Below are 144,179 nucleotides of genomic sequence, written 5' to 3' on the forward strand. Positions count from 1 at the left end.
TGATTGACATTCTTGGTCTGGATGTAAGGAATGAAACGAAGCAATGCCTCGGGTTTGCACTCATTGGTGGCCTACAGCTCTGAACTACAACTGGATTCTCAGCTTCACAGCTTCTTTGACATGTTTACTGTGTACCTGCGTCAATGTATGTTTGTGTTGAAGATCGCATGCTGATGTGCTCATTGAACTGTGGAGCTGCAGAGCTGCGCAAGTCAGTTTGTGAGCAACATTGCTTTAGTCTGTGAAAATAATTCAAAATCGAGCATTCAATCAAACCATTGTAAAATAAAATAGTGATGTAATCATCAGTTATCAATTTTAGGTTGCTACATCTGTACACAAGGATTATGTTAACGTTCTTTCAAGATTTCCCTTTTTGATTTATCTGGAATTTCAACGGCAAGAATGTCCCACAGAAGAATGAACGTTTCTTTCCTTACTGAAAATTAATTTTAGCAAAATCTAATTAGGAGTGTAGAGAAATCGTTGAAGTGGTAGCTATGTTACCAAATGCTTATCTTAACTCACAATACAAGCGCATTTTTGTGTTATTTCTGTCTGATTTCCGCAACCTGATTTATCTACTGAACTCACAGGTGGTTGTTTCACTAGAATTAGTGTTTAACTTGAACTGGAAATTATCGCAAAAGGACATTACGAAATTGTGATAATATATCGCCAGCGATATAATTGTTCTGCAAGCTGACGTATATGAACTAGAGCAGATTATTGATTCTCATTAAACAGATGTCGCTGTACTTCTTTTATAATTGAAAATATGTTTATTGATAGGGTCGGAAAGAAATTTCGCCCGTATGTCACAACGTCCACTTTTTACATTCTTAACCTTCAGTATTATTTCAGCCGTCGCTCTTTAGTCTCCCTGCAGAAGATAAGGAGAAACAATCCGTTGGGATGCATTCGTTCACAGACCACAGAACCGGAACTTATTTCGATTTTCAGATTCTTGCTTCTTGTAAAAACTTTCCATCTGCCGACACTGAATCCTTGTTGCCGCGCTTAAATGCCGATACTTTATTGTTGCAGCTGCAGAGCGGCATATGTCAACTTCTCATCTCTGCCACATCGAGTCTGTGGAAGTAATTCAATATCGAGTCTTTGTCAATTGTCCAGCAAAAAAGCGAAGCGATAGAATTTAAGGTACAAACGTAATGTATTTACTGATTTTCATTTTCAAATTACAGCCATTTGAAACAGTTTGTACTGAAAGAGACAAAAGAGAAACTGCTGTTTCTTTGGTCTTCACTGAAATTTCGTTGTCATGTTTTACATTATTGTGTAAGGTATCATTTTACACGGAAACTGAACTGCTTTCGGACTCGGGCTGCTTACGGAGGATGGGGAGGAGGTCTCGCCCCTGCACATGTAGCATGCAGGCCCACCAGCATGTGGACACGTCCTGGTGCTCGTGAACCAGATCCCCAGCCATGGGTAAATACCTCCACTGCCTTAGGGGCAGCCTTGGGAGAATGGAAAGCTGCGGTAGGAAACCCGGACAGCAAATCCGGACTGGAACCCCGAAGGTGGCCGGAAGTTATTGGACATCATTCCGGTAGCTTCTGCAGCCAAGCTGTTGCCAAACGTATTGCTTCATAAGCTTTCCTATGGAGTACAGTGGCGAGGCCGAGAGGCGGATTTTGACGAATGGAAATCTTAGGATCTCCACACCTTCCGTCCCGCCTTGTGATGATAATCATCATCAGCCATTGTCTTCCGAGACAAAAAGATGACCACCACCAACCACCATAATGTCAAAATTAGACCAATGCGTTTTTATAGTTTAAGACTTTTTATTTCAAAAAACAATGCTTATTTTGTATCTCTTCCACCCCAATCCCTTGGTTTTACCTTTGCACAGACAACATGATCGTCCTGGCGTCTGACCTGGTGAAATCTTTTGTTTTCTCTCACGTTTCGTGTAGCATAGGCAAGGTTATGTTCAACTGGCTCTCGTCCAGCCTGTTACGCAAAGGGTAGTTAACACTGTTAGTGGCGAGTCTAATGCAGTTCCAATTCAATAAAGAGAAAATGAGTTTGAAAACGTAAGTGTAAGTGAGTTAAATGCGGCATAATAACATTCTAACATCAGTAAATGATATTGCGATGTATGTTGTTTCAGAAACGGTACGAAATGTGTTTTCCCTTGTGCTGAAAGTCTCCATGATCGTTTAAGATTGAAATTGCTTTTCAAGCACCATTTAAAAGCTATTCTACGAGTAGAGTGAGTTTCTCATCTCTCGTCATCTTTTTCCTTCCGCAGTTTTTTCCTTTTTCCTCCATTTCCCAACAGTTTCCGCAGGGACAACTGTCCGCTTTGTACTCCTCGGGCACTACGGACCATTGAAGCAGCGTTGTGCGGGTCAGTGGTTGTCATGGGTTCTCATACAGTCACAGACATATCTATTCTGAGGCTGTAATTGATCATAATATTCCTCTATCAATATACCCCTCTAAGAAGCAAAAAGAAAAATTGTCTCACCTACCGGTTCTCCGCTCTGACTTGCTTCCTCAGAGGTTCTTTGAATACCTAATGGATTAAAAAAAATGCAACACATTAAATAATAGCAGTAATGTTATAAAAGTTGAAATTGCGCATTGGATTGCAATCAAATTTCTTGCCGAAAGGTTCCACTCCTGACAGATATTCAAAATAGTGTGGCGCACATTGTGGCCATGAAATGTGTTGCGCATGACCTTTCATGAATGTGGTGCATCTAGATTTTGATTGAAAGAGTAGAGTGGCGGTACTTGCGTAAAATCGCCACAGGAAGTCACAGCCTGAAAACCACAGGTGTCTGAAAAACAGGTACAAGGAATGATTGGATAACTTGAATGGGAATGTAAAATGATTGTGTTATTTATAATTAATAATGTCGATTGTGAATCGGATAATGCCTCAGAAATCTTGATTCTCTCATTATCATTTGTCTTTTCAATCTGCTGAGATAATACATGGAAATGCTTGTCAAATCATTCATGTTCTTACCACGTTTTGCCTTAACTCCGGTTATTAACAAAATTATAATCAGAATTATAAATGCCAGTCCGCCCAATGCACCTCCGAGAATCAGGGGCTTATTGCTGTTTTCTGGATCTGGGAATAAAAGAAGAAACTGTGAAACATAGATAAATATATAGATACCGTGAGACAAGAAAGTAGAACATTTTAATGGGTAATTCAGGCCTGAATAACTAAAGTTTGCAAGAGACGCAATATGACACGAGTCTTAAGCTGATGATAGGACTTATGGAGTGAACAGATCATCTTAAATAGTCGTCCTTTCCAGGGCAACACACAAAAATGTTACAGGAACTCAACAGGCCAGGCAGCATCCGTGAAGAAAAGTAGTCGACGTTTCTGGCGAGACCCTTCGGCAGGACTGGTGCTGCCTGGCCTGTTGAGTTCCTCCGGCATTTTGTGTGTGTTGCTTGGAGTTCCAGCAGCTACACATATTCTCTTGTTTGTATTTTGGTTCTTGACAGTGAGTATTTTTCATTTAAAATCAGAGATTTTTTCTCTTTTAACGATGCTTTTGCAGATAGTTTGATCCAAGATTTGAAATGACATCGTTTCTATTTCTGGACTGTCACTCGAAAACTCCCTCAGCAGATTCCATCGGATCACAAGTGAAAATGACTTTTTACTTTCATAAACATCACAAGATGCATTGATAGAATATTAAAAAGCACAATCCGAACGATATATAAGGAGAAGTGACTAGGTATTTGGTGAAAACCGGAGAGAAAACGAGTAGGTTTAGATTAAGTAATGAAACAAAGACACTTGCAGACAGAATTCCAGCTTTAAGTGCAGAGGTAGCCAAAGCAGTAGAACTGCGCAAATAGTTAAAAAAGAACAGTATATGGAACAATGGATGTATTTAAATATCATTATGAATACGAAACATAAAATATGATTTGACTTTTTACAAACGTGACCAACTTCCAAAATTGTGCTTGATCCTCTCTCACTTTCCTGTACGGTTCAGATGGTTCCATTCTCAACTGGTATGAAATATAACAATATCAGTTTCGGATGTTTCCAATGAATACACATGCACCATATTAGGAGGTAGAAATTACAAAGATTTACCAACCTCTCAGCGAAGAAACCTCTCAGTACCGACTCTTACACGATAAGGAATCTATCTCTGGCTGAAGGAAATTGCCACTTAATATTGTCAGCCGGATAGTTAGATCGTACTCTCAACTCACAGGGCCTTTTGAACAACTTTCCATAAAAGCGGTTTTTTTTTTTGGTCACGCTGTTATTACCGTACAGAAGGTAATGTCCACATCATTCCTGATCTTCTGATTACATATTCTATTTCTCGCTTGAGATTTTGGTTGCTGCAAACATACTGTATGTCCTTTACACACAATTTACCAAAGTAAAAAACATTTTTCAAATCCTTTAACCCAATGTTATTAAATGCGCATTATTTCACGATCTTCTGTTTGTAAATCATGATTTTTATCTAACAAATGCTTGAAGACTAACGGCAAAGTGAACGAAGGAAAATGATTGACTTTCCACAAACGTATGCAATGGTCATTTAGATGGAGAGAGTAATAGAAATGAACTGCATTAGATCTAATATCACATTCATGCCATTTGCTTTCTGTTGCACAAATATAACGTAGAATTAAAAGTGATGGCCATTATAAAGAGATCTTTTGAGCTCACCAATTATTGGTGAAATTTCAGGCAGAAAATCAAATTCTCAATCTGCAGGAAAATAGAGCTGGGTCCTCACCTCCCCAACCCCACCCCTACCCACCACCCATTTCATCCATATCACATCTCTTCGGCAAGTTAGATGTATCCTCCACTGTGAACTCCGACACAAAATAGTCAATCAAAGACTCGACTATTCCGTCATTACAAAATATCAATTCTCCTTCTCGTCCTCCAAGAGACCTACTTTCACCTTCAACAACGCTTTACATAATTATAAAAACTTTTACTATCCGTTTTAATATTTTAAACTAGTTTATTTTCATAATCTATCTTTCCCTTTCTTTATTGCTCACTTAGTGGTTCTTTGTTGTTTGTTAACGTTTTCCCAATCTTCCAGTTTCCCACTACTTGCAGTGACTTAGTACGCATGAGCTTTAAGTTTGATGCCTTCTCTTATTTCCTTAGTTATCCAAGGCTGGCTCTCACCACCCTTACTCTCCTTGTTTTTAACTGGAATATCCGGTTTTTGAGCATCATAAAAAAATCTCTTTGAAAGTATCGCATTGTTCTACAAACGTCCCACTATATAGCCTGTGTTCCCAGTCTACCCTATCCAGCTCTTCCCCCATCATTTTGTAGTCTCCTTTGATTAGGCATAATACACTGCTTTTAGATCGAAATATCGCACCTTCCATTTGTAGAAGATAATCAGTCATGATGCGATCACTCTTTCCAAGAGGATCCCTCACTACAAGATTGGTAATTTTACATTTCTCATTCTGCATGGCCATATCCAAGATAGCATGCATCTTTGTAGGTTCAGTAGCAAGCTGTTGAAGAAAGCTATCACGTATGGATTCTATGAAGTGCTCCTCAAGACCATCTTGAGTCACCTAATCTATGTGCAAGTTAAAGTCCGCGATGCCTGCTATTCCATACTTACCCGCCTCAGTTATTTCTCGACTTATTGCCTGTGCCACTGTAATGTCATTATTCGGTGGCATATAGACAACTCACACCGGTGATTTTTCCCCTTTACTGTTTCTAATCTCCACTCAGATGGATTCAACATTCAGATCCCCAGATCTTATATCGTCTATCACTATCTTCCTGATCTCATCCTTATTTAAGAGCACTTCCCCACCTCCCTCACCTTCTGGCCTATCCTACGGTATTACCTGTTTTTTTCTGTAAATTTTGCTTTTTCTTTATCTTTATCCACACTTTTCTCTTTTACTTTATCAATACTTCTAAAATCTGCTGAACTAACCCCCATCTACTTAGTTTAAAAGTCCTATCCACAACTCTAGTTATGGAATTCGCCAAGATACACGTCCCATCACGGTTCAGGTGAGCTCGTCCCAATGGAACAGCTCACTCGTTCCCCAATATCAGTGCCAATTTCCCATGAATTCAACCCCAGGTCTCCCACACCATTTGTTGAGCTATGCATTTAACTCTCTGATCTTTTTAACCCTGTGGCAATTTGCACATGAGCCAGGTAGTAATCCAGAGATTAACACTTTTTTGGTTCTGCATTTTAAGTTAGTCCCTAGCTGCTCAGATTCCCTCAGTAGGACCTCTTTCCTCTTTCTGCCTTTATCGTTGACACCCACCTTTCCTTGCAGGTGTAAGGCTGTAAATAATGTAAAAACAGTACACACTTTAACCTTTCCCCGTTGAAAAAATAAATTGATTTCACAATTTATTTCTCGTGTTTGTACAGCTTTCCAGGCATATTCTCATTCGGGTTGGAGCTTGCTTTAAATGTTTCCTGTCTTACCTTGTTCAATAATATAGCTGAAAATGGCAGGACGTTTGAGCGTTTCGTGATTTACCAGACACGTGTAAACCACGTTGTCCTGAACAGGCTGCGCATCTTCCAAAGTACTGCAAGCCTCAAAAGATCCTTCCCAAGTCTCCCTTATTGCCGTTTCTGCGGATAGAATTTCCTTATTATTTCTTCGCCAAAAGATGTCTAATTTCTTCGGATAAAATGGTGCAGTTTTACAAATGAGTTTCCGGGATGTCGGTGAAGTTTCTTCAACACGGATGATTTTCAGCGGAGTTGGGGGAGCTACAACAGAATAAAACGCGACGTAGAATGTTTAGCTATTATTTGATCACATGCATTCTCCTTCTCACGCTGCCACACTCAACTGTTATCTTTGCGGTCGTTTGAAATCCCCTGAATTTACCAGTTATTAATTGTTTCAGGGGGCAAGTGAACATGACAAAACAGATGTGTTGGTGACGGATGGGGAACGCACGCCTGTTTAGAATGAACGTAGCAGACTTAGCGCGTGCTAGGAGTGACTTTATTGCTTCTTCCAAAAGGCCATTTTTGTCCCTACCTCTGCCCTTGAAGGTCAATTCTGTATTAACGCAAAATGAGCCAGTAAATCTGCATATCTATGCTCGTTTCAATGGGATCGGCATTGTGGAGCAGCACACGGATCAAGCTGTGTTTCTCTCTGTGGATGTTTTACGCATACGTCCCATAATTGACATTAATGTAGTGGCTTTGTTTGCCTTTGCCGATGTTTATTAATTACTTATAAATATTTGTAGCTATGCGCTTCAGCAACTGTAGGATCGAAATCGGCGAAAAACGTCGAGATGTGGTAGTATAAAAGCAGGCTGAAGAACTGGCTGATATCATTTAACTCGACAATGCTTCGCTTTAAATTAGATGGCTTGTGATTTGCCCTTCAACTGAATTTGCCGACAACTCCCTATCTCTCATTATCTAACCCGAATCAAATTCTTCGTCTAAAAATGAGGTGGTTCCGTTCATTCGCTGTATAAAGCTTTTGATAGTTTCAAGTTGCTGGACAGCAAATGTCACGCCGCTTTTTTAAAAAAAAGTATTAGGCAAAAGACGGGCAACTATAGGAGAGTTAGCTCAACATCTGCAGTCGGGAAAATGCTTGAAGTTGTCACTAAGGAAGAAATAGCGAAACATTTAAAAAGGAATGGTTCCATTAGACAAACGCAGCAGGAATTCAGAAAGGGCAGGAACTGTTTGACAAGCAAACTGGAGTTCTTTGAGGACATAATGAGTGCAGTGGATGGAGGGGAACAGATGGATGCCGTATGCTTGGATTTCCAGAAGGCGTTCGATAAGGTGCCGCACAGGAGACTTATAAATTAGATATGGATGCATGAAGTCAGAAGTGTATTGGCATGGATAGTGGAATGGTTATCCAATAAAGGGCAGAGTGTTGGTATAAATGGGCGTTTCTCCGGTTGGCAGTCAGTGGTGAGTGGGGTACCCCAGTGGTCGGTGCTGGGCCCACAGCTGTTTACCATTTGCTCTGATGATTTGGAAGAGGGGACTGAGTGTAGCGTAGCAAAATTTGCTGATGACACTAAACTGAATGGACAGTCTGCAGAGGGATATAGATAGATTACGTGAGTGGGCCAAGGACTGGCAGATGGAATATAATGTTGGTAAATGCCAGATCATCCACTTTGGAAGGAATAATAGAAGAGAAGATTATTATTTAAATGGTGAAAGATTGCAGCAGGCTGATTGTGCAGAGGGACTTGGGAGTGCTTGTGCGTGTATCGCAAAAATTTGGCTTGCAGGTCCAACAGGCTATTAAGAGGCAAATGAAATGGTTGCCTTCATTGCTAGAGGGATTAAATTCAAGAGCTGGGAGGTCATTAAGCAACCGTGCAGGGTTCTGGTGACTTCACCTGGAGTACTGTGTGCAGTTCTGGTCACCATACTTGAGGAAGGATACATTGGTTTTGGATGCAGTGCAGAGGAGGTTCACCAGGTTGATTCCAGAGATGAAGAGGAGAGATTGAGTCGCCTGGGACTATACACTCCGGAATTCAGAAAAATGAGAGGGGATCTTATAGAAACATACAAAATTTTGAAAGGGATTGGTAAGATAGAAGTAGGAAAGTTGTTTCCATTGGTAGGTGAGACTAGAACTAGGGGGAATTGCCTCAAGATTCAGGGGAGAAGATTTAGGACGGAGATGAGGAGAAACTCGCTTTCACAGAGAGTTGTGAATCTGTGGGATGCTCTGCCCAGGGAAGCAGTTGAGGCTTCTTCACTAAATATATTTAAGATACAATTGGATAGATTTTTACATAGTAGGGAAATTAACGGTAATGGGGAATAGGCAAGCAGATGGAGCTGAGTTTATGGACAGATCAACCATGATGTTATTGAATGGCGGGTCAGCTCGATGGGCCGGATGGCTTACTCCTGCTCATATTTCTTATGTTCTTATTTTCTTATGGGCTGGCTGAGGAATAGGTCAAGGTGGGGAGAGGGTGAGGTGTTGTGTAGGAATATATGCAGAACAAATATATGGCTGGAAATATCAACGGACCAAATAATAAGTGGAGCAAAAGTCAATCTGCAGAATCACATTGAAATAATAAACACAGTAGTCTGAAAAAATCCGAAATGATATATTCCTGTTTTAAAAAAGCTGGGAGGCAAATTAATGGCACAAATTTTCAACCAGCAATAAAATTTCACAACATTTCTGCAATCTTGGCTTTTCTTCAAATGCAAAGAAATGACATTTTTCCACTTACAGGAATAAAGACACTTACTGAACACTTTAATCTGAGAGCCACTTCCATTTCCCAATATTTGTTGTTGACTTTTCACTTGACAGTAATACCAGCCGACGTCTGTGTATCTCACATTCAGGAGGGTAAATGTGCCGCTGCTTTTCTTTACACTGAACTGATTTCTGCTGTCTGGTTCTATAAATGCCTTCTGACCCTCCTTCCACCACGAAACTTCAGCAGTATCTGGTAGTATTGGAAATTTGCAGAACATGGATTCATTTCCACCGATTGAGGCATTTAAGGTTGAAGGGAATTGTTCCACTTTGGCAGAAGTTCCTTTTGAGGCTGACAAAGCTTAAGTGAAAATGAAGAAAACAGTTGCATTCACTGGAAAACGAATCAACAGACAAAATAGGCAAAATAGGCGAATTGGATGTTTACTATGGCTAAACTTGCTGCGGGTAAATGATGTATAATATTGTAAAATGCCTGTTTCATAGATTGGGCGCAAAAATTTAAGCATACCTGGCAAAAACGCGGCGAGCAGAGCCACGAACCAAACTGTTGCATTCACCGACATTGCAAATGAGAGTGGTCAGTCTGAAAGTTAGAAATTCATAGGATGTAATAATCAAATGCACACTCTATATGAAGTCACATGGTCAAGGCTATGTCGATCCCTTGGGTAGAAGAAATGCTGAAGATATAGGAAATCCCGTGGAATACTCACAACGTGAGAGCGGAGCTCAGCATCAATGATGAAAAACTAACAGTCGATGTTTCGGGGTAAGATACTTCTTCAGGACTGGAAAGGAAGGGGGAGGAAGTCACAATAAGGAGATAGGGGAGGGAAAGGCGCATAAGCTGGGAGGTGATAAGTGCGAGTAGGGGACTTAAAGAGATGGCACTTGATAGGTGGATTTATATTCCATCCAGATAGCCTCCAACCTGCTGATATGAACATAGAATTCTCTGACTTCCAGTAATTTCTCCCGTACGCCTTTCATCGTTTTCCATTTCCCATTCTGGGTCCCATTTTTTCCCTTCTCTTCTCCTCACCTCGCTTACCTGCTGCTCCTCGTTCACTTTCTCCAATGGTCCAATGTCCTCTCCAATCAGATTCCTTCTCATTCAGTCCTTCACCACTCATCGGGGTGATTGATAAGTTCATGGTCTAAGGTAGAAGGAGATGAGTTATTAACTTCAAATTTCTGACTGATCACTCAAAAAGTTGACCTGCAAGTGCATGTAACGATAGCTGTAGAATTCATCTCCTTCTACCTTAGGCCACGAACTTATTAATCACCCCTCGTACAGCACAGGAAAATATCTTTGACCAATGATGTCTGCATCGACCATAATGCAAATTGAATTCTATCTGATCGGACATGGTCTACATCGCTCTTTTTTGCCTGTTCCTGGGAATGTTTGAATGTCTTATAACCGTTGTGATCAAATCAACACTCTCTTGTAGCACTGGCAAGTTGCTTGCTACTCTCTGCGTAATGTACCTGCTTTGCAACCTCATTTAAATTTTCCTCTTATTTCCAGGCGATGCCCTCTGTTAACTGTGGCTAAAATGCACGAGTGGTATCGGTAAAGAGAATGGCAAGGCCAACAGGATTAGAGAATCCCGGTTCACGAGAACATTGAGACATTGTTTTGGAGAGAGAAGACCTGCATCATCTGTGGGGATCGGGTTCAAGCTACTCCCGACAGAAATATAAGATGTACTGCAGTAGACCTGACGGGAATCACGAGAGCACAAAGGTAGCACGATACAACTTCTGAATAGAAAGCAAAAGGAAATGAGAAAATAGCGACCGAGAGATCGCGATGAGCGAGCTATAAATTATTATTTCCCATCACTGTGGAGAAAATCATGGAAACTAAGGGATTAAAGGGAATTAACATTATTTTTTAACCGATCCACATGATAAAAATGGAGGCGTCGGGGAAACGGGCTGTTCACGGTGTAAGAACTCTGCCCGTTTGATGAACTTACGGCACCTGATCAAATGTATGTTTTAACATTGTGAAAAGCTAGAGGAAAACTGTAAGGTCCATTGCAATGATATCAGCATCGTCTTTAACGGGGATTGTGTTACCGTAGCATTGGAGAGTGGCAAATGCGCACTTCTTTAAGGAGATCTGCAAGGACAAGTGGAGAGCTGAAGGTGGCGAGCCCAGTATTGGTGCGTGGAAACATACTGGAGTGGATCGGAGGGAGAGAATCTATCACAATTTGAAAAGGGAAAGGTTGAAAAAGTGACGGTCAGCATAGATTTTTCATTTGGAATCTCATCTCACAAATTTGATTGAGTTGCTTTGATGAAAGGATGAAGAAAATTGAGGAGTGCAGCAATTGGACTATAACATCATTAACTTTTGCAAGGTCCCGTATTGCAGGCTTGCACAGAAAACTCGATGACATGGGAGCCAATGTGAGCCAGTCACCTGAGCATAAGGATAAAAGAATTGGTTTAGTAGAGGGAGTAAAACGGTGATAGTGGAAATTTGATATCAAGAATGACCGCCTGCAACTAGTGGTGTCCTGAACAGGTAGGCTCCATTTCCAGTATTTTTGTCATCTCCGAAATATTCAGATGATTTTTTTTAACTTCGTTAATATTTTTCGGAATGCAATGAAATTGGTGGTATATTAGACAGTGAAAGTTATCTGCGACGATAAACTGCGAAAGCAGGACAAACAATTGCAGATAGAATATTAGTCGGACATTTGCAAAGTGTTGTATTTTGGTTAGTTAAACCAGGGCAGGAATTGCACAGTAGATTGCCCAGGGCATTGGCATAAAACAAAGGGACTGAGGGTACATGCAGATTGATCTTTGAACGTGACAATAGAGGTGGGCAGACTGGTGAAGAAGGTGGGTGATTGTCACATTTATTCACAGTTGTAGCAATGAGTACAGCATCTGCGCCGTCATGTTCAACTGTACAGGTCGTTGGTGAAGCATACTCAGAGTATTATGTGTATTTCTGATCAGCCGTCTATAGAAAAGGCCCGACGAAGCTTGACATAGTCCAGAAAAGATTCACAAATACATTTGCAGGACAGCATGTTTTTAGCTGTAGGAACAGTCTGGGGTTCCGCTTCCCTAGAGCACAGGAGGTTGAGTGGTGACCTTATATATTTAGGGGCGTAAGCAGGGGTATGTTTACCCTCTATTACCCAGAATAGCTGAATTTAAAATGAGAATGCGTCGATTCAAGATGAGTGAGAAAACATTTAAATGGATCTAGGGGAAGTTTTCCAAAGCAGTGGGCTTGGTAACTGGAATAGAGTGCGGGATGAATCTGTAGACGTGGGTACGATTGCAATGTGTTAGGAACCCTTGGATGGGTAAACAGGTAGAAAAGTTTTACTGTGGTGAGTTACAAAAGCAAGAAACTGGGTCTAGCTGGGATAGGTTTCTCGGTCCACGTGGGCGAAATGGGCCGAAGTCCCAGTGCAGTGCCGTATGGAGCCATGGATCAATTTAGATGGCGGTGGGGTGTGTTTCTTGGGATGCCGCGGATAGTAGGGTGTTGTGAGAATGCTATAAGATTATTGTGTGATTTATGTAATTAGTGCTTGATAGTAGGCATGGACGTAGTCGCGCGAATGTATAACTTATTCCCGTAAGCCAGCAAAGTATTCTCCAATTGTGGTCGCATAATACAGTAAACTGAAGAAACAAGGACGGGAACTAACTGTCCCACTCATATGAAATTATTTTGTGTGAAATAATATCCACCTGACTTTTGGTGCTGAGAGCAATAATCACCCCCAGGTTAATAGAAGGGAATGATGATAATCACAGTCTTGGGTAAAACAAAGTACAGATGTCTTAAGAGCTTAAAATGCTCCTTACAAATATTAGCCAGATTGTATGTAAATCGTCATATGCCTGTTAACTGAATTTTATTCATGGCTAAAGCGGTGTTTAATTTGTTTGAAAGTACTCATAATTAAGATAAACATTTCTTTAGAGTTTTAAGGTTTTTAAATTTTTAACTTTTGTTTTCGTTTTGGAAGATTTGAGAAGTTTTGAAATTTACCAAAAAAAAGTCAGAAAAGTAAAACGTTTTCGATTTGACAGTCCCAGTTAACTCGAAGGCTATTGGATTAATTTTCTCAGGAGATGTGTTGGACTATTCGGGAAACCCCATGAATTGTGCAATATCTGCCTATTTCCTTGTGCATGACTTTATCACATAAAATGTTTCCCCAGCCATCAGGAGAGTTCTCATAGTTAAAAAGTACTTACTGGCATCTTGCAAGGATTGCAAATTCCACTGTTCTTATACTCATACCTTAACGTGAAAGGTGCTTGGTAGAGTAAGGAGAATCAAAGCGTGGGAAACAAAATCACTCCCTTAATTTGCAACCATTCATCGGGTGATCGATCAGAAAACTTAGATCTGTTTTGCTCTCCAATGACGCTCTGTGAGCAGTCATTAATCTCCATGTTTCCTCTACTTTTGGGGGCATCGGGTTTTTTTTCGAATATTTTGCTGCTGTTGTCCAGAAATTACTGTGCTATCTAACCTGATATTCATCCCCATGGTCTTGTGTTACTTCATTCATGTCTTTGAAAACATAGTGAGAAGAATTGGTCCAAGACCAAAGAGACTTCAGCTTCCGTCCCTTCTCTCAGCGGCAGCTATCGAATCAATTCTCCGTCAGACACAGCACGTTACCTTTAGCTCCCACTATTGACATTTTCCGATAACGTCGAATATTTTCTCAAAGGACTGAAAAAAGAGCATTCATATCAATAACACAAGAATTCTGCAGATACTGGAATCTAGAGCAACACACACAAAATGAACTCAGCAGACCAGGCAGCATCTATGGAAATGAATGAACAGTCAACGTTTCGTTCCGAGTCCCTTCATTAGGACTGGAAAGGAGGGAGGAATATGCCAGAATAAAAAGCCGGTGAGATGGAGGACAAATTAGAAGGTGATAGGTGAAGCCAGGTTGAGGGGGCTTTGGGGGAGGGGGGAAGAGGAGCGTGTGCGGTTGGGCGGTTGGATGATGTAAGAAGCTGGGAGGTAAGAGGTTGAAAATGCAAAGAGCTGGGGAATAAGGAATCTAATAGGAGAGGAAAGTAGACTATGGTAGAAAGGGAAGGAACTGGGACAGAAGAGGTTATAGGCAGCAGAGCAGAGAAGATAAGAGGACAGAGGTGGGAACAGAAAGGACACGTGGGAGGGAAAAATACTTGAAGGAGAAGTCGATGTTCATGTCGTCTGTTTGGAGGCTACTTAGACTGAATCCGAGGAGTTGCTCGCCCACCCTGAGAGTAGCCTCATGAAGGCTTAAGGAGAGAACATGAATCGAAATGTCGGAACGTGAATGGATAGGAATAAAAATAATTGGCCACTAGCAAATTCCGCATTTTGGGATGGACTGGAGGTGCTTGAAAATTGGTCCCACAGTTTAAGTCGAGACTCACCAGTGTAGAGGAAGCCGCATCGGTAGCTCTGGCTACAGTAGACGACGCTAACCGATTTGCAGGTGGAGTGTTGACTCACATTTCTTGGTTCTGAATGGAGGTGATGAAGTTATAATTTTCAGGTTGTCTTCGCCTGTCAGGTAATTTTTCCTTCCATTTCGATTTTCATTTTTGATTCGAAAACAAGCTGATGTCTTCACCCATCGTGCTACAAGTTTGACAACACCTCAAAGTCATTTACATAGCTATGTCAGTCTAGAATCTAGCTCGGTTGTGAAATAAATTACACAAATAATATCCTTTTATTCATAGAACGGCCACTTATTTGTTTCAGTGCGAGATCTGATGTCGATATGCGACCACATTTCATTATTTTCTGCCTTAAGTGAAAATAAAAAGCAATCATTCTCCGAATAGTCGCTCATGATGTAAATGTTCACGCTTGGAAGGCTGTCAGCAATCGATACGGTTAAAGATTAAGACTGAAAACTCTGTTTTATTTAACATTGTGATAAAGCTTCTCATTATTCTCTTTCCAGAACGCACACGCCGTAGAATCGAAACCCGGATATCGCAGAAAAATATTAGAAACACTCAGTTGCGAAGAAGAGACTTTGAAGTCACTTTACATTTTAAATAAAATCTATTGTCTGTAACCTAAACGTCGAGCTTTAAACATAAAGCCAACAGTACGCAAATCGATTTTTGAGACACGTAAATTTTAACCACAAAGACTTTCCGTGATATCATCAGCGGGTTCGTTAGTGCGTTTCTATTCTCTGCTATTTCTAGTTTCCTGTTAACCTTCACCAGGAGTTTGTTGTAGATCTTTAGCTGAAAGAAAACATTGAATCCTGGAGTGCATCACGAAGAGGGCTTTTCCACCCGTTTCATCCATTCAGAACGAAATATTTACGTAGCCGTCCTTACACCTGCCTGCAGCACGGTACCACTTCCTCTAACAACTTGTTCTATATACCTACCGCCCTCTGTCTGAAAACCATGCTGTGCCCAGCTCCCCTTTAAATATTTTCTCTCTCAGTTCACAGTTGTGTCTTCTAAATTTGGATCCCCTGCATTGAGAATTGGGCTATGAGCTCCTTGCATATTAATGTCCGTAACAATTGGTTTTATTTTCAAATTCATAAGGTGATCCTTCAGTCACCTGTACTCCAGAGTAAACAATCCATGTCTATCCAATCTCTCCGTGCCACTAAAACATTCCATCCCAGGCAATGTCCCAGATAATCTCTTTTGCTATCGTTCTAACTCTACTACGTGCTATGTGTGGACAGAAGAGCACACGACACTCCAAGACCGGCCTTGCCATTGTCTACTGGTACAACATGGTGTTCCAGCTCTCGTCAAAATACTGCCAAGAGGGCAAGTAGGCTAAACGCCTTCTTATCTGGATCCTGATGTGTTAAGTGCACACTAAAATCCCTTTGTGCATCAACGCTTCTAAGGTCCCTCCAGTATATCCTGTCACTATTCACGGCAGAGAAAATCATAAGCACGGGAGATTCTAAAATCCAAAGTAGCAAACACAAAATGCTGGAGGAACTCAGCATAGAAAACATAGAAACATAGAAAATAGGTGCAGGAGTAGGCCATTCGGCCCTTCAAGCCTGCACCGCCATTCAGTATGATCATGGCTGATCATCCAACTCAGAACCCTGTACCTGCTTTCCCTGCATACCCCCTGATCCCTTTAGCTACAAGAGCCATATCTAACTTCCTCTTAAATATAGCCAATGAACAAGCCTCAACTGTTTCCTGTGGCAGAAAATTCCAGATTCACCACTCTCTGTGTGAAGAAGTTTTTCCTCATCTCGGTCCTAAAAGGCTTCCCCTTTATCTTTAAACTGTGACCCCTCGTTCTGGACTTCCCCAACATCGGAAACAATCTTCCTGCATTTAGCCTGTCCAATCCCTTTAGAATTTTATACAGGTCAAGCGCCATCTCTGACAGGGGCTCCCAACCTCGGTTAATGGTGGGGTCTATGGCATGAAAAGGTTGGATACCCCTGATATATGGATAGGTATAAACAATCAACGTTTCGGTTCGAGACCCTTCTTCAGTCTTTGAAGAGGATATGCCCTTGATTAGCCTGGTTTCTTAGGGGGAGGGAAGCAACGTTCCCTCCACTTAATTTTTAACAGCACACGGACCAACAGCTGCTCCAAGAAGGAAATGTTGCCATGGCTTGTAAAAGGATTATGTACGGACTGGCGGTTTATTAACAATGATCTACCGACTTCCATTCTGAGCTTATTGTTAGAATTTCCAACAGCGTTGAAACTTTAAACACTGACAATGTAAATATGTCGAAACTCTAAAATGTTACGCAGTAATAGTTGGGGTGCGGTTGATATTTTAAAGAACATACGGATTATATACACCAACACAATTAATTACAGGGTATTTTATAATTATATTCACATAGATTTCAAAATTATATCAGCAACAAATGCGACCTGTGCGGAAGTGCTTCACCTACCACGTGGGGGAGCACCCGCGCAGATGACAGAGAACAGTGATGCCAAGTGTATACAGACTACATAGATGGGGGGCTGGTTTCCTGATGAACTGAGCTGTGTCCATAACCTTCTGCATTTTTGCTGTGTTAGACCACCTCCCACCGTCAACATTTCGGTATTACCATTGATTTGAGACTTATGTATAACTTTGAATCATGGTAAAGTTGAATCTTGCTGTACAAAAGCTTCATATGTGTTCATTACAGGCGAGGATTATACCTCTCTGGAGAAATCCTCTTCGTTTTGAATCGTCGACATAGATTCGTCGAAAGACTGATGTAATACTTTGGTTATGAAAGAAAAATGATGCCTCTTATCGTCATGCAGAAAGGGTTCTCTGTGAATAAACAATGTTATTTCAATCCGACGTCTGTATGATCCATCTACAAAGTGCAAAGTACAAAGATGGCCACTGGGGACTCACTGCCCTCCCACCGGTATTCAGATTTGTAAATATAGTACGGTCCCTGTATCCCCTGTATCTACGTTGAGTTACCACGCCGGAGGTCCCTACCCTACAAGACAATCAAATGCTACCTTCGCAGTCCAGCAGGTTGGAAGAGTTAAAACTTGCCTTACGAGGTAGCAACTTTATTCGCTGTTATTATATTTAAGTTACACACTGCGCTGCACTTTAACAAGTGAATTCAATACCCGAATATACCTGTTTCCACGTGGGTGGGACCACAATTCAGTGAATGCTTACGAGATGCTAACATCACTTATTAGTTGTTTCCTTCTTATGTTGCCAGCGGGACTCAGCTATTTGGCCGCACAAATATAATATTTATTTCACATCATTCTGTGACATGAACATTTTTCGCCTTCTGAGACTGTTAATTATCACCTAAGACATTGATAAGATCAATCGTGAAAAAATAGTAAGCTAAATTTCAAGATGATATTTATTAAAATGTGCAATATTCATTCGTGAATGCGCGCTCAAACAGGCATACATATTGATGCATACATTTACTGTAGCCGCTGCTTCTGAAATTTGCTTTTACATGGAGCCCATTAAGAAACAATTGCCAGAAGAGGGTTTGATAATGTCGTACACTAACGTGCTTTGCTATAATTTTTTTAGAGAGATCTATTCATTTTGTATACAGGATATTCTACAGTGCTAGCAAATAATGCTACAGGGTTGAAACGACGATGAAATGAGTGACAATGAACACGTTATGAAACGTATTTTAGAAAATATCAACAGCACTTCACATTTGCTTGCTGAATTGGTCCGCTTTTGTGACTTTGCGATTCAAGAAAATGACAATCCGTTGTTTGTTAGTTTTATTCATGGGTAGATGGAAAACGAAAAAGACAGATAGGAATAGAAAGATACTGCCAATTAATAATAAGATATTAGATTTGGAATTTTTATTTGAATGTAGAAGTGAAAGCATTATTTACGAGCGGAAAGGTCGAGGAGATTTGAGATGCAAAGTGACCTGGGTGAACGAAGCCAATGAATGATTCGCGATAGGAAATCTGCCCTAGCCACCCATCATTCAGGCAAATCTTCAAGCAGAAAGCCGGCTGTAGGGGTCACGGGTCGGCGGTAAAACGAGGATGCTGATCAAGCCAATCAGCCATAAGACCATAAGGTATTGGAGGAGATTCTGGCCATTACGCCTAAGGGGTCTTCTCCATTCTTGCTAACACCATAAGATATAGTAGTAGAAGTAGGCCATTCGGCCTATCGAGTCTGCTAGGCCATTCAATCATGGGCTGATCCAATTCTTTAGGTCATGCCCACTCCCCTGCCTTCACCCGATACTCTTTCATGCCCTGCATAATCAAGAAACTATCTATCTCTGCCTTGAATGCATACAATTTATATTGGTCCTATATCTACCCTCGACTGCCTTTAACCCTTTACGTACTTGAAAATAAGCTTTTAGTATCTTCTTTGATATAAGTCGCCAGCTTCCTTTCAGAATTCATCTTTTCCTTCCTAATGACCTTCTGAGCTTCCTTCTGCAAGTTTTTAAGAGCTTCCAAATCCTCTATAGTTCCACTAGCTCTGGCCTCCTTGTATGTCCTATCTATTGCTTTTACTTTGGCTCTGACTTTACTTGTTAGCCACGGTAGTGTACTTATTACCTTTGAAAATATCTTGCTATTTGGAATATATCTATCTTGCACTTCCCTCATTTTTTGCAGATACTCCAGCCATTGCTGCTCTGTTGTCCTTCCTGCAAATGTCCCTATCCAGTCAACTTCAACCAGTTCGCCTCTCATGCTATTGTAATTTCCTTTATTCCACTGAAATACAGACACATTGGATTTTATTTTTCCCTCTGAAATTTCAATGCGAACTCGATCATATTGTGATCACTCTTGCCTAATGGTTCCTTAACGTTCAGCTCTCTTATCCCCTTCGGATCATTTCACAACACCCAATCCAGCACAGCCAATCCCCTAGTGAGGTCGACAACAAGCTGTTCTAAAAAGTCATCCCTTGGACATTCTACAAATTCTCTCTCTTGAGGACCAGTGCTGAGCTGGTTTTCTCAATCCACTTTCATGTTAAATTCCCCAACGATTATCATAACATTGCGTTTCTGACACGCCTTTTCTATCTCTTGCTGTAATTTGTAATCCACATCCTGGCTGCTGTTCAGAGGCCTGTATACAACTGTCATTAGGGTCCTTTTACCTTTCCCATTTCTTAACTCAACCAGTAGAGTTTCTACACCTTCCAATCCTATGTCATCTCTTTCTAATGATTTAATATGATTTTTATACACAGAGCAACACCATCCCCTCTGCCTACTAATCTGTCTTTCGGTTACACTGTATATCCTTGGACGTTAGGCTCCTAATTGCAGCTATCCTTTAGCCGAGTTTCAGACATGCCCTCAACATCATATTTGCCAATCTGTAGCTGAATTTCAAGCTCGTCCATTTTATTCCTTAAGTTGCTTGCATTCAAGTATAACACTTTCAGTCCAGTATTTGTCGCTTTCTGTTTTAACTGCAAGACGCCTCTATTGCCCTGTAACTCATGCCACTGGCTGTTATTAAGCCTCATCTCCTGCTTGTCCTTTGTATAATCTCTGTTGCACGCTATCTTTGATTTATTTCTGTTTCCCATTCCTCAACCCTATCACTCAGGTTTCGATCCCCTGCCAAATGAGTTAAAACCCTCCCTATCAGCTCTATTAAATGTGCCCGCTTGGATATTGGACGCCTTTGAGTTCATATGTAATCCCCCCCCCCTTTTTGTACAGGCCGTTTCTCCCCCAGAAGAGCCCCCAATGATTCAGGAATCTGAAGCCCTGCCGCCTACACCAGTCTGTCCGCCACACATTAATACGCCTGAACATGCTATTTTTGCACTCGCTAGCAAGTGGCACAGACGGCAATCCTGAGATTACTGCCCTGGACGTCCTGCCTTTCAGCTTTCTACCAAACTCCCTGAATTCTCTCTTCACACTCCTACCTTTTCCTACATTTGTCATTCGTACCAATGTGTACCAGGACTTCTGGCTGTTCACCCTCTGCCTTCAGAATACTTTGCACCCAATCTGAGACACCCGGTACCCTGGCACCTGGGAGGCAACACACCATGCAGATACCTCCATCAGGCTGACAGAACCTGCTGTATGTTCCCTTCATTATGGAACCCCCTATAACTACCGCATTCATCATCTTCCTCTTTCCCTTCTGTAACACGGAACGAGGCTCAGTGCTGCAGACCCGAACACCGTTGTCGTTCTCTGTAAAGTCATCTCAACCGCTTCCAAAATGAGATAACAATTACAGAGGCGGATGGCCACGGGGATGCTCTCTACTATCTGAGCTCTGCCCTTCGCTTCCCTGACCGTCACCCACTTATCTTATTCCTGCTGCCTCGGGGTGAATAACTCTATCTATCTCTTGTTCATTCTCCCTAATAAGCCGAAGTTCATCGAGCCACAGTTCCAGATCCCTACCATGTTCTGTCCGGAGCTGCATCTCGGTGTACTTGGCGCGGATGTGGCCATCTGGGAAACTGGAAGATTCCCGGGATTCCCACATCTGACACCAGAGCAAAATACTAACCCTACCAACATGTTCAAAAAATGTAAAGTAATACCTCAAAAATGTAAAGAAAAAGCAAAAACCAAGTCCACCTACCCACTTACCTCGCCTAAAACAGAATGAGCCAAAGCCTTTTGCTCCTACTCGCGCCACTGGCCTACTCCTGACAATCGCCGCTCCGCTGAACCATTCTGTACTTTAGTTCGTCGAGCTCAGTTGCCGCCGCTCATAGGCCCCGCACAATGGACCAACGTCCGCCAAGCTCTCGTTTTAAATAACCGAGATATCAGTACCGTCTTTAAGCAGGATTTTGCTACCGGAGCACTGCAAAGAGTATAATGCGCATTCATTAAAAAAGGCCCGCAAGTACAGGTAGCGAGCCACGTATCAAAGCCGGGAAAAGATACTGAATGAAGGACAGAATCTGTCACAGTTTGGAAAGGCAAAGAGTGTAAAAATGACCGTCACAGCGGATTTCTCATGGAGAATCCTCTCTCACAAATTTGATTCAGTTGTTCTGAAGAGGCTGTGTAGAAAATTGCTAAGGGGAGGGCAGTAGACTACATCTTAATTAAATTTTGCAAGTTCCCGTATGACAGTCTAGTATAGAACGCTGGGTGACTCGGGAGCCAGAGTGAGCCAGCCAAATGAACACAGGAACACAAAATTGGTTTCCTAGGGAATCAGACGGTGATAGTGGAGATTTGATACCAAGAGCAAAGGCTTGCAACTAGTGACCTATTGAACAGGTAGGTCCTGGTTCCAGTATTGTGTGACATCTCTGAAATATTTAGTTAATAGTATTTTAGGTTGTTATAAATTTCAGGATGCAGCGGAATTAGTGACATACCAGACAGTGAAAGTTAACTAAGACGAGGAACTGGGGAAGTGGGCCAAGCAATTGCAGATAGATTTTAACTCGGATATTCGCAAATATGTGTTCGTTGCTTTTTGGTTATTTAAGCTAGGGCAGAACTTGCACAACAGATTTCCGGCGTTGAAGTAGAACACGGTGACTGAGAGGTACAGGCACTTTGATCTGTAGAATTGTCGACAGACGTGGACAGGCTGGTAAAGAACTTGGACCCTCTCCAATTTACCGACAGCAGCAACAGATCAACAGCTCTTCACTCAATCCTTGGACTCTGGACAGTGAAGATGCATACATCTGGATGCTCTTCACTGACTACAGCTCTGTATTCAACACCATCATCCCCTCAAAACTAAACTATACGCTTCATCAGAAAGGAGGAACAGAAGCCTCAGGTCCCACCCTTCCAGGTTTAGGAACAGTTAATTCCCCTCAAACATCAGGCTCTTGAGCCAGAGAGGACAACTTCACTCACTCCAATACTGAACTGATTCCATAACCTAATTCATCTCATCCCTCACCTGCATTCAGGGCTCCAAACAGTCCTTCCAGGCGAGGCAGCACTTCACCTGTGAATCTGCTCAGGTGGTCTATTGTGTCCTGTGCTCCCGATGCAGCCTCCTCTGCATTGGTGAGACCCATTGTAAATTGGAGGGGGGGGGACAGATTCATCGAGCACCTCTGCTCCATCTACTGGAAGTGGAAATTCCCTGTGGCCAAACTTTTTAATTCTCATTCTCGTTCTGACACGTTGTCCATGGCCTCCTCTTGTGCCATGATGGATGGAAGAGCAACACTTTATATCCTGTCTGGGCAGCATCCAACCTGATGGTATGAATATTGGTTTCTCTTTTCAGTAAAAAAAATTCTCTCCTCTCCTCCCTCTATTCCCCACTCTGGCCTCTTACCGCTTCTCACTTATCACCTCCTTCCCTTTCTCCTGTGGTCCACTCTCCTATCCTATCAGATTCCTTTATCTCCAGCCCTTTACCTCCCCTACCCACCTTGTTTCATCTACCACCATCTAGCTAGCCTCCTTCCCCTTTTAATTCTGGTGTCTTCCCTCTTCTTTTCCAGTCCCGAAGAAGGGTCTCAGCTGAACCGTTGACTGTAATTCATTTCCATAGATGTTGCCGACTCTCTCCAGTGAGTTGCTCTGTATTTGTTTACTTGCTTTTTTTTGTATGATTTGTTTTTTTTTTGCATATTCAATGTTTGCCAATCTTAGTTTTATATGGTTTTCCATGGATCCTATTGTGTTTCTTTGTTTTATGGGTGTTTGCAACAAGATTAATCTCAAGGATGTACTATTTATTTTGAACTTTGAAGTATTCCTTTAGGACTGGGTGAATGTTTGATTGACTTTATTCAATTCAATAAAGATAAGCACAAATGAGCAGAAGGCAGAGTTATGGCTCATGGTTAAAGCTGTGAAGGTTGTTAGAAAACGGACATCATAATGACAGTTTGTGGTATTTCATGCTTTTTGTAATGATCATAGCAGACACTAAGTCTATGTCTTTTTTTGGAATGTGAGGTGAAACCAGAGCAGCTGTTGGAAACACACATGGTCACAGGGAGAATGGATAAATTTCTTACAGGGAGTGGTAAATCCTGTTCGGTAATGTAAAGAGCTGCACTAACCACTACACTCTGCACCAAGTACAAGACAAAGGTTCACAGTGAGAAAAACAGAAAGACGGAGAAGAGAGCTGGTAGAGGGGAACTGGTTGTCTCTGGTGTCCAAAAAGAAGCGGAGGGCTTTGATGCTTTCCTGGTGGGGGGTGGAGGTGTATAGGGACTGGACATCCATAGTGAAAACGAGACGACCAGTGCAAGGGGTCTACTGAACTCATATCAGAAGACCTTGACTCAGTTTTATTCCCCTGGTTCAGTTCCTTCCTACCCACATATGTGACACTTCACACGCTCTTTATCTTGTCAATGGAAAAACTGCTTTTTGTAATAAGAAACAGATGAGTACATGGATTAGAAATAACACTAAGGATACAAGGTCTGGTTCCATTCCATTGTTTTTGTGTATTCATTCTGTGGTACAACATGGTCTTTTTGAATTCATCCAAGGTTTGCGATAAAGATTACAGTGTGAATTCAGTACTCACCACTACAAAGAGAAAATCCAACATCAGCTGAATGACTTGGCATTTGCAGAACTGAATGTGAGAAGACAGGAGCTGCTGTGGGCAACTTCTTGTTTCTCCATTGAGTGTCATGTTGGGAATTTCTTTGGTGAAATGTGAAATCAGTTGATTGACAAGAAGATCAATCATTCAAACATTAAGTTTCATAAAACAACAAATCTGACATCATACAGGACAGTAATAATAAACCCGATTCTGACTGCAATACTGTGATTTCTGTATAAGACGTAACTGAAGTTTCAATAGTTTGCTAAGGCATAATTACTGCTTGGAAACCTTTGGTCAATATACTAATTTTACATGTGTTTAATCCTTCATAACTACTTCAAAATGTTTAAAGAATTTTGAGAATTCATTGTAGTTTTCATCCATGAACACAGTTTAACATTTACTTTAGTCATTGCAAAATGATTGATAAGTTAAAGTATAATTTTTACTTCCTAGTTAGTTGCCTGTGAGAATTATTCATCAGTTGCTCTGCCAAATCGTCAGCAGGACTACTGTGAACTTCTCATTTTTCTTACAACATGGATAATGCCCCATGTTTCCCCTTTAACTATTCTTTCTTTAAACGCTGATCAACTCTATCCTAATTCCACCTAGCTGCGGAAATCAATCACTGTACCAAGTACCATATCATTAGGAAACCCGAGTGACTGGGAAAACTCACGCTATCACAGAGACGGTGCAAACTCCATGTAGAGCACTCCTTTCAGCAACTGACGTCAGGGATGAAATCAAATGAAAAAGCAAAATCCCTATCACAGACTCGGTCGTTCCTTGAGAGCAAACTTCTTCCAAGAGCAATAATAGAACACAGAACAGTGCAGCCCATGTTGTGCTGAGCTTTTAAACTACCCTAATATCAATCCAACCCTTCCCTCCCACATAGTTCTCAATTTTCCTTCATCTATGGTCCTATCTAAGAGTCTTTTAAATTTCCCTCCATCATCACATCTAGCAGTGGGTTCCATACACCCACCACTCTCAGTGTAATAATACATCCCCTACCCTCCTCTGACATCTTCCCCTTCCCCATCTCTACTTTCCTCTAAGCACCTTACAATTATGCCTCCTCACATTGTCCATTTTTGCACTGGGAAAAATCTCTGGCCATCCACCGGATCTATGCCTCTATCATCTCTTACACCTCTATTAATTCACCACTCAATACCCTTCTCTCCTAAAGGAAACACTCTAGCTCACTAATCTTTCCTCTTAAAACATGCTGTCTAACCTGGGCAGCATCCTGGTAAATCTCCCCTGCACCCTCCCTAAAGTTTCCACATCCTTCCTATAATCAGGTAGCCAGACTGAACACAATAGTCCGACCAGTGTTTTACAGAACTGCAACATGTGTCACTGCCTGCAACAATCAGGTCATCGCACTGAAAATTCCACTTACACTAGTTACATAGAAGTCTCATTGATGCACTGGGGCAGAGCTGTACATTAATATTAAATTTAGTGGCTCTTCAGTTCATTAGCTATCACTTGAAGCTTCAATAAGCTATGTTGGAACTTCAGGAGTGCTGAATTTAACCTAGTTTCTAACAAGCACTAGAAGAAATTTCTTCACAGAACTGAAACAGCTTTAGATTCAAATGCTGAAATAGTTTGAATATTACTATGAAACTGCTCAACACATGTTGCCATACATGGTTAATTATCAAAGTGATGCAGCAAAAAATCCCAAAGGATCTTATTTGTGGAGGTGTTGCCAACAACACATAAATCATACAAGGCTTAGAGCTTAAATAATGTCTGAATTCAGCCATCTCCACGGGCATTGCATGTGTTGATCACTGTCAATAGAAGGTCAACAGCAATTCTTACTAAAGCAGAAAGATGAGCACAGCAAAAACAACGGCATTATAACCCAACTATTCAACTTTGCAATGATCTTTGGAGACAGCCAGGTCGGGTAGCAAGTGCATCATACAGCGTAAAGTGCACCCGAAATAACACCTATAGTGTTACAGGTTTGAAGTGTAACACATATTTGTAGCACAAGTGTATCTGCACATATTTGTGATGCCAGAATCACAGCTAATGTCTGTTCGATATATGCAGAGTAGACAGATCATGTGTATTATTGACCACACTGCCATATTGGAACTCAATATCCAACTAATATCCTTTTCTCAATCAATCATGTGACAAGTGGGTGAATTGTGCGGAATCTCTTCACTGGAAGCTGCCACCTACTGCAAACACGGTTGCAACCACTAGATGGCGCAAGGACCCTGTTGCTGCAGGATGTACAGGTGACTGCTGACTCAGACCGACACAATTACAAACATAGGGACCATATTGCGAGTGGGTGTCAAGGTAACTGTACACTCGGGCTTCCTTCAGGCTGGATATTCAAAACATTTGCCAGTTCCTTTGACCATTATTATATAACTGGGTCATTGAGGCCTGTTTGCAAAGGAATTTAAATAGATTTCATGCTCTCTTGCCAAAGCAGAGTCAGTACTTGTTGGGAGGATCGCTGACTTCCCACACTGAAGGGTGACTCTAATGATACACAGGTACTCGAGTCACAGACATTTAGTGTACAAGCATACAGTTCAGGGGAAGATCTTTTGTCTGATGTCACCTGCCGCCCTGCTGCAGCAAAACGTTTCACGTCATTTGTCAGTGATAATAGATCTGATTCTGATCTCCCGACACTTCAGTGCAAACTACCACTTGCATTTTGAGAAATCAAACAGTAGATAATAATTGTTATGTGCAGAACACATGGTCTATTACTCTGGAAACGAGCATCTCTGGACTGGTGTAACAGAACTCTGGATTGCTAAAATAACGGTTCCACTATCTGAATGGTTCACAGAAATGTCTGGTCATTTATCCCACTGTAAAAGAGATACCCATCCAAAATTCACTTTTCAGTTCGGCAGCTCTGGCCTGTAGGTTACTTATTCTAAGTCCCAGTCTCCTACCCTCAAACTTTTCTACTAATACCCTTTAATTGTTTTACCAATTAATTTAGTTCTGTTCATACATAGTTTGGCCTCCAACAGTTATTATTTAAGCTGTTATCTGACATCACACATGCATTTCCAGGAGGAGTTTGAGCGCACATCAGAAACCCTGTCTGATTTCTCCTACCTTTCTGCCCCTTTGATCCTACAGAGGCAAATTTCAGAATATCCACCACCACTTAACAGCTCTCAAGTGCAGCACAGATTTCAGCAAGGAAGCCAGATCTCTTCTGATCTGCCCGGCTTAATCTCCTGTGGTATAGCAAGCTAAATCTTCCCTAATTCCTCATCAGGCTAGGCACTATCCATAGTTGTTAAGAGCCATAACTAGATCTCTTCCCATTTTCTTATCGGACAATAATAACAACATAGATCTGGTTTGCCTAATGTTGATCATGAGATCTGGGAAAGATCTAGGAAGCCAGCTTTGATGATATAGTCAAAAGTTTGATTTTCTTTGCTACAATCACAACAGGACCATTTGCAAAAAAACTCCTGTTTTTGCAAAATTGAAATGAAAACAGAGAGCGCTGGAAATACAGAAGGTTAGGCAGCATTATTCTAGGAATGTAGGGGTTAAGCTACCAACTATTGAAAGGACTAGATAGCATGGATGTGGAGCAGATGTTTCCTATGGTTGGGGTATCCAGAGCTAGAGGGCATAGCCTCAAAATTGAAGGGTGACCTTTTAGAACAGGAAGATTTTTTTGAGCCAAAGAGTGGTGAATTTGTGCAATGCTCTGCCACAGAATGTAGTAGAGGCCAAGTCCGTGGACATACTCAGAGCAGGAGTTGATAGATTCCTGATCAGTCAGGGCATTAAGGGATATGGTGAGAGGGCAGGTGTATGGGGTTGAATGGAATTCAGGATCAGCCATGATGGAACGGCGGAGTGGACTCGATGGGCTGGATGGCCTAATTCTGCTCCTGTGTCTTACGGTCTTATCTGTGGAGAAACAGATTCAATGCTTCAGGTACCAAGAAACATTTGAGATCAAGCATTGCTTACATCGTTAGATTTAGATTTTTTTTTAAAAAGATTTAGAGACATAGCACGGTAACAGCCTTTCCAACCGATGAGCCTGCACAGCCCAGTTACACCCATGTGACCAATTAACCTCATAAACTGTATGTCTTTGGAACGTGGGAGGAAACCAGAGGCACTGGAGGAAATCCACACTGTCCTTACATACAGCATCGTGAACTGAACTCGGGTCTGTGGCGATGCAAAACAACACGCTAACCGTTACGCTACCTTGCCGCTCGGTTGTGAAATGAAAACGAGAATGCTCGTAACAGGAAGGAAAACAAGCCACTGTGTATCACAATGGCTTAGTAAGGCTTCTACCGGGATAAATGAGTTACATCCTCTTTGTATGGTTTGTAACAAATTTAGAGCAGTTTATATTTTATTCATGTTGTTGTTCCAGACAGCCCTCCAATAAATTGGACACAAGGCTGGAATTTCTCTCACCATTATTGTTTTGATTTGGTCTGTTAATCCCCACACATTCTCCATCCTACTATGAGACAAGAGTGCTGGGTTTGCAGGAATATAATTAATGCAGCTGAAAACAAATCTTCACTTCCACAATCTATGTTTGCTACCGTTAGGAGACAGTCAGTGGCTGTTGTTTGCAGTGCTCTGATCTCAGCAACGTGGCCTTGTTTAGTTCCACAAGTGGAATCTTGGAGTGCTGGCTGCCTTTCTGTAGAGGTGCACCACCATTTGTGATGGAGCAATACTAATGTCTGCAAACTGAGTTGAGAGGAAAAGGTTTCAGTGTACGGTAAGGAGATGAAGGTGTTAAATTGGTCTTCCAGTGTGGAGGCTTAATAGAAATAACCATAATGATGTGTATACGACATGGCATTTTAGTGATGCAAGTGTTCCGCAGTCATGTTTAAATAAATTTCACAAGAGGTACGTATACTTTAAAACAATTTATTTTAGTATAGAAACAATGTTGTAGTCTTAAAAAAATTAAAATTGTATCTATAATACTTTTGGCACTTAAGAGTTTAACTATTAAATAACATAGAAATAAAATTTCAATAAAACAAGAGCAATGTCACATTGCCATTAAAAGATTGCCAAGGCCACACAAAATAAATGCTGTGGTTTTAGGAAAAGTGTTTAAAAGAAGCTGTTAAATGATGTTTTCTTCCCCTCAGATTGTCACAATGAACAATTTGTTAATGGAGGGTACTTAAAATGTGATGTGATACTTAAAAATCATCACACTGAACCAGTCCCTGAGAAGCAGTTCCATTTAAGAAATGGCCTTAAATGCGGGAAAACTGTTCAATGCTTGGATCCAAGCCTTTCGATTTTTTGCTTCAGTTGGCTGATCTGGTCTTTTGTTGTGGCGCTCTTTAGAAATAGCAGTCTGCAGAGAATCTCCAAAATTTCTCTGTGCTGTGGAAGGTTGTGCTGGTCTGCATGGCCACTGCTGCACTGCCGAGTCTTGTCTGGACCACCGGGATTTCATTCAGACTCTACAGAGTCTGAACGGTACTCAGCCGGAGGTCCTGCAGCGCTCACTGATAAAGCAGACAGATAATCCATCGATGGGAAGGATTGGACAGAGAGCACTGAACTCCGAATCGCAGCAGCGAGAGCTGTGGAATGGAACAAACAAGTGGAATTAAAGATTCAAAGTACGTATAAATAATACAAACTTAAGAATTGTCTGCTTGCAGGCAGCCACACAGCAAGAAACCTGAAAGAACCCAATTTAATAAAAGTAAAGACCAACCACCAAATGTGCAGAGAAAAAAATAACACAAATCATGCAAACAATGGAAGCGAGGAACAACAGCAGCATTCTGAACCAAACCGAGTCCCGAGATCCAAATCTCCAGAGCAGCCCAGATAGGCCCAAAGCCTCAGAGTTCAGCTCATCATATTAGTGGGGCAAATCACCGCAAAGTTCGCAGACACAACTGAGGTACTACAGAAATCTTGCACTAAAGCTGTGCTTGTTCTGATATAGTATATGGCTGAAAAGCTCAAGGATGTCGACATGACAGCTTTAACCTTCAGGATTTGGCATGATTATGCTCAGGCCTGGGGATAATGATGGTCAAGATTGAGTACATGGGTCATATGTTCATGCCTCTGCCCACCTGGGCCCTCCACCCCACCTAATCCCCCATGCCTTATTTCTCAAAAAAGGTCCATGCCTGCAAGATTCCCACTATCTTTCTTCCTTGAAGCTCGTCTCAGATTACTTAAAGGCTCCAAAAGAATCCACAAAGCAGGGTACAAGTGGAGAAGATGCAGGAGATGAGACAACGAGAAAGTAAAACAGATCACAAAACTGAAACATCGGGGTAACCATGAAAAAAATATGTTCCATAAAACAAGAGAAAGATATTAAATAAAACACAAGGTGTCTGGCCCCGATGCTGAACCTGGCAAGATACCGAAAACCTATGTCAGCCAACTGACTGGAGTGTTCAAGGACATCTTCAAACCTCTCATTGCTACAGTCAGCCACAGGGCATTAATCGTACTGGCATCCAGGAAGAGCAGGGTGAGTTGCCTCAATGACTACTGCATGGTAGCACTCACGTCTCCTGTGATGAAGTGCTTTGAAAGATTGGTCATGGCTAGAGATAACTCCCGCCTGCACAAGGAGCTGGACCCACTGCAATTTGCCCACCACCACAACAGATCTACAGCAGATGCAACTGCACTGGCTCACCCACTCGACCTTAGGCCACCTGGACAACAGGAATACCAACAACAGAAAGCCGTCTATCGATTACAGCTCAGTATTCAGCATCATCTCCCTCTCAATACTAATCAACAAACTTCAAAACCTGATCTTCTGCACCTCTCTCAGCAACTGGATTCCTGACTTCCTCATCAGGAAACTACTGTGGTCCTCCCCACAGATCTCCCACCTGGTACTTATCCATGCGAGCGTAATTGCTACAGCTGTCCCTACACTTCCTCTCTTACCACCATTCAGGACCCCAAACAGTCCTTCCAGGTGAGGCAACACTTCACTTGTGAGTCTGCTGGTCATCAATTGCATCCGGTGTTCCTGGTACGGCCTCCTCTACATCGGTGAGACCCGACGCAGATTGGGGGACCACTTCGTCGAGCACCAACGCTCCGTCTGCCACAACAGACAGGATCTCCCGGTTGCCACCCACTTCAAATTTGCTTCACATTCCCATTCGGATATGTCCATACATGGCCTCCTCTACTGCCATGATGACGCCAAACTCAGGTTGGAGGAACAACACCTCATATACCGTCTCCAACCCTTTGGTATGAACATCGAATTCTCCAACTTCCGGTAATTCCCTCCCTCTCCCTTTCCCCATCCCACTTTCACTCTGCCTCCTCTTCCAGCTGCCTATCACCTCTCTCATGATTCTGCCTTCTTCTACTACCCATAGTGCTTTCCCCTTACATTCCTTCTTCACCTCTCCTGCCTATCCCCTACCTGCTTCCCCTACCCCACCCCTTGATCATTCCTCTGATTGGTTTTTCCACCTGGCACCTTCCACCCTCCCCCCAACTTCCTTATAGGGCGCCTGCCCCCTCTTTCTTCAGTCCTGAAAGTCAGTCTCGGCCCGAAACGTTGACTGCTCATTTCAATGGATGCTGCCCGACCTGCTGAGTTCATCCAGCTTATTCATAAGTGGTGCTGAATGGTTGTAAGAACCCCATGCTCAACCCACTGCTCTACTCTCAGCACTCATGACTGTGTGACCAGGCAGAGCTCCAATACCATCCTTAAATTTGCTAATGACACCGCTGTTGTTGGCCGAGTCTCAGATGGCAACAGGGAGGTGTACAAGAGTGAGATGGATCAGCTGATCGAGTGAGTCACAATAACAACTTTGCGCTCAATGTCAGTGAGACCAAGGAAGTGATTGCGGACCTCAGGACAGGGAAAGGGAGAACAAACACCGGTGCTCATCGAGGGACCAGCAGTGGAAAGGGTGAACAGCTTCCAGCACTGTGGTGTCAGTATTGCAGAGGATCTATCCTGGACCCAAAATTAATGAAGAAAGCACACCAGCAATCATGCTTCATTAGGAATTTGAGAAGATTAGGAATGTTACCAAAGACTCTGGCAAATTACTAGTGACAGCATTCTGACTCGTTGCATTACCGTCTGGTGTGGAGGCTCCAATGTACTCAAAGAGGCTGCAGAGGGCTGTTAGACTCAGTCAGCTCCACAGGCACAACTCTGCCCACCATTTCAAACGGTGGGGTCAGCATCCATCACTAATGAGCCTCCTTATCCAGGACATGCACTTTTCTCATTGCTGCCAGCACATTCAACATTTTAGTAACAGCTGCTTCCCCTCCACCATCAAATTTCTGAACGGTCCTCACTATTCCTCTTTTGCACTTTTTATTAGTGTAACTAGTAACAATTTTATGTCTTGCAACTGCACTGCTGCCACAAAAGAATGTGTTTTATGACATACATCAGTGATAACAAACTTCTTTCTGAACATTGACAAATATTACATCATTGAAAAATGACATGCAAAACTGCATTCTGTAGTAATCATTTGCAGACTATTTTACAAACCTGCTTGACTATTTATTAAGTTGTACGACGAAGCCTATTATCTGTCATAATGGAAAAGCACGCAACGTCAGCGATGAGACTGGACCTTAGAAACTGTAAATCAGCACCCAATTCAAGGCTGCCTGCTTTGTTTGTTCATTGATCGGGTAGAAAATGAGTGACTGACTTGCCATCATCCACCTGATGCTATAGTGAAAACCAAATAACCGCAGCCCCGATAGTCACAGATTACACCGCTGACAGCCTTGATGCTGATTGTCTGGTTTTCCCCATCTCACTTTCAGGTTCTGCTATGAAAATTAGTTTGCAGGGCAGGAACTGATTTATCCCAATCAACTCTGCCCTTCACTGGTGAACCTATAATAGTACCATAACAGTACTTTAGAATTTTGTCACTAAACGGGAACAGAAAATGACTGAACTCAGAGCTCTCGTCTGGAGACAGGACAGACTGCAGATGCTGTAATCCAAAGCAAAAGACAAACTGCTGGAGGAACTCAGCAGTTCCAGCAGTAGCAGTGGAAGGAGCACACCTCACAAACTACCTGCCTCATCAGTGGAAAAGTTCATTGGCCACCTCCAAAGCCACAGAAGTGCAGAGGAAGAAACTCATCCTCATAAGGACAATCCTAATTCCATCTGTGAGATCCCTGTCCAATCTCCATTCACTACAGCAGTTCTGCAACACCTTAGTACTGCCGCCTCCTTCCCGTTCAAACTACCTCCCTCACCCTGGCCTGGCACAGCACTCCTCACCTCATATTGAGGATCCTTAATGGATGAGGTGGAAACGTTTAGCCATTTAGCATCTGATCTGGTTAAACTGGATGCAGAATTATTTCACCCTCCGTGTAGCTACTAAAACCTGTCACTACTCCAAAAATCATTCTGCGGTGTAAGGATAACCTCAACTGTTTTCATCCTGTGTAAGTTGTCTTATTATACCCCTCTTAACTATCTCCTTCATCCTCAACTGCAAAAAGAGCTTTTTGACATCTCCCACTCTGAACCTGGTGGTGTGGGAGCCCAGCGCATCTCCCACTCTGAACCTGGTGGTGTGGGAGCTGTTGGGTTTAATTAGTATTTGGGTTTTTAATTAGTATTTGGGTTCAATTAGTATTTGGGTTTAATTTGTGTCGGGGTTAATTCGGGACCACCATTACAGGTCAGGAGTGGCTCACGTAACGCACATCATGTTAGCTGGAATGCAAGGGAGGGGGAGCGAAACTGGGGACCCCGCTACACCGATACTATTTGTCACGCGATACAGTAAACAAAAGAAACTCGTGAGCATCTGGCTATGGGCCAATAGATGGACACGAGTACCTGATATTACCTAATATGTAACGGGGTATTGTGGTGGGGGGAAAAAGGGATATAAATAAGAGCAGATTGTAAGGAGAGGCCAGAAAGCGCGCCTTCTCCAGCGATTCCGTCGATTCGCTGTACCAGTTACGATTCAGCCAATAAAGCCACGTTTTGCTATATTCCGGTGTTGGTTGTCTCTCTTCCTAAAAGAATACAGGGCAGAATTTCAAGCCCAACATTTGGTGACCCCGACGTGGGGAGGGAGAGACAACACAGGCTGGCGGGTCCGACAGCAGACAACTTGCGGCCGCAACCTCGAATAAGGTAAGGAAGTGCCTGTTATATCTAAGACTTCCACTAGATAGTTGAATTACTGAGTTAGATCTTGTCTGCTGACGGAACCTCACCAACCCCAAATTACCTCGAGGAAGTTCATTCCAGGTGCGGAATCGTGACTGGTAAGTACTTATTTTTCTTATCCGTTTTAGCAGGATCCTCCGCCCGTGGAAAAGTCTTCTGAGTGAGGGGAGTTGAGAACCCCGCCGCCCAATAGGGCATAAAAGTCTCAGAAGTGAGGAGGAGAAGGTGTTCCGTGGTACACCTTAGTGCACGGGGATTTTGACTGCGCCTACCTTAGACCGGTTGTTAAGAGGAGAAATCTCCCACGCGAAGGTCAGGTTTTGAAAGGCGACTGTCCCACATTTTGATCCTCTCTGTGCACTGGGGAGCCATGGAACACTTCAACTTTAAGTTACCAAAACTCAGACACCTGCGTGTTGAACAACCTGGTGTCCCGTGGTGGCGACTGAGCCTAAACCACGGCACTAATCTTACATCGCAGCTATTGTTAGATAATGCCATTATGGACCCCAACAATGTACTTAAGGTACTAGACCAGGCACCCCACCAGAAAGACCACCTACTAAGTGAGGTTCGACGCACCCTTGTAGACCCCGTTCACATGGCTAAAATTTTGGATAACCTGGCAGCGAATCCCCAAGCATCTGCCAGAACAGTGATAAAATTAGGTAATCCGCCCCCTGCCTGGGAGGGAATAAAGCAGGCCCCGCCACACAAATGGAAGACGGAGCTCACAATGTGTCTGACCCCAAAGTGGGAGTCGCGGGATTGGCCTGAGAAGGGATCAATGCAATCAAACTTTCCGCGTGGCATTGGACCTTTAACAACCGTGCCCCTATCGGGCACCGCCCATCCGGCAAGTACAACCGCGGAACTGGGGTTTGTGGCAGTCCATCTCACGTATCCCCCTGATTCAGACTTCACCCAAAAGGAGTTCGCGACTGTGGCCCCCGCCACTGTCGCTGCAAATAGACCACGCACTGGAGAGGTGCTCCAGAGCGTCAGGCACTCGATCTCCCATAACAATACAGTAAAGGAAGGTGAAAAGAAATTACACATGTTAGAAAAAAGCCTTCAGGCGTGGAGAGACAAAGGATGGTTCCCAGCCGATGACCAACCATTTCTGATCCTCTCCTTGCTGGCTGAATTTCAACTTCGTGTCCTCAATGATATGGAAAACAGACGAGGGGAGGCAAAACGAAAGTTTTTTGGGAAATCCAAGTCCGTAGCCAAATTAGAGGATGAGGATGTGTATCTCAAGGAATTCCTGTCCCGGTTCCAGGCGCATGCGGACAAACCGCCGGGGAACTCCGTGCTCCCGCGCCCCACACCAAAGGAGTCAGCCACGTGTCCAGACCCCGAGACTGACCCCGCAGACCCAGAGTGGATCATAGACCACCAGCCTCTTTACCCACCATTTCCCTCCGGATGGTCTAACGCCGCTCATGCCCCGCATCACAATATCCCAGTAACGGCCCCTCCACCATATGCAGAGCCCCCCCAGCCACCCAAAGCAGATCTAGCACCATCAGTCCCGTCAGCCCCACAGGAGAATGTCCAAGCTCCTATGATGGAAATAAAAGGTGGTATTATTGACGTAGAGGACCCCATCCGAGAACATATGCTCACCCTGCTGACGCAGCACAGCCAGCAACTAAACGAACTCACTGCCCTGACAGAGGAGGAGGCGAGGGCACACAAAGCCCATGCCGCCCTCCCGAAGGTAAGGGAGGACTGGCCGGACTGGTGCCTGCCCTCCGAACCTCCCCACTCAGAGTCATTCCAGCACGTCGCCCAGGCTGGCCGACATGCCGCCCTCATGATTCTAGGTGACAAGGGAGACCCTGAGCTGAGCCTCAAGGGCCTCCAGAGGAGGACACGGTAGTAGTCACAGGGTATGGACTGCATGCCGCACTGGTAAAAGGCAGCCCGTCCGTAAATCAGACCAACGAACCCGACCCCTCGGAGGATAGGGATAGCATGGACGCGGTTAGCACGCCGGGGGATGGTGTCTCCTGGCCGGGTCTACAGGGCCCCCTACTGGCCACACATGGGGGAGGAGTAAAGTATGTCCCCTGGGCCCGTACTGATCTGGACACGTTAATAAAAAAGCTGCCGCCACTAGCATTTGGTGACCGAGATCCCACAACCAGCCTCAGCCCAGCTGGCCGAGGTCTACGGCCTCCTGCGCGCCTTAGAGCTTAGTGAGGGTTTGCGAGTCAATATTTACACCGACTCTAACTACGCGTGGGGGGCTGTGCATGTAGAGGGAGCAGCTTGGATCCGGCGGGGTTTCAGGACTGCGGCTGGTACCCCGGTGAAGCATGAAGGACCTCTCCGCAGGTTACTAAGGGCAGTCCGCCTACCGACTCAGGTCGCAGTGATAAAGGTGGCAGGCCACAGCTCCTCAAACACCCCCAAGGCTAGAGGTAATGATGCAGCTGACAGGGCGGCGAAAGCCGCAATTCAAATGCCCACCCTGAGGTCAGGGAGGGACACCTCAGACTGTGAACCTCTGGCCCAGCCGGAATCCCGAGGTTTACAGGTCGCTCCGTTGCTCCAAGCGGATGCTCTGCTCCACCTTGCTGAGTTACAGGGGGCAGCATCGGCAGCAGAGCGTCGGGAGTGGATTAACAAGGGAGCTGCTCGACAACACTTCACTGTGGGAGATACGGACCACCATATATGGCGGTCCGAGGGAGGGGAGACAGTAGCACCCAGGGCATTACTACCGTCACTATTTAAGGAGATCCATGGGCCCACCCACATAGGGATAGCCAAGGTAATAAAACTTATAAAGAATCACTGGTGGGCTCCAAAATTGAAGGAGCACATGGAAAATTTGAGAGCTGAATGTAAAATCTGTAAGGAACACAATGCCCGGAGACCACTGCCCCATCCGATGCTCAAATTCCCCAACCCCACGGGACCATGGCAGGAAATTTGTATGGATTTCACGGACATGGGAGCAAGGTTAAGGACCCCCAAGAACCACCGATACCTGTTAGTTATAGTGGACCGATTCTCGAGATGGGTAGAAGCTTTCCCCATAAGGGCGGAGGATGGTGAGACGGTGGTCAACGTCCTTACCCAGGAACTGATTCCCCGATACGGAGTCCCCACTAAAATCTGCACAGACAATGGCACCCACTTTAAAAACGAACACTTGGCCAGAGTAGAGGGCGTTCTAGGGATAACCCATCGGTTCGGCAGTGTCTACCACCCAGAGAGCCAGGGTCTAGTGGAAAGAGCAAATCGAACCATAAAAGACAAAATTGCAAAAGTAATGGCAGGCACCCAGCTCACTTGGGTGGAGGCCCTCCCCCTGGCTCTGATGTCCATGCGGCAAGAAAAGAATGGGGAAACCTTTCTAACACCACACGAGATATTAACGGGGCGCTCCATGCCGGGACCGCACACATCGCCGCGGTGGGAGGAAAACTGGGAGACAATGAATCAGGACATGACCCAATACATGATAGAGTCCTGGGCCAGATGGTGAGGCTCATAGCTAAGCAAGTCAGGAATGCCCACCCTGAGGACGCACCCCCCGAGCTGCCGCTAAAAATAGGAGATGAGGTCTACCTGCGGCAGCCAGGGCGCTCCTCCTGGAGCGAGCAGCGATGGCATGGCCCGTACCCTGTTACAGAAATTTCAAACAATACACTCAAGGTAGGAAGGGAGGGGGACAATAACTGGCACCATTTCTCGCACTGCTCTAGGACAAAGAAAGGAAGACCGATTGATCCCGATTCCGACATAGAGGAGGAGGAAGCCGAGGAAGATGACGCCATGGAAAACCCTGATATGGGTAGGAGTAATGCTCCTAGGTAAGGCGCCGATGGCCGAAGCGGGAAGGGGAGGAGATGCGTGCGGAGCAAATATCATCCTTAATGCGGACCCTCATACAGGTAGGACATTCCAGTTCGACCTGTGCGATGTGATCAACTGTTGGGGCGACAAGAAAGCCTGGACTGGGTATAATGTCTACATGTGTCCATTCACCTTGGGATACCCGAACCCATGGGTAAAGGAGTGTAGCGCATGGATAAATGTATGGTGGTGGACAGGCCCAGACCAGTCCTGGCTGGATAAGAGGCCAAACAATCGAGGGTCCTCCAAACCCTACTATGAGTTTAAGAGGAAGGTGAGCCTTTACAGGGGCTCTGTTTGGGGAAGAAAGCAGGGAGTGAATCCGTTAATCCTGACACTCAAGGAAGAAATACACAACCCTTTTAGTATGAAGGGATGGTCGTCACAGACCTGCTCCACTCGTCGCGGGTCAGAGGTCAGGGAGCATGGGGCGGGGGGCGTGCTCTATCTGATCATAAGGGCGGACGTGACAGGCCGAGACCCATGGGGAATTATCCGGATCAATCTGGGAACCCACACAGACCCAGGATTGGGTCCCACAGCCAGCCCTGTCCTGGTAAAGAGTTCGGACACGAATAAGATAACTCCCCGGGAGTATATTGCAATTGAGACAGGGTACGTGGAAGCAAACGCCTGGGTTGACCGAGTGGTCCAATACACCACCCAGGCAGCGATAGGGGACTGCTGGGTATGTGCTACGGGGAAACCCACACTCCTCATGAGTCCTAGCCCCTTTGAGGAAAAAAGACACTTTCTGTTGCGCCCTCGAACTCATGTCACTAACCAACCCCTCTGCCGGGTGTAAGTCCTGGGAAACCTATTTCCCCATGGCCCCGGCCAATGTGACCCCACCAGCCTTTAGGGTGGACCCGATCAGGAACATCACTTGCGTTACTAACCTGTCCCCGTCGGATCAGCCCTACAGAGTGGGCAACCTACCTGACAGTGCATGTTCTACCCGGATCAGTCTTACTGGCACCGAAAACGCCACCATGCTGACTGTCAGCAGAGCGGACCTCTGGTGGTACTGTGGGAAACGGGTCCTATATAATTGGCTACCTGTAAACTGGGAGGGGACCTGCACCCTGATCACTCTAAATGTACCTCTTTTCATTGCGGCAAAGAATCCAGGGGACTACACCCTCAACCCAATCCCTGATGAAATCGGGAGGTGGTATAGGAACAAGAGGGCGCTCACTGAAAGGGGGGAAAGGAACCCCGATGGGATATGGATCGATGCTATCGGTCAGGCTAGAAACATCCCGGACGAATATAAACTGGCAGACGAGGTAGCTGCAGGCTTTGAGAGCTTTCCACTTTTTTCAGCCATATTCCCAATCACCACCAATAAAAATGTCAACCGGATCAACCTGATCCACTATAACGTGCAGAGGCTGGCTAATCTAACCAGGGACATCGCGGAAGCTGTCCACGAGCAGCTATCACAGACGTCCCTAATGACCCTGCAGAACAGAATTGCCATAGATATGATCTTAGCAGAGAAGGGCGGAGTGTGCGCCCTGTTTGGTGACATGTGCTGTATGACCATAGCAAACAATACAGGCCCGGACGGATCACTAACCAAGGGCTTGACTAAATTGCGATCCCTGGCTAATGAGCTAAAGCAACAATCAGGAGTCAATAACCCAGTGCTGAATTGGTTGAAACGTACGTTTGGGGAATGGGGGGTCCTACTTGGACAGTTGGCACTGGGACTGTCTATTTCAATTGCTATCTTTATCACGTGTGGTTGTTGTTGCATACCCTGCATCAGGACCCTAGTGGTCCGAACTATAGATCGAGCCTTGACTGGAAAGGATGGACCTCCACCGGCGTACCAGGCACCCTTGTTCCCGGTGGAAGGGGCGACCGAGGCCCTCCCGAAAGCGGACGCACTATGGGAGAACACGGACTGGAATGGGCCATACCAAGGAGGAAATTGAGAGTTGTTTTTGAATAAGTTTTCTGAAATGTTGCATGCTACTTGTAAAAATCGCGAATGTTTAGGGAACCCCTACCCATATTTTGTGACCCTAGGTCGGACAAATCAGGATGTGCAAATAGGGAGGACACGCCAAAGAGTGCTGGGGGACACTCACCTCCCTGCCTGATCCCGGCAGCCGCGGAAAAGATTGTAAGGGATGTGGGGATGTGGCCTTTGGGAGGCCAAGGGAGGGAGTGTTGGGTTTAATTAGTATTTGGGTTTTTAATTAGTATTTGGGTTCAATTAGTATTTGGGTTTAATTTGTGTCGGGGTTAATTCGGGACCACCATTACAGGTCAGGAGTGGCTCACGTAACGCACATCATGTTAGCTGGAATGCGAGGGAGGGGGAGCGAAACTGGGGACCCCGCTACACCGATACTATTTGTCACGCGATACAGTAAACAAAAGAAACTCGTGAGCATCTGGCTATGGGCCAATAGATGGACACGAGTACCTGATATTACCTAATATGTAACGGGGTATTGTGGTGGGGGGAAAAAGGGATATAAATAAGAGCAGATTGTAAGGAGAGGCCAGAAAGCGCGCCTTCTCCAGCGATTCCGTCGATTCGCTGTACCAGTTACGATTCAGCCAATAAAGCCACGTTTTGCTATATTCCGGTGTTGGTTGTCTCTCTTCCTAAAAGAATACAGGGCAGAATTTCAAGCCCAACAGAGCCCAGCGCATCTCCCACTCTGAACCTGGTGGTGTGGGAGCCCAGCGCATCTCCCACTCTGAACCTGGTGGTGTGGGACTCCAGCGCATCTCCCACTCTGAACCTGGTGGTGTGGGACCCCAGCGCACCTCCCACTCTGACCCTGGTGGTGTGGGAGCCCAGTGCACCTCCCACTCTGAACCTAGTGGTGTGGGACCCCAGCGCACCTCCCACTGAACCTGGTGGTGTGGGACCAAAGCTCACCTCCCACTCTGAACCTGGTGGTGTGGGAGCCCAGTGCACCTCCCACTCTGACCCTGGTGGTGTGGGACCCCAGTGCACCTCCCACTGAACCTGGTGGTGTGGGAGCCCAGTGCATCTCCCACTCTGAACCTGGTGGTGTGGGAGCCCAGTGCATCTCCCACTCTGACCCTGGTGGTGTGGGACCCCAGTGCACCTCCCACTCTGACCCTGGTGGTGTGGGACCCCAGTGCACCTCCCACTGAACCTGGTGGTGTGGGACCCCAGCGCACCTCCCACTCTGAACCTGGTGGTGTGGGACCCCAGTGCACCTCCCACCCTGACCCTGGTGGTGTGGGAGCCCAGCGCATCTCCCACTCTGAACCTGGTGGTGTGGGACCCCAGAGCACCTCCCACTCTGAACCTGGTGGTGTGGGAGCCCAGCGCATCTCCCACTCTGAACCTGGTGGTGTGGGAGCCCAGCGCATCTCCCACTCTGAACCTGGTGGTGTGGGAGCCCAGCGCACCTCCCACTCTGACCCTGGTGGTGTGGGTCCCCAGCACACCTCCCACTCTGAACCTGGTGGTGTGGGACCCCAGCGCACCTCCCACTCTGAACCTGGTGGTGTGGGACCCCAGCGCACCTCCCACTCTGAACCTGGTGGTGTGGGACCCCAGCGCACCTCCCACTCTGACCTTGGTGGTGTGGGACCCCAGTGCACCTCCCACTCTGAACCTGGGTGGTGTGGGACCCCAGTGCACCTCCCACTCTGACCCTGGTGGTGTGGGTCCCCAGTGCACCTCCCACTCTGACCCTGGTGGTGTGGGACCCCAGCGCAACTCCCACTCTGACCCTGGTGGTATGGGTCCCCAGTGCACCTCCCACTCTGACCTCGGTGGTGTGGGACCCCAGTGCACCTCCCACTCTGAACCTGGGAGGTGTGGGACCCCAGTGCACCTCCCACTCTGAACCTGGTGGTGTGGGAGCTCAGTGCATCTCCCACTCTGAACCTGGTGGTGTGGGACCCCAGTGCACCTCCCACTCTGAACCTGGTGGTGTAGGACCCCAGTGCACCTCCCACTCTGAACCTGGTGGTGTGGGACCGCAGAGCACCTCCTACTCTGAACCTGGTGGTGTGGGAGCCCAGCGCACCTCCCACTCTGAACCTGGTGGTGTGGGACCGCAGAGCACCTCCCACTCTGAACCTGGTGGTGTGGGAGCCCAGCGCACCTCCCACTCTGAACCTGGTGGTGTGGGAGCCCAGCGCACCTCCCACTCTGACCCTGGTGGTGTGGGACCCCAGCGCACCTCCCACTCTGAACCTGGTGGTGTGGGTCCCCAGCACACCTCCCACTCTGAACCTGGTGGTGTGGGACCCCAGCGCACCTCCCACTCTGAACCTGGTGGAGTGGGACCCCAGCGCATCTCCCACTCTGACCCTGGTGGTGTGGGTCCCCAGTGCACCTCCCACTCTGACCTCGGTGGTGTGGGACCCCAGTGCACCTCCCACTCTGAACCTGGGTGGTGTGGGACCCCAGTGCACCTCCCACTCTGAACCTGGTGGTGTGGGAGCTCAGTGCATCTCCCACTCTGAACCTGGTGGTGTGGGACCCCAGTGCACCTCCCACTCTGAACCTGGTGGTGTGGGACCCCAGTGCACCTCCCACTCTGAACCTGGGTGGTGTGGGACCCCAGTGCATCTCCCACTCTGATTTTATTTGCTGTAAACTCATAAATATAGAATCACCCTTCCTGCTTCTAGTGCTGGTCTTTTGTGGATAGTTCTGGTCCCTTAGCTACAATGCTCTTTTATTAAAACATGATACTCATAATTACAAGTCCCTCACTCTTTCTTTGTCGAACACCTCAGCTCCAGTTGCTCTTTCCTTTCCAAACTTTATGAGGATATTTGGGCTTCCTACATCTCTGTCGATCTCACTTAGATCTTGTTATCCACCAAATCAAATTCCCACCTGTGCCACACTATTGCTAAAGTTCTGATCACTACTATCATCCGATTTGATTGAAACAAGGACTTGTGTCCTTCCTTCTCAACTTGTCTGCAACCTTCAATGTTGATTTCACTTTCCTTTTCCTATATCTATTCAGTGTTTTCTGGATGAATGGAATCACATTCACCTGCTCTCACCAGACTGCCATCAGCAGTAGAATTTTGTGCAGCACTTGCATCATTTGCACCGTTACCTCTGGCGATCACATCTCCCCCTTCTCCCTGTATGTGCATCGTCTTGTCAACATTATTTGAAATGACAGCCTCAGCTTTACCGCTTGACAACTTCTCTTGATCCTAAACTTTCTCAAAATTAATAGACTGGCCTTGTGCGTGTCATCAGTAAGATCTCCTGTATTCCCCTCTATTTATGGACATCCCCTCATCCTTGCCAAAGCTCTACCACTCAAACCTCTTTTTTTGTTAACTGGACACTTGATGAAGCACAAAGAATTCCTGGCCTGTCTTTCTTCTTTTCTTCTCCATAAATATAATCATTCAGAATTCTGTTGTCTATATTTTATACATCCTTTACTCTGGCTTCTTGATTTATGGTAAAGCAAAATCTCAATTTCATAAATGTTTGTTTTTCATATTCCTCTAATCACTTCTGTCTTGCAATCTCATGAATAATATACCATATCTGCACTCTTCTAAGTCTAGCCTCTTGAGGATCTCTGTATTCAATTCTCCATGACTAATATCAATGCTTTGAGCTGTCAAAGTTCTCTCTCTCTCCCTCCCTCTCTCGCCCTCCCTCCCTCCCTTCCCCCCTTGGCTTGTTGTAGAATCACAGATCAGTTGCTTCACAGGAGTGTGCCTTTCAGCACACTGCCCACTGTGGGTACCCAAAGAGCAACTCATTTGGTCCCAAACTATCTTCTTTCCCCCGAGCTATGAAAATTATTTTCTCCATTTCCATTTCTCTTATCCCTGACTGTTCCTGCTTCTAGGACTCTTTCAGGCACAGAGTTCCAGATCTGTCTCTCACTGTGTAATAGTGTTTCTCCTTATACCTCTCCTTTACTGTATTTCCCTTTCACTTCAACTATATCTCTGGGTTCCAACCAACCCCTCCAAAAATAAGATCCTTAAGTCATATTTGAGAGAGCTTTTCTTGGTTTTAACCTAAAATTGGTCATAGTCTTGTACAGCTCCATAACATGTCCATCTCGTCATTGTCTTATACAGGTCCATCAAATCTCTAACTGGTCATAGTCTTGTATAGGTCCAACAAATGTCCAACTGGTCATCATCTTGTACAACTCCATCAAATATCCAGTCAATCTTCTTTAGTGTGAGGAAAATGACTCCAGCTTCTCCTATCTCATCTTGAAGCAAAAATCACTCATTCCTGGAAATTTTCCAGTAAATCTTCTTTGCCTTTGAAGGCCTTCGCATAGTCACCAAAACTGGATACTATACTTCAGATGTGATCTTTTGCACAAAGGGGTTATGTTGAATTTTCATGCTGTGATGCCCCTATTTATGAAGGTGTTCTCCCATGTTGATGGAAAGCACTAATGACAGCCCCTTGACTAACGAAGTCACTCTGGTAAATGAGATAGGGTTTTCCAAACAAAAGGAGAATAAGGGTATGGCCTAATGAATCTTGCTGAGTGCCTGGGGAAAAGGAACACGGCTGGTCACTTGACACCACTGAATGGGCTTGCAACCCGTGGACGTAACAAAGGAAGCTGTCGATACAGGCTTCATTTGGCAGCAGGTTAAAAAGACAGCTCTCCCTGAAAGACCACTACTCCCACCACACTAAAAGGAAAACTGGTTCAGCCCTAATGTGGCAGATGGATTACATCGAAGCCCTGCCACAGCAGTAACTATGTAAATACTTGCTCACCATGGCTAACACATATTCGAGTCTGATTAGGACCATACGCTGAAGGGATTGCATTGTTTTGGGGACCCGCAGGATATACAATCGGATACCGGGTCTCATTTTGTAGGACAAGGGTGCTCTGGTTTCCTCCCACAGTCTAAAGAGGTACCAGTTAGCAGGTTAATTGGTCATTGTAAATTGCCCTGTGATTAAGCTGGTGTTAAATCAGTGGGTTGCTAGTTGGTGCGGCTTGCTGAGCCAGAAAGGCCTATTCCGTGCTGTATCTCTAAATAACAAGAGCCTGAAAGACTGGACCACCAGCAACAGTGTATCACATCCTCCATGACGGCCCAAGCATCAGGGCTGATTAAAAGGATGAATCGAAGAAACAAAACTGCCTCTTAAAATCGACCTACACCCTACAGGGGTGGCTGGCTGTACCAACTCAAGGTACAAAGATCACCTACAATTAGAACGATCAGGAATGCCCCAAAACCCCGAGGAGAAAGTGGTCACAATAGAAAAGCTTCCAGCAGCGGGTGGGAGACTATGGCACAGGTACAAGGGAAGGGACTATCTGGAATGTGGGGAGCCAGAGTGATTTCTTATGCCCTGCCCCTTACCTACAATGCATGCAAGTCAATAAAACTACAGTGAAAGAAACTAGTTGAGTAATTCAGCACAAGATGAAAATCAACGTGACTCAAATAGCTGAATATATTTCAGAAGACTGAAATAAAGTGCAGTAAATATGATGCTTTAGCTATCTATTAACTAAAATCAATAGACTTTTACATTAAAAGGTAACACGAGTGAATCTGCAGATGCTGGAAATAAATAAAAACACAAAATGCTGGCAGAACTCAGCAGGCCAGACAGCATCTATGGGAGGAGGTAGTGACGACGTTTTGGGCTGAGACCTCAATCCACTCCTGATGAAGGGTTTTGGGCCGAAACGTCGTCACTACCTCCTCCCATAGATGCTGTCTGGCCTGCTGAGTTCTGCCAGCATTTTGTGTTTTTATGACTTTTACATTAACTTTGTCGCAATATGTTGATACCATTTAAACAAATGTTCTTCTTTTGATAAATAGATTAGTTCATTTCAAATTATGAAAATTTAGAAAATCAGGCTATTAGGACATTATAAAAGTTCACAATCCCTTCAATTTGTTTTAAGTACAAACTTTTTTAAAAACTTTACTTCAGGTAGTAACTATTTAACCCTTACCTGGTGGTAGTTGAGAAGGTCGAAATGGTCTTTTAGTGGTCCTGATTGCAGCCGTGCGTTTAAATCTACGTGCAGACATTTTACGTCTTCGTTTTTCCTTCAACTACAGAAAGATTCATATCAGTTATTCACCGAATGTAAAATACTGCCAGAAGGATATATACGTTTCATTCAGAAACTGACAGAGCTGTTCACATGCAAAGTACTACTTTAATTACGTCCAGTAGACACTTTATTAGATACATCTGTACACCAGCTCGTAAATACAAATATCTAATCAGCCAATCATGTGGTAACAACTCAATGCATAAAAACATGCAGACGTGGTCAAGAGATTCAGTTGTTATTAAGGTCAAACATCAGAATGGGCAAGAAATGTGATTTAAGTGACCTTGACCATGGATTGATTGTTGGTGCCAGATGAGGTGGTTTAGCATCTCTCAGAAACTGCTAATCTCCTGAGATTTCCGCACACAACAGCCCTTAGAATTTACAGAGAACGGTGCAAAACACAATAAGCATACAGTGAGCAGCAGGTCTGCAGGCAAAAACACCTTAATGAGAGAGGTCAGAGGAGAATAGTCAAACTGGTTCAAGCTACAAAAGGGTGATAATCACACCAACGTTCAAGAAGAGAAGGGTGAGCTGCCTCAATGACTATCACCCATTGGCACTCACAATTACTGTGATTAAGTGCTTTGAGAGCTTGGTCATGGCTAGAACCAACTCCTGCCTCAGCAAGGACCTGGATCCAGCACAATTGGCCTATCACCACAATAGGTCTACAGCAGATGCAATTTCCCTGGCTCTTGGTACAATAGAAATACCTAGCTCAGGCTGCTGTCTATTGATTATGGCTCAGCGCTCAATGTTATCGATAGCACGCTCTGTTCTAATGAACAAACTCCAAAACTCGGGCCTCAGTACCTCCCCCTGCAACTTCCTCACCAGGAGACCACAGTCTGTGCAGATCAGAAATAACATCTCCACTCGCTGAAAATCAACAATGGTGTGCTTCAAGGATACGTGCTTACTCTCTCTACACCCACAACTGTGTGTGACTAAGCACAACTCAAATGCCATCTATAAATTTGCTGCAGACACAACTACTGTTGGCAGAATTTCAGATGGTGACGAGGAGGGTGGATGAACGGTGTTGTGACAACAACATTGTACTCAACGTCAGTAAGACCAAGGATTAAATGTGGACTTCAGAAAGGGGAAGTCAGCACAACATAACATCAATCCTCATAGAGTGACCAGTTCCAAGTTCCTGGGTGTCAAGAGCTCTGAGGATCTAACCTGGTCCCAACATATCGATGCAGTTAAAAAGTTATAGGGACAGTCAATATGGATTTGTGCGTGGAAGGTCATATTTGACAAATCTTATTGAATTTTTTGAAGAGGTTACTAGGAAAGTTGACGAGGGTAAAGCAGTGGATGTTGTCTACATGGACTTCAGTAAGGCCTCTGACAAGGTTCCACACGGAAGGTTAGTTAGGAATGTTCAATCGTTAGGTATTAGTATTGAAGAAGTAAAATGGATTCAACAGTGGCTGGATGGGAAATGCCAGATAGTAGTTGTGGATAACTTTGTCAGGTTGGAGGCCAGTGACTAGTGGTGTGCCTCAGGGATCTATACTGGGTCCAGTGTTGTTTGTCATATACATTAATGATCTGGATGATGGGGTGGTAAGTTGCATTAGTAGGTATGCAGATGATACTCTGCTAGGTGGCGTTGTGGATAATGAAGTAGGTTTTCAAAGCTTACAGAGAGATTTAGGCCAGTTAGAAGAGTGCGCTGAAAGATGGCAGATGGAGTTTAATGCTGATAAGTGTGAGGTGCTACATTTTGGTAGGAATAATCAAAATAGGACATACATGGTAAATGGTAGGGTATTGAGGAATGCAGTAGAACAGAGTGATCTAGGAGTAATGGTGCTTAGTTCCCTGAAGGTAGAATCTCATGTGGATAGGGTGATGACGAAAGCTTTTGGTATGCTGGCCTGTATAAATCAGAGCATTGAGTACAGGAGTTGGGATGTAATGTTAAGATTGTACAAGGCATTGGTGAGGCCAAATTTGAAGTATTGTGTACAGTTCTGGTCACCAAATTATAGGAAACATGTCAACAAAATAGAGTACAGAGGAGATTTACTAGAATGTTACCTGAGTTTCAGTACCTAAGTTACAGAGAAAGGTTGAACAAGTTATGTCTTTATTCTTTAAAGCGTAGAAGGTTGAGGGGGGACTTGATAGAGGTATTTAAAATTATGAGGGCGATAGACAGAGTTGACGTGGATAGGCTTTTTCCATTGAGAGTAGGGGAGATTCAAACAAGAGGACATGAGTTGAGAGTTAGGGGGCAAAAGTTTAAGGGTAACACGAGGGGGAACTTCTTTACTCAGAGTGGTAGCTGTGTGGAACGAGCTTCCAGTAGAAGTGGTAGAGGCAGGTTCGATACTGTCATTTAAAAAACAATTGCATAGGTATATGGACAGGAAAGGAATGGAGGGTTATGGGCTGAGGGCAGGTCGGTGGGACTAGGTGACTGTAAGCGTTCGGCACGGACTAGAAGGGCTGAGATGGCCTATTTCCATGCTGCAATTGTTATATGGTTATACGTTAAAGGCGGCAAGACAGCGACTATACTTCATTAGGAGTTTGAAGAGATTTGGTGTGTTAACAAATACACTCAAAAACATCTATAGATGTAACATGATTCTGACAGGCTGCATGACTGTCTGGTACGGGGGGTTCGGGAGTGCTACTGCACAGGACCAAAAGAAGCTGCAGAGGGTTGTAAATTTAGTCAGCTCCATCTTGGGTACTAGCCTACAAAGAAATCAGGACACCTTCAAGGAGCGGTGTTTCAGAAAGGTAACGTCCATTATTAAGGACCTTCAGCAGCCAGGGCATGCCCTTTTCTCACTGTTACCATCGGGTAGGAGGTACAGAAGCCTGAAGGCATACACTCAGCAATTCAGGAACAGCTTCTCCCCTTCTGCTAACCAAGTCCTAAATGGACATTGAACCCGTGAACACTACCTCACTTTTTGTAATATATATGATTTGTTATTGTACAATTTTTAATCTATTCAATATACATATACTGTAATTGATTTATTTATTATTATTTTATTATTTTTTTCTTCTTCTGTATTATGTATTGCATTGAACTGCTGGTAAGTTAACAAATTTCACAACACATGCCAGTGATAATAAACCTGATTCTGATCAATATCTCTGAAGATCTATCCTGAATTCATTAATTATAAATACTTCGAAATGTTCTCTGCATCAGCCTCCTTTACCTGCGAAATCTTCTTTCTTCTGTCTTGATTACAACTAGAAGCAACTGTTGGGAAACTTTCATCCTCTATCATGACAGTGTCCTGGCGATACTCTGATGTTGACCTATGAAACAGATGATAGGATACAAAGTAAAACAAAGTGATGTATAGACAGTCAGTGGTAAGATGCAAGATTTTTCACACTAGTAAAGAGGGAAATGACAGATAAATTTACCTTGTTGTCTGATGGTTATCTATGTAAACATGTAACCTGACACATTCAATCCTGTGTCTGGTCTAACTTTACTGATAAGCATAAATCAGTCAAGCATTCTTTTGCTGCTGACTTTGTTCAATGCTATTAGTATTTCTGAGTCTCGATCTCACAAGCTTTATTATAGAGTCCAACTACTGATGTTAGGCTAACAGGTTGGTGTTTCCGAGTTTTCTCTCTTCCCATCTACAAAAGTCTATCTTGCCATTTCTATCACTTCCCATTTAGGTATCTCACTGTATTGTTCTTCTGATGTACGCAAAATCTCAAGCACTTAGGAAACAGAATAAAATCAGTTCTCCTACACCCTACCATGGTTCCCAGTATATTTTTTATAACTGATTTTGATTGCAGAAAACATCTAACATCTCCAAATTTAAAAAATATCTGCTTCCTGGCCCAGTACCAATATTGATCTAAGGACTATCATGTATACCGAATCAGGCATTCACTATAAACATGTCCTCAGAGTTAAATGTACTTGAATTCCAACAAGCCTATTTAAAAGAATATTTTGTTGTAAAAAATATACACCCAATTTCAATAATACATCTAACTGCAGGGTTATAGTTAGATAATGTGAGCAAATTAAGATGTTGCATGCTGGTATAAATAAATATTGTACATGAAGACTCAACTTGGTGGTATATGTTCGATATGGAGGGGCCACTACACTGGATTGAAAAGAGCTGTCGAATGCTGCAAACCCAGCCAGCTCCATCATGTGGCACTCACCTCCCCAGCATCGAGGACATCTTCAACACGTGATGCCTCAAATAGGAGGCATCCATCATTAAGGATCCCCATCACCCAGGACATACCCTCTTCTCATTGCTATTATCCAGGAGGAGGTACAGGAGCCTAAAGACACACACTCAACATTTCAGGAACAGTTCCCTCTCCTCCGCCATCAAATTAATTTGAATGGATTTGATTTAATGTTGTAAATTAACATAATGCTATCTTATGGACTTACTCTAACACTTCTTTTAAAATGATTATCAATTTAGCTTTGGATGCTGAGACAAGTTAGAACGAGTAATTATTCATTTGTTACTGACCCATCTGTTGAGGTGCTCTCAAAGTGAACGTGAGTATTACCCTTTTGATGAGATGCCGCATTATTAGTATTCTGGAAAACAGAAGGGTTACCATACCATTTGAGCTTCCGTTTAAAAAAAAATACAATCTTCACTATAGACATGCTTCTTTCAAAGTGGCCCAGGTAGAAACACACATTTTTGCCAATCAGCTTTTCATTACTGGTCTCTCGGGATGGAAGCAAAACGTTTCATCAGTACAACCAAAGGTTAATGATTATACAATTAAAGATAAAGATGGCAGAATTTCAGTTTTGTTTAATATTTAATGATAAATATATGCTAGGATTGGTACAAATTTGTTAAGTCATAAACCAAGCCTGCTAAGCTCAAAGCTAAACTTTCAATCGTAAGAAGCTCTGCTGGAAGACGCACATGTGTGGAGGGCTGACATTGGGTGCAACTTGTCCAGATTAAAGAATATTTGCCCTTGAAACTGAATTTTCACCAATATCTAAAGATATTTTCACCATATCTTTAGAAATGGCATAAAGGGGATAAAAGTAATTTGTCCAATTCAAATTGTTATACTGGAACGTAACTGTCAATATTTGAACATTAAATATCAAGTTCAGAACCAATAACTGCTTTATCAATAGCCAAAATCTGAAAATAAAAGTACATCATACAATATCAGCCAATGATAGTGCTTCCTCAGATAGAGAAAATTACTTTTATTCTGTTTAATTTCCTTTGGCCACTTCCTCCAAGAAGCTTATCCAATTTACTTTTAAACTGAGTTACAGATTGTACAAGAGAAACTTTTTATCTTGCCTTTAAATGGTTGATCTCTAATATTAAAACCTTTTATTCTTCAATTCTTAACCATTGATGCTTCTACTTTACTTTCAACTGACGTCTCAAGCAGATGGCCTATTCTACTGTTTTCAAGGAATACAAGTAATGTAAATAGTGAATACAAGAAATTCTGCAGATGCTGGAAATCCAAAGCAACGCACACAAAATGCTGTAGGAACTCAGCAGATCAAGCAGCATCTACAGAAATGAACGAACAGTTGATATTTCGAGCCGAGGCCCTTCTTCAGGACTAGAAAGGAAGCGGGAAGATGCCAGAATGAAAAAGTAGGGAAGGAAAAGGGAAAAGGTCAAGCCAGGTGGAATTCAAGGTCCTGGGTTTGTTGGAACTCAAGTTGGCAGTGGAGTCCGAGGTCCAGTGCTGCCTGGGTTCATTGGAACTGGAGTTGGCAGTGGAGTTTGAGGTTTGATACTGCCTGGGTTCGTTGGAGCTGGAGTTGGCAGTGGTGGAATCTGAAGTCTGGTGCCGCCTGGGTACATTGGAACCGGAGCTGGTGATGGAATCTGAGGTCTAGTGCCACCCAGGTTTGTTGGAGCTGGAGCTGGCAGTGGTGGAGTCTGAGGTCCAGTGCTGCTCAGGGTCATGGAACTGGAGTTGGCAGCGGTGGACTCCGATGTCCAGTGCTGCCTAGGTTTGTTGGAGCTGGAGTTGAGATTTGGCAGTGGTGGACTCCGAGGTCCAGTGCTGTCTAGGTTTGTTGGAGCTGGAGTTGGCAGTGGTGGAATCTGAAGTTTGGTGCTGCCTGGGTACATTGGAACCGGAGCTGGTAGTGGAATCTGAGGTCTAGTGCTGTCTAGGTTTGTTGCAACCTGAGTTGGGAGTGGTGGAGTCTGAGATCTGGTGCCACCTGGGTTTGTTAGAACTGGAGTTGGTGGTGGAGTCTGAGGTCTGGTGCTGCCCGGGTTCTTTGGAGCTGGAGTTGGCGAGGATTGTATCCCCAGAATGGAGGTGTCCAGGGCTGTCGGAACCGGGGTCTGAGTCAGCGGGATCTGCGGTCTGGAGTACGGAGATCTGATCCTTCCTGGAAGTGAGGAAGGCAAAGAACTGGCAGTTGAAGGCATGGATATGGTGGAGGATGAAATGTTGGACAGGTCCATGGTAGGTGAAGGAGAAAGAGGCCTGCAGCTTTGGCAGACACTGAGACAGGACCTGCAGGTACCCCTGCAGAGTGGAGAGGGTTTATGTGACAAATAGACCTGTTTCAGATTTTATCTTTTTGTACAATCACCTTTAAATATGTTTGCCAATCTCATCCCCTTAAAACTGTATCATTTAGGACATACTCTAATATCTTTTCTTAACATGGTCCTTATATGGCCATTAACAAACATATCATCTTCACTTGCACCAATGCTCATATTAAAAAAAGTCTTGGCATTGATACTGTGGGTCACTAATACACATACTAAGCAAATCTAAAAAGCAACAAATTTAGCCGGCTATTTTCCCAAAATCAACTACTACTACTATGTCGACTCAGGCCTAGGGAGGCAGCGTCGGGCAAAATCAACACTCATCTCTTATACAGCAACTTATCAACACCCTTTGAAACCTGATAGAGATACCCTGAAGTAAAAGAGAATTACTCTAATGGTTCCTCAGTCAACATCACTTAAATTTATTATTCAACCACAATCTCAGTGCTGATCTCACCACTGTACAAGAAACTTGCCATGTAAAATCTTTTGAACTCTCCTCCCCCCACCCCTACCATCACCTTAAAGCTATCCCCCTTAGCATTTAACATTTCCACTCTGAAACAAAGACTGTTGAAGGGTCTTGGCCTGAAATGTTGACGGTTTAATTCCTTCTATACCTGCCACCTGACCTACTGAGTTCCTCCAGAACTCTGTGTGTTGTCGTGGTGAACTACATACACCTGTCTGGACACGCCCCCCCCCCCCCCCCCCGCTGACTGCTCCTGTGGCTCCTCCCACTGACCGTGGCTCTTCCCACAGACCCTGGTATAAAGGTGATTGAGGCCTGAGACCTGCCCTCAGTCTCCAGGATGTAGCATGGTGGTCAATTGCTGCTTGTTCTTTCTTCCAGCCGATATCTCGCCTCACGTCTCAGAGAGTTATTGATGGTGCATCAGTTGTTCAGGATTTCTAGCAACTGTAGACCTCCCTTATGCTTCTGACTATCTAAATTATCTATGCTTCACAAATTTACATTGGAAATTGATTTATTATTGCCCCATGTACTAAGATACAATGCAACACTTTTGCATCAGTGCCATACCAACACGTCATTCCATTCAGACCACATACTTCAGTCAGGTCTTCCCTTCAGCCTCTGACAGTACAAATAAAAAAGTCCAAGCTTGTTTATCCTCTCCTTACAGCTGATCTCTTTAATCCAGACAACATCCTGGTGAACTCTTCTGTACCCTGTTCAAAGCCTCTACATCCTTCTTGAAATGAAGCAAGCACAACTGCACACAAATCTCCAAATTGTAGCACACCAGCTGCAAAATGACTTCACCACTTTTACACTGAACACCTCTACTGACAAAGGCAAATATGTCGTGCCTGCTTTATCGCCTTCTTACGATAGGTGCCACTTTCAGGGAGCTATGAACATACTCCAAAATGCCTCTGTAAATCAATGCTGTTAAGAATCCTCCTAAAAACTCTATACCTTCATCTTATGTGCAAACTCCCAAAGTGTAGCACCTCACAGAGGTCCAGCTGAAGGTCCACCCATCATTTCTCTGACAATATTCCTGACTGGTTAAGATCCTGCTGAATCATTTGTCAACCTTCCTCATTGTCCAATACTGGAGCACAGATGTACTCTACATGTTTTCATGTTTCTTAGCATGATGTCTCAATGCTTAGTAGACCTCCACGTTACCACTTTTTACTTTTACTCAAATCTTCCTAGACTATTTATATCCTAAATTCCAGCCCATGTCATTTTATTAGTTAGAATCTATTAACTTCTATTCATTTCTCTACGTACAAAATACTTCCTGTTTCTGCCACTCTCTCAAGATTCACAATCCACTGTCAATATCTTAATCAGCTTAATCTGAGAACATAAAGCAAAGTTTTCTGAACAGGCGCAGGACAGTATCAGAAGTTATAAAATGCACGTATCACATATAGAAAACTGACACCTTGCTACCTGATTAGACTTCCATCGTAAAGCTTCTATGTCATGATCATTTTGTGGTGAAACTTTCGACACTTTCTGTTCACGGCGGAAAAGTATATATTCATAAGTGCTTATTTGTTTCCACACTGTCAGATAAAGAACATATCCAAGTTATGTGACACCTGCAAATTCTACACTGAATCTCTAACAACATCTTGCAAGATGAGTAATAATATTAAATTCATTTTGCATGTTAGTTGTGGGCTTTGTACATAAATGAGAATCAAATTTAGAAGTAAAATTTATTAAGATAACAAACTGAAAAATATATGTAAAATGTTTTAAGAGCTTTTGAGACTTTAGAAAATCAAAATATATTTTTTAATGCTGAACACCATTAGAACCGACTTTTATCATGAAAACATTGAGAAGTTTATTTGATAAATGCTAAAACGTTCATTTTTGCTACTATGCAATATATCAGTGGTTTTGGATGCATGTATCGTTTCTGCAATTAGGTGGAACATTAGCAAGATATTTTCCAGTTATATGCTTATGGATGGAGAATTGGCACACATGCATGTGGTGTATCTTGATAAACAAAAAGGCAATGGTGGGGGATGATAGGTGAAACAAGGGGAGGGAGAGAGTAAATGGGTTGGGGAAGGGTAATGATAGACAAAGAGATCAGAGGTGACAGATGGAAGAGCTAAAGGCAAACGGACTCTGATCGGAGAGGGCAGTGGACTATAGGAGAAAGGACACCAGAGGGAGGTAATGGGCAGGTGAGGAGAAAAGAAGGGGCAACGGGGAGCCAGATTGGGGAATGGAAGAGTGATGGGAAAGCAGGAGAAATTTCCATAGGTTAGAGACATTAATGCCCATGTCATCAGGTTGGATCCAACAACCTTTCTAAGATAAAACTTTTATTTCTATAATTACCACAGCTAGTGCATTCTAGAATTATTCAATTGTCTTCAAGTTATAATCCAAGGCTGTAAATGTAACCCCCTGGGTCGCCTCAGGCTCGCTCAGCTCGTTCTCGTCTAGGGGGAGCAGCCTTTGGCCCCGCCAAACTAGGTAATCAGCTTGTGTGGATGCTGTGTGATGTCCCCACCTCCCCCAAAAACAGACAGTACACCATATGCGATTAAATGAGTACAATATATAAAGGTTACTATAACTAAGTGATTAATAACGATACAGTATATATGAAGAAAAAAAATAAAGAAAAGGCGCCAAACTTATCAAAGTCCAAACCACTTCGTGCACAACCGTTGGAGCTCAATTACTGAAGTCTTCTGGCCACCATTCGATCTCCTCGACTCGCAGCATAGGACCATCCGAAGTGGTCAACCAAGCACATCTAGCTTCATCTCCTCTCCTCGGGGTACCTCCTGGCCTTGGACCCCTGCTTTAGGTCCGTTCCTCGCCCAGTTTACAGCATCGTCTCCTATCTCTCTCAACCCCTCGCGTCGATCTCCCCAAAAGCCCGCCAACAATAGCTTACAGACTCAGAAGAAAGAACAACATTAATCTCAATTGGTTTACAAAGGAATACAATTCTCGTTATCAGTAAATTTTAATCCAAACAAGCTTCCAGCACTCTCTCGCAACAAAGAAGCATTCCTACTTTTAACAAAATAAAGAAGCCATTTTGATTACATACACAGTAACAAAGAAAAAGAAGAAATCCCCTTTACACTCTCCCCCCACCAAATAAAAGTCATGTCCTCATGACTATTAAATAACTCGCCACCTTTCCTGACAACACACCCTAACCCAAGCACAAACAGTGACATCGCCTCCCCACACAGTAAACCTCATGCCCTGTTCCTCAGGCGCTACATAGGCCAACTATCTGGGAGTTCCCTAACCCTTCTGAGACCTCCGTACCCCCTCACCTAAACCCTTCAGGCTCGGACACAACTGGGGATACCTCGGGCACGCTACCAATTCCTCTCTCAACCTCTCACTCATGCCACCCACTGCACACAGCTAACCCTCCCCACTACACATGACTCAGTGGGAGAAGGGCCAAAGGTCTCGTCCTCAATCGAGGGAAAGTCAGCAAAAGGCAGCATGTACCACACATCTAGCACATCATCCATCGAATCTGTATTCGTCCTCATTTCTGCTATCGGTAGCTGCTGTTTGAACTTCTCCAAATGGAAACACGTGGCCTGCACTGCTCCTGCAGTCTCTTCAGCCTCCTGCAATTGAGATATCAGCTTCTTCTCTGGCCCCTGCAAATCTCGCCACAGGCTCAGCAGTTCTGACTCACGCATCCCGGCCATCTCAATCTGGGACACAGTTACTCCAACAGCTTCTTCCACCCGACCTGAAAAGCAGCAGTTCAAGATTGGTCAGCCTCCAGTTCAGTATTCACTGCACTTCTCTCCAGCTTTTTCTTCCTCATGACTTCTTCCAGATCAACTTTTTCCAGTCTCTCCGTCTTCATTTCAAACTTCATTCCGTAGAGACAGTTACTCACTAGCTGCGACCTTCGCCAGCCCTGGCACGTGTCCAGAAAACACTTTAATTCTGTAGTTCTCAGCCGCTCCTGCAACGACCTCACTTCATATTCTCCTGAGGCAAATCCAAATACCAAGAGATCATCCACATACGCCAAAACTCCAAACGCCTCCACATCCCCCATGGTCTTCCACATACCCCGCAGGAAGGTTGCAAGGGCTCCGGATATGCCCTGTGGCATCGTTTTGGACCGGAAGACTCCTAGGGAACTTATAAGTTGAATAGGGAGTTAACATTGGCACGTGGCAAAGGTAATGTCACAGTAGTTATGGGGGATTTCAACATGCAGATGAACTGGGAGAATCAGGTTGGTGCTGGACCACAGGATAGGGAGTTTGTAGAGTGCCTACGGGATGCATTCTTGGAACAGCTTGTACGAGAGCTGACCAGGGACAAGACTATTCTGGATTTAGTGTTATGTAATGAACAGGATTTGATAAGCGATCTTGCAGTAAAGGAGCCATTAGGAGGTAGTGATCATAATATGATAAGTTTTTATCTGCAATTTGAGAAGGATAAGGGCAGCTCGGAGGTGTCAGTGTTGCAATTGAACAGGGGAAACTATGGAGCCATGGGGAAGGAGCTGGCCAAAGTTGACTGGATGGATAGCCTAGGAGAAAAGACAGTGGAACAGCAATGGCAGGTATTCTTGGGAATAATGCACAAGGTGCAAAATCAGTTCATCCCCCAGAGAAGGAAGGAGGGGGGAAAGGGACCACAGTGGTTGACAAAAGAAGTAAGAGATTGCATAGCATTAAAAAAAAGTAAGTATGACAGAGCTAAGGTGAGTGGGAGGACAGATGATTGGGAAGATTTTAAGGAACATCAGAACTTAACTAAAAAGGCAATATGGGGAGAAAAAATGAGGCACGAACGCAAGCTAGCCAGGAATATAAAGGAAGATAGCAAAAGCTTTTTTAGGTATGTGAAGAGAAAGAAGATAGTTAAGAACAATGTTGGGCCCTTGAAGAATGAATTGGGTGAAATTGTTATGGGAAACAGAGAAATGGCATAAGAATTTAATGAGTACTTTAGATCTGTTTTCACTAAGGAAGACACAAGCAATCTCCCAGATGTATGGATGGGCCAAGAACATAGGGTAACAGAGGAAATGAAACAGATTGACATTAGGAAGAAAATGGTGATGAGTAGACTGATGGGACTGAAGGCTGACAAATCCCCAGGTCCAGATGGTCTGCATCCTAGGGTACTAAAGGAGGTGACCCTGGAAATTGCGGGTGCATTGGTAATCATTTTCCAATGTTCCTTAGATTCAGGATCAGTTCCTGAGAATTGGAGAATGGCTAATGTTTTCCCACTTTTTAAGAAAGGAGGGAGGGAGAAAACAGAGAACTATCGACCTGTCAGCCTGACATCGGAGGTGGGGAAGATGCTAGAGTCCATTACTAAGGATGAAACAGTGGCATATCTAGATAGCAGTGATAGGATTGGGCCGAGCCAGCATGGATTTACCAAGGGTAAATCATGCTTGACTAATCTGCTGGAGTTTTTCGAGGATGTAACCAGGAAGTTCGATGGGGTAGATCCAGTGGATGTAGTGTACCTCGATTTTCAGAAGGCATTTGATAAGGTCCCACATAGGAGATCGGTGGGTAAAATCAAAGCTCAGGGCATCGGGGGGAAGACATTAACATGGATAGAAAACTGGTTGGCAAATAGAAAGCAAAGGGTAGCGGTGAATGGGTGTTTCTCGGAATGGCAGGTAGTGACTAGTGGGGTGCCACAGGGCTCGGTATTGGGACCACAGCTGTTTGCAACTTACGTCAACGATGTAGATGAAGGTATTGAGAATAACATCAGCAAATTTGCTGATGATACTAAGCTGGGTGTCAGTGCGACATGTGATGAGGATGTTAGGAGAATTCAGGGTGACTTGGATAGGCTGGGTGAGTAGGCATATACTTGGCAGATGACGTTTAATGTGAATAAGTGTGAGGTTATCCACTTTGGGAGTAAGAACAGGAAGGCAGATTATTATCTGAACAGTGTAGAGTTAGGTAAGGGAGAAATACAAAGAGATCTAAGAGACTTGTTCATCAGTCACTGATGCAAGTGCAGCAGGCAGTGAAGAAGGCTAATAGAATGTTGGCCTTTATTACAATGGGAATTGAGTACAAGAGCAAGGAAATCCTCTTGCATTTGTACAGAGCCCTGATGAGACCACACCTGGAGTACTTTGTACAGTTTTGGTCTCCAGGGTTAAGGAAGGACATCCTGGCTGTAGAGGAAGTGCAGCGTAGATTCACGAGGTTAATTCCTGGGATGTCTGGACTGTCTTACGCAGAGAGGTTAGAGAGTCTGGGCTTCTACATGCTGGAATTAAGGAGATTGAGAGGGGATCTGATTGAAACATATAAGATTATTAAGGGATTGGACAAGATAGAGGCAGGAAATATGTTCCAGATGCTGGGAGAGTCCAGTACCAGAGGGCATGGTTTGAGAATAAGGGGTAGGTCATTTAGGACAGAGTTAAGGAAAAACTTCTTCTCCCAGAGAGTTGTGGGGGTCTGGAATGCACTTCCTCGGAAGGTAGTGGAGGCCAATTCTCTGGATGCTTTCAAGAAGGAGCTAGATAGGTATCTTATGAATAGGGGAATCAAGGGATATGGGGACAAGGCAGGAACCGGGTATTGATAGTAGATGATCAGCCATGATCTCAAAATGGCGGTGCAGGCTCAAAGGGCCGAATGGTCGACTTCTGCACCTATTGTCTTCTCCTTGTCGGCTCCACTCATCGGGATCTGGCAACATCCACTCCTCAGATCCAGCACCTTAAACCACTTCGCACCACTCAGATAGGCCATCGCCTCTTCGGCCCTCAGGGCCATATTCTGGTCACTGACCGTGCACCTCTTCAGCGCAATATAATCCACACACACGCTACCTACATCTTCCACGGCTTCAGGGGCCAGTCGCCGCAACCTCTCTCTCACCGAGGTGTCTTCAGCGGTCAACTCCCCTCCCTCGTGGTATTTCGCAGCGTCCACTAAGAGGGTCTCACCCTCAGATACTTTCCCCAGGCCGTACCACCACCGGCTCTTGTTTGAATTCGGTACTGGCCCAATGTTGCTACACACATCCGCACAAGCAGCTCGAAACTCTGGGTGCATCGACAATGCCTCCAAACAGCTCTCATCCGCCTCCTCCGGGCAGGCCCCCAAGAGCACCAGCAGGATACTGGTTCTCTCCAGAACCGAAACGCTGCCCGTCTCAACGGTGTCCGGACACATCAGCATTAATGATTCATGAACCTCAGCCCCCTCTACATTTACCTCTAAGAACTCCATTTTCACTGACCAACAACTGTCGTCTGGATAATCACCGGCACTGGTACCCCAAATCTCCAGTGCCCTCAATGTCGTCAAGGGTAAATGCTTCCAATAACGGTTATAAAACAAACTGTACAGCAACTTAACCGGCGCCCCGGTGCCGAGGATGGCTTTAACTTGACTTCCATCCATCCGTAACAACACCTGTGCGTGTGGTCCCTCTAAGCCTTCAGGAATAGGGTCTGTTCCTTTCGGGAGTTCTTTGGTACATTGCTGGGAATGTGCTCCCCCAGAGACCCCAAGCCGTTCCCCCACTGGGTCTCCTCCATGTACCCTGACACCTCTCGGATCAACTGAACAACTGAGGGAAGAGGTGATACCCTTGACAGATCCTCTTGGCACCGCAAGCAATTTATCAGCCCCCCTAGCCAAAAGGGATACCCTAAAAACTTTCCACCAACCTCCTGCCACGGATATGATAAGCCCCCCCAGCTGCGGCATTTGACTTCCAGTCGAGCCACACGCATTTTCCCACACTTTCACATAACTGACAGCTGTCACCCCGAGGTAATTGTACCCGACAGTTCTAACAACGCCACCAGTCCGCCTACTCAAACTTCCAACCAATCCCTGTCGCTTTCCCTCAGCCAAGCACTGCCACTCACCCAACAACTGAGAGGTCCGCTCCGCCCACGCCCCTTTGGGGCTGGACATTACAAAGAAAAAGAAGAAATCCCCTTTACAATGGTACAAAGAATATATGCTTTTCCATATCCATCACATCATTCTCCCTAACTTCTGCCCTCTTCAACATGATCCGAGCACTAGGCACATCTTTACCTCTCCCAACTCTCCATTTTCTACAGGGATCTCTCTCTACATGATTCCCTGGGGCACTTACTACTCCCCACTCATCTTCTTCCTGGCACTTATGCCTGCAAGCATGACCAGTTCTACACTTGCCCCTACCTCCTCCTTCACCTCCATTTAGAGTCCCAAACATTCCTTCCAAGTGAGGCGACGTTTCACCTGCAAATCTGTCAGGGTCATCTACTGTATCTGGTGCTCCTGGTGACGCCTCCTCTACATTGGTGAGAGTCAATGTAGACTGAGTGGCCACTCGATGAGCACTTTCACTCCATCTGCCACAAAAAGATGGGATTTCCCGTGGGAACACATTTCAATTTGACTTCCCATTCCCATTCCGACATAACAGACCATGGCCTCACATACTGTCCTGAGGCCACTCTCAGACTGGAGAAGCAACAACTCATATTCCTTCTGGGTAGCCTCACCAGATGGCTATGGAGGCCAGGTCGATGGACATATTTAAAGTGTAGTTTGATGGTTCTCGATTAGTCGGAGCATCAAAGGTTATGGGGAGAAAGCAGGAAAATTGGGTTGAGATGGAAAATAAATCAGTGATGATACTCATTAGCTGAATGGCCTAATTCTGCTTCTCTGTCTTATTGTCTTCAATTACTATATTTTGATTTCTATGACACATCAATTTCTTTATTTGAAAAAAATTCAATCTCAGAATGTCCACTTTGCTAATAATGAACTGGCTTTGTAATCTGAATACAACCAAGAGCTACGGAACTATGAAACATAAATGATCTGAAGGTCAATTGAATGTGTATGAGAACAGCAAAGGCCATTTCTATTTACCTTCATTTCTATATTCTTTGAATCTGTTCCAAGATTTGAACCTGTCCTGTCAGAATCAGGAACGATTAACTGTCTTTGGTCAGGCATCAAACTTCAAGATTAGTTTCGTTTGTTCGTTCACTTATTCTGTGCTGTGTCATATGACCTGTGGCATCATAATCTTTCTATGACCACAATTGTCCTTGGTAGATTTTTTTTTAGACATGCTTTGCCATTGCACCCTTCTGGGCAGTTTCTTTACAAGACAGATGACCCCAACCATTATCAATATTCTTCAGAGGTTGCCTGGTGTCAGCGGTCACATAACCAGGACTTATGATATGCACCAGCTGCTCATATGATCTTCCAGCACCTGCTCCCATGGCTTCATGTCACCCTGATCTTGGAGTGGGGGGGGGGGGGGGGGGTGGAGCTCTAAGCAGGTGCTACACCTTGCCCAAGGATGACCTGCAGACTGAGGCAAGGAGCGCATTACACCTTCTTTGGTAGAGACAATTCTCCACCCTGACATTCATCTAGATTAGTAATCCAGTTAAATATTACATTTATGCTGCCCTCTGGGTGAGATTAACAAAGTACCCATCTTCCTTTCAATTATTTCATGAAAAGAAATGCAAGGTTTGAGGTCTGCAGCCTTGAAGCAGAACAGAAGTGGTAAAACTAAAACTATGGAACAGTACCCTGCTGCTGATAATTACAAGGAACAGTCCAGGAAAACCAACTTTCTATTTAATAAATGGAGTTCTCTATTGGGAAAGTAGGATTAGTCTGCTCGACTGTGGTTAAAACCATATGCTAAGCCTATTTTATCGTCAGTCATATTTTCTATGATCTGTCAAAGTAGATACCTTCCATCGCACAGAACGGATCAAGTTCAACTTTTAAACAATCTTTTCCTTGTAACACAATCTTTAAGACATAATTTAAAGAGGTCTGAATTTCTTTTTTAAAAAAACAGTATACTAGCGGTGAATCTTACTGACATTAAAATGGGAGCAGACATTCTGTACATTACTTACTGATGTAGAAGTGGAAGAACAGAAGTTCGCACAAAACTATCAGTGCAGTCACACTTAGTCCAATAGTCACCACAGCGAGACCAAGAATAGTAGTTGCATTTGTATGAATGGAAAAATATGGCAGAAATACAAGCCAGGTATTTGTATCATTTACAACTGTTGGAATAAAGAGTACAAGTTTAAACTTGATTTAAGTTCCACCAGTTCTTTCCCAGTCTACGTTTTTTTTTAAAAAGGGCTTAAGGTATAATTCTGAAGATTCAGAGCAGCAGAACCTCTATTGATAATCAGACTGCCTGATTCCATAAAACGACTTAAACTTGATAAAAGTCCTTATTGTTTCTTTTGTGAAATGCGCTTGGTGTATAAAATTATCAAACTTAATCTAAAATGCACGTCCTTTTATCCACATTTCTACAAACATAACTAAAGATTTCAAGCTTTTTGAAAGATCAATGACTTTACAATTTTTATAAAGTACATAAAGTGATGAAATAATTCCATCAGAGCAATAAAATTAGTGGGACTTAAAAATGTTCAAAGAAAGTAAATACACTAACATGACATAAGCTTTTTAGTCACTGTGGGGGGTGTACGCTGTATACACCAAAACGCAATAATATTTCTGTCACTGTGGGGAGGGTAGACTGTATACACTAATATGAAATAATATTTCAATTTTCTGTTTAGAGTCAAGGGATTATTAACTATGAAAAATAACAGAGTATAAAAATACTAAAGAATTGATAATGTAGTGTTCTTGCACATAATTGCATGAAAGCCAGAAACTCCTATTGCCTTAGATAATATGGATCTCCAAGACACACTTAAATCAAGATCCAAGTGTATTGATTACCATTAATATTTCAAAACACATTTACACAAAATATTAACATAATTAAGAATTTCAATTCAGGATTTTAAATATTTCTTTACAGTAATTATTCAAATTATCAAGTCATTGGAACTAAGTGTTTAAAAAACCTTGGACTGATACTAATTTTTGAATGTTTAATCCTATGGCAAAGTAGAACTGTTGCATCTAGCAAATACAAGCAAATTGGAGCTTATCAAGAAGAGAGCCTGTTCAGAACCTCATTTATTGTGGGAAAAAGTTGGAAAATTATAAATATGTATTAGAATCGATGATCAAACTGTTTTTTCCCAAATCTGTAGCTGGTGAATACAGGCAAACCTATGTTATTTGGTTGGGACGTGGTGGAGATAGGTTTCTGCTCCTAGAAAACAATCCAGATGTCTATGCTACATAATACAAAGCCACATTATAACCATATAACAATTACAGCACGGAATCAGGCCATCTCGGCCCTTCTAGTCCGTGCCGACGCTTACTCTCACCTAGTCCCACTGGCCCGCACTCAGCCCATAACCCTCCATTCCTTTCCTGTCCATATACCTATCCAATTTTACTTTAAATGACAATACCGAACCTGCCTCTACTACTTCTACTGGAAGCTCATTCCACACAGCTACCACTCTCTGAGTAAAGAAATTCCCCCTCGTGTTACCCTTAAAATTTTGCCCCCTAACTCTCAAGTCATGTCCTCTTGTTTGAATCTCCCCTACTCTCAATGAAAAAAACCTATCCAAGTCAACTCTATCTATCCCCCTCATTATTTTAAATACCTCTATCATGACCCCCCTCAACCTTCTATGCTCCAAAGAATAAAGACCTAACTTCTTCAACCTTTCTCTCTAACTTGGGTGCTGAAGCCCAGGTAACATTCTAGTAAATCTTCTCTGTACTCCCTCTTTTGTTGATATCTTTCCTATAATTCGGTGACCAGAACTGTACACAATACTCCAAATTCGGCCTCACCAATGCCTTGTACAATTTTAACATTACATCCAACTCCTATACTCAATGCTCTGATTTATAAAGGCCAGCATACCAAAAGATTTCTTCACCACCCTATCCACATGGGATTCCACCTTCAGGGAACTATGCACCATTATTCCTAGATCACTCTGTTCTGCTGCATTCTTCAATGCCCTACCATTTACCATGTATGTCCTATTTGGATTATTCCTACCAAAATGTAGCACCTCACACTTATCAGCATTAAACTCCATCAGCCATCGTTCAGCCCACTCTTCTAACTGGCCTAAATCTTTCTGCAAGCTTTGAAAACCTATTTCATTATCCACAACACCACCCACCTTAATATCACCTGCACATACTTATTAATCCAATTTACCACCCCATCATCCTGATCATTAATGTATATGACAAACAACATTGGACCCAATACAGATCCCTCAGGCACACCACTAGTCACCGGCCTCCAACCTGACAAACAGTTATCCACCACTACTCTCTGGCATCTCCCATCTAGCCACTGTTGAATCTATTTTACTACTTCAATATTAATACCTAACGATTGAACCTTCCTAACTAACCTTCCGTGCGGAACCTTGTCAAAGGCCTTACTGAAGTCCATATAGACAACATCCACTGCTTTATCCTCGTCAACTTTCCTCATAACCTCTTCAAAAAATTCAATTTTTGTCAAATTGTCAAACATTTGACAAAATGTCAAACATGACCTTCCACACACAAATCCATGTTGACTATTCCTAATCAGACCCTGTCTATCCAGATAATTATATATACCATCTCTAAGAATACTTTTCATTAATTACCCACCACTGACGTCAAACTGACAGGCCTATTATCTATGCATAAAGGACTGAGAGATGAATATAATTGCTTACATGTTTCCCATCCCCACCATACATGAATTTCTTAACAGCAAGTTCTTAGTCCGCATCGGATTTCAGGGTCACGCTTATGAATTCTGCAAGGGAGAGTCTCCATTACCCAAACCGAACTAACAAGTGGTGCCTATATGAGGCTGGAATGCACTCATTACTTTTGTAAACATAATGGTCTGAATTTAAAGTGGCCAACCACAGAACTCACTGCTCCTCTCCAAGAAATATTTCCATAAGAATCTGAATCAGGTTTAATATCACTGGAGTACATTGCAATACATCATTATACAATTATAATTGACATGAGGTATATATACAGTACTGCGCAAAAAGCTTTGTATTTAGAACTATGTAAATAGGGTGCCTAACACTGTTGAACAGGGCTGTACCTGTCAACATGGAGTGCTGAGCAAACTTGTAAATCCACAGGAGCAAAGGATGCTGGAAATGGTGAGGGGGGAGCACTGCAGGCGGGGTGTGGTACAGGTGGCAGTGCTGGTGTGCTGGGGCAGGGGTGACATGGCTGCAGACATACCCAGCCCTGAGACACCAGGCAAGGTCACTTGATCCCAAACAATTGGTTTTTGATCATTACAGAACATCTCCCTCATGCTTCCTGCTCTCTTCTCTCTCCCGACCCTTTTTCCTAAACATGATACCCCTCTTCCTGTCCCCTTCCCACTCACAGTCCACAGTAGGGACTCACTTCAGAATCAGGTTTATCATCACTTACATATGTCATGAAATTTGTTATTTTTGGGGCAGCAGTGCAGTGCAATATATAAGCTTACTACAGTACAGACACCCCAGCTATACATATGTGCCTAAGACTTTTGCACTGTACTGTAGTAAGTATATCTCTCTGTCTCGCTACCTATATCATTAAATTACGTAAGTAGTGTAAAAAGTGAGGGAGGGTTCTTGGATTCATTGTTCATTCAGAAATATTATAACAAAGGGAAAAAAGCTGAAACATTGAGTATGTATCTTCAGTGTCCTGTACCTCCTTCTTGATGGTAAAAATGAGAAGAGGGCATGTCTTGGGTGATGGCAGTCCTTATGATGGATGCTGCCATCTTGAGGAATTTATAAAGATCCCACAGCATGAACCTCTTTTTGTTTGACATGTACAGGTGACCTTGCATTTGGGTTACAAGCCACTTAGGTTACAGAAATTCACTTACAGATTTCACAAATCAGTATCCAAAAATTGAGATACAGAATAAGTTTTGCTCATACAGAAGTTATATCAGGAAAAAAATAAATGTTTAAAAGAAACAAAAGAATAGTGTCAGTTTTTATTCACACAGAAAGGTGAGGGAATAAGATTTGGTATAATGTCAATTGAATTTAAAATTATTGCCGGGTTCCTCCAGTCAGCTGACACAGGAACACACAGGTCAGAGTGCAGCGCTGCCAAGCTCAGCACCTGCAAAGCATTGTGGGAAGATGCAGTACCATGGCTACCTCATTAAAGTACAGTATTCCCAAAGCCTTTACTGCACTTCCACTAAGTCACAATGTTTGCACCCATTATCCCCCCCCCATCTGCTTCTATTTCTTCCATGATCCCCAATCCTTGAATTTCATCCATTTCCCTCATAGCCCCATTTGCTGAACCCTTTCCTAATCCCTCAGCCTTACGCGCCAGGGAAAATGTGCCTCACAGAGGAACACAGCACCATGAAACACCTCTTGTCATCTTCGCATCCTTGGACTGGAGAGAGTGTGGCAAAGGAGAGACTGGCCTGTGACTGTTAACCCACTCAAAGCAGTGACTCGTGTCCAAATCTTATGGATCGACAGTACAGTGACCAGAAGTCAAACCTGACAATTTGTGTTGTTTCTTCCGCAGTAGTCTTGTCCAACCCCAGAGTCTAATGTTAGCCACAACTAATAAACAATGGCAGTGCGTTATTTTGTCCTCACTGATAAAATGGCTCAATGCAAGAGGAAGTATTGTGTAAGTATACAGCCCCACTTGTAACATGGGATTCAGAGAAACTACAGCACAGTAAAGGCTCTTCAGAGCCAACTACTTAACCACAATCTAACCCTCCCCTCCTTCAATCATCCATGTGCCTTTCTAAATGTTGTTCAAATGCCAGTATTGTACCTGCATCTACCACTACCCCTTGATAGGGAAACTGAAATCATCTCTGGAAAATTAGCTAAAATATGCCAATGGAACTGCAGAGTCTTTATACATGCTCTTGGGCTCCTACCAAAAGGAGGCAAAAACATCAGACATCTCTATTCATAAACATAATTGTGTGAGCACACAAGAAAAAGATTCAAAATAGAAGCGACTCCTGAAAGAATTCTCACATCATTCAAACACAGTCAATTAAAACAGGTAGCAAAATAACTTGCGTTGTACAAAGCATCCGAGACATAACATCACTGAAATTAAAATTTAGCAAATAAACTTACATCCAAATTTTGGGTTGCTTCGAAGCAGTTTTGGATTTAAAAAGAATCCAACAAAGACAAAGCCTGAAATGGTGATAATTATCAGACAACCAAGGACAGCAGAGATAACACAGCTCAGGAAGTACCTACATGAGAAAGCAAATTAAAAACATCAAGTTAATGAATATTAAAGCATGTGCACTGTAAAGACTTCAGTGACCTGAGCTGTTACAATTCTGATTTTCTGCCGTCAAAGCCTATTGAACAGGTGTGGTGCAGAAGGGATGGCTGAGCAATTTTAGCAAAGATTAAATAAACGAGCTTTTTCTTCAACACCTATGAATAAACAGTCAACTGAGTCCTGATGAAGGGTCTCAGCCTAAAACGTTTACTGTTTATTTTTCACCACGATGCTGTCTGACCTGATAAGTTCCTCCAACATTTTGCATGTGTTACACCTTGATGCAACAAATGTTACACCAGCTCTCCATTTACACCAGTTCTGCAGTACTCTCACTTTTTATTCTCCTCATATTCTCACCAACTCCCTGGATTACACCTCTTACCTGCACATTAGGGGAAATTTACAGCAGCTCATTAGCCCACCTTTGGGATTTGGGAGGAAGTGGGATCACCCTCCTTTGCTTTTGGTCATTGGCAAGAATCTACAGTGGTGAGGTCCACCTGACACAATCAGCATGGCAGCCAATCTGATAACCTTCCAGTAGCTGGTTATTGCCTGTGAATATTCTGCTGATCCCTCTGTCACTGTACAGGAGAGCCGCCAGATCATCTGAATACATCACGGCTTGGCTTTGATTGCAGAAACTGCAGAGAGTTGTGTCCACAAGTCAGCACCTCACGGGAATCGGCCTCATCTCTATGAACTGTCTATACTTCTTGCTGCCTCTGTAAAGCAGCCAGCATAATCAAAATCCCCACCCACTCCAGGCATTTTTTCTTCTCCCCTCTCCCACACAGCAGAAGATGCACAGGTCTGAAAGCAACTACAACAGGCTCAACGTGGCTTCTATCCTGCTGTTATAAGACTGCTCCTTTGTAAAATAAAATCAACTCTTGGCTTTGCAATCTTCATTATGATGTTGCACTATACAGCTTATCAGCACTGCACTTTCTCTGTAACCTTTTATTCTTTTTTTTCTCTTTTTCACTCTTTTTATTAACATCAACATGATAAGATTAGTACATCAATAATGGGATTACAAACTTACAAAATTAAAATGAACATAAAAGGATACACAAGCAATAAGTACAATATAGTTAAGTCTTCTCAAATCATGAATGATACAAATGTCACATAAATGAAACAAAAAAAAACTAGGTAAATCATATTGGAAAAAAAAACAGAAAAGAGAAAGAAAAATGAATAAATATTAATACCCTAAGAAAAACTAAACTAACAAACTAACCACTGTTTAAAAAAAGAGGAAAAAAATGGGCTGTTTATAGAATCTATAAAAAAAATTACAAAATCATCAGTGTCCCCAACTCCGATCCTCTCTCTCTCTCTCTATATATATATATATATACCGTAGATTCCGGACTACAAAGCGCACCTGATTAAAAGCCGCTGGCTCTAATTTTAGAAATAAAATCTATTTTATAAATGTACAGGCTGCACCGAATTTCCGGCGGAACGGATTTTCGGCGCACTGGATTTCCGGCGGACCGGATTTTCGGCGCACTGGATTTCCGGCGGACCGGATTTTCGGCCGCTTGTAATATGAGATATTTACACAGAAAGATATTACACGTGTTGGGCTTCAAATTCTGCCCTGTGTTCGTTTTGGAAGAGAGACAACCAACACCGGATTACAGTGCAGCGTGGCTTTATTGCAGAACGCGTTTTGCCTTCCCCTTACATTCTGCTCTTATTTATACTCCTTTTTCCCCCAAACCAAACCCTCGCTACACATATTTGGTAAGGCTAAACTTTGTTATACCTACCGGTATTTGGTAACATCGGACACTTGTGTCCTTATTGGCCCGATACCATTCACACACGAGTTTTACTGTTTTTTTGTTTACTGAATCGCTAGCAGTTTCGGTGCAGCGGAATCCTCAGTTTCGCTCCCTCCCTCCCTTGTACTGCTGTCTAATATCACGTGAGCCATTCCTGACCTGAAGCGGCAGTCCCAAATTAAATCTCCACCGTCTCACCATCGATTCATGTATGCCAAGATTACGCGCAGCAGCTCGATTTCCTTGTTCAACCGCCAGATTGATTGCCTTTAACTTAAAAGCTGCATCATACGCTTTTCTTCGAGTGTTTTCCATGTTGATGAGGGTGAGTACAAATGGCTGATTTACAATAATTTGTGAAGTGCGCTTGATTTATCGTACAATTTCATTGGACCTCTGTGAACTACTCATCAATTTTATTGGTCTACTGTTACGAGGCAAAATGTTTTGGCGGCATGGGAAAAAACCTTATATTAGCCGCACCTTATTATAAGCCGCTATGTTCAATGCTGTTCAAAGCATGGGAAAAAAGTAGCGGCTTCTAATCCGACATCTACGGTATATATAAATCAAAACCAGAAAAACAAATAGGATTGGAACAGGGTCAAATTACATCATGTGAAAATATGAAATAAATGGCCTCCAAATCTTTTCAAATTTAATAGAAGGGTCATATACGACACTTTTAATTTTCTCCAAATTTAGACATAACATAGTTTGAGAAAACCAATGAAATACGGTAGGGGGATTAATTTCTTTCCAATTCAACAAAATAGATCTTCTAGCCATTAATGTAAGAAATGCAATCATCCGACAAGCAGAAGAAGATAAATGGATTGACTCCATCATTGGTAAACCAAAGATTGCAGTAATAGGATGAGGTTGTAATTCAATGTTCAATACTGTGGAAATAATATCAAAAATGTCTTTCCAATATTTTTTCAGAAGTGGACATGACCAAAACATATGAGTTAAAGAAACTATCTCAGAATGACATCTGTCACATATACGATTTATATGGGAATAAAAATGAGCAAATTTATCCTTGGACATATGAGCCCTGTGCACAACTTTAAACTGTATCAATGAATGTTTAGCACATACAGAGGATAAATTAACTAATTGAAGAATTTTATCCCAGTTCTCAATAGGGATAGTAAAGTTAAGTTCTCTTTCCCAATCATTTTTAATCTTATAAAAGGCCTCTGAATGTATTTTCATAATTATATTGTAAACATTTGATATTACACCTTTCTGAAAAAGATTTAGTTCTAACAATTTCTCCAAAATACCCAAAGAATCAAGATTTGGAAAGGTAAGAAATACAGTGTTTAAGAAATTTCTAATCCGTAAATATCGAAAAAAATGAGACCTGGGCAAATTTTATTTAATAGATAATAGTTCAAAAGCCATAAAACAATTATCCAAAAATAAATCAGAAAATTGTAGTCTTCCTTTAGTCTTCCAAGCTGAATAAGCTTAGTCCATAATATAAGGGTGAAAAAAGAAATTGGATACAATAGGAATAGTTCAAACAAATTGATTCAACCCAAAAAATTTCCAAAATTGAAACCATATACGTAAAGTGTGTTTGACTATCAGATTGTCAATTCGTTTATGCAATTTAGAAAAAGCAAAGGGAAGAGAAGTCCCTAAAATAGAACCCAATGAGAATCCTTGTACAGATTTAGTTTCCAGATTTACCCAATGAGGGCTAGGAGATAAATCCCAATCCCTTAACCAACATTTCAAATATCGAATATTAATTGCCCAATAATAAAATCTAAAATTAGGCAATGCCAATCCACCTTCCTTTCTTGCCTTCTGTAAATATCTTTTACCTAATCTGGGATTTTTGTTCTGCCATATATATGAAGAAATTTTTGAATCAACATTGTCAAAAAAGGATTTCGGAATAAAAATTGGTACCACTTGAAATATATATAAGAACTTGGGTAAAATAATCATCTTAATAGCATTAATCCGACCTATCAGAGATAAAGACAATGGTGACCATTTAGTGAACAAACATTTAATCTGATCAATTAAGGGTAAAAAATTAACCTTGAATAACTCCTTGTGATTTTTTGTAATTTTAATCCCTAAGTATATAAAAAAGTCATTAACTAATTTAAAAGGTAAATTTCCATAAATTGGAACCTGTCTATTTAAGGAGAACAATTCACTCTTATTAAGATTCAATTTATACCTGGAAAAATTACTAAACTGAGCCAACAATGATATAACTGAAGGAATGGATTTCTCAGGATCAGAAATATATAATAACAAGTCATCTGCGTACAATGATAACTTATGTATATCCATCCCGCGAGTGATGCCAAAAATGTTAGGTGATTCTCTAATAGCAATTGCCAAAGGTTCTAAAGCAATATCAAATAATAATGGACTAAGAGGACAGCCTTGCCTGGTACCCCGAAATAAACGAAAAAAGGGAGATCTTTGATTGTTAGTAAAAACCGAGGCTACTGGAGCATGATATATCAATTTAATCAAGGATATAAATGTCGGACTAAAATTAAACTTCTCAAGCACAGTAAATAAATATGGCCATTCAACTCTATCAAATGCTTTCTCTGCAGCGAATGAAATGACACATTCTGAGGTGCTGCTTGAAGGAGTATAAACAATATTCAATAATCTCCTAATATTGAAAAAAGAATAGCGATCTTTAATGAAAGCAGTTTGATCCTCCGAGATAATTTGAGGTAATACCTTCTCCAGCCTGGTCACCAGTAACTTGGAAAAGATCTTGGAATCTACATTCAATAAGGATATTGGTCTATAGGATGCACAGTCAGTAGGGTCTTTATCTTTTTTCAATATTAAAGAAATGGAAGCTCTATTTAATGATTGTGGCAATTTACCGAGTCTAATTGCTTCTTCAAAAACCTTGCATAATCAAGGAGAAAGAGTAGAGGAAAAACACTTCAAAAATTCCACTGTATACCCATATGGACCTGGTGCTTTCCCAGAATTCCTGGAGGAAATAACACCTTTAATTTCTGCATCTGTAATAGGAGTTTCTAATATTAAAAGTTCTTATGATAATTTTGGAAAATTCAATTTCCCAAGAAAATCATGTATGGTATTATGATCATGAGGAAATTCAGAATGATACAGGGAGGTATAAAAATCTTGAAAAAATTTGTTTATCTCATCATGGTTAACTGTCAGTTCACCATTCTGTTGACGAATCTTAATAATTTGACGTTTAACCAAAGCATTTTTCAATTGGCTAGCTAACAGTTTACCCGATTTATCACTATGTATATAAAAATCAGTTATGGTTTTCATTAACTGATTTTCAATTGAAGATGTAAGTAATAAACTGTGTTCCAGTTGAAGCTCAACCCTTTGTTTGTAAAGCTCCTTACTGGGAGCAATCGAATATTTCTTGTCAATTTCTTTAATCTTATCAACCAATAAAAGAGTTTCCTTCTTAATACGCTTTCTCAAACCAACAGAATAGGAGATAATCTGTCCACGTATATATGCTTTAAAAGTGTCCCAAAGTATTCCGCAGGAAATTTCATCCGTGGAATTAGTTGAAAAGAAGAAATCAATCTGTTCCTTCATAAATTTAATGAAATCCGGATCTTACAGTAAGGTAGAATCAAATCGCCATTGCTTAGTACTAGAAGCAGTATCCATTAATTTAATAGGAAGTTTCATTGGAGCATGATCAGAGATGGCTATAATGTCATAATCACAACCAGTTACAGATGGAATAAAATGAGAGTCAATGAAAAAATAGTCAATTCTCGAGAATGATAAACATGTGAGAAAAATGAAAACTCTTTGTCCTTAGGATGCAGAAATCTCCAAACATCGAAAATTCCATTATCAGTCAAAAAAGAATTGATGTAAGTGGCTGACTTATTTGGTAAAGTCTGAATGGATATAGATCTATCCAGCAAAGGATTTAAACAGCAGCTGAAGTCACCACCCATTATTAACATATATTCATTTAGATTAGGTACAGAAGTAAATAAAGACTTAAAGAAATCAGGATAATCCACATTTGGAGCATAAACATTAACCATAGCACCCTTCTTATTAAAAAGTAACCCAGTAATTAACAAAAATCTACCACTCGGATCCGAAATAATATCCTGTAGAACAAAAGTTATAGAGGAGTCAATAAAAATTGAAACGCCTTTTACTTTAGCATTTGAATTTGAATGGTACTGTTGACCCCCCCAAAACCTAAAAAAACGTTGATTACCCTCTTTCCTCACGAGTTTCTTGTACAAAAATAAAATGCGCATTCAGTCTTTGGAATACTTTAAAAATCTTTTTCCGTTTAATCGGATGGTTTAAGCCATTAGTATCCCAAGAGACAAAATTAATGGACTGAGCCATATTTCTAAAATCAACCCTTTGGTATATAAAGAGTTAACCAAAGTATGAACTCATGCTCTCGGAAGAGGAACAAAAATAAGGGGAAGACCCGGAAATGACGACACAGCAGACATGTTAGTAGTTTGAAATCAGCCCAAATGAAAGAACTAGAAAAACTAATAAAAAGAGCAATAGAATTAGAAAGGAACCGCCCGCCCACCACCCATGGAAAAGAGACCCTCCTGAGTCTAAAGGAAGCCAGGAAAAAAAGGTGTGAGACTAAATCTACCCCCATGTCTCCAGAAGGCGACTCCAGATATATAAAGGAGAAAAAAAAGATCCACCCAAAATCCTAAAAAGTAATTAACACTATACTAAAACAGACTTCTTAATATAATTGCTAGTAAAAAAAACAAAAAGAATATAAACACTGGTAACTTATAAATCGGGTTAAAACCCGAACAAATAAAAGTTAGGATGTGATAAGAAAGGCATTACAGGAAGAAGACGACAAAAAAAAGGCGAAATTTAAAAAAAAGCAAGAAATATTTTAGAAAAGAAACCGCTATCTTAGTTACACAAAAACTGAAGAAATATATCAAAACATTAAAATAAATACACCTTCAAAAGGAATAATAATAATGACCAAAAATAAAATACAATGGTTAAAGTAAGTAAATTAAAAAGATTAGTACGTCGATAAAGAAAAACTTTAATTGGAATATAAAATGTAAAATAAACCTACACCAATAGTCAGAAACAAAATCTGGTTTTGGAAACAAAAACTATCTCCTAACGATCAAAACCATACATTTATTAGAGACGAGAATCCGAAGCAGTAGGGTAGTTCTCATCCAGAAAGCTTCGAGCATCAGATGTGGAGAGAAAAACACGTCGTGGTGCATTCGAAGGCGAGATTCTAAGTTTTGCAGGGTATAAAAGCGCTGGTTTTAGATTTTTCTCATAACATTCGGACATCAAAGGTTTAAAAGCGAGCCGCGCCTTCATCACTTCTGGGCTGAAATCCTCCACAAGCCGAAATTGGAATTCTCTCAATTTAACCATCCCTAAACGCCGAGCCAAACGAATAAGGTGCTCTTTAAAATGCACATAATGAAATCGAACAATTACAACAAGTAGTTTCGATGAAGAACTTGGTGATCGGCATATAATTCTATGGGCACGATCAAGTAATGGAGGACTATCTGGGAATACAGAAGGGAACGCATCCTTTAAAAGTTGAGCGAAATACTTCGAGGGGTCCCCTTGTTCGATACCTTCCGGGAGACCAAGTATGCGTAAGGTCTGTCTTCTAGACCGATTTTCAAAATCGACACTCTTGGCTTTAAGTATTTCCAACTGTTTAATCGCCAAAAATAATTTCTGCTCTAGTTTCTCGATTTTCAAGTCTCGCTTCTGAGCGTCCTCTTGCAGAGTTGCGATTAAAGTTTGATGCTGTTTAACTTCATGACCAATCTTATCCAGAGAATCCTGGAAAGCCTTTAAATCTGCTTTGAAAGTTTGTTGTTGTTCTTCAAATTTTTCATTCAAGAGCTCCAATAACGTATCATAAGTCAATTCAGTACGCTTAGGATCAGTCTTTTTTTTTCTTTCCATTGCCGTTAGAATCTTTCCCAGGGTCTCGCCCTTTAGATCTTAAAGCCATTTCAGTACTCATTTCTTCAAAATTCACAGTTCCCTCTTAAAGATAAGTCCAAAAAAGTAGCAAGAATCTTCTGGTGTAGGTAAAAATAAGTTAAATAAAGGTGATCATAGGGTAAAAAAGTAAAGGTTATGGAGCGAATCTAAAACAGTGCTCACTCCATGAGTATCTCCTGGTGACCTCTGTAACTTTTTATTCTGTATCATCATATTGTATAACCTTGCTCTACTTCAAAGGATTTGACTGTATGAACAGTCTGCAAGACAAGCTTTCCTCTGTATCTCCATACATAACTATAATAAACCAATAACCAAAATCTGGAAACTGGAGCAAATGCTGAGATGGGTTGAGCTTAATCAGGGAAAGCAAAATAATATTGAACTGAAAATGAAATGTTATGCTTGTTCCACAATCAAACAGGAGGTTAAATATCCGCATCTAGTGGTACCTGAAAAACTGATCTCAAAAGCAAAGAGGCATTCGTTTTCCAGCTCTGATTCCCAATACAGTATTCAAAGCATTCAGTGCATAGTGAACAGTACATTCTGTATATTTCCTTCTACATTATATTTCTGTGCACCCTCACAACAAACACGGCTATTAAATGTCAAGATGCAAAATTACAGTTACACGATCTTTGAACATACTTTGAAGATATATTTGGTACCCAGCACTCCCAAACGTGCGCGAAATGGACAGCAGTGAGTCCAGTAACACTCGTTTAAATCATCTGCACTTTACTGAATGAAAACATTAACAGATGTACTGAAATAAAGCTCTACGTAAGTTAGCACTCGGAATTAGGCAAAACCATCGATACAATACCACTTAATATATCAGGACCATTATATCATACCTCCAATCAATAGCACATACGAAACTTACATTCACAGTGATGGTGAGGGTTTGGTCGAAAATTTAAGTACTTTAGCTTGGTTTGTGTTTGAACTGGTTCTGATTGGGCAAATTTTCAACTTAATGATGTTAAAACCAGACCCGACCGCAGCCTCTAGTCAGGACCATGTGACTATACATGGTCATAACAGCTTAATTCAACTTCTGTTCCACTCAAAAATATTGCGAAATAGCTATGTGTATTTTTCTTATTGACAAGCATACAAAAACCTGCCTTACCGGTAATTTCTGCCTCCTACACAATTGTTCAGCCACTTACAGTGATGATCAAAATTACCTACACACTTCTTGCATCTATTGCAGTGATGGGAATTTCGACACCTGTGAATCAGAAATACAAGAAAATATAATCTATCATCCCAAAATTATAATAAATGTTAAAAAATAGGAACTTCTATACTTTTCCCACAGAGGAATAACTGTAGGGTCCTAGTGTGCTTCTAATTTGGTGAAAATACAAATAAATTACACTAACACTGCAGTGCAAATACCCTACATATTGTACAGCATTCTAAAACAGCATCTGTAGTGAAACGACATGGTGGGAAGTAGTAACAGATAAACAGTCAAAGTCTGAAGGAGAGCACAGATCAGAATATTCATTGGGGAGGGTCCAGAGGAGGTTCATGAGATTGATCAATGGAGTTGAGTGGGATATTAAATCAGCCATGATGGATGGAAGAGCACACTTAATGGGCCAAATGAACTAATTGTGCTCCAATGTATTATGTTCGATAGATAATACAGTACCGTGTTTTACTCTGAATATTCCGAATATCATACTTTCTAAAACCTTACTTAGTATTTGCATCTTTTTCTTCAATATCAAAAGAAACTGCGGAGCATTGTCACAGGAAAACAGCCTCGTCGTCAAGGACTTAAAGAAATCATTTCTTTGTTGCAAGTATTTTCAATCAATTTTACAATTCTAAGGCAATTATTTGCAGTTACTATAAAGGTATCAAGTAACTACTGGTTGGAGTTCAAAACTGTTAATATGATATAGACATAAAGATATCAGTTTAGACAATCTTAATTCTGCATTGAGTAATATACATGATTTTGTATTATTCTAATGGCTTACGACATCATAGGTCTACAAAGACACAAGGTCAGAGGTTAGGTATAAAGTTCTTCAGACCTGATCTGATCAGCTTTATTTGTTACATGTACATTGAAACATCAAAACTTACAGTAAAACGCACTGTTTTGTCTCAGCAGCCAATACAGTCAGAACAACTCCATCACTTGTGCTGGGGACAGCCCACAAGTACCACCATGCTTCCAGCACAAATGTAGCAAACTCACAATTCAATAACCCTAGCCCATACATTTTGGAATATGTACCTGGAGGGAAGCCATTCAATCACAGAGAGAGCATACAAACACCTTATAGACAGCGTTGGGAATTGACCTCATCTCACAGCTAGTGCTATAAAGTGTTACTCCGACTGCCACACTACCATTGAACAAATGAACCTCGCCGATCCTCTACTTTGTATATTTTTCAGTTCTAAGCAACAGAAGCATTACTCAATCTGATACTTACACCATAACTTCACAAAGCGGGCAGTAGCGCTTATGGCGACCAGATTTAAGTGGTTTGCCTTTGTACACCGGGGGTAATCTTTTATATCCCTTGGCCCGAACGATATCCTCAGCTGGGTCGATGGTGGCTGCAATCACCTGAAAAGCTACGTGCCAAATAAAAGTACCACCAAACCACTAAAACGGGTTAAGGTTAAAATGTTCTGAATATTATGGATGAAATTTTGTAACTCTTTGCTTATCAGTTTTAAAACACTGAAATAAAATTAGACATGACCAAGCCAAATAACAACTTGTCTTGTAGTCTGTAGTCTAGTATAGCTTTCTCTGTGTTTTTTTATTACGTAGTTCAGTCTAGTTTTTGTACTGTGTCATGTGAACCATGGTCCTGAAAAACGTTGTCTCATTTTTACTATGCACTGTACCAGCATTTATGGTTGAAATGACAATAAAAATTGACTTGACTTGACTTGACCTGACCTATCTATAATTTTAAAGCTGGAAGTACTAAATACAGTAGTGTTATACACACATGAATACACACAAGTCAGCTATTTCAGCTTTGATCCAAGTTAAATGTCTTGCATTATTGGTGTTAAGCTGGTCAAACCATCACCCAAGTAAAATATTTTAATCAATTTGATCCATGCTAAAATTCCTTAGGATTGTAAAAGTGAATAGCTCCAAAATATATGCACGAATATTGAAAAAACTGTAAGTTCTTCTAAGGTGGTAAAATCATTAGGCTGTTTGTATTAAACCCTGTTCTACTAAAGAGTCGACGTCTCAGTCCTAATTAAGGTCCTTGGCCCAAAGCATAACTCTTTATTCTTTTCTATAGATGCTTTATGACTTCTTGAGTTCCTCCAGCTGTGCGCATGTGTGTGAGAGACTCATTGTTTGCTTACTGTTATATTCTTTAATGTAGTTCCCCCAACTTATGTTGCATGTTTTGTAGCGTATTCAGGTTTAAAGCTTAGATTTAATATCGAATCAAATCACTGATAATACTTTTTTTAAACTGATAATACTGATCATTCTTCTGTAACTATTCTATCATTAGTTCATGCTTTTCCCATTAAACAGAAATATTCCCTCATGGGTTTTTCAACCTAAAGATTCTCATATTTCATAAATTGGTCCCGCGTGTCTTTGAAGTTCAGTCACTTTGCCCATCCACAGGCAAATGAAGGTGATCCATAATCAAGTCAAATAGCTTTTTATTGTCATTTCGACCATAAACTGCTGGCACAGTACACAGTAAAAATGCAACAACGTTCCTCCAGGACCATGGCGCTACATGAAACAACACAAAACTACAGTAGACTATGTGAGACAACTTTATCTTTTATTAAAAGAAACAGAAGTCATGCTGAACCTTTATAAACATATGTATCACATTCAGTGCTGGTCATCCCATGACAGCAAAGATGTGAAGGTTTCACAGACTGCAATAAAAAAACTTTATGAGAGTGATTCCTGGAATGTGATACCACAATTAGAAATATTACAAAAGTTTGCGTCACTTTTCTAAAAGAAGAGAAATCTGAGTGTAGATTTGATAGCGATGAGGGGTCTGGACAGAGGGGATAGTGGGAAGCTGTCCCCGCTGGTGAAGGGGTAAAGAACTAAAAGTCACAGGTATATAACTAAGGGAAAATCAATTAAGAGTGACTTAAGATAAATCTCATTTTCATTATGCAACATATATATTCACTTTATTAGGCACACCAGCTCGTTAATGCAAATATCTAATCTGCCAATCATGTGGCAGCTGCTCAATGCATACAAACATGCAGACATGGTCAAGAGGTGAAGCTGATGTTCAGACCAAACATCAGAACGGGGAAGAATGTGATTTAAGTGACTGTGACCATGCCAGACTGGGTGGCTTGAGTATCGCAGAAACTCTTGATCTCCTGGGATTTTCATAGAAAACAGTCTCTAGAGTTTACGGAGAATGGTGCCAAAAAGGAAAAAAAAAATCAGTGAGCAGCAGCTCTGTGGGCAAAAATAGCTCATTAATGAGAGGTCAGAGAATGGCCAGACTGGTTCAAGCTGACAGGAATGTGGCAGTAACTCAGGTAACCTTGCATTACAACAGTGGTGTACAGAAGAGCCTCTCTGAATGCACAACATGTTTGAACCTTGAAGTGGATGGGCTCCAGCAACAGAAGGACACACGGAGTTCCACTCCTGTATTCAATAAAGTGGCCAATGAGTATCTGGAATGATAGTAATCTGCATATGTGATGCAGGCAGGTTCCGTTCTGTCCTTGCATAAATAAATGGTGAGGAAAATCTTGAAAGGCTGCAGAGAAATGACCAATGGGTAGAACTGACAAGCTACTCGGATGGACAACAAGCATGGACACAATTCTCCAAATGATCTCCTTCTATGCTGTAACCATTCTATGATAGGGTTTGCCTGCAGAGACAGGCAGTACTTGCTAGCCATTTGCAGTAAGATTTCCTGGTCTTGTAGTCACCTTAATACTTTAGACTCTAGTTTATTACAGGAAAATGTGCTAAATCAGAAGAATAAATTATAAAATTCATACAGTATATTTTTACATGATTAATACCCACTTCTACTACAGTTCTTTATCAGCTCAAATGCTTGTAAATTTCCATGCTCACCAAACCTGAAACCAGCAGATTATCTGCAAGATGCAACTCGCAAATAAGATCACTGCAAGGAAACAGGTCAGGCTGTGCAACTATTTCCTTATCCGCGCACTAGTAAGGTCTTGCAGTCCTGTTAAAAAGGATACAATGTAGCCAGCAGGTACCCATCTCGATGGAAGAAGAGGGATAAGTATACCCACTACAACGATAGGGAAGTACAAGCAGGCGATCCAAGATACTATCTGAAAGGGATGGGGTGGCCAGCTCCAACCATTGACCTTTGGGTGCCTGGGGGTGCAGCGTCTTTGACTACGACGGTTTTCCTCTGGTTCAGTTTTATGACCCTTACGGAAGCAATCCATCTGCAATGTAACATTAAAAAGTCATAAGTAAATTAACGTTGAAATGAAAGTTATGTTAGTTCCACTATAGAGGCAATTCAGTTTACACTGCGTTAACTTTATGCCCCAGTCATGAGTGTAAAATGAATTCTCATAGTAGTTCCTATGCAGTTTCAATTCACTTTCCCTTTGTATACACCTTGATTTTATTTATTCTGTGAGATGGTTTTCCTTACACAAACATTTTCACATCTGCCACACCCTCTCCTTTTAGTTATTTTTCTTCTCCTCCGGCTATATGGCAGCTTGCATTACCACCACCTTCTGAAGTGGAGTGTGAATCAGGATATCGAAATCTTATATATCTCAAATTCTATAAAAAGGCCTGTATTCTAAGGAACTGCACTATGTATTTAAATCAATAATCCTGTGGCCCTTTCTGCAAAATACTGCTAATGTTGCTGTATTTCCTGTCATATTGTTGTATTTGCAGTATAATCTCCCCATGTTCTTTTAGTAATCTGAAAATGAAAGGCGTGAGAGAGTGAGATACATCAGCTGGCTGAGAAGTGTCATACAGCAACCTCGTGTTCAATGTCAGCAACACCAGGGAATTAATTGTGCACTTCAGGAAGGGGAAGCTGGGAGAACACACACCAGTCCTCATTGAGGGTCTGTGGTGGAAAAGGGTCGCAGCTTCAAGCTTCTGTATGTCAGAGAATCTATCCTGGGCCCAAAATATTGAAATAAAGCACCTCCATGCTGTACTGCATTAGGAGTTTGAAGAGATTTGGCATGTCACAAATGTCTATAGTTGAGGGGTGGAGAGCATTCTGACTGGATCGACAGAGGACACAGAGGGACATACACTCAGCCAGTCCATCATGGGCAGAGACCATCCCGACATTAAGTATTTCTTTAAGAGGCGGAGTCCCAAGAAAGCAGCAGCATCCATCATTAAGGACTCTCACCACTCAAGCATGCCCGCTTCTATTAATTACCACTGGAGAGGAGGTACAGGAGCCTCCTGCCTCTGCCAGCAGATTTTTGAATAGTCCACAAAGACTACTTCATTAGTTTGGATTTTGCACTATTTATTTTGTAATTTATAGTAGACTGTATCTTTGTGTTGCACTGTTGCCACGAAACAACAAACTTCATGACCTATCAGTCAGTGATAATAAACCTGATTCTGATTTTTATCTTTCAGTCAGCCGCACACCTGTTTTACTAAAACCTCCCAAATTCAAACAAAATATGTAGATTTTATTTAACATTCTCTTTGTGAAAACAAGTTATTTTTGTCTGTCATAACATACAAAGCCTTTCATTCCGACAAATCATTCTTTTCTGTGCTTTCTCCCGAGCTTTAACCTCTTTCCAATACATCCAACACTTTCCTGTTCCCAGACATAAGGAAATTGTTCCATATATCCAAACAGGCCCATGTCACGAATCCCGTGACAAGTTGAAAAGGACCAGCAGAAATGGAACACACCTGAAGTCTGGTTTACTATAAATTAAGACTATATTTATTACTACTACGAATTAATATCATTAAACCGGATAATACGATACAGGTTATAAACTATATTATATATATCTCTCCACAAATGTGTGTGGATACAAAGATAATAGTCCCGGAGGTAGATATCAGTCTTACGGTGTCAGGTAAGTTTAAGTAGTTCAGTTCACTTTGTGCTGCGTCGAGTTGAATTGATGGGGAGAGAGAGAGAGAGAGAGAGAGAGTTAATTGAGTTGATGTTTAAGTTGGCAGCTTTAGTTGTTCTTGCTTCCAAAGTCTTTAGAGTCACTTTGTGTGAACCCCACACAGACGGACAGAGCCCCATCTAGGGAACGGTCTACTAACCCACAGCACGGGTTCACCACCAGCAGACCCCCCACCGGCAAGCTCTTACCCACACTGGTAATTACAGGTTGAAATTAATCGGTCCGTGGCCTCCACCCTCGTGGTGGTCTTAAACTCCACCAGTGGGTTCTCGGGTAGCTTCCGCACTTCTCCCATATTGTGTCTCCTCTGCCGTTATCAGACCAAAAGCCTCAACTTTTTATAATCCATTCGAAATTCCAGCCGTCCGTTAGCTCAACTGCTCTGAGCTGTTACCATGGTGACTTCCCAACTCGTGTCTCAGCTGGCGCCGTACTCTCTCTCTCTCAAGGTCACAATTAAAAGTGTTATCAAAACCAAGTCAGAGTCCTCTCTCTCTTTTAATTGCCTATTTGTTCATTAGACTGCTGAATTTTCTAGCAGTTTCTCACCTGCATGACACACATCCCATTCAGTTTAAAGGAGCAAGCGGAGACCACACGGTAACATTTTTGCATTAGGTTTTAACAATCTATGAGCCTTGATGTATATTCTGAAAAGAGAGACCTAAATCCAAGGAGATGACAGTCACTTAGGACCGAGTGACGAAGACCTTTTCACTGAGAAGAGAGTAAATGTTTGAAATTTCCCAGCCCAGTCAGCTTGTAGGCACTCAGTGCGACTGATAGCTTTTTGAAATGGAAGGTAACCACAAGATATTATCATGTAGGTAGCAACAGGAAACTGTTTTAAATATACAAAGTAATTTAAAATTCTTTCTGAAGACTGTGCTTTAATATTATTGCTGAGATTGAACAGTTTATATAATGACTGAAGAACTATAACATGTAATCATTCTACCAAAAGCTGTCAGTCTCAGCTGTGAAGGTAGTCGATCAGCTCCAATCCATTGGGACAATGGAGAATCTCAAAGATTTACAAGCACTGCAATGAAAAAGCTAACTCCTGACCCAGTCCAAAATGTGAGAGAAGAACTACAAGAGTTCCACTTTAGGGCACATATTCCCCTCCCCTCTCCACTTTCTGCAGTGATCACTCACCACAACTCCCTTGCCTGCTCATCGCTCGCTAACTCCCCTCCAGGCTCTTATCCCAGCAACCTGCCCCTACTCATCGTTCTCACCACCATTCAGGGCCTCAAACAATCTTCCAGGAGAGGCAGCTTTCACATGCAACTCCATCAGCGCCATGTCTTGCATTCAGTGCCCTCAGCGTGACCTGCTCTACATTGCAGAGACCTGAAGCAGACTTGGGGACCACTGCATTGAACACCTTCATTCCAGATGCTAACGGTCAGGATATCCTCGTGAGCAGCCATTCCATTCCGCTTCCAATTCTCACACTGACGTATCTGTCTAGGGCCTCCTCGACTACCATGTTAGAGTGTTAGGCTTGCTCGAAGCAATACCATCCTGATAGTCTCCAACCTGCATCAACATCACAGACCAGCACCTTCAGATTTCTCACCTCCTTCCCTTTATTCCACAGTCAACTGCCCTCTCCTATCAGATTCCATCTTGTTCAACCTTTTGCCTCTTCTATCACCTGACAGTAATCCCATTTACCTACCTTCCACCTGGATTTACCCATCACCCATCAACACCTCTTCCCCTCTTGCCCTCTCCTTCTGGCGCATGTCCCCCTTCCTTCCAGCCTTATGAAGGGATTGTCCATTTCCCTCCTAGCTGCTGCCTGACCCCCGAACTCCTCCAGCATCCAGCACGTGTCACTCCAGTTTTCCAGCACCCCTAATCTGTCTCTCTATTGTCCCTTTGATCAAAGGTCAAAGTATATTTATATCAAAGATTGCATGCAGTAGCCAACCCTGAGACTTAAATTCTCCACAGTCACAAAACCCATTCAAAATAAAACATTCCCCCCCCCCCCCACAAAAAAAATCCCCCAAACAGCAGCAAGAACATCACCCTCCCTCCCCGGCACAACAAACAAATCCCTGGAACAGCAACAAGAACATCGACCTGAGCAACACACACAACATGCTGGAGGAACTCAGCAGGTCAGGCAGTGTCTATGGAAAAGAGTACAGTGGGCCCAATATGTCAACTGCACTCTCTGCCTGGCCTGCTGAGCCCCTGCAGCATTTCGTGTGTGTCGCTTGGACTTCCAGCATCTGCAGATTTTCTCCAGTTTGTGACTGGACATCAACCTGAGGTGGCGTTGTTCACTGGCACTACCTGGGCCAGAAGAGTGATGCCAGCAAGCTTCAAATTTACCAGGACTCCTTGATACCACAAGCCATCGCACATCCTGAAGTGCCTCAACGTTGGTCACTCTCACCTCACTACTGGAAAATTGCTGTCTCATCTACATTTTCACCTCTGCTGTGTGATCCAGGCAAAACCAGAATTGGGCACCCAAGCCCAGGTTACAGCAGGTTAAGTCCCATTTGACAGCACTAACACTTTGGCTGATACGGCATACAATGATGATGAAAATGAATATTTGTGCCGACAATTGAAAGAAAACTGACTAGAGTGGTTTTACACTGTCATACCTGGTCACTACTTCGCATGTTCGGGATAGTATTGTAAATGTAGTAGACGAGGGTGGCGACAAGGCCGGCGCTGGAGGACATCGCAATGTAAGTTTACGATGCGCCATGCTCCTACCTTGGGCCGTGACATTGGCTCTGGGTCTGAGATCCTTTCGAAGCGGATCATTATCGTTAAATCCGTCCCCGTGAAAAGTAACTCGGTTCAGCAATACACAACCATCCCCTTCCCCTCGGCAGCCCGACCCGGGGCTCGGCACCGGAGCGCTGCCCACACCATCGCGCAGGGCGAGTGAATGACCGGCTGTGATTTCACCCTGCACCACCATATCGCCAAGAACCGCGCCACGGCGGGCATCGACCGGGCGGACAGCGGATAGTGATGGCCGCCACTCCCGGAGCAGAAAACACGTCCGCTCGCCATACCTTTCAAACACGTTATGCGCCATTGCAACCGCCAACACCATGGTCACCACTGTCCACGTCACAAACCGCCTTTCGTGACGCGACACACACTGCGCCTGCGCGTTCCGACGCCCGCGCGGCGCGGGAGACTGCGGGTCGCTGGGGGAGGGGCTGTTTTCTTCTTCCAACTCCGATCGTCTGCCCGCTCCTCCCTTCCCAAAAAGTCCCAATGTTTTCCGACCTTTCCTACTTGCCAACACTCCTCTTAGGCACAATATACTTTCCGGCGCCCCCATAGTGTAAAATCAAATCTACCATATGCTAAAATGAGAAAATGATTCTGCTTTAAACTTTTATCTGTCTTTAGAAGCTATCTTACACACCACGTTGTACAGCATCTTCGATATCATTGTGATCTTTGAGCTTGATGGTTTTTTAGCAAGAGTTGAAATATCGGGTTCAAGTTGTGACAGCAAAAGGCTTAAGACCCCACGCGTAACAATGTCCAAGCGGTTTCTTTTTTCTTTGTATGTCGTTCACTGCACTGAAGCCTCTTTCAACAAGGTAGGAGGATGGAAATGCAATGAAGAGCAGTTTGGCTCTTGTCCAAAGACTAGGAAACTTCGTACGACAGTGTAATCACACACCAAAAAAGCCAACATTTTTGAAAAAATATTGCTTCTTTATCATCCTGAATTTTGATCATTTCTTCTTGCAAGCGCTCTCCCTGTTCTTCCATCTTGCAAAGAAACGGGTTATTTACCCAGTCCAGATTTTCCAGATCGTTCAAGTCCTTGAATCCATTCTGAAAATCTTTCTACAGTGACTGCAGTACTCTGTTAAGTCACCATCTGTGAAAGACCTTCCACACAGGGAAACTGTGAGAACATACTTCTCCCAATGTTTTGCTTATTTATTTCCAAACGTCCAACTCCTTACCCACAGTGGACACTGTGCTTTTTGCCTGGATTAAATTGAAATTCTCACCCTACAGTTTCGTATTTAGAATGTTCATTTCGTCACACAGATCGGCTTGGTACGCTACAGCTCCATGTAGAAGTTCAATCTTACTTCCCAAGCTCTTGTTGAATTGGAGCAAAGACTGAACCACCGTGTCAAAAAGATCATAGAAACGTGTTAAGCAGCAGCCTTTTGACAGATATTTCTTTTTTAACTTTTTACAAAGGACAATCTCTTCATAAGCTTTTCCAATTTTGATAAACCATGCATATGCCTTTAGCAATGCCTCGTTGCCTTGCACTGTTTATTCATCCAATTGTATCAGAAATTCTGTTTTTGTAGCTCTGTGCACAGATTATTCTCAATGTCGTCACTCATTTTGTCAATACGACAAGCTACAGAGTAATTACTTAGGAATTGATATTAAAATGCTGGTATCCATTTTGAAAACAGTGGTGAGCATTTCTGATACACTGGCATTATTAACCTTTCACCAATTGCATGAGATTTTCCACATTTTGCTATAATTTTGGAAATGTTATAAGAAGCAATGAGACCACTATCAAGGTCTTTGAGTGTTCAACGCTTTTCAAATGCTTCTTTCATCTTCTGGAACTGAGTAACACCATAAGCGGCCTTTTGAGGGTGTCTTTTACCGAAGTGTTCCTGCAATCTTGATGGTTTCATTCCTTCATTAGGCAATACAGAGAAGACTCATGGAGCATTGCTGATCTGATGGGAACGGAATAAAACCATACTCCAAGTATGTAACTTTGTATTGACGCATCTTCTGTTTCTCAGCAGGATATTTATCCATCGTTATCAGGAATAAGCATAACATTAGAAAATCATGTTTAGAATCAGAAATCGAACAACGAATCTTCTCTAGATCAAGGCACAACATAACTTCAGGTAGCCATTGAACATGAGTGGGTGAGGCAGCCTCCTTCCACTTGAGCAAGATCGCCCTCCTGGCCATAAGAGACATAAAGGCCAATACCCGCAAATTAGATGGCTTCAGTTTTGTAATACTATCCTCAGCAATACCAAACATGGCAGTCAAGGGATTTGGCTTAAAAATCACATTAAAGAGTACAGAAAAACTTTGAAATACACCTTTCCAAAAATTTTCAAGGCTCAGACATGTTCAAAACATATGAATTAGTGTGGCCACTCCATTAGTACATTTATCACAGTAGGAGGAAATATCTGTATAGAAACAAGAGAGCTTGTCCGGTGATGCCGTCGTCATAAATGGCAGCTTAAGTCGCTAGCTCCTCCGGAAAAATGTGTATTAAGCCCCGTTAATTCATCAGATATAATATCTTTCAAAAAATGTTTGAACTGAAAAGAGGGGCAAGACTGGGGAAAAGGAATGGAAATAAAAAAAGCGACACTGTGGAGCCTGCGGCCGAGAGGAGTGCAGCGAGTGGCGCTCCAACCCGACCGCGTGCGAGCGAGGCGGCTGCTGGGCCTCGTTCAGGCAAAGCGGTGAATATCTTTGAAATCCTGAAAGAGATAAGGGAGTTCCAGAAAGAAATAGAACAGCAGCGCCATGATATTAAGGCAGAGCTCACCAGCGTTAATAAAAAAAATAGCGGTAGCAGAGACTCAAATTGAGAAGGTGGAAGATTGCATTCAAAACGTGGAATGGATACTGAGTAAGACAATAAAAATCATATATCACCAAGAAGGTAAACTGCTTGACCTGGAGAGAAGATCACGGTGAAAAAATATCAGAATCTACAACGTTCCCGAAGGAGCAGAGGGCTCGTCTATGACGGAGTTTGTCGGAAAGTTACTGCGGATCTTCCCCCAGCTATGAAGCTGGAAGTCGAAAGAGCCCACTGCGCATTAGTCCCAAAACCTACCCAGGATAGAAAGCCACGCTCAATAATAATTAAATTCCTTCGGTACAGCACCAAGGCGGAGATTCTACGAAGGGCCTGGGGTAAGAAGAGAGTGTTTTTCGAGGATAAATTAATATATTTCGACCAAGATTACCACCCCCCCCCCGCAGTCCGCCAGAAATACAAAGAATACTCTGAAGTAAAGCGAGTACTAAGGCAAAATACGATTAGATTTCAAACTCCGTAACCTGCTAAACTTCGAGTGTTTTATGACAATGGGACGCGGTTGTACCAGACAGTGGAAGAGGTGACTGCAGACATGAAGGCCAGAGGGTTGCCCGTCAGCATGACCAAATCGAGGGAAAGCCTGACTGAGGAATTATCCCGCTCCGCTTGGGAAATAATGCGAGAATCGAGAAGGCCGGAGACGGGAGGAGGCCGAGAGAAATATATCAGGAAGAGACCGGGAGTTTCCCAAAGACAGTCCTCACCCACTTCAGAAGAGCCACAAGGTTTGGCTAACTTTAAAAAATGTTGAGAAACTAAACGGAAGCAAAAGTACACAAAACTACATTTAAAAAAAACACAGAGAAAAAAAAACACACAACAACTACACTAGACTTCAGACCCACCCAGGACTGCATAAAGTGCACAAAAGAGTGCAGGCATTACAATAAATAATTAACAGGACAATAGGGCAAGGTGTCAGGCCAGGGGCTGGGTATTGAGGAGTCTGACAGCTTGGGGGAAGAAATTGTTACATAGTCTGGTCGTGAGAGCCCGAATGCTTTGGTGCCTTTTCCCAGACAGCAGAAGGGAGAAGAGATTGTATGAGGGGTGTATGGGGTCCTTCATAATGCTGTTATGTTGAAGGAATCTGTAAGGGTAGAACATAAGTGTGATATAAGCAAGGAGGAAAAAGCCTTATAAAACTCTCCAGAGAATCCATCGGGTCCTGGGGATTTCCCAGAATGCAATTCTTGAATAGCCTGAGCAATTTCCTCCTGGGAAATGGGTTGATCCAATTGCCTACGGTCGTCTATCGAAAGATTAAGAATATTTAATTGATCTAAAAAATTATTCATTGCAGTATTATCATTAACAGAGTCAGAGCTATACAATTTGGAATAAAATTCCCTAAAAGTGTCATTAATTTCAAAGTGGTCAGTTGTCAGATCCCCATTAATTTTACGTATTTCTTTAATTTGCCGCTTAGCTATAAATGGCTTCAATTGATTAGCCAATAGCTTACCAGTTTTATCTCCATGAATATAAAACTGACTTCTATCTTTTTAAAGCTGACTTTCAATTGGATAGGTTAAAAGGAGATCATATTTAGTTTTGGTTTCAATACGTCTTTCACATGTTTCAGGATCAGGTACCAAAGCATATTTACGATCCAGTTGTTTTAACTGATTAGCTAGTTTGTTTCTCTCTTTGTTAGCTTTTTAATGATGTTTGCAGTATAAGAAATAATTTGATCCCAGATATATGCTTTAAAGGTATCCCATATAATAAGACTAGATGTCTCTTCTGACGTATTTTCTTCAAAAAAAAGCGTAATTTGATTCTTCATAAATTTTAAAAAGTTCTCATCGGATAACAGAGTTAAATTAAATCGCCAAGATCTACTCATCGGGATAGTGTCATGGTCCCTTCTGGCAATCGCCCACCTGGCTATTGACCTCAGGAATTGGGCCTCAATCACCTCGTTTAGTTTCCAGTCATTCCCAGGTTCCACTAACTCACACACCTGCTTTCCATCAGCAAATGCAGGATAAAAACCCTGTGATCACAACAAGGAGCTACCAGTTTATTAACAATCCTCTGGGCCTTATGGTGGATAGAAGACTCTCGACTATGCAGGGTTGTCATCTGTTCAGATTCTGCTGCTGCCTTAGAGGCTATAAAAGGGAATAAATCAAAAGCTCGTCCTGACATAATTACTGAGATTCTCTTAGCTTTATTTAGAGTAGGGAAGATGGGTTGTGAAGTCAGATGTACATGGATACCTGGGCATGATAGGGTGGAGGGAAATGAAATTGTGGATGGCATTGCAAAGTCTTCCTTACAGAGTGGGCAAGTAGGAATTAGAATACTCTTTGGTGGTGCAGAATTGAGAACTAAGATTTTTTTTTTAAAGTATAGAGAAGCAATGGCAGGAGAATTGGAAAAATGAATTATAGGGAAGGCATTTATTTTCTAGTCACTAGTTAAAAAGGTCTCAGACTGTTACTCTTTAAATCATAGAGATATGGTGAAATTAACAAGATTTAGGTTGGGGCATTGTGGGCTAAACTATTACTTAAAGATAATAGGAAGGTATCCTACTGGATTATGTGACTGGTAGTCCAGCGACAGTTCAGCATATTTTGCTGAGTTGTAATTGATATAAAATTGGGAGAAGCATATTGATCAAGAGGCTGTCTGATTTAAATGTATTTTGTTTTTCTGTTAAATCTTTGTTTGGCCACCAAGAGAACTACAATCTGATTGAAAAGTTTATTATTCTGTTTCTACGTGCGACTAGTGTATACTCAAGAATCTGAGTTTCTTGAAACTCTGTAACTAATTATACATTCTGTGGAGGGCAGAAATACGCCAAGATGCGTCTAAACTGCCGGAAATGGAAGAAGAAGGAGCTGCCAGTTCGTTGGTCAACTCCGGTGTGAGTAACCTTGTTTCATGGTTCTTAGGACTGTCAGTTCTAAGTCTAGCATCACTCCTGAATACCGATTCCACGCTCGCTACGTCAAGAACGCCTCCTGACTCTGCCTCCGCTCCCATGTTCTGCACTTGGGTTCATCCTCAGCCTCGTCCTTGCAACAGAATGAACTGGCCATAATGAACCCAGCAGACATGGATCCCGTACAACAGGCCCTTGCCAGTCAGGGCTACCTACTGGGCACCCACGACCAACTACTTAGGGAGGTCATGGAAAACCGTCAGACGTTGTCCACGAATGTACGGAAGGTCAGTGAGCAGGCGGATCAAGTTCCAGCTGCCCTTTCTCTGTTCTCTCCAAGAATCCCAACGACCCAAACCGCACCACTCAGGATGGCGTCACTCCCGGGAGCAGCATCACAATCCCCTTAAGAGCCATACATTCCCGAGCCTGAACCCTACGCTGGGGACATAGGGAGGTGCCGGGCCTTCCTGTTACAATGCTCTCTGGTCTTTGAGCTACAGCCACGTACCTGCACTTCAGATAAGTCGAAGATTGCGTACATCATGGGGCTCTTACGAGGGGATGCCTTGGCTTGGGCAACCGTGATATGGGATAACAGGCCAGAGGTTTGTTCCTTCTTCCCCTCCTTTGTTGCTGAAATGAAGAAGGTCTTCGAACAACCCATTCATGGTCAGGACGATGCCAAATGCTTGCTGACTCTTTGTCAGGGTTTCACTTAACAGAATCAGGAAGATTAAGGCAATACTGATTTGAGGAGAACAAAATCGGCACATACTGATGTGCACACAGGTGCCTGCGCAAGGCTTCATGGTCATGGTAGACTTTCTCGGGGTAAAAACAAGTGTCCCGTATTTGACTGCTACTTTTGTCCCTAATTTGGGAGTGGGAAAGTTGAACACCAACACCCGACCCCCACCCCCGCCGGTTGGCCGGTCCACAAGAATATTGTCAATATTAAACCTGTCCGCGGTGCAAAAAAGGTTGGGGACCCCTGCGTTATACTGTAAAATATAGAAACAGAAGTAGGCCATTTGGCCCATCAAGTCTGCTCTGCCATTCAATCATATGCTGATCCAATTCTTCTGGTCATCCCCACTCCGCTGCCTTTTCCCCATACCCTTTGACGCCCTGGCTAATCAAGAACCTATCTATCTCTAGCTTAAATGCACTCAATGACTTGTCCTCCACAGCTACTGGTGGCAACAAATGCCACAGATTTACCAGGCTATGACTAAAGTAATTTCTCCACATCTCTGTTCTAAATGGACATCCTTCAATCCTGAAGTCGTGCCCTCTTTTCCTACACTCCCCTACCATGGGAAATAACTTTGCCATATCTAATCTGTTCAGGCCTTTTAACATTCGGATTGTTTCTATGAGATTTCCTCCTCCCCCTGCCCCCCCCCCCCATTATTCACCTGAACTCTGAGGAATACAGCCAAGAGCTGCCAGACATTCTTCATACAGTAACACTTTCATTCCTGGCATCATTCTCCTGAATCTTCTCTGAACCCTCTCCAATGTCCATATATCCCTTCTAAAAAATGGAGCCCAAAACTGCACACAGTACTCCAAGTGTGGTTTCATTGACATGCATTGTTAAAAGCAGTGGTCCCAACACTCAGCCCTGTGGAACTCCACTGGTAACCAGCAGCCAGCCAGAATAGGATCCCTTTATTCCCACTCTCTGTTTTCTGCCGATCAGCCAATGCTCCACCCATGCTGGTATCTCCCCTGTCATCCCATGGGCTCTTATCTTGCTAAGCAGCCTCATGTATGGCACCATGTCAAAGGCCTTCTGAAAATCCAAGTACATCACATCTACTGCATCTCTTTTGTCTACCCTGCTTGTTATTTCCTCAGAAAATAGCAGTAGGTTAGTCAGGCAGGATATTCCTTTCAGGAAACCATGCTGGCCTTGGCCTATCTTGTCATGTGCCTCTAGGTACTCCGTAATCTCATCCTTAACAATTGATTCCAACAACTTCTCAGCCACTGCTGTGGGGCTAACTGGTCTGTCATTTCCTTTCTGCTGCTTCCCACCCTTCTAAAATAGCGGAGTAACATTTGGCATTTTTCAGTCATCCGGTACAATGCCAGCATCTGTCAATTCTTGAAAGATCATTGTTAATGCCTTCGCGATCTCTCCAGCTATTTCCTTCAGAACCCAAGGGTGTATCCCATCAGTTCCAGGAGATTGATCCACCCTCAAACCATTAAGCTTCCTGAGCGCCTTCTCAGTCATAATTTTCACTGCAGATACATCACTTCCCTGACACTCTTGAATGTCTGGTATACGGCAGATGTCTTCCGCTGTGAACACTGATGCAAAATACACATTTGGTTCCTCTGCCATCTCTGTGTTTCTCATTAAAATATCTGCAGTGTAATTTTCTAATCATCCTATATCTACCCTCAACTCTCTTTTACCCTTTATATACTTATAAAAGCTTTTAGTACCTTCTTTGATATTAGTCACCAGCTTCCTTTCGTAATTCATCTTTTCCTTCCTAATGACCTTTTTACTTTCCTTCTGCAAGTCTTTAAAAGATTCCCAATCCTTTATCTTCCCACTGGCTTTTGCTTCCTTGCATGCCTCTCTTTTGCTTTTACTTGGCTCTGACTTCACTTGTCAGCCACGGCAGTGTCCTTCTTCCATTTGAAAATCTCTTCTGATTTGGAATACATCTGTCTTGCACTGCCCTAATATTTCGCAGGAACTGCAGCCATTACTGCTCTGCTGTTCTTCCTGCTAGTGTCCCTTTCCAGTCACCCTTGGCCAGTTCTCCTCTTATGACATTGTAATTTCCTTTATTCCACTGAAATACCGACACATTGGAATTTAGTTTCTCCTTCTCTAATTTCAAAGTGAACTCCATCATATTTGTGATCACTGTTCCCTAAGGGTTCCTTAACCTAAAGCTCACTTATCACCTCTGGATCTTTGCACAACACCCAATCCAGCACAGCTGATCCCCTAGTGGGCTCAACAACAAGCTGTTCCAAAAGCCAGCCCTTCGACATTCTACAAATTCACTCTCTTGAGGTCCAGTACTGGCCTGGTTTTCTCAATCCATTTTCATGTTAAAATCCCCTACAATGATAATGATACTGCCCTCCTGACATGCCTTTTATCTGCTGCTGTAATTTGTAATCCACATCCCGACTGCTGTTTGGAGGCCTATAAACAACTGCCATTAGGGTCCTCTTACCCTTGCCATTTCTTAACTCAGTCCATAGAGACTCTACACCTTCTGATCCTATGTCATCCATTTCAAATGATTTAATATTATTTCTTACACACAGAGCTACACCACCCCCTCTGCCTACTAACCTACCTTTCCAATACACCGAATATCCTTGGATGTTCAGCACCCAATGACAGCCATTCTTTAGCCAAGTTTCAGAAATGGCCACTATCTTGCCAATCTGTAGCTGAATTTCAAGACAATCCATTTTATTTCTTATGCAGATATGTTCCCAATGTCACCCTCATCCTGATGACCAGCTTCGTGTGTGGCTGCATCAGGTTGTGTGTGGATCCCAAATGTGTGGGACCAAGTACCTCTACATACCCAAGTTCTACCTGTCGCCCTGGTTACGAAGGATAGGTCTGGCCCCGTTCCCGTGCAATGCCCCAGTCAGCTGGACATTGCCGCACTACCTGTCCACAGAAGGCAAAGAGTGGTTGTAGACAGGTCATATTCTGCATGGAGGTCAGTCACCAGTGGTGTTCCTTGGGGATCTGTTCTGGGACACCTACTCTTCGTGATTTTTATAAATAACCTGGATGAAGAAGTGGAGGGATGGGTTAGTAAGTCTGCTGAAGACGCAATGGTTGGAGGTGTTGTGGATAGTGTGGAGGGCTGTCAGAGCTTACAGCGGGACATTGATAGGATGCAAAACTGGACTGAGAAGTGGCAGATGGAGTTCAACCCAGATAAGTGTGAAGTGGTTCATTTCATTTTGGTAGGTCAAATATGATGGCAGAATATAGTATTAATGGTAAGACTCTCGGCAGTGTGGAGGATCAGAGGGATCTTGGGGTCGAAGTCCATAGCACGCTCAAATCAGCTGCGCAGGTTGACTCTGTGGTTAAGAAGGCGTATGGTGTATTGGCCTTCATCAATCGTGGAATTGAATTTAGGAGCCGAGAAGTAATGTTGCAGCTATACAGGACCCTAGTCAGACCCCACTTTGAGTACTGTGCTCATTTCTGGTCACCTCACTACAGGAAGGATGTGAAAGCCATAGAAAAGATGCAGAGGAGATTTACAAGGATGTTGCCTGGATTGGGGAGCATGCCTTATGAGAATAGGTTGAGTGAACTCGGCCTTTTCCCCTTGGAGCAATGGAGATTGAGAGGTGACCTGATAGAGGTGTATAAGATGATGAGAGGCATTGATCGTGTGGATAGTCAGAGGCTTTTTCGCAGAGCTGAAATGGTTGCCACGAGGACACAGGTTTAAGGTGCTGGGGAGTAGGTACAGAGGAGATGTCAGAGGTAAAGTGTTTACTCAGAGAGTGGTGAGTGCGTGGAATGGGCTGCCAGCAATGGTGGTGGAGGCAGATATGATAGGGTCTCTTAAGAGACTTTTGGATAGGTACATGGAACTTAGTAAAATAGAGGGCTATGGGTAAGCCTAGTAATTTCTAAGGTAGGGACATGTTCGGCACAACTTTGTGGGCCGAAGGACCTGTATGGTGTTGTAGGTTTTCTATGATTTTGTGTTTTGTAACTTCAAAACATTAAATTAATTCAAAGGAATACACAAGAGTCCATGAGTGCTGGGATAATTTGGTCTTTACTTTAAGCAAGGTGTACACTTATGACATGGTAGCATGATGATGAAGCAATTAATGTATTTATACATATTACCTGTAATTTATTATTTAAACAACCAAAAAGCTTAAGCCAATATACACAGATAATTCAAGTATAAGTGGAAATAATAATACACAACATTTCTCTCTGCTTAGGTATGAATTCTAACTCAATAGGGAATGCATCTCAACTACAACGTACAAATACTACATGTCTGAAGGTCGCAAAGATCTCGGGTCTTTGGGCCCACAGCGAAAGATTTTCTGGCCTCCCTGATGAAATGAGTCTCCTGCCGTGACACCGACCCTCGATCCGCCCGTCTCCAGAGGCCTGAGATCTTAGGCTTCCAAACACCAGGCCGCCTCTCAGGCCGAACCCTTGGTGTACCGAACAACGGCCGGTCCTGAAACCCCGAGAATGGGTCCCATTCCCACAAAGAACTGAAGTTAGCATTTAATTCCAGGTCAGGGTTTTCAAAAGAACCCTGGAAGGGAAAAATAAAGATATTAAAGATGGAAATAGAGCCGTTTCCGTAGAATGCAAGCAAAGGAGTCACTATTTAGTGCCATCTTAACTCCGCCTCCAAGTTCATGCAATATCTTTAAACTACACAGAGTAGACTTTGCTTCTTTATACTCACAAAAGCTGGTTGCTGACAATTTTCCTGAAGCTCCTTTTATCTCTTCCAGTTTAAAACCAAACCTCATTTCACAACTAGCTGATTAACGTATCAGAAGTTTTCTCAGATACATGGCTTATGAAAACTGCTTTTGTCACTTTCACACTTCCTCTGAGCAGCATAGTCCTTCATTGGTTCAATATGCTTTCCAATCAGAGGCCCAGAGACTGGTACCAACACTTGTTTGTCCTCTGTTGGGCAACGGTTCATGGTGATTGGTATGGAGACAGTTTTTGGCATCATTCAGTAACTTTTTAAAGTTGTTTTCTATTTGCTTCAGTGCAGGGGATGTGGCATGCAAATGGAGGATGGATCTCCAATAAGTTGTAGTTGTCCCAGCCAATCAAGCCCCCACAATGCTGCTCTTCCTGTTTTTACCACATACAAGCTCAATGTAGCTTGTTGATTGTTGTATTTCACTGCCACAAATGTTATTCCCACAGGAGTAATCTTTTCTACAGTATAACTTATAAGTTAGATTCTGTAGGCTTCATATTTTAATATTTTTTGAAATGCACTTCAAACTCATTTTGTGGAAAGACTGAAAAAGCTGAACCAGTGTTCAATTCCATTTTAATTAATTTGCTGTTCATTTCTAGGTATTTAATTTATTTCAAAAAATCATTCCAATAGCTCGGCTAGTTTTGAGCTAGTTACCGGTTGTATAATCAAACTTGTCAATCTTCCCGATGTAGTAAGCCATTTATGATTTTTTAATGATTATTATTATCCAGTAATCGGTTTTATAAAACTATGTATCTTTCCTTTCTGTTTTTTGAACTCATGAATTCCATTTTCTGACTATTTTTAAAAACTCAATTGTGTCTTTCCATCCGATGAAAACTCTGTATGTGCTGGACTGTTTTATTTTTTTTACTTGTCATTTCACTTGCCGTGTTATTTTTAGTTTGAATGTCTTGCTGCTCTAAAACAGGTTGGTAGCCATCTCGATTTGTTTTAAAATAGCTCCTCACCAATGTTATGTTTTGTAACTTCATTAATTCAAAGGAGGACACAAGATTCTAGGAATACAGGTGTAACTTCATCTTTACTTTAAGCGAGACATGCACGTATCACGTGGTAGCATGTTGACATATGCATTTCACGAATTTCTACATAATGAATGATTTAAATGAACAGAGAGCTTAATCACCAGTATATATAAGATTTCTGCAAATTTAACTGGAATGTTAAATATACAACAAAACTGTATTGACTTACCAAGTATCCTGCGGTAATGTCAAACTTAACTTTGTGTTCCTAATAGTCTGGACCTTTGTATAATTGATTGTAAATTGTTTGATAATGACTATAGAATTTATACATTTCTTTCCCCACCTCACAATGCAAAATGTTTAAAATAGTTCATGTTTACATTTTACTTCCCAGCATTTAGGAATGCCTTGGCCAATCATTACAGAAATCCAAAGGGAAACTCATAACAACTATAAATGGTTGTTGACGTATGGTTGTGTCCGATAGGCCCATTCCAATTCACACCTGCCTGATGATCATAAAGCAAGCATTTTTTTACTTGCACAGTAAAAACCAAGCCAAGTTATGGTAAACCACCTACAGGAAATAAAAAATTAAAATTACACTCACACTGGAGATCTGAAATAAAAACAAGAGTCACCAAAAAAACATTCAGCAGGTTAGATACAGGCTGTGGAAAAGGAAACAGAGTCTATGTTTAATGTTGAAGTCCCAAACTTTGAGAGAAATCCAATTAGTTGTCAGAGGGAATGAAGAAGGGACAAATGTGAGAATGTGGATGTCTGTCATGGGGATGGTTCAATGGTGCCGGGAGGGATAAAGTGCCGTTGAAACCTCAGTAAGAGATGTGAGAGTTTCCTTTCTTCCCTATTTCAGGTGAAAGAATATCTGTCCTTAAACATTAACTGTTTCTCACCGCAGGTGCTGTCTACCTGCTGAGTGTTTCCAGCACTTTCTGGTTTTATTTCAAATTTTCACCACCTGCGATTTGTAAAAATTTCAAACAAGGGGAGAGGGAAAAGCTGTGAAATAGAAGTCAGGGCAGAACTGCAGCTTTTCCCCAGCAGCTAAGGCTTGTTATTAAAGGAAAATTAGAGTGAATATTCTAGACAGCTAGCACACAGCAGACAATTGCGACACAATGGGCCGGTTCTGATACAGAGAAAGTCAGTTAACAGAAATGATAACACTGGACATTGGGTCTGGATGATTGCACAGTGTTCATTTGGAAGATGAAGTGCTGTTCTCAGACTGGTTTATCTGTTTGGTTTCTCCAGAGTGGATCTGATTTACTCTTGTAATGGCTTTGGGAACTGATGCTAAATTGATTTCAGGAGCGAGTGTAGACGAGAAGCAGAAAGATGATGTAGACAGGGTCGGTACAATGGCTCGGATGGTAGACTAATGCCTCACAATGTTATGAACCACATGGGTCTCTGCAGCTTGCCATAGAGCAGAGGGTTTTGAGGGTTCTTCAACACATTTATTTATGGTTTGTTATCTTAACTGGAGGCATTAAGCCCTAGTGCTCTCTGTTTAATCTTGTCAAGTTAATTCTGATTGGCACATGTTTTCCATATTCTGTGATTATTTAAAGGGGACTCTTGTATTCCACCTTGGTGGTTGCACACAGGACTGGAGCCATAGAAGACCCCCCCCCCCCCCCCATGATGAGATGGAAACAAGAGGTTAGAAACATGAATACCAACGGACCACTGGAGTCACGACTGAGCGACACCACAACTCATTCTCCATGCGAGTACAATGACTACACAACACTGTAGGCCAAAGCGCCTGATCCTGTGCTGTACTGTTCTATGTTCTACATTGCTAAACAAGTCCCCTTTAAACAATCACAGAATGTGGGAAACACATGCCAGTCACAATCAACTTGGCAAGATTAAACAGAAAGCACCAGGGGTTAACAGCTCCAGTTGAGATAACAGTTAGTAAATACTGGTGCTCGAGAAACCTCAAAGCCCTATGCTACATGACAAGCTGCAGAGGCCTGTGACACTGCAATGTAGAGACGCAGGTTCAATCCTGACCTCAGGTGCTGTTTGTGTGGAGTTTGTATGTTCTCCACGTGACCACAAAGGCTTCTTTTGTGTGCTCCAGTTTCTTCCCACATTCCAATGATGTGTGGGATGGTGTGTTAATTTGCTACTGTAATGTCCCTAATGTTTTAGTGAGTGGGAGGGTCAGGGCTTCTTGTGGGTGGCAATGGAATTAAATAACAGATGAATTACAGGATGAGGTGGCTAATAGAAGGGTCTGTTTCCCTCCTGTATCTCTCAATGAATTGCCATCTATCATTTTCTGTATGTTAATGATTAATAATTGTGTATAATACAAAGTGTCAGTTTAGACTCCTAATTATTCATTCCTGGAGAAGACAACCGACCCCCAGGTCTGTGTGAAGTGGGAGATAATTGGAGCACCCAGTGGAAACTCGAATGTTTATTGGGAAATTGTGTAAAGTCAACACAAACAGCACTGGAGCTCAAGCTCTGAAGGTAAACATTATTCTCTCCTTATCTCTGGCAGCTCCCTCTCTTCTGCCAACAGAGAGAGAAAGTACAGATGTACAGAGCAATTATCTTCATGAGTTTCTTTTGAGGGGGTGGGGGTGATCTTTGAGGAAAGATTTGCAGCAGAGGCTTTAGAGAGTGCCAGTAGTGGAGACAGGAGGAGGAAAGAGATTAAGTACAAAGAGAGATGTCGCCTGAGACGGTAACGCACAGACAGGAGGGGTCGGCAGTTGGACCCTGACGGTGCAGAGAGAGGCATTGCCTGGGAACAGTAACGGATGGCCTGGTGGGGCCCAGACACCCCTTGGTTTCTCAGTTCATTCACATCACATTAATTTAATTTAATTGGATTATGGAATCCCCCATTCAGAGTAGGGCGATTACTGGCTTCTCTTGTGTCTCCAACTTGTTTCTTTCTCCATTCCCAATAAATAATTGCAGGGAAGAACAACAGAAGAATTTCCAGCTGTGCCTTGTCCTGACCACATTTCTGTAAATTGGATCATTTGGCTGCGCTCTTCCTACCTGTGTACAGGTAGAGCCTAAAAAGCAAGGCTCCAGAGATTAGGACATCTCAGAGGTGTTTGCAGGAGACAGGAATGATGACAGCAGCACACACAAAATGCCGGAGGTCCTCTTCTGGCCAGGCGACATCTATGGAAAAGGGTGCAGTCAGCATTTCACTCAATGTCAGCCAGTCCAAGGAACTGATTGTAGACTTCAGAAATGGGAAGCCAGAGGTCCACAAGCCAGTCCTCATCAGAGGATCAGAGATGGAGAGTGTTAGCAACTTTAAATTTCTGAGTATTACTATTTCAGAGGATCTGTCCTGGACCCAATATGCAAGTGTATTTGTGAAGAAAACACAGCAGCATCTTGACTTCCTCAGGGGTCTGTGGAGATATGGGACGATATGTAAAACTTTGACAAACTTCTGTTAATGTGTTATGGAGAGTGTATGGGCTGGCTGCATCACATCTTGGTATGGAAACACCAATGGCTTTGAATTGGTAGTGGATTTGGCTCAGCACATCACAGATAAATGGCTCCCAGCCACTGAGCACACTACATGGAACACTGTCATAGGAAAGCAACATCCATCATCAAACATCCTCACCACCAGGCCATGCTCTTTTCTTGCTACTGTCAGCTAAAAGGTGCAGGAACCTCAAGACTCACACCACCAGGTTCAAGAACAGTTACCACCCCTCAACCACAGGCTCTTGAATAAAAGGGGCTAACTACCCTCACTTTCCCATCCATTGAGATGTTCCCACAACCAATGATCTCACTTAAGGACTCTTTATCTTGTTACTTCATGTTTCATTATTTATTACTATTTATTTATATTTGCATTTGAAGAGTTTGTTGTCTTCTGCACTTGAGTTGATCATTCATTGTTGCTGCTATAGTTTCTATGCTATAGATTTGCTGAGTATGGCTGCAGGAAAATGACTCCCAGGGTTGCATGTGGTGACATATGTGTACTTTGATAATAAAAATTTACTTTGAACTTTGAAAGCAGCAAGAAGAGAGCAAAGTTCAAAATTCAAAGTAAAATTTATTATCAAAGTACATACATGTCACCACATACAACCCTGAGATTCTTTTTCTGCAGCCATACTAAACAAATCTATAGAACAGTACCTGTAAACTGTAAACAAGCTCTGCAAATGCAGATATAAACAAATAGCAATAAATAATGAGCATGAAATAATCCTATAACAGAGTTCTTAAAGGAGTGCAGCTATCCCCTTTAGTTCAAGGTAGGTAGGTAGGCCTCCGTTAGTCTTGATAGACCATGGATTTCCACCTTGGAAAGTTTCCAGGGCACAAGCCTGGGCAAGATTTTTTTTAATGGAAGACCGGCAATTGCCCAAGCTGCAAGTCTCCCCTCTCCACGCCACTGATGTTGTCCAAGGGAAGGGCATTAGGACCCATACAGCTTGGCACCGGTGTCGTCGCAGAGCAATGAGTGGTTAAGTGCCTTGCTCAAGGACACACACACAAGCCTCAGCCAAGGCTCAAACTAGTGACCTTAAAGGAGTGCAGCTATCCCCTTTAGTTCACGAGCCTGATGGTTGAGCAGTAGTGACTGTTCTTGAACCCAGTGGTGCAAGTCCGGAGGCTCCTGTACCTTCAACCTGATGACAGCAGTGAGGAAAGGGCATGGCCTTGGTGGTGAGGATCTTTGATAATAGATGCTGCTTTTCTGTTTTTCTATGGCAACATTTCATGTCGGTGTGCTCAATGATTGGGAGGGTTTCACCCGTGACGTTCTGGGCCGCATTCATAACCTTTTGTGGGATTTTCCGCTCAAAAGCATTGGTGTTTCCGTACCAGGCTGGAATGCAGCCAGTCAGCACACTTTCCACCACACGTCTGTAGAAGTTTGTCAAGGTTTTTGATGACATGCTGAACCTCCGCAGGCTCCGGAGGAAGTAGAGGTGCTGTTGTGCTTTCTTTGCAATAATATTGATACGATGGGTCCAGGACAGGTCACCTGAGATGGTGAACCCGGGAATTTAATGTTACTGAGCTTCCCTACCTCTGATCCACCAATGATTACTAGTTCATGGACCTCTGGTTTCCCTCTTCTGAAGTCTATAATCAGTTCCTTGGTCTTATTGACATTGAGTTGGAGGTTGCTGTTATTACATCACTCAGCCAAATTTTCTATCTCCTTCCTGTATGCTGATTCATCAGCCTCTTTGATACAACCTACAGTATCAGCAAACTTGTTTATGGTGTTGGAGCTGTACTTGGCCACACAGTCGTAGGTGTAAAGCGAGTCATGGTCGCCGCGGCACAAGGCAGCAGCAGCCTTTCAGATCTGGTGCTACTTTAATCTAATTTAGATTTTTGTTTTAAGGCACAATTAAAGTTTAGGGCAATGGAAAACAGAGCGACTATCTACCATCGCCAGATACTGCTACAATACAGAGATCGCCCAAAAACAAACCTTCATGAAAATCTGCTGGTTAGATTGCGCGACCTCGGCTTGCTGAGGGAATCGGGCCTGCAGTCCTCGGAGTCGCCTGATGCTGGTGGCCAGAGTTGGGGACGTCGTAAGCGGTGTGCAAAGAGGCAGAAGCGACGCGAGCGGGCAGGGGTCCGTGACAGGAAAAAAGTAAGCCCTAGCTGGCCGGCTCTCCCATCCACTCTGCTCTCCAATGTCTGCTTGCTGAGGGAATCGGGCCTGCACTCCTCGGAATCGCCTGATGCCGGAGGTGAGGACGTCGCAAGCGGCATGCGAGGAAGCGGAAGCGAGGCGAGCAGGCAGGGAAAAAGCAAGCCCTAGCAGGCCGGCTTTCCCACCCATTTTTCTCTCCAATGGACATTAAATTGGACTACATCTATGGCAACGAAATACTCAGCGGGAGTACAGAAACAGATGGAATCCCGGACACCGCCATTCAGCTGTTTATTTATATTACAGATTTTCCTCCAAGCCATCGGACTACCAACCTACTGCCCTCTGCCGTACCTATTGTCTTGTTTATTATTTATTATAACTCCCGCACTGTACTTTGTACCTTATGCAGTCCTGGGTAGGTCTGTAGTCTAGTGTAGCTTTTGTGTTGATTTCTGTAGTTCAGTGTAGTTTTGTATTGTTCATGTAGCACCTTGGTCCTGAAAAACTTTGTCTTGTTTTTACTGTGTACTATACCAACAGTTATGGTTGAAATGACAATAAAAAGTGACTTGACTTGACTTGAGAGGAGCAGAGGACTAAGCACATATCCCTGTGGTGCTCCTGTGCTGATGGAGATTGTGGAGGAGATGTTTGCCAATCCGAACTGACTGGGGTCTACAAATGAGGAAATCCAGGATCCAATTGCACAAGGGGGTATTGAAGCTCTGATTTTGAGTTTACTGATTAGTCTTGAGGGGATTGTAGTGTTAAATGTTGAGCTTTAATCAATAAAGAGCATCCTTATGTATGCAATTTGCTGTCCATATGCCCCAGAGTTAGGTGAAGAGCCAACAAGGTAGCACCTAATGCAGACCTATTGCAAGAGCAGGTAAATTGGAGTAGATCCAAGTCACCATTCAGACAGGAGCTAATATGCTTCAACACTAGCCTCTCAAAACACTTCATCACTGTGGATGTATGTGCCACTGGGTGATAGTCATTTAGTTAGGAAGCACTTCAAAGGTTGACATACCCAGGGCAGAGAAGATGTGTAGATTATGGGAGAGCTTGGCTAGGAGCAGATATTTCTTCCATGCGGAAGTATTAGAGGCAGCAAAGCATCACATCAACTTCTCCACTTACTGATTGGCCTTTCTGATAGACCACTGGTCTGCGGATGATAGGCAGAGGAAAAAAACACTAACTAAGGTGTGGAGGTCGGAGCAGAAGGCTCATCAGAAGTGGGAGGTAAATGGCACACTGTGGACAGGCAACGATGAACTGACATACATCTGTGATCATGGTTGGCCATGAGAAGCAGTATCACAGGAAATCCAGAGTACGTTATGGCCTGGTTGGTTAGAGAGGGATGAGGAGTGGGCCCACTGGAGTGTTTCAGAGTATACGGCTGACAGCACGTACATGAAGTTGTCTTGGGTGTCGGCTGGAGCAGGCACATTCTGTTGGGCTGAGGGAATCTGGTTCTCAAGTTCTCAGATGACCTTTGTGTTCCATTATTACATCTGTCACAGTAGGGAGATATATCTGAATAAAAATGAGACAGCTTATCCTTAGTCATATGAGCTCTATGTACCATTTTAAATTGTATGAGGGAATGACGAGCACATAGCGATGAAGTATTAACCAGTTTTAAAATTTCATTCCAAGTTTCCTCAGATATCAATGTCTGTAAATCGTGTTCCCAAAGATTTTTAATTTTGTTTAAAGGAACATTCCTCATCTCTAGTAACAAACCATTAATCTTAGTTATTGAACCACTATGAAAAGGTGACAGACTAAAAATTACATCTAGTAAGTTCTTATCTGAGCTTATAGGGAATGTACATAATTGAGGTCTTAAAAAGTCTCTAATTTGTAAATATCTAAAAAAGTGAGTTTTGGGTAAGCTATATTTAGCCGACAATTGCTCAAATGAACAAAGGTTTCCTCCAACAAACAGATCCTAAAAACATTTAATACCCGATCTGTCCCATTCCTTAAAAACTAAATCAATCATAGAGGGTTTAAAAAATTAGAATAAATGGGGATTGAAAGGGAGAACCTCAATAAACCAAAGTGTTTATATATTAATTCATGTGTTTTGGTCCTGTCCGAATCTTGAAAATTATTGGAAGGAATTTTTTCAAACTTTTTCCTTACTTTTTAAAGACAATTTTAAGCCTAACCCTCTGACAGCCCCTTTTGGTATTGTTGCAGGACAAGATATTAAGTTGAAGGCATCTAATTTACTGCCTTTAGTTCTCTTATAGCTAGGAGGACGCTTTTGTTTAAATGGAAAGATGTTCTTCCTCCTACTCATGTTCAATGGTTATGTGACATTAAGTCATGTTTAGATTTAGAGATGATTCATTCAATTTCTGAATCTCATCAAGACTTTCAAACATTGTGGGGAACTTTTCTGAATTATTTTCAAAACCTTCAATTTGTTATTTAAACTAGGATGTTGGCTATTATTAACTTTATTATATAAGAAGGCATTTACCTTCTTTTCTCTTTAATGAACAGCTTTGGTCTTGGTAGGGGTTATATTTTACAGGAGGGGCTTGGTGTTTCCCATCAGCTGAGGGCTCCGTTCCTCCAAGGCCCATTTCATAGTGAGTAGGTCCTTGTCTCCCACTCCATAATGTCGCTGTGTAGGGTTGAACTTGCGTGAGAAGAAGTCAGAAGGTTGTGCTTTCCTGGCCAGTCCTTACTTGGAGGGGATGGCTCCAGCACCTACGCCAGAGGTGTCCACCTCTACCACAAAAGGTCTGGAGGGGTTCAAATGGCGGAGAATTGAAATGGTTGTGAAGTATATCTTGATCTCATCAAAAGCGTGGTCAGTGGCAGCAAATAAGCTTATCCACGAGGTAGTTAACTTGGTGAGGGAAGCGAGGTAATTGGCAATATGGTTGTAGTTTCTGACAAAATGGTGATAGACTTTGGAGAAACCCAAGATGCACTGTATCTGTTTGAAAGGACGTAACCCAGGAAGAAAATGACTGAAGTGTGTGACTGGCATTTTTCTAACTTGAAGTAAAGTTGGGTTTTCAGGAGAACTGGAAGACTGAACAGTCATGACAGGCCTGGTCTTGGGGGTCCGTGAAGAATATGAGGGTGTGATCGAGGTAGATAAACACACACCTGTATAGCATGTCACCGAAGATCTCGTTAATCAAGGTTTGGAAAACTGCTGGAATGTTGGAATGTCTGAAAGGCATCACCAAATATTCATAAACTTGGGTGTTGTGAACACTGCCTTCCACTCATCCCCCTAGCGGATCCAGTTGTATGTGCTCAGTGGATCCAGTTTGGTGACAATCTGATCTGCAGAGTACTGTCCATTGAGGGAAGAGGGTAGAGGCATTTAATGGTGACTTTATTGAGTCCACAGTTGAGTCAATGCAGGGACGAATCCCCATCTTTCTTTTTAACAAGGAAGAATCCTGCACTGGCTGGGGACTGGGATGAGCAAATGAAGCTGCAGCACTTCAGTGATGTAGTCATCCATGGCTTGGTTCTCAGGAGAAGGGAGGGAGATCAGACGAACAAGAGCAGGGGTGGTGCCTGGGAAGAGGTTATGTGGTCTGTGAGGTGGCAGGGTGCTGACTTGCCTTTTACTGAAGGCGATGGCTAAGAGATGATATTGTTATGAGAGTTGCAGGGTGAAGACAACTGAGGTTACAGGTAGGTGGTTTGCTGGGTGGGTTCTTAACTTAGCGGTGCACCAGATGATGTGAGAGTCATGAGTGAAGATCAGGAATAACCCAGGATGAGGTGTGTTAGGTGGGTCGATCGGGTGGAATTGGATGGTCTCCAATGCACATGTGCACAGGCTGTGCTGTGATGTTGATGGGTGAGTGATAGATTTGGTAGGTAGTGCAAGCTGCACGTAGACAGTCCAATCTAGAAAATTGTCTGCTGTGCCCGAATCCACCAGAACCTTCTATGCGTGTGCAGCCCACAGAGTGTGGAGGAGGACAGAGAGAGTGTGATGGCTGATGGTGCTGAAACAAGAGAGCAGGGAGAGCTTACAAGATGAAAAGCCCCTTGTCTGTCCCTGGAGGTTCCATTTCCCGGATGCTATGGGCATTTGATACTTTGGAGGTCAGTTGCTTTACAGCAGGCGCAAGTTGTTTCTCCACTTACACTCACAATCAAAGGGGGTTAAGGGAGCTCTTTATAACTGCATGGATCAAGAGGCATTGGTGATGACGTCCAACAGCTTGAAATAGTTCTGAGAGCATTACTGGGACTCTATCTGATGATGCTAGAGGGTCATTCCACAAGACACTTGTCAATCAGAGTGATAAGGCTTTCGATGCTGATGGGCACCACCCAGGTGTACAGTTCATCTTTCATGCACTCGGAGAGGGTGTGATGCTAATGACCCATCAGTGCTTCTGCATTCTAACCACACACCAACACGAGGCTCCTGAATTCCTTTGTGCAATCCAGAGGAGAGTGTGAGCCTTGACATTGGCAAAGTATCTGCTCTGCTGTTTCCATTCCATTTCCCAGATGGTCACAAACCCAACGCATCTCAGTTGTGAAGTCCTCAGATTTGATGCTGGTGATAGTTTCATCATTCCAGATAGCAGTGACAAAGGACAGAGCATGCCCAGTCAAGAGAAAGATGAGGTAGGGAATCCTGGCACTGGAACTTGAAATGTAAGACAGGAAGTTGCAGCATCCGGTTAGGAATCTATTGAAGCGTTTAGGAACCACATCTGAGGCTCAGATGGAGGAGGTTGACTGGAGCAGAGATGCTACACCAAGGGCGAGAATTCGGATGAGAGTTGCAGACAGATAGCCAATGGCTTCCTGCTCTTTCTTTGGATCATGTGCTTGTGTCAGTGGATGACTTCATTTAGGTGAGCATACTCTGCTGGGTCAATCGATGGGTCACTCAGGAAATGTAGAAGAGGCTTGTCCCAAAAGCGGAGCCATGGAGATGACTTAGCAGTGAATGATAATCACAACGTAATGAGCCACAAGGGGCCACAAAACATTAACTGAACACAACAGAAACTAGATAAACTCCAGGCAGGGAGAATGAAACCTAGGACTACTGGTTGAGGCCAGCTGGTTTGATAAGTGAACAAGGACTGTGGATGACAACTGGGGTTAAATAGGCTGCAGGTGATGTGTCTGGGATGAGCGGCAGCTGATTCTATTATCTGGGTGGAGACTGGGGGGATGCCTACGTGTGCAGGTTTGGGAGATGTCAGCGGGAGCCCCACTGCTATCCGAGGCAGCACATTCCAGGCACTGAGCATTCTCTGTGTGGAGTAAATAAGTATTTGCCCCACACATTTCCTTTGTACTTCCCCACTCCCCTCATCTAAAATATAGTTTGCCCCTGAGGATAAAGATACCTGAGCTATACTCTGTCTATGCCTCTCAGAATTTTATAGATTTCTTTCAGGTCTGTCGTGGTTCTTGTGATCAGATGTACTGTAAATACTTTCATTTTGAAATTAAAAATTGAAACTAAGAAGTCTGGAGCACCATTGGTGCCTGAGACACAAACTGTCAGCAGACACTAGGAGGTGCCAGAGTCCCCCTAACTGTTGGTGATAGAGGTGTTGGTGCACAGGGTAACAAGAAAGTTGTTTTAAATTCCAGTTTTTAGGAATGATGAGATTGCAGGCAGGCATTTATACACTCTCTGAATCTGTCAGGCAGTTTATAGGCCTCCTTCTGTGTGCTTCAGACCTACCATACCAGGTTTTCCTGATTTTGGGTTGCTTGTCAGGTCACTGATGGCAAAGAGTGGTCAGATCCACCAGGTAAGTGGTTTCACAGCTCTGTTGTAGCCCAAGATGTGTGGGCTGGTGTTCTCCAAATCCTACCAGGAACCGGATAACCCTCCTCCCAATTCCATGTCCTGCCCCGGCCGCTTTTCAGCTTCTGCGATCAGCAGGGTGAAGTATCTTTAAATCTGATCAGCTGGGCTTCAAACGTGTGGAAAAGATCACTTCACACATAAAAGTGAGGAACAAGTTTTGTGTAGTATGGGAGGGAGAGAGACTGGGTTACATTCCCCTTGTATCTGTGTTCCTGGTAGGTTCCCCAGGGTGACCCCATGTGCTGTGGTGAGAGGCTGAGTGGTTTGTGCACAGTGGAGACTCAGAAAATTAGGGAAAAGAAGAAACGGAAGTTGTTCACCATCCAACATGAGTGTGTCTGATCCACCTCGGTCTCCTGTTCCCATCTTCTCCCATCTTCTTCAATCTAAACTAATTAGGCAGGGGGTGGGAATGGAGGGATAGTGTTAGGGAAGGGGAAAGCAGAAATAAATCAAATATAGCATGCAACAGAGATTATAAAAAGAACAAGCAGGAGATGAGTTGTAATCACAGCCAGTTGCATGAGTTACAGAGCAATAGAGGTATGGTGCAGTTAAAACAGAGAGCAACAAATACTGAAATGAAACGGTTATACCTGAATGCACACAGAATAAGGAATAAAATGCATGGTCTTGAAATTCAGCTACAGATTGGCAAATATGATATTGTGATCATCTCTGAAACTTGGCTAAAGGATGGCTGCCATTAGGAGCTGAATGTCCATAGATATACGGTATATCCAGAAGATAGGTTAGTAGGCAGAGGGGGTGCTGTGGCTCTGTGTATAAGAAATAATATTAAATCAGTAGAAAGAGATGACATAGGATTGGAAAGTGTAGAGTCTCTATGGGTTGAGTTAAAAAGGGCAAGGGTGAAAACACCCTAATGACACTTGTATACGGGCCTCCAAAAAGCAACTGGGACGTAGATTACAAATTGCAGCAAGAGATAGAAAAGACATGTCAGAAAGGCAATGTCATGATAATCATTGGGGAACATGAAAGTGGATTCTGAAAATCAGGTCAGTACTGGACCTCAAGACAGAGAATTTGTAGAATGGCTTTTTAGAGCAGCTTGTTGTTGAGCCCACGAGGGGATCAGCTGTGCTGGATTGGGTGTTGTGCAATGATCCAGAGGTGGTAAGAGAGCTTATGGTTAAGGAACCCTTAGGGAACAGTGATCACAATATGATTGAGTTCACATTGAAATTTGAAAGGGAAAAATAAAATCCAATATATCTGTATTTCAGAGAAATAAAGGAAATTACAATGGCATGAGAGGGGAACTGATCGAAGTTGACTGGAAAGGGACATTTTCAGGAAGGACAGTAGAGCAGCAATGGTTGGAGTGTCTGTGAAAAATGAGGGAAGTGCAGGCAGGTATATTCCAAATAAGAAGTTTTCAAAGGGAAGAAGGACACTACCGTGGCTGACAAGTGAAGTCAGAGCCAAAGCAAAGAGAGAACATACAAGGAAGCCAGAGCTAGTGGAAAGATAGAGGATTGGGAAGCTTTTAAAACTTGCAGAAGGAAGCTAAGAAAGTCATTAGGAAGGAAAAGATGAATTATGAAAGAAAGCTTTTGACTAATATGAAAGATGATACTAAAAGCTCTTTTAAGTATTTCAAGGGTAAAAGTATATAAAGTGAAAATTACGACTGTGTGTGTGCTCAGGAAACTTGATGGATAAGTCTCCTGGATCTGATGGAATGCACCTTTGGGTTCTGAAGGAAGAAGCTGGAGAAATTGCAGAGGCATGAACGATGATCTTTCAAAAATCAATGGATTCTGGCTTTGTACGTGATGGCTGGAAAATGGCAAATGTTACTCCACTATTTAAGAAGGGTGGGAGGCAGCAGAAAGGAAACTATGTACCTGTTAGCCTGACATCAGTGGCTGAGAAGTTGTTGGAATCGATTGTTAAGGACGAGATTACGGAGTACCTGGAGACACATGACAAGATAGGCCAAAGCCAGCATGATTTACTGAAAGGAAAATCCCTCCTGACAAACCTACTGCAATTCTTTGAGGAAATTACAAGCAGGTTTGACAAAAAAGATGCTGTAGACATGGTGTACTTGGATTTTCAAAAGGCATTTGACCAGGTGCCACACATGAGTCTGCTTAGCAAGTTAAGAGGCCATGGAATTACAGGGAAGTTATTAGCATGGGTGGAGCATTGGCTGATCAGCAGAAAACAGAGAGTGGGAATAAAGGGATCTTACTCTGACTGGCTGTCATTTACCAGTGGAGTTCCTCAGAGGTCGGTGTTGGGACCACTGATTTTTATGATGTATGTCAATGATTTGGACTAGGTATTAATGGATTTGTGGTTAAATTTACCAATGATAGAAAAATAGGTGGAGGCACAGGTAGTGTTGAGGAAACAGAGAGCCTGCAGAAAGACTTAGATAGTTTAGGGAAATTGGCAAATAAGTGGCAAATGATATACAATGTTGGAAAGTGTATGGTCATACACTGTGGTGGAAGAAATAAACCGGCAGACTATTATTTAGATGGGAGAAAATTCAAAATGCAGAGATGCAAAGGGACTTGGAGGTCCTTGTGCAAGATACCCAAAAGGTTAACCTCCAGGTTGAGTCAGTTGTGAAGAAGGTGAATGCAATGTTGGCATTCAGTTCTAGAGGTATAGAATATAAGAGCAAGGATGAGATGTTGAGACTCTTTAAGGCACCCGTGAGACCACACTTGGAGTATTGTGTGCAGTTTTGGGCTCCATATTTTAGAAAGGATATTTTGACATTGGACAGGGTTCAGAGAAGAGTCACAAGAATGATTCCAGGAATGAAAGGGTTTACAGTATGAGGAATGTTTGGCTGCTCTTGGGCTGTATTCCCTGGAGTTCAGGAGAATGAGGGGGGATCTGATAGAAACATTCATCAGGACCAGGGAACTTGTCTATCTTTAGGCGCACAAGTATGTTCAGCACCACCTCTTTAGTGATAGCTATTTTATCGAGGTCCTCGCCTCCATCACATCCTTATCATCTCTCTTTTCCATGTTAGAGATGTACTCTATGAAGACCAACACAAAATGGTCATTCAAAGTCTCTGTCATTTCCTCATTACCCAATATCAATTCCCCCTTCTTCTCCTCCAAGGGACCTATGTTCACTTTAGCCAGTCTTTTCCACTTTATATAATTATACAAAATTTTACTATTGCTTTTATAATTTGTTCTAGTCTATTTTCATCATCGAGCTTCCCTTTCTTTGCTCGCTGAGTGGTTCTTAGTTGCTTTTTGAAAATGTCCCAATCTCCCAGTTTCCCTCTGCTATTGGCAACTTCGTGTATACAAGCTTCTAGTTTGGTGCCTTCTTTTATTTCCTTAGTTATCCAAGGCTGGCTCTCTCCACCCTTACTGTTCTTGCTTTTAACTGGAATATACTGTTGTTCAGCACCATGAAAAACCTCTTTGAAAGTCTTTCACTGTTCATCAACCAGTCCCTATATACCTCCACCCCCCCACCAGGAAGATCTCAATCTCTGCATTTCTTTTTGGATTCCAGACCCATCGATTGACCCAGCAGAGTGTGCTTACCTAAATGAAGTCATCCACTGACACAAAATCCAAAGAAACAGCAGGAAGCCATTGGCTACCAGACCCAACCAGTTCCCCTCTGCCACCACTCTCCTCCGTCTAGCGGAATTGGCCCTTACTCTGAATAATTTCTCCTTTAGCTCCTCCCACTTCCTTCAAACTAAAGGTGTGGCATGGGCACCCGTGTGGGTCCCAGCTATGCCTGCCTTTCTGTTGGCTTTGTGGAACAGTCCATGTCCCAGGCCTATACTGGTATCCGTCCCCCACTTTTCCTTCGCTACATCGACGACTGCATTGGCACTGCTTCCTGCACGCATGCTGAGCTCATTGACTTCATCAACTTTGCCTCCAACTTTCAGCCTGCCCTCAAATTTACCTGGTCCGTTTCTGATACCTCCCTCCCCTTCCTTGATCTCTCTGTCTCTATCTCTGGAGGCAGCTTATCTACTGATGTCTGCTATAAGCCCACGGACTCTCACAGCTATCTGGACTATTCGGCTTCCCAACCTGTTAGTTGTAAAAATGTCATCCCCTTCTCTCAATTCCACTATCTCCGCTGCATCTGCTCTCAGAATGAGGCTTTTCATTCCAGGATGAAGGAGATGTCTTCCTTTTTTAATAAAGGGGGCTTCCCTTCCTCCACCATCAACTCTGCCCTCAAACACATCTCTCCCATTTCATGCACATCTGCTCTCACCCCATCCTCCCACCACCCCACTAGAGATAGGGTTCCTCTTGACCTCACCTACCATCCCACCAGCCTCCATGTCCAGCACATAATTCTCCGTAACTTCTGCCATCTCCAGTGGGATCCCACCACCAAGCACATCTTTCCCTCCCTCCACCTCTTTCTACTTTCCATAGGGGTCGCTCCCTATGCGACTCCCTTGTCCATTCATCCCCCCCCCCCCCCATTTCTTCCCACCAATGTCCATCCAGGCACTTATCCTCATAAGCAGTACAAGTGCTCCACCTGTCCTTACACTTCCTCCCTCACCACCATTCAGGGCCTCAGACAGTCCTTCCAGGTAAGGTGATAATTCACCTATGAGTGTGCTGGTGTGATATACTGTGTGTCCTTCTATATATTGGTGAGACCCAACGCAGACTGGGAGACCGTTTTGCTGAACACCTACGCTCAGTCCGCCAGAGAAAGCAGGATCTCCCAGTGGCCACACATTTTAATTACACATCCCATTCCCATTCTGATATGTCTATCCATGGCCTCCTCTACTGTCAAGATGAAGCCACACTCAGGTTGGAGGAACAACACCTTATATTCTGTCTGGGTAGCCTCCAACCTGATGGCATGAACATTGACTTCTCTAACTTCCGTTGATGCCCCTCCTCCCCCTCTTACCCCATCCTTAATTTTTAATTTTTAATTTTTGTTCTCTCTTTCCCTCTCACAATAACTCCTTGCCTGTTCTCCATCTTCCTCTGGTGCTCCCCACCCACTTTCTTCCAAGGCCTTCCATCCTATAATACTCCCCCTTCTCCAGTCTTGTACCCCTTTTGCCAATCAACTTTCTAGCTCTTAGCTTTATCCCTCCCCCTCCTCTCTTCTCCTGTCATTTCGGGTCTTGCCCCTCCCCCTCCCACTTTCAAATCTCGACTCTTACTATCTCTCTTTTCCATTAGTCCTGACAAACGGTCTTCACACAAAACGTCGACTGTATTTCTTCCTACAGATGCTGCCTGGCCTGCTGCGTTCCACCAGCATTTTGTGTACGTTGCTTGAATTTCCAGCATCTGCAGATTTCTGGCTGTTTGCATTCTATTGGTGGAGGGGTCAGAATGAGAATCAGGTTTAAAATCACGGGCATATGTTGTGAAATTTGTTGTTGTGCAGTAGCAGTATATTGCAACACAACAATAAAAACTGTATGTGACGTTAAGTATATTTAAAAAGTTAGGTGAAATAACAGTGGAAAATCTATAAATAAAATGAAGTAGTGAGGTTAGTTCATGGGTTCAGTGTCCAATCAGGATCTGAATGGCAGAGGGGAAGAAACTCTTCCTGAATCGCTAAACCAGGGGAAGTAAGTTTAAGGGACTGAGAAAAGGAACAAAGTGTTTTTCACACAGTCAGTGTTATTGACATAGAGGGATGATGCGAAGTAGATTGCTCTTTCAAGATGCCACAGAAACATTGTCAAATACCTCAAATATTTGCTGACCACCCTGCCAGTTGAGCACTTGGTTACTCAGTGAGGCTGAATAAAATACTCAGGACTGCAAAACATAGAAACCTGCAGCACTTTACAGGCCCTTTGGCGACAGTGTTGTACCGACCATGCAACCTGCTCTAGAAACTGCCTAGAATTTCCCTACTGCATAGCCCTCTATTTTTCTAAGGCCCATGTACCTATCTAGGAATCTCATAAAAGACCCTGTTGCATCAGCCTCTACCAGCTTCACTGGCAGAGCATTCCACGCACCCACCACTCTCTTGTGAAAAACTTCAATCTGATATCCCCCCTGTACCTGCTTCCAAGCACCTTAAAACAATGCCCCCTGATGTTAGCCATTTCAGACCTGGGAAAAAGCCTCTGGCTTTTCCACACAATGCTCTCATCATCTTACACACCTACCTCTATTAGGTCACCTCTCATTCTCTGTCGCTGTCAGTACCTCCAGCTGAACTCTGTCTTTTTGTGTGTTTCCCCCTAGCTGTCAGTCTGTGGTTTTGTATTGTCATGTGCTCCTGTCCCCACTTCTGCTCTACTCCGGCCCCTGTATCACTGAGTACTCCGTCTCTCACCTGTTTCTCATTATTTCTCAGTATTGCTGTCGCCTGTGTCTCATTGTGCTCCACCTATCATCTGCCTCTCTGTTTATTGTTCCGTGTATTTCACTCCTGTGTTTTCACCTGTTTGTTGCCAGATTGTGCCAGTGAGTTTTCCGGAGCCTGTCCAGCATTTGTATCTGTACTCTGTCTGTCTGAACGTCGACTCTGCCTGTTTCCCAATTCTGCTCACTGGATTTCTCTGGATGTTTAGACCTCTGCCTGAACTTTGCTGCTGACTTTGTTTGCACCTTGGGATCTGCTACTCAATTAATATCACTGTGTGCACAGTACTGGGTCTGCGATTGGATCCCTCTTCCAGCGTCCTGATAGTACAATCTGCCTAGAGTGGATCCAGCAGAACCCAGTCGTCTGAAAGTTATCCTGGAACAACAGGGAGTGATGCTGGTGACACTCCAGAACCAGCTGGCATCTGTGTTTAGGGCAGCGAAGTCGCTTTCTGCTGATGTAGAAAATCTTGGGGCCCAGACTCAGTCACTCGAACTGCCCCAGAGTGTCCAACACAATCTGTGACTGCATCTTCCACCCTGCCCTCTGCGTCCTTGCATGCTCCTCCTGTCCAAGAGCCCCGTTTACCTCCTCCAGAAAAGTACTCAGTGAGCCCAGTACCTGCTGCTCTTTTCTTTCCCAGTGCACTCAGATCTTTGAATTACAACCAAAAATATTTCTGACTGATCGAGCCAAGGTAGCCAATGTCATCATGCCAACTGCCCAGGCTCCCCTTTCTGCATAAGTTTTCAATGATTTTCTGAAGAGATGAGAAAAGTGTTTGATCACCCCAAACGTGGGAGAGAGGCTTCTCGTGAAATGCTGCCCATGCACCAGGGCACAGATCTGTGTCGGATTACGCCATAGAGTTCTGGACCCCAGCCACCTCCAGTGGCTGGAACTCAGAGGCACGGTACAACACCTTCCTGAATGGCCTCTCCATTGACATCATAGATGAGCTGGTCACCCAGGACCTTCCTGCCCCCTTTGAAGCCCTGGTGTATTTGGCCATCCATATTGATATTTGCCTTCAGCAGTACCACAGACGGAGGTGTTCCTGGGGGCAGTGGGTGATTTCCAAGCTGCTGGTCAGTCTATCTTGCCCTGCCAGTTTCCCCCATTTACAATTCCCGTTGCAGAGTCCAAGACTATGCATGTTAACCGTACCCGCCTGACGCTGATTGAAAGACAAAGACGAATCAGCACCCGATCCTGTCTGTACTGTGGCCAGCCAGGCCATTTCATCTCCACTTGCCCAGTAAAAGCCAAGCGCTCACCAGTGGGACCAAGAGTATTGGTGAGTGTGACCCATGTCTGGCCCTCCTCGACGCCACTCACTCTCATACCTGCTTCTCCGGAGCGGGGCGTCCAATCTCCATCCTGGTCGATTCTGGTGCGGAGGAGTGTTTTATAGATTCCAGCTTGGCTGCCCAGTGGGGGTTACCCACGTCTGCTCTCCAGTCACTATTGATGGCCAATGCCTTGAACAGTCAGAGACTGGCTAACATCACCCATGTCACTGTCCTGATGAGTCTCAGTTTATCTAGCAACCATCATGAACAGTTAAGCCTTTATGTTATTGACTCTCCTCAAACTGCCATTGTCCTGGGCCACCCCTGGTTAGTTGAACACAACCCCCACATTGACTGGCTCAGTCACAAGATTGTAGGCTGGAGCCCATTCTGTCAATCCCACTGACTCCAGCATGCTCAGAGCCCTTTGTCTCCAAGCCCAGATCCCCCCCCCCCCCAGAGGAATTTCCAGACCTTAGTGCCATCCCTCCTGAATACATGGACCTCAAGGCTGTGTTTAGCAAGTCCCGGGCCACTTCCCCACTGCCTCATTATGCATGTGATTGTGCCATTGACATCTTGCCTGTCACATCCACCCCAAGGGTCTGCCTATGTTCCCTGTCTGTACCTGAAATAGAAACCATGAATAAGTCTCCGACTGCAGGCATCATCCAGCTGTCTTCCTCCCCTGCTGGTGCCAGTTTTTTCTTTGTTGAAAAGAAGGACGGCTCCTTGCATCCATGCATTGATTACCAGGGACTGAATGAAGTCACTGTTAGAATGGTTACCCTCTTCCGCTCATAACCTCAGTATTTGAACTAGTACAAGGAGTCTCAGTTTACGCCAAGCTTGATCTCAGTAATGCCTATCATTTTGTCCGCATCCATGAAGGGGATGAGTAGAAGATGGTTTTCAACATACATCAAGCCATTATGAGTATCTGGTCATGCCATTTGGTCTCACCAATGCCCCTGCTGTCTTCCAAGCCCTGGTAAACGATGTTCTCTGGGACATGTTGAACCAATTTGTTTTTGTGTATCTTGACAACATTTTGACTTTTTTCTAAGTCCCTCGCTGAACACACAGGTCACATCTGCAGAGTTCTCCAGCGCCTTCTGGAGAACCAGCTCTTTGTGAAGGCTGAGAAATGTGAGTTTCATCGCAATACCGTCTCCTTCCTGTGGCTCGTAATTTCAGGCGGTTCCATTCAGATGGATCGACAGAAGGTTAAGGCGGTGGTTGAAAGGCCCCAACCCTCTACTCATTGGGAGTTGCAATGCTTCTTGGGCTTCACTAATCTCTATCGCCGCTTCATCAGAGAATACAGTACACTGGCTGCACCACTCACTGCTCTTAACTCATTGGCTGTCAGGTTCTCCTGGTCCCCGACTGCTGAAAAAGCATTCTCTGTCCTGAAGGAAAGTTTCATCTCTTCCCCCATCCTGATTCAACCCAACACCGACCGGCAGTTCATTGTGGAGGTGGATGCATCTGATGTTGGTGTGGGATCTGATCCCTCTCAGCCCTCAGCCAAGGATGAGAAGGTACACCCCTGCGCCACCTTCTCTCACCGCCTCACTCCCACGGAGCAGAATTACGATGTCGGAAACCAGGAGCAGCTGGCTGTGAAGCTAGTTCTGCAGGAGTGGAGGCATTGACTGGAGGGAGCAAAGGTGCCATTCTTGGTGCGGACTGATCACAAGAGTCTGGAATATATCTGTACGGCCAAGCTTCTCAACTCCCGTCAACTTCATTGGTTCCTGTTTTTCTCAAGATTCAATTTTACTCTGCCCTTCCGCCCAGGTTCCAAGAATGGAAAATCTGATGCCCTCTCCTGAAGATTTCCCCCATCTGAGCCCCCTGAGGTAATTGATTCTGCAGTAACACTTAATGGAAGCCTCCAGAATTGACCCAAGAAGTGTCGGTGGAGTGGACGGAAGGACAATTTGACAAACTAGAGACGCTGTCACTTTACTCCAAGTTATTTTGACACCTAAACACCTCATCCTTCAGCAGCAACCCATCCTTCTTCAAATAAACAAATCAAAATTCAAAAATTCTTTGTGTATAAACATCTCCCGGGCTTCCAGCCAGATGCTGGTACAGGAAGCCCAAGAAGAGTTTATTTGTCATGTACACTGGGAAAGCAGAAGATCCTTTTTCTCATTGTGTATTTAGTCATTGTCGAAGTGAACCCTGGCAATGGGATTCGCATTCATCCTGCACCATTGCCAGCAATCACCAACACCCTACAGTGGTTGGTTGTCCGTTGTGTCCAATAACAACAGAAAACCTGTGGGGGAGAATTCTTAAAGTGGAAAAGCTGTAGCACTGGGGCAGTTCCACTTTCTTGACCTCTGGAGTCCGTGTCCAGTGGTACAAGTGGTCATCACAAACTGGGAGCTTCCTTGGTTGCAATAGATGACCATGACTTATCTGTGCTCTGTTACCTGCTTCACTCTCAATAAAGCCTTGCAGCATTTCCTTCCTAGCCATTGGATCTCATCCATCCAGTCCACCAGAGGTGACTTCACATACTTGGATAGGCATGTCCCTATCTCTCCAGGGTACAAGGCCCACCGGGTACCCTCTCCTGGTTTAGGCTACCCTGTCCTGGTTTAGTCCACCCATAGAAACAGTGTACTGGGGTGTGGCAACTGTCGCATGCAGACAACTATTTGATAAGAGCTGAGTGTCTGCTGGCGTCCAAAGGTGAGTGCGCTGCTCCAGAATAGTCATGACAAGCTCTCTCACCAGAGGTGCTATCCCTGAACACCCCACACACCCACAAACACCCTAAACATCACTCTTAAATGGAACAGGAGCATCTGTTTGATGGGTAACATGAGGTCAGCATCTTCATTGCAATTCCATCTCTGATGAGATCTACAGAAACTCACCGTGTAACTCACTTCAGAATCCTGGCCCTTCCTCATTCCTGCCCTTCACTATAAGATTGCTGTTGCCACCTGTGGCTCAGCAGGTAGTGTACTACTTCACAGTTCCACCTACCCAGGCTCAGCCCAGTCCTACAGTGCTGTCTGTGTGGAATCTGTACGATCTTCCAGTGACTGCAGGAGTTTCTGCAGGATACTCCCATTTGTTCCCACATCCCAAAGAAGAGTACGTCGGTAGGTTAACTCGTCACTGGAAATTGCCCTACGGGAGCCGAGTGGGAAAGCAATCTGGGTGGAGTTGGTAGGTATGTATGGGAGTCACGACACACTGAAATAACTGGGGAAATAGGATTAATGGGCTTTCTCAAAGAGCTGGCAAATACAGAATGGGCCAAATGGCCTCCTTCCATGATGTGAGAAAATGTGAGATGTATTTTATGTTCCTTCTTTGTAACCAAAATATCTGCAGAATTTGTAATACACTTTATTGCAATTGCAGAAATAAATTACCATACACAAAATGAAATAAATTGCTATGTTTACACATTCTCTCCATTGCAACACAGAAGGATCAAACTCATTCCCTTTACAAACCACCTGAACAGACTCAGTTCCGTTCTGAGTAACATTCTGGCATTTATGATTTAACTGTCTGTTTTATGTGTTAATAAGTCAAAAGAATCTTCCTCCAATTTCATAAAAGTGGGTCACAGCCGATGAAGTCTGTTTTGAAGGATAGTCACTAAAAATGCAGGCAAATAGCACAACAAGACTTCAGAAACAACAAAGTGTTAATAGCCAAATAAACCTGTTCAGGAGCTGTTGCTTGAGTGATGAATATTGGTCAGAACCCAGGGATATCTGGCCTTCTCCTTTGTGGAATCGATCAGTGTGATCCTTCATGTTGTACTGAAGGGGCAGCATGGGCCCTGGTTTCCCTTTTCATCCACACCGGCCTCTCCTCTCCTCTCCCCTCCCAACCCCTGCGGTGCTGCACTCAGCTCACAGTCTGGGACACTGAGGAGAGTGCCCTGTGTAACAGCCTCTCACACACCTCATCCATGTAATTATCCAGGGGGATGTGACTGGTGTTGATCCATTCATTGTAAGAGAACATGTTGTGTTGCTGGTACTCTGAACATGGAGAATGACATATCATGACTGTATTCACTACGTATGAACTGTATGTATAAAGTATAAGGTTTGGGGTTAAAAGTGCAAAGTTACCAGATACTTCAAACCAGCAGGAGTGAGGGAGTCCCTGGGGGTGAAAGGGAGTGTGGAGTTGCAAGAGCCTTGGTGTGATGGATGGGATTGAGGGAGTCCCAGGGTGACTGGGGCAGGAGTGATTGTTGCTGGGTGGGTAGGGGGGAGTGAAGTTGCAAGAGTCTCGGTGAATGGGGTGGGAGCATGGGAACCCCAGGGTGACAGGTACATGAATGTGGGAGTCCCAGGGTGAGAGTTACAGGAGGGATGGAGTTGCAGGGCTTCTCTGGGGAGTCTCAGAGGTAACATCTGGGTTGGAATCCTTGCAGCACTGAGAAAGAAACAGGTCTGACATCAGGTCCGTTAACCTACTGCCACTAAACACCAACTGATCTTTTCCATTCCCTACTGGGTAAAACTGAGTTACCCTCACTGGGACAGAGTCTCGATTCTGTCAGCTGATGTTCCCTTAATTTACTCTTCAATGTAAATGTTACAGCAAGTTTGTGGAATAGTTACAATTACTGAACATAATAATCAGTACAATATAGGTTAGAATTGACACCTGTATGGATATAAAATTTCTTGTAAATGTTCTATATCCTGCAGAAATACATTCAGCTGTCACCAATTGTAATAAACCACTTTTTTTTTTAAAAAGGAATGTTTTTTTCTAAAATTGCTCAAGTAAGTCAGAGGGTATACCACTCTGAAATAAGGAAACTGCTATGCTTTAGTTAGTGTTGTATAATTTCCATTTTCCAGTACATTGGTTGTACTTTCTAATTCCACTCCGCTCAAGGTGGGAAGCTGAAAGAGATGATTGTAGATGTCTAAACAAAGGGTTTTGGCCAAAGACTTTGATTTTATTTCCCTCCGTAGATGTAACCTGACTTGCTAAGTTCCTCTGGCAATTTTCATGTGTTGCACAAAGGTGTTGGCCTGCTTATGATTGACAAGGAAACCAACCTATAAGAAGAATGCCCATAAAGATGGCAAAATTTCAACCAGATATTCTGACAACTGAAGGATACCTTTGCAAATTAAAGTAGTGGGTGATTTTTGTAATTAACATGTACAAGTTGAACATTGAAATTATTAACACTCACAAAATGCAGGAGGAAAAGAATCTAAGGAAAAGAGTACAGTTGACGTTTCAGGCCGATATCCTTCATCAGGACTGGAGGAAAAACGTTGAGGAGTAGGTTTAAAAGGTGGGGAGAAGAGAGGGAGAAACACAAGGTGATAGGTGAAACCCGAAGGGGGAGGGGAGAAGTAAACAGTTAGGAAGTTGATTGGTGAAAGAGATACAGGGCTGTAGTGATGATGGCACTAACTTTGCATCTTTGGAAACAGCTCTATTTCCATCTTTCATCTCTTTTTTCTCCTTTTCAGCGTTCTTTTGAAGACCCTGACCTGGAGTTACACTCTGACTTTGGTGCTCTGCGGGAATGGGACCTGCTCTCAGGGCCTCATTTTGATATCCCAAGGACGCAGCCTGGAAGACCAGTGCACCTTCAGGGTGTTGTATTTTTGTAGCTCTGGAAACATGCTGATTCTAGGCCGGTGCCCCTGACTGAGGCGCCATGGGAGAACACGGATCTTCGGGAGCAGCGGGTTAGCTGCCGTGGGTTGTGTGTCCAGAAATCTGCACCTTTCTAGGGCTGATTATCTGGGCGCAGAGCTCGGAAAAAACGACACCACAGACTCTAATATCGTAAATCAGTGAGTTGTTTGTTATGTCCCACCTCTCACTGTGAAATGGGGACACCTCTTTTTTCCCTCATTAAGGAGAGGGAGAGAGCCTGTGGTATATCGAATTACCTGGTGAATGAGTAGTTTTTGGGGGTTCTGCAAGTCTGTGTCTTTATTGATGCTTGCTGTATGCTTGAGTGCTCGGTGGAGGGTGCTGATGCTATTTGCTGGTGGGGATGAGTGGGGGAGGTTGCTGCCTTGTTGCTGCTTGTGTGTGGGAGGGGGAGCTGGGGGAGGAGGCTGTGGGGTTCTAAAGTTTAATGCCATTCATTCTCTGGGACACTCTTCTGATTTTGTGGATGTTTGTGAAGGAAAAGCATTTCAGGATTTATATTGTATACATTTCTGTGACATTAAATGTACCTGTTGAGAAGGAGGAATGTAATAGGAGAGAACAGAAGGTCATGGAAGAAAGAAATGGGGGCAGGAGCACCAGAGGGAGGCAATGGGTAGGCAAGGAGATAAGGTGAGAGAGGGAAAAGGAGATGGGGAATGGTGAAGGGTATGGGGGGAACATTATCAGAAGTTTGAGAAATCGATGTTCAGGCCATCAGGTGGTGGGCTTCCCATTCGGAATACAAGGTGTTGTCACTCCAACCTGAGTGTAGCCCCATTGCGACAGTAGAGGAGGCTAGGGATAGACCTATCAGAATGGGAATGGGAAATGGAATTAAAATGGGTGGCCACTGGGAGATCCCACTTCTTCCGGCAGATGGAGTGTAGGTGCATGGCAAAGCGGACTCCCATTCTAAGCTGGATCTCACTGATATACAAGAGGCCATACGAGGAGCACCGGACACAGGAAATGACCCCAACAGACTCACAGGTGAAGAGTCGCCTCACCTGGAATGACTGTTTGGGACCCTGTGAGAGGAGCTGTAGGGGCAGGTGCAACACTTGTTCCACTTGCAAGGGCAAGTGCTGGGGGAGATCAGTGAGGAGAGACAAATAGACAAGGGAGTCTTGTAGGGAGTGATCTCTGCAGAAAGCAGAAAGTGGGAGTGGGAGGGTGGGAAAAGTATGCTCAGCGGTGTTATTGACCTTGATTGTCCCATTGTGGCTCAACAATTGAATACTTGAATAACCCTTTAGGTCAACAAATTACTATTAGGCTGGTCTTCAAGTGCAAAATGCAAGTCACCCATGCATAGAAAAATTAGAGATATTGGTTCTGATTTTTAAGGCAAGTTGAAATAATAAATGCTGCTCTTAATTAAAGTTTATAATCAGCGGGGTCTTTTCCAGCAGATGCAGTTTCATTTCCATTTCTTCTTTACTTATCTGATGTGTAATTTGTATTTTGCTCTTTGGATGGTCGTTTTATAGCATAGTACCACAAGAATATATAAAACCCTGCAAAGATTCAAGAAGAAATTAGCATTGAGATATTAAACATTTTTTTAGAATTTGTCTACATCTACTATTGAATATGCTAGTTATTTTAGTTCTGATAAAATAAAACATATCAAATATACCTCTGGTGACCATTAACTTAAAAAAAACCTTTCAGTTAATTCCTCTCATTTTTAAAATAAGTAAATGAAACATTAATAAGTTAATAAAATAGCAGAAATACTTCAAGATTTGTTACCATTTATGGTCATTAATTTATAATTGTTACAATATACCTGGTAAATCTCTCACTGACCTTGCAGGGAGTTTAAGATGCAAAACAGGTACGTTTGAACCACGTACATTGGTCCATGTGAAAAAAATGGCAAAGCCCACGTGATGCCCAGCAAAGAAGTGAGGCCGAGGACCGTCCACAGATCCTTCCACACAGATCTTGACACAGAACCGAATCCTTTTCTCATCTGTGCTAGCTTGACACAGACGGTGATTTGCATTGTCAGGTTCCAAAGCCATATCATACCGATAAAGCCACAGTTCGTAACATAATGCACTTCATCATTTGTTATCCAGCACCTGTGTAAAAATATATAAACCATGATCACATGCCTGTCTAAATGTCTCCAAAATCTTTCACCTTCTCTACTTCCATCACCTCCCATGGCAATACGTTCCAAACGTTCAACTCCCTGTGTCTGAATTCGTACCTGGTAAATATCCATTAGATTTTCATCCCCACATCTTAAACCTACGCCCTCTAGTGATAGACATTTCTACACCACGAAAACAGTTCTAATTATCTAGCCTATCTGTACTTCCATAATTTTATTTACTTCTATCAGGTTGCCTCTCAAACTCTGAGGCTCCAGAGAAAATAATCCGAGTTTGTCCAACCCCTTCTGAGAGTTAATATTCTATAACCCATGATACATCCTGGAGTACTTCTTTGCACCCCCTGCAAAGACTCAACATCTTTCCCGAAATGGGGCAATCAGAACAGCACACCATTCTTCAAATGTGGGCTTACCAAAGTTTTACACCACTGCACACACGACTTCCCAATTTTTATTCCCCGCACTTCCTTCAAACCAACGGGGTAGCCATGGGCACTCGCATGGGTCTCAGTTATGACTGTCTGTTTGTTGGTTACCTGAAACAGTCTGTGTTCCAAGCCTACACTGGTGACCATCCCGCACTTTTCCATGCTACATTGACGACTGCATTGGTGCTGCTTCCTGCACCAGTGCTGAACTTGTCAATTTCATCCAGTTTGGTCTAAATTCCACCGTGCCCTCAAATTCCCCTGGTCCATTTCTGACACTTCCCTTCCCCTTCTCAATCTCACTGTCTCTATCTTTGGAGACAGCTTATCCACCGATCTCTATTATAAACTAATGGACTCTCACAGCTACCTGGACTAGACCTCGTTACAGCCTGCTACTTGAAAAATGCCATCCCCATCTCTTAATTCCTCCATCTCTTCTGCATCTGCTCTCAGAATGAGGCATTTTATTCTGGAACGAAGGACATATCCTCTGTTTTCAATGAAAGTGGTTTCCCTTCCTCCACCATCAACACTGCCCTCATCCGCATCTCTTCCATTTCACCCATGTTTTCTCTTACCCAATCCTTCTGCCACCCTACCAGGAATAGGGTTCCTCTTGTCCTCACCTACCACCCCACCAGCCTCCATGTCCAGCACATAATTCTCCAAAACTTCCATCACCTCCAACTGGATCCCACCACCAAACACATCTTTCCTTCCCCTCTCCCCCCCCACTTTCTGCTTCCCACAGGGATCACACCCTATGCGACTCCCTCGTCCATTCGTCCTTCCCCACTGACCTCCCTTCTGGCACTGGCACTTACCTATGCAAGCAGAGCAAGTGCTACACCTGCCTCTACACCTCCTTCCTCACTACCATTCAGGGCTCAGACAGTCCATCCTTGTGAGGCAACACTTCACCTGTGAGTCTGTTGGCATTATTTAGTGTTTGGTGCTCCTGGTGTGGCCTCCTTTACGTCGGTGTGGCCTGACGTAGATTGGGAGACTGCTTTGCTGAGCATCTACACTCTATCCGCCAGAACAAGTGGAATTTCCCAGTGGCCACCCATTATAATTCCACGCCATTCCATTCCAATATGTCCATCCATGGCCTCCTCCACTGTCGTGATAAGGCCTCACTTAGTTTGGAGGAACGACACCTTATATTCCATTTGGGCAGCCTGCAACCTGATGGCATGAAGATCAATTTCTCAAACTTCCAGTAATGACTGCCCCCACTACTTCACCATTTCCTATTCCCTTTTCCCTCTCTCATGTTATCTCCTTTATCACACATTGCCTCCCTCTGGTGCTCCCCTCCCTACCTTTCTTCTTTCTTCCATGGCCTTCTGTCTCTTTCACCAATCAACTTTCTAGCTCTTTACTTCATCCCTCCCCCCCTAAGTTTCACCTGTCACCTGGTGTTTCCCTTTACCGTCCTCCCACCTTTCAGATCTACTCCTCAGCCTTTTTTCTCCAGTCGTGCTGATGAGTTTTGACCCAAAACATTGACTGTACTTTTTCTGTAGATGCTGCCTGGCCTGCTGAGTTCCTCCAGCGTTTTGTGCGTGTTGCTCAGATTTCCAGCACCTGCAGATTTTCTCTTGTTTGTTCCCAATTTTTATGTTCAGTACCCTGACTAATCACTGCAAAGTGATATCTAGTTCAAAAATGCACCTTGAACAGATAAAGCTTTAACTTAATCCTTTCCTTATGTTTCATGTTCAGGTCCATGATTTGTGACAGTGGTGGGGAGGGAAGAAAATTAGTTCATTGAAGTGAACTCATGGAAAGTTGGTAAGTAACCTCCGCTGATAACTGTTCCACATCTAAGTCACTGCAACCATTTATCTCCTTTGTCAACGGAAAGGAAATGGCAAACATAGTATGATGATTCTCCAGCTAATACTGAGTAGCTGAAGAATAAACTCTAACTCTATCCAAAGGATGTTGATGCTTTACTGGCCTACTGTTCACCCTCCAATGTCTCTCCATGATAAAAAGTGCCAGTGGAATGTTTGATTGTTGGGTACAACATAGCTAATCTGAACCTGTTTCCTGACAGATTTCACAGGGTGGTAACGTGGCCACCATCTAATGCCCAATGTCAGCTGACTCAGAACCTCGGAGTGCTCTTGCCTGTATGACTCTACCTACACACATCTAGTTCAGCTGAAATTCTCGTCACAGACTGAGCAATGGAGATAAATATCAACATTATTGCTGTTGGCATGGTTAACCAGACCTACATGGAAACAGAGCTGTTATTGTCTTGCATTTTGATTTGAAACTGTCCATAATTGTCCTTGTCCACTGCAATGCACAAAGACACCACCACAGCAGGGATGCCTGTCAAAAGAAGAAAATGACATGTATTCATCCTGTGGTCATCACATATAATTCATTATGTACGCTGTTGAGAATGTTAAGCTGTAATTGATTTATCGATTAGAGGTTTGGCATAGTGATAAATTATTTTCCAAATATTGCATTCATGCCATGACCAGGAATAGCAGATGAATGATGAAGAATAATGATGTTTAAAAACCATACTTTAAATGTATTGTTAATTCTGCACCAAACTCTGCAATTGGATTATTCTTGAAGTTTCCGCAGTGACGGTCATAACTCAGCCCCAATTACTGTTGAATGATGAACGTGATGCAGACCACAATCGCAACAAAAATGGGTTAGATGTGCCCAAAACTGGGGTTGCGAGGGGAGGAGGGAGAGTGGGGTTGGGGGTACAGGGAGAGAGGGAAAGTTAGATAAATAAGGATCTCCACAAAGCAGATTCAGAATCTCAGAAAGGAGAGAAAAAGTATTGACATGAGTGGAAAACAGCTGAAATGCAGGACCCAAGGCAAGGATTTGGTCGGATGATAACCAGGCAATGATGTCAATCGGTTTTCCTCTCTGAATATTGCATTATTATCAGTAATGATACAATGATAGGAAACAAAATGCAGAATAAGAGAATGAATAACTAATAGATAGATAGATAGATAGATACTTTATTCATCCCCATGGGGAAATTCAACTTTTTTCCAATGTCCCATACACTTGTTGTAGCAAAACTAATTACATACAATACTTAACTCAGTAAAAATATGATATGCATCTAAATCACTATCTCAAAAAGCATTAATAATAGCTTTTAAAAAGTTCTTAAGTCCTGGCGGTAGAATTGTAAAGCCTAATGGCATTGGGGAGTATTGACCTCTTCATCCTGTCTGAGGAGCATTGCATCGATAGTAACCTGTCGCTGAAACTGCTTCTCTGTCTCTGGATGGTGCTATGTAGAGGATGTTCAGAGTTATCCATAATTGACCGTAGCCTACTCAGCGCCCTTCGCTCAGCTACCGATGCTAAACTCTCCAGTACTTTGCCCACGACAGAGCCCGCCTTCCTTACCAGCTTATTAAGACGTGAGGCGTCCCTCTTCTTAATGCTTCCTCCCCAACACGCCACCACAAAGAAGAGGGCGCTCTCCACAACTGACCTATAGAACATCTTCAGCATCTCACTACAGACATTGAATGACGCCAACCTTCTTAGGAAGTACAGTCGACTCTGTGCCTTCCTGCACAAGGCATCTGTGTTGGCAGTCCAGTCTAGCTTCTCGTCTAACTGTACTCCCAGATACTTGTAGGTCTTAACCTGCTCCACACATTCTCCATTAATGATCACTGGCTCCATATGAGGCCTAGATCTCCTAAAGTCCACCACCATCTCCTTGGTCTTGGTGATATTGAGACGCAGGTAGTTTGAGTTGCACCATATCACAAAGTCCTGTATCAGTTTCCTATACTCCTCCTCCTGTCCATTCCTGACACACCCCACTATGGCCGTGTCATCAGCGAACTTCTGCACATGGCAGGACTCCGAGTTATATTGGAAGTCTGATGTGTACAGGGTGAACAGCACCGGAGAGAGTACGGTTCCCTGCGGTGCCCCTGTGCTGCTGACCACCGTGTCAGACCTACAGTCTCCCAACCGCACATACTGAGGTCTATCTGTCAAGTAGTCCACTATCCAATCCACCATGTGAGAGATATTTGGAACAACTCAGTAGCAAGTAGCACCTTCCATGAAATGAAGTTAGTTAGGGTTTATAATTTTATAACTGCTACCAGCTTCAGAAATGGGACATACATAGGTTTCATGATGGTGCTGTGTTTAGGAGTACCAATGCCAAATTGACATCAGGCACCTATCCATCCTGTACTCTTTAGAAAAAAATATTCTACTGGACCAACTGATGTCAAATGTGTAAAGTATCGATTGTTGAAGAGAAAGTGAATAAATGACCCAATACTCACCCCAACCCATCAAAGCCAGTTTCTGTATGTAGCATTTGACATAAGCGTTGAATACTTTGATCAGCATCAGGTAGAGATGAAGTCCTTCAATTGCCATCCATGTGAAAGTGCACAGTAATGAATAGTGAAGGAGCACAGCCATCATCTTACAGAGACCATCAATCACCAGCTTACTAATCCACTCATTGGTCAGGAAATTCATATTCAGTAGAAAGCAAGCAATGCAGAGGTTAATGTGGATCTGGGTGGTGTGATCACCTTTATTCTTCCTAAAACAAAGAGACAACTAGATACCAACATTGTGAACTAGTCATACTTCAAGAACATTTCTGATTCTACAGAGATAATATCACATGGAAACAGACAATTCAGCTTTACACAGCCGTTTTAGTCATTTTCAAAGGGATTGGTGACTGTCAAGACAAGAGGGAAGCTACTGTGGGAACGGTGGTGGAATGGAGAACCAGATTCAGAACTGTGTTTACAGAAGGGACAGTCTGAATTCCAGGCAGAAAACATCTCTCAGCATTGACTCGGAATGTCCCCTTTCTGCCATTCTTCCCTTCTCCTTCTCCTCCCCTGCTTCTCCCCCTTCCTCCTCTCCCTCCCTTCCTCCCTCTGCTCCTGTTCCCCAGCCCTTTGAGACTCTGAATTGAGAGGCTGAGCTGCATTCTGTAGAGTGCAGTGACCACGAGCCACTGTGGTGCCGAGCTCCTCCAGAGAGTTTCACACACTGAAACACTTCATCAGCGAGCCTGGAGCCATCACCAAGGCTTTTGTTGTGCTTGTGTGGGATCCACACTGGAATCAGGAGCCAGGTGGTAAAGGAATCGATCACACCTTTGGTTTAACAGTGACTCAGGCAAGGGGGACACAGCTGGGTTACAGGCGGTGGCACCCAAGGAGTATGCCATCGGCTGTAACCTTATTCCAGTGCAGATGTCCTCAATTAGCATTCTGCATCCAGTAAGTAATGAGCATTCAGCTTTTAACACTGAGGACACCACTGTCAACACCCTTGTGTTGTAAAGGAATCAGCTTAGCCGTCAACTGGTTTGTAAAGTAGTGTCAGTGCTGGGTAATCTGTAGTTAGTGTCAGGGTCATTGTTGGGTAATTTATACAGAGATAGTTAGTGACAGTGTGAGTGATGAATAATCAGTGTCCATTTCTTTACTGCTCCATGGAAAGATAATTAGAAGGTTCACAGCAGAGACTGATCTGTGAAACACACAAGCTCCTGGGTGGACTGAGGTTACGACAAGGTGCAGTCTGATCAGTGATGCTCCCACAGAACTCACTGGATGGGGTCACTCACCTCACCACACAGTAAAGGAATACTGTGATGACTGAGAAGACGGCAGAGATCGCACAGCCAATCACTGTGATGTACGTTAATGACAGCTCATCTTTTTTATCCAACGTGTTGTTGTCCAGGCGTAAGTCCTTTGGGAAATAATGGTGATTGTTGAGCAATGATTAAACCTGTACTCAGTCTGATTTGTCTATTCCTGGAGGTGATTTAAATTTTTGAAAATAAATTTGGTTGAAAATTAACAATGCCTGAAATGCGTCTGATGTAAACTTGAACTGTTCCCAGGAAACAAGCGTCCCAGACAGAAGATCTGAACACATCTGCTGTTCATGCTGAAATGAGGCCACACCTCCCAGTGAGTAGTTTGGTCACACATGGAATCTGTCACTGCCATCTGGTGTAGTGTCTACAGATACACCCCAATCATGTTGCTGCTCGCTGTTGCACCAGTCAGAAATCACTAGTTGAATTCCAGACCCGGACAAGGCTCACACTGGTTGTTAGACTACATTGATTTCAAGGGGGATTGTACATCAATGAGTTTGGAGGCAAACAAGAAGTTGAGTTACTTTTTAAAATGATTCTGTTTTCCTCCCAACATATTTAGTGTCAGTATTACGAAGCACAAGAAAGCTACAGTGGGGAGATTACCATGTCAACCCTCAATGGGAGCTGATCCAAAATGGGATCAGGGTAAATGGGTGCTTGACGGTGAGCATGGTCAGTGCACCAATTGACGGTTTCCTTGCTGTATGACCCCATGATGATCACTGCTGTCCCCATTACTGAACAGCAGGTGGAAGTTCCAAAGGCAATACAAATTCCAGTGGCTATTCTGCCTTATGTCATTGTAGGTCACCATTAGTAAAATGCTGCCTTGGGCTGGACCTTGTTGGTATTCATGTCTTCTCTTGGAGTAGAACAGAGCTGCTCATGTTTATGGCCAAGTGCGTACATTTGCTGTATCATTAACCATGTGGGTGCCAAATCTCAGTACCGGGATGACTCCATCCTGACCAGGGGTGGGAGATTGGATGGCTGATTACTGTGTGGGTAGACATATTCAGGTCATCATATTTCCACAGGGTGATTTGGTGAAGCAGTTGACTTTGAGGGGTGAGCAGGACTGGCTGAAGAAGATGAAGAGTTGAAAAAAGGAAAGAGGAAAGTGGGCAGCTCAGTGGCAGAGCTAGTAGATTCTCTGTCTCATAGCTCCAGTGACACAGGTGAAATCCTGACTTTGGGAACAGTCTCTGCGAAGTTTACATGCTGTCCTTGAGGCCACATGTGTTTCCATTGGTTCCTGTGGTTTCCTCCCATATCCCAAAGTCCTGCAGGTGGAAGGTTATTTGTAAATTTCCCCAATGTCTGGGTGAGTATTGAGGACCTGGTGGGGGGGGGGGGGGAATTGTAGTGGGAGAATCTGGCGGGATGAGGGGGTTAGGGGGAGAATATTATGAGATTATTATAGGTTGGTGTAAATGAGTTCTGGGTGGTTAAATCAGAGTTTGGCTGAATGGCCTGTTGTGTGCTGGAGAAATCAACGATATAACTCAATGAAAGGGACAGACAGCTACGCCTTCTGCAGGTGACCAACTCATCTTTATTGGGAGGGGGGAACAAATGTAAAACCTACCAGCAGCACAGCAAAGAAGGTCAGATGGTCACACACACAAATGGTTTGATGACCCTTAACTGTTGTCTTACAGCCTGTGGAATTCCAGGAGTCTGAGATGTTTTCTGTAACATCAATTCAGGGTTTAAAGATTACACTGTGAGGTTTCCAACACTGTCTGAAATATTTAAACTGGTTTTCAGCTTACCATTTTCACTTTCAAACAAGAATACACATCGATATGATCCTTTCTGAAATATATGGATTTGTTTAGTTAGTTTGTGTGTTACCAGAAACCTGTTGCAATGACTGTTCAGCAATGTATACATGTACCAGTGTGGGCATCAAGGGTCTGTATAAAAGAGTCCGACTGGTACAACAGAACTAAACTGCTGATTAATAAGACTGTACATCTGAGCTGTCCCACTTGTCTGCTTAACCCGTTTTAGACTGATGTAAACATCAGCAATAATGTCACTTTCTGCTGTTGTTTAAAGACAGAAAACAAATTCAGAAAAGTCTCAAGAAATTGGGAGATGCTCTCAAAATATTGATGGTGATTCTTAGAGTTGGATTTCTATCAGAGCTGGCACAGTAGAGCTGCTGACCCACAGCTCCAGATACCTGGGTTTGAATCTGGCCTCAGATACTCTCTGTGTGGAGTTTGCAGGTTTCTTTTGTGACCATATATATTTCCACCAGGTGCTCTGGTTTTCTCTTACATTCCAATCACATGCTGGCTGGCAAAGTAATTGGCCTTTGTAAATTTACTAGGTCTTTATGTGTGTTGCACAATCTGGAGGTTGTCAGGAAATGTAGTGGAGGCTTGACCCAAAAGCAGAGCGGTGGAGACGAGTTAGCAGTAAATGATATTTTATTAATATACTGGAAAATAACAAGACATGAGGGGCCACAAAACCAGAGAGAACTGATACTTAACACACAAAGGTAACAGAAGTTTCAGAGCAACTGGATGAGGTTGGCTAGTTTGATGGGTGAACAAGGACTGGGGATGAGTGTTGGGTTTAAATAGGCTGCATGTGATGAGTTGGAAACAAGTGACAGGTGAGTCCTGTCAGCTGGTTGGAGACTGGAGGTGCCTGGCTGTGCAGGCCAGATGGGTGTGAGCTACTGAGAATGTGGGAAGGACAAAATATAGAAACATGGAATCGTTGATGATTAGTGCAGACATGGTTGGGCAAAAGGCTTGTTTCTTTGACGATTCGCTCTAACTTCATTCCACCCAATGCAATTATAAAGTGGAATTAGATGTCTTGTTCAGTGCTGTCATATTGTTACTGCTTTACTGCACAGAAGTCAGATACTTGGAGCCTCAAACTGCACCCAAACTGATTCATATCAATTAGATTATGTTAGTGTTAATAATGCATCAACAATAATGTGCACGGATAGAAATGAATTTAACAGCTCGATTTATGGGAATTAAATAAAACCATCAGACCATAGGACTTGAGACCATTTGGCCCATCCAGTCTGTTGCAGTTTTGCATCATGGTTGATTTATGATCCCTCTCAATCCCATTCTTTTGCCTTCTTCATGTAACATTTGACACCTTGGCTAATTAGGAACCTAACAACCTCTGGTTTAAATATACTCAATTAATTGGTCTCCCCAGCGATCTGTGACAATGAGTTCCACAAATTCACTAGTGTCTGGCTAAAGAAGTTCCTCCTAGTCTCTGTTCTAAATGGACATCTCTCTATTCTGTGGCTGTGCCCTCTGGTTTCAGATTCACTCACTGTAGGAAACATCCTCTCCATATCCTATTTAGGCTTTTCAATGTTTGATAGGTTTGAATGTGATCCTCCCTCATTCTTCTAACTTCCAGTGAGTACAAGCCCTGCACCAGCACACAGTGCTTATGTGTGTAAACTTTCATTCCCTGAATCATTATAGTGAACCTCCTTTGAAACCTTTCAACGCCAGCAGATCTTTTCTTAGATAGGGGGCCCAAAACTGCTCACAGTACTCCAAGTGCGGTCAACCAATGCCTTGTAAATGCTCAGCATTACATCCTTGCTCTTATCTTCTGGTTCTCTCAAAATGAATACTAACATTGCATTTGCCTTCCTTACTATAGACTCGATCACAAGATGACCTTCAGAGAATGCTGCACAAGGACTCCCAAGTCCCTTTTTCAACTTTCTCCCCATTTAGAAAATATTCTACACCTTGAGTCCTTCTACTAAAGTGAATGATCACACACTTTCCTACACTATAGTTCACTTGTTACTTTGCCTACTTTTCCAATCTGTCTAAGACTTCCTGTAGAATCTTTGTTTCCTCAACTCTCACTGTCCCTCCACCTATCTATGTATCATTTGCAAACCTGGCCACAAACCATCAATTCCATCATCCAAATCACTGACATGTAATGGGAAATGAAGCAGTCCCAACACTGTCCCCTGCAGAAAACCATTAGTCATAGGGAGCCAATCAGAAAAGTTGTCCTTTATTTCCATACTTTGCTTCCTTCCAGTCCCTCAATCTTCTATCCATGCTAGTATCTTTCCTGTAATACCATGGAGTACAATCTCTTATCGTGTTAACCAGCCTCATGTGCAGCAGCTTGACAGAGACCATTTGAAAGTCCAGGAAGACAACATCCACTGACTCTTATTTTTCTATCCTGCTTGTTATTTCCTCAAAGATTTGTCAGACAAGATTTCCCCTTAAGTAAACCGTGCTAACTTTGGGGTATTTTATCATGTGCTCCAGGTACCCTGAAACCTCATTCTTAACAATAGACTCCATCATCTTCCCAACCACTGAAGTCAGGCTAATTGGCCTATAATTTCCTTTCTTCTGCCTCCCTCCCTTCTTGAAAGATAGAGTGGCATTTGCAATTTTCCTGTCCCCCAGAACCATTCTAGAATTTAATGATTCTTAAAAGATCAACCTCTTTCATAACCTTCGGGTGTAGTTCACCTAGTCCAGGTGACTTATCTACCTTCAGTCCTTTCAGATTCCCAAGCACTTTCATCTGAGTAGTAACAATTACACTCACTTAAGCCCAGATGCTTTTGAACTTAAGGCATTCTGCTAACAGCTTCAACAGTGAAGACTGATGCAAAATGCTTGTTAGGTTTGCCTGCCATTTCTTTGTCCCTCAGTCCTACCTCTCTAGCATCAGTTCCCAGCAGTCTTAGATCCACTCTTGCTTCTTTTACACTTTATATACCTGTAGAAGCTTTTGGAGTTCTCTTATCTTATTAGCTAGTTTTCCTTCATATTCCATCTTTTCTTTTCTTATAGCTTTTTAAGTTGCCTTTTCTTGGTTTTTATAAGCTTTCCAATCCTCTAACTATACACTATTTTTTTGCTATATTATATACCCTCTCTTTTTCTTTATGCTGTCTTTGACTTCCCTTGTCAGCCAGGGTTGTGGCATTCTCCCTTTACAGGCCTTCTTCATCTTTGAGATGTATCTTTCCTGTGCCTTCTGAATTGACCCAGAAACTCCAGTCACTGCTATTCTGCTGTCATCCCTGCTAGTGTCCCCTTTCAATCAACTTTGGCCATCTGGTTTCTCATAGCTCTGTAATTCCCCTTACTCCACTGTAATACTGATAAATCTGACATTATCTTCTCCCTCTCAAACTGCAGGGTGAATACCATCATATTACAAGACTTTAATAGGGCGGTTTATTGATACAAAGGAGCTGTTTACAGGTGGTTTTGATAGAATGAACTAATGTGTAAATTAAATGTTAGCCAGGGTGGTTAGTGTTTTGACTTAGCTGACAATTCTGAGTAGAAAGACATGACTACACCAAGTGAGTTGTTACAATCTGTGTCTGGGTAATAAAGGGATAAATTTTAATTGACTTATAGACCTTTCATCATTCTGGAAAGATTTTGTTTTGAATTATTGTCAAAATACTTACTTTCATATTTTTGCCATGATTAACCTTAATAGTCACACCTTCCATTAAGTTCTGAATGCTTGTGTTTCCCACAGTAATTCCAAACACTTGGTCATTTAATAGTGTGCTATTATTTTCATCCTGCAGAGAAATAAACCAAGAGTCTTTTCAGCAAGGTGCAGTGTTGAAGAACACAGCATCAGAACTATATTTTGCCAAAACATCTGGCCAAGTTTGCTCCTCTGCCTCTGGTGGACCATCACAAATTAGACTGGGATCTACATTCACCTGGCTCCGGCACTGTTTCAGAATTTACTTCTTCCCAGCCCAACCACAGGCACCTGGCCCTTTTCTACTGAATGGTAGCAATGTAGGCTGACAAAAATCTCATTTCATGTGTACATTTATACAGGCTACAATGACACTTTTGAACAATTTACCTCAAATAGTTTGCTGTCATTAAATACGGTGAAAATGAGCCTTGAAAGGTCATTCTGTTGCTCTTCAGCTCCCTCAGATAGCTCAGCTGGAAGGTTCACCTCAACACCAGCATCCTGATTATCAGTGGTTTGTTCACCCACCTTTACAAGTCAAAGGGAAACAATTTCACCATTCACTCCGTGTTCTGTTGATAATAGGTATAGATTTATCACTACCTGATCTGATTGTAAGGTAGGAAAGTCTTATAATCATGGAGTAATACTGCACAGGAACTTTGACTCAACTTGTCCAAGCTGACCAGTAATTAGTCTCAATTTCTCACAATGGTCCGAAATCCCTCAACCTCCATATCCATATACTTACCCAAATGTCTTTTTGATGTTGTTATTGTACTTGCCTCAACCACTTTCTTTGTATTCCATAAATTCCATAAATCTATCACCTTCTGCATGAAAAAACTTGCCCCTCAGGTCCCTCCCAAATATTTCAATTCTCAACTTAATCCCATGCCCTCTGATTTTTACTTCCCTTTCCTGGGTCAATTACTGTGTGTTCACCCTATAAAAACCCATCACGATTTTATCTATCTCCATAAAGTCTTCTCCTATATTCCAAAGGAATAAAGTCCTAGCCTGTCCAATTTCTCTCTGTAGCTCAGGTCCTCCATTACAAAGAAAAACACATTGATTTACTTTGATAGAAACATTTAAAATGACACATAAACATCATCTGTTGCTTCTTTTAGGGAAATTTCCTTTCTGCATTGTTAATCCAAGAGATGTTTAAGGAGTGATCTAAAGATTGGTTGTATACATAGCTCCAGCATAAGTGGACAGCTTATAAATATCTTGTACTTACCCATGAAGAATTAGCAATCAGTCTTATTTGTTGTTTTCTGGGGAATTCCCTTTTTTCTGAAAACTTTATATTCTGTGTGTATTTCCATGGCATCATTCTTTAAATCCTCACATAAAAATAACATTTCCAAGCATTTCCTTCTGGGTCTGTGAAACCAGAAGACATGAAAATGTACAAACAGTAATATAACGTGAAATTACAGCTGACTCAATGGACGGGAGAGTAATTTACGCCATCTCAATTCAGTCTTTTCCTCTTTACTCCCTTTCAATATTCTCTCTGCCTCACCCAAACCTTCATCAGTCATATTGATGAAAGCATCTAGAACCATGTGATTGAAAGGGCAGGTGGATTCCAGTGATCAGTGCATAATGAACAAGTAAAATTTAACAACACAACCTCACCACTGATGCTGCTACATTCACACACACACAAGCATGCAGCAGACATACACTCGCAAGCATACACCACATATAGATACACACACCACATGAACATATCAAGTACATACATGCACATACACAAATGTATACACATTTGTAAGAACATGTACACACACACATAACACACCCATCATCAGGATAGATCAATAATTGTCATGGATCTTAATGTAACACGACTATGCGGCAGAATTACCAGATGCCCTCATCCAGTCAAGGACCAGTAGATCTGTGCACAGAACTAAAATCCTCCCCTCTCTGCAGATGAGTGTTTACACTCCCACACTGATACTTTGATGGAACATTCACACAGAAATGTAGATACACAAATGCCTTGTCAGATCAGGTGACTATTTCCAACATCACCATCACTATTCCTCAGATGATTCGGTTGTTCTATCATGTGTGCTTGAAGAAATTAGATCTTTACACTTTGGATAACATAGACTGATGTAATTGAAATGATTTCAAATCCAACAGAATTAGAAGATGTTGAGATGTTTCCACCAGTGGGAGAGACTGCAACATGGGGATATGTAAGATTTGTGAATGTTTATTTGAAACTGAATTACATAGCAACGTTTTCTTGTAGAAGATATATATCTCCGGAATGCTCTATCCTGGAGTTTGGTAGAGACTGAATTCCTGGGGATACTTAAAGAGGATGTAAATACATTTTTGAGGGAATGGGTAACTATGAGGAACTCGCTGAGAAGAAGAGGCAGATTAACCATGTTCATATTGAATGGTGGGGCAATCCCCAGGGACTGAATATCCTATTGTGTCGCTTATGATAAAAGTGAGAGCATTTGTATTTTCTGTGATGGCACAATTGCATTTCTGCAGCCTAGCAAAGGCAATTCCCTCCTCTCTATTGTTCTGTGAGAAAACTTATACTAACCACTGGTGACATGGGTACCTGGGGTTTGGTCAAATGTCCTCTTCCACTGGCCATCAATTTGGATATGTATGGAGCAGGATCCCACAACAATTTATTTCAGTGGTATCCTACTGCTTAAGAGTGAAAGAGTCTCCAGCAAGCTGCTGCTACCACTTTTTGCCATACTATGTTAATTGAGGCCAGTGTCAAGAGGTCGTTTGAAGGTAAGGCTAATTGTGGTGAATTCTCTTGATGTGCAATTTCCATTAAGGTTCAGTGAGTAGCTATGAGTAAGCTGATGAATGATCTTTGTCCACTCCCAACTGGAGCAATGGGAGTATCTGACCAACTAAGGCTGATAAAAGATCCTTCTTGTAATGTATCATCGAGAGACTCATCCCAGTGTATTGGTCATTTGGATGATGAATAATCTGACTATTGTAAACAAGGTACAAAATACATCATACATTATGAGAACAGAATTCTGAAATTCTTCTTTCCTGATTACAACTTTTTCAGCTGTAAATCTTTATACTTCATATCTAACATCAATGAAAAAGATAGTTCAATTACAACATACTTCTTGAGACATTTATTTTTTGAACTTGTTTGTTGATTGTTCACATTTAGAAAACCTGAAATGAAATGGTAGAAAAAATTGTTGTAAGTACTTCAGAAATAATTTGTGTTCCTGTGGCTTTATCTACCCACACTTCACTCCTTTGTTAGCCAGTGATTAAACAGGTCATCAGTTCTATAGAGGAAATCAATGTGTTGTACTTGGCAGTGAGGACAGGTTTACACAGAGTGCAATCTGTGCCAACTGCAAGGAATTGGAATTTGTTGGACAGAGAGCAAGAGAATTAAGTTACTGAAAGACAGGTAAGTGTTTCACCAAAATTATACTGGTAAATTAAGCAGAAATGATCAAGTATTTAATCACTAACCCAGAATCTAACACAACAATGACAAAGAAAGAGTGGATCAGTTCAGGATACAAATGGAAGATCAGTATCTTTATGAAAGAGAAAGGAGAGTAAAATATTTCTTAGATCATGGCCGGTAACTGTGGACTATTCCCAAAGATATGGGAATTCCTGCTCCTTGTGTCTCCGGATGTCACGCTGCACAACCAGTGCCTCTGATTGATCACACTCAGGATTAAGATTTCAGAAGTTTCCGTGAAGCATGAGGGAAATTGAATTTCCTGGATTGTACGTTCCACAATGTAGACTAAATGATAAATGAGTGGTCATTTGAAGGGTAGGGAGAAACAGCATGGGTAAAACAGCAGCAAACATTCTCAAACCAGTACCCAACATTAGAGACTGATGGAGATGAGTCCAGAGGACAGTCCAGATCATGGCACCATGGAGAGTGAAACTACACAGGGAGCACCACAAAGGGTAAAACTGCAGCTGTATGCAGAAATGCAGTGAGAATTCATTTAACTAAAAAAAAACAAATGTATGTAAAGTGTCGGACAGTTGTAGTGAAAAATGGCCTTACTACATACAGTGGTTGCTGAAATCATCTGTATCGTTCTCTGAGCCCTTGCAGTATGATCTACCCACAAAGTGTACAAATCCACAGAGAACCAGCCACGTGGTTCTACTGAGTTTGCATTCATCCCTCAATGCTCAGACCTTAGCTGGAGTGAAACTATTCATCAGCCTTTTACAATCCCAATAAACCCAGAACATTTCTTATGGTCAAACCACCAAACAGGGTAGCGTTGCCTCAAAAACATATTTCATTAGGCTGGCTGGTAAAGTAACAGGATGGATAATGGAGAGCGATAAATGATTGTAGATCATTAAATCAGGTCATTCCAGTGAATGGCCCAACAGTCTGTTGTGATAGACAGCAGAGAATCAGCAGCGACGAATATTCTCCAGGAAGAAATTCATTGGATCGAGTAGGTTCTGTTGGGACAAAGACTGATGCAGCTATTAACTTTATCTGAGAAGTGAAAATGATTCCTGGGATGGATGATTCTCCTATGCTAAGGCACTCTGTGCAAGACTCATAAATTCAAAATTTGAGAGGTAATCTCTTTGGGATGTGTGAAATTCTGGAATGACATGCCATTGTAGAGCAAAACAATGAACTGCTACAATGGGGATTTCCAATGTTTATATGGAATGGACTCCTGTCATTAACCGAAGGATCCGCAGACCCCAGTTTGGGAATCCCTGTGGAAGAAGAACTCAGCAGATCAAGCAGTATCTGTGGAGGAAAATGGATAGTTGAAATGTTGGGTTGAGATCCTTTTGAACTGAAAAGGTACAGGAGAGATAGTTGATACAGAGGGGTGAGGGGAAGGGGTAGAGCAAAAGCTGGCAAGCGATAGGTGGGTCCAATTGAGATGAAGCAATTAGCACATGGAGGAGGCAAGAGTACATAGAACAGAGCTTGAAGGGAGCAGTTTATAGAATCTGACAGGAGAGGCAGATTCTCCACCAGGAGGACAGGCTTGAGTGGAGCACCAACACAGAGGCTATGTACAGGAAGATTCAGAGTCACCTCTACTTCCTGAAACAGAGGTTCTTTGGAGTATGCTGGCCTCTCCTTCACATGTTCTACTAGCCTGTTCTCGCTAGTTCAGTCTTCTATGCGGTGGTGTGCTGGGTGATGCCAACAAGCTGAATAGACTGATTGGAAAGGCTGGCTCTGTTATAGGAGTCAAAATGGACACACTTGAGGCTGTGGTAGGAAAAAGTATCCTACGGAAAATACTGGTAATTCTGGACAATGTTTCTGAACAAAGGTGGATCTTGCTGGAGCCCAGAGGTTGTCCAGCCAGAGCCATAACATTGATATTCTCTCTCGATTGCTGAATTAGAACTCTACGTCACTGAGTCAGAGAGATATCCATGAGGTTCTCAGCTACCTTAGAGACAAAAATTGCCTGAACCTCATGGTCTGGGATGCCCACGACAAGGAAGCTAGGAGCATTCTGTGGTTAGGGGAAGATGCTTGTAGGGAACACTAATTGGCTGGAATGTGTATACTCATGATTGCTGAACCGATTCTGCAGCCCGTCAGCGAGAGAGCACAGACCCTCTGGCAGTAGTTGTGACAGCAGCACTGTGACTCATTGGGAGGGTCGTGAATGTCCAGTTGCTACATAGATTAAGTTCACAAACAGTACCAGGGGCTGTGGGGAAAAGAAAGGAAAACTGGCATTGAGCTGGATGGTCAATGATGATCTCAATAACAGGCAGAACATGGTTTGGGGAGGAGTAGACTTCCCCTGTTGCTCCCACTCCGTTTTCCATACATCCTATGTTGTACAGCAAGTACCCACGTGTGCTGTCAGGTGAGGTGTCCTGGGACTGAACTTGTATTTGGTTCTGTTTAAATTCAATTCTTGCAATTGCAGAGCACAATGCACATTTTTATAAAGCTACCAAATTTTTGGAATCGTTCAGCATATCAAAAGATAGTGAGAGCTCATTTGCTCCAAATATTCAATATAAATATGAGTTCAGATTTCAGCAGAACAGGATATATAGGTAGTAGTCAAACCTAGTATTGAGATCAAACATCAGCTAGGTCTCACTGATTGTTAGGAGAGTCACAAAGTGAGGAGCAAGCTTTTCCTGCTCCTAATACTTACTCCTTTCTTTTCTACGTTGTACATCAAATACCCACCGATACTGAAGTAATCCTGTGTTTCCACTCAAGGATAAGTGTGGCATCGTTTTATCCTTTATCCACATCCAACATCATATACAATGGGTTTCAAACAATGCCCCCAACAGGCACAGGCAGGTCTGTCACTGTGTTACACTGGGCACAGTACCAGTGGACAATCTGTTGTACGTCACTTAGGCATCGGACTAGTGGAAACAAATCAATCATTAAACTCAGATGCACTACAGACAGACGGACATGGGTGGTTGCTGTATAACAGGTGTATCCCGTACTGGTGAGTACAGGTCAGAATCTGTACACAAACAAGAGAAAACCTGCAGATGCTGGAAAACAAAACAACACACGCAAAATGCTGGTGGAGCTCAGCAGGCCAGTCTGCACCTAAGTAAATGAGTAAACAGTCGATGTTTCAGGCTGAGACCCTTCATCAACACCCTGAAGAAGTTGAAATCTTTCTGATTCAGAATCTGTACAACACAGATGTACAGTATTTCTGAATGTAGGTCTCATTCATTTGATA

At 43.0% G+C, this 144,179-nt stretch overlaps 1 protein-coding gene and 1 long non-coding RNA gene across 2 annotated transcripts; both read right to left on the reverse strand.

Moving 5' to 3' along the window:
- Positions 1–29,790: 29,790 nt before the first annotated feature.
- Positions 29,791–86,645, reverse strand: LOC140740476 (palmitoyltransferase ZDHHC11-like). Its single transcript, XM_073069657.1, has 11 exons — positions 86,537–86,645; positions 81,863–82,078; positions 79,090–79,265; positions 77,760–77,861; positions 68,639–68,763; positions 63,470–63,625; positions 54,985–55,100; positions 51,000–51,070; positions 49,686–49,788; positions 46,372–46,474; positions 29,791–29,924 (listed from the first exon to the last, which is right to left on the reverse strand). The coding sequence occupies exons 1-11, from the start codon at positions 86,585–86,587 to the stop codon at positions 29,791–29,793; spliced, it is 1,353 nt and encodes a 450-aa protein (XP_072925758.1). The 5' UTR covers positions 86,588–86,645.
- Positions 86,646–130,690: 44,045 nt separating this feature from the next.
- On the reverse strand, positions 130,691–133,618 carry LOC140740954 (uncharacterized). Its single transcript, XR_012101969.1, has 3 exons — positions 133,514–133,618; positions 131,881–132,008; positions 130,691–130,833 (listed from the first exon to the last, which is right to left on the reverse strand). It is a non-coding gene; the product is annotated as an uncharacterized lncRNA (long non-coding RNA).
- Between the last annotated feature and the right edge of the window lie 10,561 nt (positions 133,619–144,179).

This window comes from Hemitrygon akajei, chromosome 17 (genome assembly GCF_048418815.1).
Source record: "Hemitrygon akajei chromosome 17, sHemAka1.3, whole genome shotgun sequence".
NCBI classification, from domain to species: Eukaryota; Metazoa; Chordata; class Chondrichthyes; order Myliobatiformes; family Dasyatidae; genus Hemitrygon; species Hemitrygon akajei.

Coding starts and splice junctions, on each gene's coding strand:
- LOC140740476 (XM_073069657.1), bottom strand. CDS start 86,587: ATGATCCGCTTCGAAAGGATCTCAGACCCAGAGCCAATGTCACGGCCC. Junction 79,266..81,862: donor GGGTACCTGCTGGCTACATT/GTATCCTTTTTA, acceptor AACCCGTTTTAG/TGGTTTGGTGGTACTTTTAT. Junction 55,101..63,469: donor GTTCTTCCACTTCTACATCA/GTAAGTAATGTA, acceptor TTTATCTGACAG/TGTGGAAACAAATAAGCACT.